A 144,179-nucleotide genomic window follows, 5' to 3' on the forward strand; every position below is an offset into this window, starting at 1 on the left:
GGAGGCTGAGCCGTGGCCTTGGCTTTGGCCAGGAATTACAGCCTGCTCTGCACACCTCTGCTCGTTCACCTCCCTGCCTGCAGCCACAGCTTGCTGCTGCCTTTGCAGAGCACGCTGCTTTTTGGATTGAGGGCTTTCCACTACAATGAGCTAAAAGTTGTCAGTTCTACCAGGGAAGAGCTCCCCTGGTGACACTCCCTAGGATCCAGATCCTGAGCTCAGGGAGGTGGTGATGCCCCTGGCAGGGTGCCCCTGTCCTCACTCCAGCCCCAGAGCCCCTTCCCTTCTGGCTATAGCAAAAATAGGAACTCAACCCTTCTCCTTACCTGGAGAGCTGCAATTTCCCTCAGCCACATCAGAAGCTGAATTGCTAATTCTAATTCCCCTCCATGCTCCAGGCATGTCCCTGGCCCAGAACAGCTCCCTGGGAGCAGCCACTGGTGGTGTTCACGTCAGTCAGGATGAGTATTGAGTTTTCTTATAAATGAGAACCTGCATTTTTATGAATGTGGTGAAGTTACCAAGGCCTTTTCCTCCAGTTCCCTCTAAGTGGGTTAAATTGTGTATCCAAAACATTGGGGTAAGCAACAATAACAAACGTGGTCTGAAACAGACTTCAGGGTTTTGTACCAAACAACCCTCTGAGCACAGCAGTAAAACATTTTTTCTGTTATCCTCAGCCAGCCACAGGAGTTTTCCTGTTAGTGAGCATTTACTATTGATTTCATTTTTGGCTTTTGTATCATTCTCTGCAGGACTCTAAGTGGTTATTGGAAACAGCAGAGCCTGCAGGACTGTGCTGCTTCAGCATCTGCAGTCAGAACGGGTTAAACAGGAGAGTTCAGGCTCAAGGAACTGGACTGCATGCCCAAAGCTGAGCAGAGAAAGGAGTAAGAGATAATTGCATTTACACGCTTTCAGTTAGTACCAGAATTCCTTTTGGTTGCATCTTTCAATTAGCCAAGAAACAAGACAGCCATACTTCAACAGGGCCTATTTCCTGATCCTCTGTGTTTTTATTATTTACAACAGTTCTGCATTTAATTGGGAGTGTAATATGGTCTGAGAGTGCCAGGCAGGTTCTAACTGGGCCTGTCTGCTCCTGCTCGTGCCCTCAGTGATGGGCAGCTGTCTTTAGCTTGGAACACATCAGCCCCACAGTGCCTAATTACTGCTCCTAACGATGGGTCCCCAGTCTGGAGATCAAAATGTGCAGCTCAGCCAGGGCCCGAGATCTCCCATCCCTGGAGAGCTCCATGCTCCTGCTGTTCTCAGAACAGTGGGGCTGGAAAGGAACAGGGATGCATTACCAGCCTTTGGAGTGAAAATGAAAACATCAGCAGGAGCTCCAATGCTTTGCTTTCCTTGGATCCTTTCTCTTTCCCATATAAGTGCTGTTATTGTTACATTTCCATTTCAGGCAAGAAACATAATTTTATTTCTTTTTCCATTTTTAAATGAATTCTCTTCACATACAAGAGCAAGGATAGTTCTTGATAATAATAATTGGACCACAGGGAAACACTGCCTGTGGGTAGCTGACAGGCAGGGTACTTGAGAGGAGATGAAGACATTTCTGATCAGAGTGTAGCTTTTGGAGGTCAGGGTGAAATAGTGACTTACGTGAAACAGCAGCAAAACTACTGATTTTTCATGGTTTGCTTTTAGCCAAGAAGCCTAAAATTAAAGCCAAAATTCCCCATAGTGACTGGCTGGAAAAATTGCATTCCTCCTCATCAGGATGAGGGGTCATTTCAGCAACCTCCCTCGTTGGAGCCCTCAGTGAATGACAAGGATCATGTAGCTGCAGTTCAATGTCTCTGTCGACATCCTTCTTAAGGTGAAGGAAGAACACAGCCTATGTGTGCTGTGGAAAAATGCTGGACTAAATTCTCTGGAGTCTTGAGTACTGCTGTAAACAGCATATTATCTTGTAATAAAATAAGTTAACTTAGATGAGTGTTGTGAAAATACCAACCTGTTAAATCCATGCCAACATTACCCACTGTTGGTGGAAAAAAATCTAGAATGAGCAATAAATAATCAAGGCACCAGAAAATATGAGCAGAGCCTGGATGGCACAACCTGTGAGCTGGCTGGTATTTTTAGTGTAACATGAAAACAATCCCCAGGGAAAGGCAAAGCTGGTTACAGAGGACAAAGGTGAGGCTTTAGCCACTGGTATTTGATTTTTGGTGCACTATCACTGCAAGGAGCCAGGGGAAAGATTTACTAAGGTATTTAGGTACCTAAACATGCCTAGCAGCATTTATAGCAGCATCTAAGTAGGTTAGGTGCCTAATTCCCATTAACTCCACGAAGATGTTTAAGCTGCTAAACATCCTGCAAAGCTGGCCCCAGTGCCTGGGCTGCCAGGTGCCATCTGAGCTGGTGTGACTGGGCCCACGCCCTGCAGGGCCTCTGGAGTGGGGAGTGCTGGCAGCACAGGGAGCAGGAGCACAGAACTGGACAAAGGCTCCTGAGACGACTGAAATTTCTGCTGCTGACTTAAAATAGAGCCACACCAAAGTCACTCGGAGCAGCCCTTGCAAAAAGGCCACTGAATTTTGGAGCTTGGTTTGGAGTCCTGTGTGCCTTGACCTGAGGGTTAAGAATCCCATCAGTTCCCAGAAAATGAAACATTTCACAAGCCAAGCCAGAGCAGCATTTCCTGAGCTCCTGGAGAGTCCTGCCCACAGTCAGCCCTGCACAGCCCAGCTCGTTCTGCAACCACAAATATTTTTCTTAAAGAATTTTCCTTTCCTTACCTCAGTGGCACCAGGCACCTCCTGAGTGTCAGAAAGAGACTTAAATAAATGAACCAAACCATTCCTAAAGCAGCCTGTTACAAGAGGCATTTCAACAGATGGAGAATGCGGGACAGATTTGTTACAATATAAAGGTGTAGTTTTATTAATTTAAAGGCTATCACATGCACTTTAGTATCTTTTCCACTTATTTTTTTAAATTCAGGAATAAAAATGAAAATTTGCTGTTTACAGTATTCCATATGTCGACAACTGCTCTTTACAAATTCTGTTCCAAGTTATGCTAGAACCATTTTCTCAATATACATAGTTCAGCTTAAGCAAAATAATTTTCACAAAACCATTTCACATAAAGGAAGAGATAAGGGGAGATCAAGAGAAATAACCTAGGAAACAAGTATGCCAGTGTACAAAAATAGATTGGAACATTTGGAGATTGTAGGTAAGGAAATGTATTCTCAACCGCAGAGAATGTGAACTGGTGGATTATCTGAGGAGGGAAATGCTCACTGGAGCAGCTGAAGAGATGCAGAGATCTATTTCTAACATCTTTAATTTCTAGGCAGGTTTATAAGAGAGAGAGAGAGGAAGAGGCTCCAGGTTTGTGCCACTGGGGTCTGTGGGAGGTGGCAGTGAGAGGAGCAGGCAGACTGTCCCCGTGCACAGCAGGCTGTGCCCAGGAAGGGCAGCACGTGCAGAGCTGTGCCCCTGCAGCTGATCCAACAGAGGGACAGCCCTGAGCTGCTCTCCATGGAGCCCCTGCCCCTGCAGAGCCTGAGCCACATCCCCATCCCTAAAGAGCTGCTCCCCTTTGGAGCACCCAGCTGGCTGACACGGCCACCAGCAGAACGAATCAGGGCTGCAAGTGGTGCCTCAAACCTCTCCTGAGCAGACCTGGGGAGCTGGAATATTTCAGATCTGTGCAGGCTGGATATCACTGAAGTATGAACAGAAAGTGCTGTCATAAAGCATCCAAATGACTACTATGGCTACAGCAAATACCACAAGGAATTCAGGTGACATATCTCCTGTAGGTCATGAGTCTGTGCCATTCTGAGAAAAGGGATTTAAATAAAAATGCTTCTGGAGTGTCCAAGCCTGAAACTGAAGCACATGCTCTGACCCTTTGGCCTGAGCTCTCTGGGAGCACAAAGGAGGCTCTGGAGCATGCAGGAGCCACTGGAGCAAATGTGGCTAAGCCATTCATGTGTTATTGCTAGGAGAAGTTTTCTTAGAAATGTAAGTTACTGTGGGTCTGCTGAGCAAGCTTTTTTCCTCTAATCCACACCACCTGTGTAGATTCACAGATAATTTGGGTCTGACCAAGTTGAAAGCACAAAACAAATTTTTCCTATTTGCTTATTCAATATATCCTGACATCTACTTCCTGTAAAGCCTGTAAAGGCCTCTTTTGTGAGCTTCAGGAAGAACATTTGGTGATGTGCTGCTCTCCAACTCTCTGGCCAAGAGCAGGAGATTACTGGGCTGCTATTCAGAGGCCTGACTTGGATTTCAAAAAAAGGTGAATTATTCTGGTTCAAAAGGATCAACTGTTCCAGTGAGCCTGACCTGGCACAGCTCTGCACTGCTGAGGACAGAGAGCGTGGTCAAGGCACCAGAACTGTGAGTGAGTCTGATTTTGATATTCATTCCTCAGAGGACAACGATTCTTAACTCCAATGCCACACCTGCTGAAGACAGACCTCAGAAAATGTGACTGCAGCCTGTGCCTTCCTCACACTGCCACAATCCCCTTCTCTCTCCTGGACTGAAGCAGAGATAGGAGATTTCCTCTGGGATATCCATCAGTGTTTCTGCAGGTTCAGGTCTGTCTCATTCATTAGTAACACCCACCATTATATACACAACACACATATAAAGAGCCTCCAGAAAAACGCAGCACAGAATCATACATTTGACAAAGCTGACATCAGACATTGTGCTGTGAATAATGAGATTTAAAATATCCTGTGCTATTGAGGTACACAGAAACCTGTTCATTAACTTGCACCCCCCATCATTTTCTTTATCCTCTTTAAAACATCACTGATGTGTACAAAATGATTTTGTTCTACTTAAAAGACCAGTTCTGAGGAGGTGACTGATTTCTGCTGATCCTGGAGGTGGTTTCACAGGTTTCATTGTACTTGAAACTTCACAGCTTCCACTGAAGTATTTGATGTGTGTCTGTATTGGTTTAGCAGAGTACAAAAGTAGAATAATTTTCATATTGCCTCATATTGTTGTCAGAGTATGATGTCCTCTACGAAAACTTTCTTTTTACTTGACAACTTATCAAAGACACATTTTCTAAAGCTCAACAACCGATTTTAGTATTTGTATAAAAAGTCATCAGGGCTCCAATATTTCTAATAAATCACTAAATTTCTAGTAGCAAAACTTATTTGAAGATTTCTCCCATGGAAATAAGAGTTTTCAGTTAAGTCATTTCCATTATTCTCATTAGCATTGGTCCAAAATCTCCACCTCATTTTGCCTCTCTCAGTCAACCATCAGCTGGAATCTACCACCAATGGTCCCATCTTAAATCTCATGTTGCTCAGAGCTGTGAAAATTTCAGCTGAGCTGGAAAATTCAGCTTCAGGTCAGGGATATTACGGGTCTGTGGGGAAATCATGCAAAGATGGGATTGGGTCCTAAGGTAAGACTGATCCCTGGCACACCAAAATGGGGCAGATTAAGGACTCCTATGGCCCCTGCATCCTCTGTAGCACACATCAACAAACCCATCTCAAAACCAGCAGAACTTCCTCCAGCTTGATGGGGAGAAGTGTCACCAGTACTACTACATCACACTAGAAAGTAGGTAGATAAAAACCTGTGCATCTGCTCACTAAGGGACTAAAACCAGACAAACAGCTCTGTGTCCACAGCTGTCCTCAGCCCTTGGGCCCGGGCAGGTCTCTGATCCCATCCTCCTCCTCCTCGGAGCACAGCAAGCTCAGGGCGCTCGTGACGGGATGGATCCAGGACGTTGTCTGTGTCACGTGGCTAAAAACCAACAAGAAATGCTCTCAGCAACCCAAAAGAGCCTTACCCATCCCAAACAAGGAACTCCAGGTGAAACTGTAACAATCGTTATGACACCATCAAACACAGAACTTTTTCTTGCTAACTGCAAGATTTCTAAAAACAAATGTGGAGTCTTCAGACAGCCAGAACCTGGACTGGAGGTTCCCTTTCCCAGTGCAATAAAGATAATGCTTTTGGATGAGACTCCTGACACAGACTGGTGACATTTCTTGTTAATTACTGGAGCTGCAGACAATTAACACAGCAGGATATTAACATGGCCATCTCACTGCTTACAGCCTGAGGAAGACAGGGTGGTCAAGAGGAAGTTAAACACATGTGGAATCACACTGCAGAAACACACTCAGCTCTTTATAACACGAACCCTGAAGTGTCCAGGGCCAGGCTGGATGGGGCTTGCAGCAATCTGGGATAGTGGAAGGTGCCCCTGTCCATGGCAGGGGGTTGGAATGAGGGGGTATTTAAGGTCATTTTCTACCCAAACAACTCCATGATTACTATTCTAGCATCATTAACTAATTCATCTTTTGCAGAAAGAATAATAATTTAAAAAAATAATTTTTTTACATGTCCTCTAGCCCAAATTCTGGATGTGCTCCCACAGCCTTTACACACACAATAAAAGGGCATCAGTACTGATTTTTAAGGTTTAAACCCTACACTTGACATGCAGGCTAAGCTGCTTTCTCTGGAAAGCTTCTGTGTGAATGGAAAGAGCCCAAGCAGGGCTCAGTAAGGACAGACACAAGGACAGGTTTGGAGTCTGTGCTGAGAACACTGCACACCTTGTGAGTGGTGTGTGCATGTGAGCCATACTGTGTGTGGGCAACACACTGCCTCTTCTCCCTTCTGGAATAATGTGTTCTTGGGAAAGGAAATAGCTTCTTTGCACTTGGAAAAAAAAATCTTGCTAATAAATTCACAGCTTTTATAGTAAAAGTCAGTGCAAAGATTAATTTTGTAATACAAGTTCACTACAAGAACAAGCTGAAAAATACTTGTTGGTACAATAAATGCCACAAAGGACAAATGGCTCTTCTCACAGGTCCTAACAGTGTCCCTAAAGGCCAGGTCTGTACTCACTTTCCAGGTGCATTGGTTTAATTAAATTTGAAGGAACTACTCTGGATTTACCTTTTCAAGTGAGAACAGGTTTTGTCTTTCTCTGTGTGAGAACACTCCCTTGAATAACTGATTACAGGAAGAGATATTGAAGTAGGAATTCAAGTCAATGTTTCACTAAACTGAGTGATGGGTTTGAGATCACTGCTCTCATCACCATGATCGTACTATTCACACCTTTCAGCTGAGTGCACTGAGCTTGGAATCAGTTGGGTGTGATGAGGATGATACTGTTCACCAAAAGGTAAATTTAATCCTAATGTAAATCCCTGCTCTGAGCAGGTAACCTGAGAATTCGGGCACTGCTTCAACTGAGGCAATGCCTGAGCAAGGACAACACAAGGAAGACAAAGTGGAATATAAAGGCCATACCCTCTGTTCTCAAACATTAAAAAAAAATAATCAAAACCCAAAGATCAAGTTTTGTGTAAAACCAATTCAGAAGTGCTCTTTTGGTGGGAGCAGGACTGGATAGACTCCATTCCTTCTTTTGTTACAAAAATATGCATTACTGGGGTTGTAGGATCGGTTTCACGGGAGTTAAAACAAAAGGAAAAATTAAAAACATGTTCCTACAGAAATTACAGTGCAGCAGACAATGAGCACTCTCAAAGACAGTAATTCTTTAATTCCAAGAAAGTAAATGTACTTTTTTAACTAGGAATAAGAGCAACTTGCCAAACATTTCCAATGTTTACCTTTAGAAAGTCAGGTGACAGCCAACATGAACATGAAAAGAGTTGTTTTACAATGTTTTATGAGAGACTTGGTAATAAAGTCTGTGCAATCAAGAACACTGTTCCCATTATTCCACAACATAATATAAATATATTTACATTTGTAAATATACTCAGAAAAATATCTTTGCTGTGTATTTCTGCAATGTTTTCTATAAGGTCAGGAAATGACTTGTTTCCCAATTAAAATATTCAGTCAAAAAGTCTTAGTATTGGAGATGTGCTCCAAATTGAAGTCCCAGCATGTGGTTTATTGGTATAACACACAGAACTTCTTCCAATACCTGCAGAATTACAGGAGCTGAATGAACTGGATTCCATCCATTCCACCTCTGCCAATGCAAGATTTATTGCCTCCAGCACTATTTTAAGTGCTTATATGCTGACTTTTATCAAACCATTTCTGAATTTAAATAAGACCAAAATTATTTTAGAGTATTTTTCTTTTTCCCTTGACTTCCTTGTGTGCATGCCCTGACCTGCTGTGTACCTGAAGCCTTGGCTCCATTTTCTCCTGAGCATGCAGCATCAGCCCTGTGAAATGGGAGAGTGCACAGGAGTGGAGAGCTACGTGGAAAGGCATCCACAGATCTTTGGTATATCCAACTAAAAATTCTTTGTAAAGTGTTTCTTCTTCAGAAGATTTTTCTCCTGCATTCTCCAGGGCCAGGAGGCAAATGACAGCGTGCCCAACTTCCTGCTACTGCTCTAAGAACTTCAGTTTGCTCTCACACAAATTAAATGCACAAAATTCTCCAGATCATTAACAGTGCAAAACTGTGGCACTGAAATCTGGGTTACCTTTCTCTGTATTTGATAGCATAAGATTGTTTCATCACTGGTAAGAAAGAAAAGAACCAGTTTTCATTCATTTTCAAGACACATGGCTCCAAGTTTTGCTTTGTTGTCAAGCTGCTGCTGCAAACACTTCTGGTTTGAACCCAGCTCCTTTCAGCTTACTCTAGACTTTATTCTCTTAAGACAGTTTGGTTTAAAACCTTTGCCAAAATCCTTCCTAGGAAAAGAGTTCTTATAAATAAACATTAAGTCCAGATACCATGTCTCACATTGTAGACAGACACACACAATACGTGCAGATTATTTAGGTGGAGAATAAATGTATAAACCCCGCTGCTGTTTATTTTTAGCTCTGCAAAAGTGCTGTGACTAAAGAGCTTTGACATAATCAGTCCGAAGAGATAATCCCAGATTTACTGGTTTGGAGAACATTCTTGCATTAGAAATACATCCTCTCTGATTTGTGTGTTTGGGCCAGCAATAAAAAGTGAGAGGGAGTCCAAGTCTGCCTCTAGGTTTTGCTTAGCTGATGCAACTGATTTGAATATTAAAGGAATATTTGGAAAGCCAGCATAATAAAGTTTAAATGTACAACATTTTTCATTTGCTAATGTTCCTGTTCGAAAGTCTAATTTAACATTTTCAGAGCAATTAGCAACATTTAAAGATTTTTAGGTTTTCAAACAAATCACTGCAATCGGAGGGCAGCCAAATTTATTGCTAGAAAACAGAAACATTTGATCTGGAAATATGTCAGTAGATTAGTCTGTCTTTTTAACATTAGCAAACTGCAGGACAAATTTCAGAGCTTGGGAAAACAAAACATGAGAACAGAGGGATGTTTTGGCAAAGAAATATAGTGGATTATTTCAAATGCCATTATAATTACTCTCCTTATGGCTCTTCCTTCTTCAGATGGAAAATTATTTCTTTTAAGACTACAACCTCAGACAATCTTTTAAGAAAAGAATAACTCAATAATTCAGAGAAAACCTAATGGAAAAAATATCTGCACATTTTTTTTTTACATTTTAAGCATTATCAAGATATATTTTTCACCTTAAATTGTGCTCTCCAACCAGGGCCAAAATCTGGAGCCTAACAGAGAACTGTGAAGTCTTGCAGACACCACAAGTGCTGTGGGTCTCAGTGCAGGATGTTGCCCGACAAACCTCACATGCATTATTACAAGTTGTTTTTTTTTTTTCCCTTTTGACATCAGATGACACCCACAACACCTGGCTCAATGTTTCAACTGCACCAGGACTCCTGAGCTTTAAAAGGAGCCCCTTGTGCAAGATCCATCTGTTTGAGATCAGACTGGGAGAGGATATGCCACCTTAAGCAATTACTCAGACAAACTCTCCTAATGAACAGGGACCATTATTCCTTAGGGGCCAAAAAGGATTTCGCTCTATCTGAATATAAAATGCCAAATTCTGCCTCAGATGAGCCCTGTTCCCTACCAGACTGAGCAGTATGGAAGATGAAAGTGAAACTCTGCTCGTGTGAAACAACACAAACCCCATGGTTTCCTCCTTAATAAGTACACCCCATAAACTAAATCCCTGTAATCCATAGTAGTAATTTCACTGAACATTTAATCTGCCTTTGCTTTTTGATTTCCCAATCTTCACTAGCCCTTTAACACACAAGAGTGCTCAGCTGAAGAATACTGATGTTTGATGAAGCTGTTCTTGATCTCTGCAAAGACCTGGTGGCCCCCAGTGCTGCTGAGAGCCTGAGGCACTGTACACCCCGAGAGCTTCACCTTTTGGTGCTTTCACTGTTGCTATTAATGCAATAATCATTAAAAAATGCAGCAAACAGCACTGCTAGATGTAGCTGCAATGGGTTTGAAGGGGACATGCTCTAAACTACCAACATATATATTCCCCATTGTGCTTTGGTAGCTTTCACACTTGCATGCATCTCCCAGTGGAAGGGCTGGAGATGCTGTGAAAGGAGTGTGTGCCATCTGCCAGGGGGCAGGGAGCACCAGCTCCTCATCCCCTCCCAGCCCTGGCATACAGACCCTGGGCACTGCTGGCTTGGAGGCTAATGAGGGCCAGAACTACAGGAAAATAAAGAACAATGCCTCTGCATGAAGATCCTGAAACTTAAATCCTTCATGCAGAGGCTCTGCCATCCTCCCTGCCTGCTCTAGGCCAGGCTCTGTGCTGGACTCCACACAGCTCCACAAGATTTGCTGGAATTGCTGCCTTTGGCTTTTGTTTTCAGGCCTTTCTGTTCCTGCTCCCCTTGTGCTTGGGACAGCCCTTTGCTCTGCAAGGATCCTTTATCCCTTTCAAACCCACAGTCCCAAATTTCACACCTCAGAGAAGGCTCTCAGCTCTTATTCTCATGCTTTTCTAAAGCAACTCTCTTAAGCCATGATCAGAATTCCTTGGGCACGTTTGGAAATGTATAATTGGTATATATACAATCAAACATAGATCCTGCACAACAGTGGAGCTGTCCCAGCTTGCAGCAGCATCTTGAGGACCTTCACATCCTGGCAGGGAAAGAGAATCACCCTCCCCTGTTAGAGCAGGTCACAGTGGAGCAGGAGTCCAGAGGGCAGTCCATGGGATCATGGCAACAGCTGGCTTTAGTTACAGCCAGGCTCCCTCACATGGCTGTAGAGTTCAGATAAATACAGCAGTATTTGCTAGGCAGGATGGCCAAAATGCTGGAAGTGGGTCAATTCTGTTGCACTCAAATCTCTCACTCTATTATTCTATTAAATATAATATGGAGCTGCTCATTCTGCACCTCAGACATTTTAGGAATGCACTCCTAACTTGAACTACTTCTCAGCTTTCCAGAGCCAGTGCTTTTAACACTTTGCTGTTGTCCCTTTTGAATTTCAACTTGGTATTCATATTTTGTCTCTTCAGCTCTTGGAGCCAGCACACACCTGCAGAGCCAGCCAAGGTGTCTGTTGTGGCTGGAATCCCCTCTGGAAAGGCCAGTGGTTGGCCAGGTACTAAATGCTGTCAAGCACTGGAAAACTCTTGCTATTTTGAAGAGCAAATGCTGGGAAGATCTGCCAGCAATAACTTATTCTGAGCTGTAACTAAAGCATTTTAATTTAGCGGGTAAGCAATTACAGCAAAATAAAACAACTGAGTGACATTGATGCAAGTATTATCTATCCTTCAGTCAATCAATCAATCAATCCTGAGAGCATCTAAGGATGACAGTTACCATACACAAATCCTAAAGGCAGCTTGAGAAGGGTTTTTGCACTGCATTTATCAGGATAGGATTATTTTAATGGAAACATTCATTTTTTCTTTTTCCTTTTTTGTTAAAATTAATTTAAGGCTGTACCCTCTTACAAGACATTTCAAAAGGAACATACAACCTCTAATAGTACCCCAGGAGATGCTGGGAGGTCCTGGAAAATGTCAGTGACCTTAATTTTACTAGTGTAATAAGATCAAGAGCACTTGTCACCTCATGGAGCTGTGTCCTGAGGCAACATAAATGTTTCTTGTATTTCCCTCTGGGATTGCAGATTTTGCTTGAGTATTAATTAAAGATTGAGGGATATAAAGTGAAACCCCAGAAGACAGTCTTGCTATTTATTCCTTGATTAAACCAATTAAACCTTTGTCTACTCAGAAAAATCTATGAGCCATTTCAGAGGGCAGTAATCACTAGGAAGAAGATTTATCCAGCCAAATAGTGTGTGCTGCATCATAAAAATTGTCAACAATAAACAAATTGCTTGAACTAAAATAAAATCAGTAACAACAGCAGGATCTGAGCCAAGGGTGAGTCAGAACTAAGGTTTGAGTGACAGCACAGGCACTTCTCAGCTTGAGAGTACTACCTGAAATCTGTCTCCCTCAGTATCAGCCAAGTGCTGCTCCTCTGGAGGTGCAGGTTCAACGTGTGCAGTTCTCACAGTCCTGTCTCCAAGTGAGCTGCATAAAAATTCTGGTGCTGGGTATTTGCAAATGCATCAGAGCACGTTCAAGGCTTTTGTTTAAACTTCTCCTGCACTAAACTGACATGAACCTGGAGCACTGATTTTGCTCCAGAGGAAGCACATCCTAAAAAACTTGATATGTGCTTTGATCTGCTTCTGACAGCCCTCCCAAATACCAGGGAGCAAAATAATTTCACCTTCTTCTGTTTTCTCACAGAAGAAATTTTAACAGATGCCTTCTGTGACAGGTCAGAAGTTGGACAGAGTGTGCAGTGCCTGTGGAAGCTGAAAGAATGTTTCTCCATTTTGGTTCTTGATATTAAAAAACAAACAACCTCACAGGGAAAAAAAGATTGCCCAACCAAAAGCAGCTTAAGGTCTTAACATTCTTGTACTACAAGCTCATGTTATCATAAAATCCAATGCCAAGTTTCCTAGTTCTACATCTGAGATTATTTTCCTTATAGTCATGCAAAATGATTTAAGTGAGAACCAGAGAAACTGAATTCCAAAAATCCAAGAGAAACATGTCAGGACTACCCAGATTCACATGGCTTCTTCAGAAGGTGTGTGAAATGATGCTGAGCTGATGGATGGAGACACCTCTGGATCCCTGCTCTTTAAACAGCAGTAATAGCAGATAGCACTTAGTTAGTGCTCAGCCAGTTCTATTTAAATATTTGCCACTTCTTGTGACTATATACCTATTCTTTATTTTCATTCAGGAGAATTAGAGGATGACAGGTAAAAGGAAGTATTTTCAAAAACAACCTCTTTTTTTAATGAAATGTAAAATAGAAAAAGTCCAAATTTTAAGAGAAGCAAAGTAACTGCAGCTTTCTTTGAACTCAGTGGAACCAGCACTGCATGCCTCAAATTACCCATCCCTACCCACAAAACATCAGAGTTAAGATGGGGACACCTACAACGATGACTTGATAACTGCTAATTTTGGTGCAAGGAACTTGCCTACTGCTTTACAAGGAGCTGGGAGCAGAGCTGGCACTGGATTCAGTCCAGGGGAATTTCAATTTCATGCTGAAATCAGTATGGCAGATCCTGGGTTTTCTTAGTTTGCTGGCTGAGCTGATTGAAAACTGAGCGGAACATACAGAGATTTACTTCTGCATAAGGTCTGGTATGATTTGAACTTAACTGATTTCTTCTAGCAAGGGCCACAACCCTTGCAAGAGATAAAGTGTAGATAACCAGGATATTGTAACACACCAGAGTATTCAGGAGTGAGCTGAACACACCTCAGTGTGTTGGAGTATGCATCCTTCATTTACAAAGCAGCAGAAATGTGCAGAGAACGTTTAGAAAAGGAACAAATTTATATTTTCAAGTTACCATGCAGTTAGTAAAATCAATTGTGATTTATTTCCTTTTATGATGATACCTTTAACGCTGTAAACCATCAACATTTATACTACAGAAGTTCTTCATCTATCACACATGCTTTGCTATTCTTAGCTCAGCTAAAATGATAAACAGTTTCTATGAATGCCCAGTTTTCAGTACAGTGAACGGTGTCTCTTTCCCAAACAAAATAAAATTTTATAGTATCTAAGTACAATATATCTGCTTTCCAAGTAGAAACCTGGTTTGTTAGGCAGGATTTAAAAATCTACTGGAACACATAATGTGTGGTTTTTATTAATCTGTATTTTCTAAATATTGACTTTAGGCTTCTATTGAACCTGGAGCAAATTCTCTGCTTTCCAATGGAGCACCTGAAGTACACAATGCTTCCATGGGAAACTTCTGATTTTTAGATAAATTGCTGAAAGATAACCCTAAACAAAGCATTACTGTTTCCTTTTTGTTGTAAGATAGAAAACATCACAGGCCCTAATACATCTAAGGGGAAAGATCCCACAAATTTTAAAATATTTGATTTAAAATATTTTAACTTCTACTTGTCTTTTGTGAAAATTTAAAGATAAGCATTCTTGAGGAAAATAGCTGTTAATGTAGAATATCTGAAATCTAGTCCTATTAAAATGCTTGAGAAACAGTGTTTACAGGGGCAAAATTCACAGCTGGTCCTTACAAACCACATACATATGCAAGCAGTGGGTGGGAGTAGGAGGGAGCATAGCAAGGGCCTGCCTAATTTTAGGTGCCAGCCTTATGATACAGAGCTGCCATATGTTAAAGGTGAACACAGTGGGAGGATGGAAGAGATTAACTAGAATGGGTTTTCTGGGGAAAAATGAGTGTGTCCCAGCTATGGGGTTTTATGCTGTACTTGTGTGATTTTAAACTATCAGGATTAAGCCATTAATTAGCAGATACCTCCCTGGGAGGGCAGTTCTGCATGGTCTCTTTCTCCTATTTGAAAATCAAACCCAGAAATTCCTAATTCACAAAATCAGTTCAGTGGCAGAATGAATAGACACTGCACTGCTGAATTTTAGTGCTGGAGCATACAGCAAAAGGGAGATTTTGTTCTAGTGGTGCTTGGTTAGAACACTTTGTAAACTCATTTAGCCTGGGCAAAACCAGCCACATGAAAACTTTAAAAGTGAATAAGATGGACTTTCTCCTCTTTACAAAACCCTTTTTCCATCCTAATGCTTCCCAGGTGACTCTAAGTGCTCTCACACCCATCTGGGTGTAGGTGGTCCTTTATTAGCCCTTTGTGTTTCTGACACTTACAGATGAAATGTCTGCTTGGGACAGAAATGGCTATTAGAAAATCAGTAAGTTAAAAAATGCCTTCATCAATCATTCCATAGTAAAAATAATTAATTAATCTTTTTACCTTATTATGTGGGGTCTCTTCAATGCACTGATCCTCCAAGTTCAAGACAGAGAATAGAAAAATGGGGGAGGATCCAGAGGAGGGTCACCAAGGTGATGAGAAGGTTGGAGAACTTGGCACATGAAGAAATGTTGAAGGAATTGGGTTTGTTCAGCCCATTCTTCTCACAAAGATGCTGGGCACAGTCAAGAACCAATGAGCACAAGTTGCTTCAGGGGAAATTCTGTCTAGGTTAACAAAATATTCTTCACTGTGATACCAACTAAACGTTGGAATGGGATACCCAGCCAGTATAAAAAGGATTGAGATCCGAAATGTAAGTTGGGGAGGAAACAGGCACCAGTGCTTTGCTTCTCTTGAAACAAAGCATGAATCTGGTGTCATGTGTGAATGACTGGTGGTATTGCTACATAAAAATACAACAGTACTTGTCCTTTCTGTTATTTTAAAGTACAACAACTTATCTTAACATATATCTGGGCCCAAATTCCACCTTTACTGCCTGGCAGGAGGGAAGTTACATTTGAAATGAAGCTGATCCTGATCTACTGTTGGAATTTTTGTCTTTCTGAAAACTGTTAATTTATTTTATTTTAGTAAGACACTTGAACTTGCTTTTTCCCTAGTGCACCCTGAGCTGTAACTCAGAGAAGCTTCCATTCCAGTTTGCTATTCCATGGTGAAGCTGTAGAAATGAGCTTAATGCCCAGCCCAGGCTCAGGTCAGTTTTAGCAGTCTAAAGGGTGGTTTCTCACACTTGCAGCACTGACAAGTCCTGGAAATCTGGTTGATTGAAAACAATTTACAAATGATTTGGTGGATAAAAGTGGTGATTTCAAAAGTTTCCCTGAAGTCAAGATTCATGGACAAGATTCAGCTTTCCCTGGTAGGTACAGGGAGCTGCTCAGCCCCATGCCAATGTTTTATTCATGTCAATTATTCACATAAGTGGGTTTCACTTTAGTGTGTAACACAAGCCAGCTGGTTTGCTTCTTTTAAACTGATTTCTCATGCACCTCATATTGCTACACCCCTTCAGAGATATTTATGGAAATTTCACAGCAAGCTGTCTCAAGCTTATGTGCTATTAAGATTCCTTTCTGGGGTGTTTACTGCATTAGATTTATAATGTATAGATTTATGGACTCAGCTACTTGATGGCCCAATAAAGCATGTTGGAACTGAAGGCAACTGCTAATTAAAATAATATTTGATTGTATATTTGTATACAGGGAAGTGGGCTAGTGTTGAAATACTCTTAAAGCCCCTCGTGGCTTTCGCTGGGCTAAAAATGAATGAAGGTATTCTAAAGTAGAATAAAAGGATTGACATTCACAGCCAAAGAGAAAAAGAAGGTTACAGCATTAGTACCAGGGCTGTGAAGTATCAACTATTCTGATAATCCCTATTTAAACAATTAAGATTAAATCCTACGGGAAAGGATCAGCTGGTAAGATGGCCCCTCAAGCTAAGTTCCTTCTAGAAAAAGGTTATTTTCAGTGTTGGTTTTCACCCTAAAATCTCCACCATTTGGTGTTAGAAACAAGGGACTGTGCAAGCCGTGCTCCTTGCTCCAAACAGTTGACAGCTGATTTCATATACATTACACAGTGCAGTAAGAGGTATGGATTGCCAGGCATGCAAACAGCCTGGCTTACACTCTGCAAAGGCATTTGGAAACAGTGATGGAAGCAAAACAAGGAAATAGTTAAAAATAATATTAATTACCGTGATGTGTTATTGAAATGCTCAGTTAATTCCATTCTAATGAGCTGCATTAAGAACTCTAACACCAGTGTTGTGACTCCACTCAGAAGTTTTTAGCCAGTGGTCACAAAGGGTGATTTCCCTTCTCTGCCATTAAATGGATAAATTTTCCTTGTCTTCCTTCCTCACAAAGACTGACAGGCAGATTTTTTTAGGACAATGGAAAACCTGGGCACTGTCACCAGAAGCAAATGAAGAGAGTCACTAACAGTGAGATCTACAAAAAGTCCTGAAAAAGCTTTTTCATGTGAACTCCTGAGCTCCAATCTGTACTTTCAGCAACTGGGAATAAGATGCAAAACATCTGAAGCTTTCTGCAAATTAGTAGCTGAGATTCTACTGTTGCTAATAAGGATCTGCTTGTCACATCTGCAATAGTTCAGCATCCAAATGCAGAGCCCAGAAAGAAGTGTCTGCACATATCCAGCAAATCCAGCTTTCTACTGAGCCATTGAGATACACAGCTATGAGAAATACAGGAACAAACCCAAAAATACGCCGGGGGGGATGCTTCAAGAATATGTAATTTCTTTTGTTCTGATTCTAAATTTTATTTGCTATTATTGATAATACAGTCTTCAAGCTCAGTTTCCAATCACACAGGTACAAACCCATAGTATTTTCCAGAAAAAAATGCAGCATCCACCTTAACTTCCAAACTCTCCTATCATGGCTCCCTGCTTGAACAGAGAGCCCAAGGGAACAGTGCTCTATTTCAATAGTTGCTCTTGTATTTATTTCCATTGCTATGAAACTGGCTTTTAATTCACTTTCATTTCCTAAGCGATTTTTCTACAATCTCTTTCTTTTTTTTGGTATAAATCTCATGTAGTAACCTACATCTGTCTGGAAATAAAAGGCACCCTTTGATTAGAGCTGGAATGCAGGATCATATACAGTGTGTTTGGAAACCTTTGCAGAAAGAAAACATGTCTGCTTTAATACATCTTGCTCGAGGCAGCATGGGGTGAGGCAAGGACAACTGAGCAGTGTGCTTGAAAAAAAAGGAAAAAAACCCCTGCTTTTCTTGGCCAGTTAATGCATCAAGATCAGTGTTATTTACGTGACTTTTGGAAGAGTTTGGGATAAAAGTAATTTATTTGCTGCCCTTCCTCTCTTTTAGAAGACTGCAGAATTCCACCTGCAAAACTGTATTTCTGGCACCTGTAAGAATTAGACACTGTGGAAATTTCAGCAGCTAGAATATTACTATTAACTAGATCATGATATATACAGAATGGAGGTGAATTATATTTTGCACCATTTCCTTCAATCTTTCAGAGGAATAATTAAAAAAACCCTATTACATATAATATAATAGGGTTTATATATATAATAGGGTTTATATACATAATTTATGTATAATCTTCACTACATTCTAGAAGAAACAAGAGCATACAGTGCAATGTGAAATAAATTTTTCTATTAATTCTAGGACTGAAAATGTGTTTAGTTTGATGTGCTTCTATTTTAAATCTGACCCTTTTTTTCCCAGAATTACTCACTTGATAAAATATTTGATTCCATCAGCTGTATAAGCTTCTTCCCATCCATAAGGGAGACCTAAGAGGAGATAAATAAGAAGTCTCTGAAAACTCAAGTGACACAGAGAACACAGTTTTGAGATACTGTAAGTTACAATGCTGTGATTTCAAACAATGTAATAAAAAGATTATAAATCAATTCCTACTTTTGTAACAGATAATATTATAAACAATACAATTTAACAAATACTTGCTGTGCTACAAAGCTACTGGCTTTGATGATTTGATGATACATTTATTGCCAGATGATAATTTTTTGTAAGTATCATTTGATGACACTTCTGTTACTAGAATGATGAGTAATACTTCTCGTAGGGTACTATTCTATATTCTTTTAAAAATTAAATTGTCCTAGCAAATCTTCACCTTTTTAATAAATATTTGTTCAAAACTAAATCTTTGTAGGGTTTGAAAAGTGCTGGAGAAAGAAGCATCAGTCCCTGTGTGAAAATGCTCCTGCTTTTGTGACACTGTACTGTGAAGTACATAATGGCAAGTGCAAAGCCCTGAAAAAGTGTGGGTCTTTGAGACTAGAAATATATATCAAATTCAAATATGCAAGAAAAATTCTTGAAGTGTTTTGCTTGAGACTCATCTCGAAATGTTAGTGTCTTAGGAGTTAAACTATTTTTGTTCAAGTCCCAGTGTATCTCAAAGACCAGCTCATTAGAACCATCTGTGAGCCTGCTTTTGGTTTAAAACTTTTATTTGGAAAATGTGCTGGACGGCACGCACCATCTGAGCTTTGAAAGCTGCCTCCTCCCAAGGACTGCCCTAAGTGCACATTTTTATTTTTTTAAATTTCTTTTTTAAAAGGCTGATTTTCTTCTGTTGTCACACCTTTGTCCCTAGTATGGTTCTTCTTAAAAGTCTGGAGAGGGGTAACTTCAGTTCTCCAGTATAAAGAGGATTCATGACAGCCACTGAATCAGGACTGGGCACACTGAAGCTGGTACAAACCTCCTGGGAAGGAATTATACCCGTAAGCACCCAGCGAGGAGCAACAAGGAACCAAAACTCCACAACTCAGGAAGGGAACTTGAGAACTGGGAACTAGAACAGAACTGTGATCAGTCAGTACAGCTTGAAAAAGAAAAAACTCATTGGACTGATTTTCTTTTCTCCTATCAGTTTTACCCCCACTAGGCACTTATCTCAGGCTTCTTCTCATTTTCAGTTTAGAACAGATCTATACAATCTGTTCCTCAAAACACACTACCCACTATCTTTCAAAGAGAATAATCCACAGCTACTTCCCTTTAAACACAAAGTAGCTGCTGTGCAGCAGCTCTCAGGCTCTGACTCTGTTATGAAGGGAGGAAGAAAAGGATGTTTTAAGCTATAAATATGCTAGACATGGTCACTGGCTCTTCCTTCCTCTCCCATGAAAATGGGACCTTAATTCAGTATGGGTATTTTCTGGTTATTTAAATGGCAATTGGATTCATCCCTCAGTTACTTCCATCTGCCCCGGCCTTTCCTTTTTCCTGCATGAAACATTCATGTCCAAATAAATGACAAGGGATTTACTCAATTATGAGTGAAAGCCCAGCATCTGCTCTGTACTCACATGGATCCCCTATGTCACCTGTTTCATTTATCAGTGATAACTGCACTTTTTTCCACTGGTGATTTGATTAAAATTATGGTCTTTTTTCCTCCTCTAAATGAAGAACTGCACATAGGTAGCAATAACTGATACTCTGTATTCTTCCCTTACCCACTGAAGACTTTGCTTTTCAAATAGACTGAATACATTTGTCACCTAGGAATGAAACTGGAAATATCTCCAGCGCTTTATTTGCCTTTCTGACTTTGTATACATTAGATTGTGTATCCTATCCATTCTTTATATGCTTCCACATTCCACCTACATCTACAGGTTTTTTAATGCTTTTGTTTTCCAAATGTTTTACTTGCTCTCCACTAGGTTTTTAGTGCCGTTCTCTTTATTGCTCTCCTTCCCTTTCAGATTTGTACTTCTATTTTTTGTATTTTCCCCTGGTAGCTAGGAAGCTCTCATGTTTTGCATTGTATTTCCCCAGACATCATCTTCACTTCCTCCAAGCTCACTGTCTCCATGAATCATTCATAAGTTGATCTACTTCCTCCTGTTTTATTTTTTCACACCCTCCAGGGTCAAATCTGTTGTTTGTCCCAGGACTTGCTTTGAAAGGCTGCTAAGCTCTCACCTGGAGTAAATGGGAGGTAAAGGAGCTGAAAAAGTCAGAAAACATCTGAAATATACAGGATTTAGCCTACATAAACTCCAGCAATCTCAGATTTCCTGCATATTTATAATTTCTAGTGTGAACTGCTACAGTCTCCTTGATGAATCTTCATAAATAATATATTTGGCTTCAGTTGTCTGCATAAATCATCTTAAGAAATCACAGATGTACAGTATTTAAAAACTAGTTCATTTCAGCAGAAAATAGAGGGCTTCTTGCTATTCAAATACTTGTGACTATTTACCTTCTGCAAGGTAAAGAAAAGGTAAAACTGCAAAAGCAATTGTGCATGCACAAGGAAGAGCAGCCTCCTGAGAGAGAGCACTTTAGTCAAAATACACAATAACCTACAGCATTTTGTTCTGAGTATGTGCATTTCATTAGGGCTCACGCCAAAGAAATGTCTGTAATTCTCTGTTTCAGTCGCTGTTGTTTGTGCCGGGCAGGCTCCCTGGGGACTGCTCCTCCTCCCCTGAGCTGCCTGCTGGGGTAACCACTGCTCGGGTTTATAACAGCTGAGAGGAAATGAAGCCCTGGGGCAAACAGAACCTTCCTGATCCCTGATCAGTGTGGAACTCATCGATCTTTATCACCTCCCTCCTTTAACAGGACAAAAACTGCACCAGCACTGACATGTGGGTCCCAGAAAAAAAGAGATGAGCATCAGCCCCAGTTATAAACCTGGAGGAAGTGACAGACATGAAGACTTTGCCTGCAGCTCCCAGGAGAGAATGTGTGTGCTTTCCCTCAGTAACACTGCTCATGGCATATCCCTCATGTCTCTAAAGGAAAAAGGGAGAAATACAGGTAATTAGGGGCAAAGTCTCATTTTTCTGGGCAGTTATCAAACCTAGAAACTGCACTGATGTAGCTGGGTGATTTCCCCCCCCCCCCCCAAATAATCTAGTAAAAATTATTAAAGCAAAAGATACACAGAGATCAGCAGATGAAAGTACTAAATCAGATACAACAGCAGAACATTCAGTTGACTCAAAACTGCAATCCTGACATCAAAATACTGCAGTCCATAAATGCTCTATTTTGCTTAATTTTTGACAAAATTACTCAAAGGAAATGAGGGATTTAGAGCCTATAGAAAGGATCACTAAAATAAATGCACTGTGTACTAGGATTCTATCTGGATTTGCCCCGTTTAGATGCTTCAAGATAAGTATGTCCATAAGTGCTTTCTTTTGGCTTTGGGGCCAGAATTTAAAACTCTCCTTCCATTACAGCAGGTACCAAACAGCACTGATGAATCTGGAAGGAGTGCTTAGGGACAACTGCCTCCCAGAGGTGCTAATCTCACCCTAAGTATCTTCTGTGAAACACAAACTAATTTCCAGCATTGTTCACACTTTGACATCCACCATTAAAAGGGTCTCTAGCTATATTCCTTTCCTGTGATGGATAAACAGACAGCATTTGGAATTAATATAAAGTTTAAGGGACACGGTATCTATCTGCAATGCTAAAGCCACATTGTACACATATTCTGTATCACAATGAACCATTTTTTGATCAACAACAGAAACAAGGATGTCTTTGTTACATATCCTTTTATGACTTTTCCAGTTGTACGTATCTTTTTTACATACTAGAGTATGGGCCAGCTCACACCCTTTATTTATCTCCTGATAATTTATTTGTATTTAGTATCAGAGACTCAAAATTTATAGGGTATTTTAAAAAACCCCATTACCTGTTAAAAGGAATTACCCGTTAAAAGGTTTTCTCATACAGAAGATTTGCTAAAGAACATTAAAATCAGCTTTCTCTGTCACTTGATAAATGTGGTTTTGAATTCTGATCTCTTTTCAACAGCCATCAATTTTAGCTCTTATCAACATTTAAACCTTCCTCCAGTGGCGTCAGTAATTAAGGAAAAGGTGTAAATTAAGATCCCCAGTGCCTTTTGCTCTTCTCTTCTGAGCTACTTAAGCAATGCAAAGAGGATGGAAGCTGAAGGTCTGATTTGTTGGTTCTAAGTTGCCTGGTTTTGGACTCCTGAGTGCTACTGGAATCTGGGAATATCCCAGAGATGACACCAGAGGTATCTTGGTACGAGACCAGCAGAGGGACTCCTCTATGACACATGTGTTTTGACACAACTAAAGCAAAAAATCTGCAGACAAATATCCACTCCTGTTTGTCCAGAGTGTTCAGAAGGGTGCAGGCACAAAATGGACTTTTATATTTTGAGCCTATCAATAATATTAGCTGTTTTTTATCAATAATAGTCCTGCCTTTTTGTGAATTAAATTGTAAACACTCAGGTTCCGGAAAACAGCTTTCAGAAGTGAATATGCACTTCTGGCATTTGCTTGTGTGTCACTTTAGATCATTTCAAGTGCTTTTCCCAAAACCAAATATGTTTCCTTTCATAAATAATACTCTGCTGAGGGGACATTCCATTCCTTTTTTTCACATATCAAATTCCATTTTAAAGAAATTGTTCTTTTCGTTTGTTGTTGGTCACTTAATAGAACAAAGATGACTCAGGAGTCTTCTAGAAGAGACATCTGGGAAATAGTAGCAACTGAAGCTTCTGCTGATTTGCACTATGGTTGGCAGATTGGCTTGTCTCCCTTCAGTCTGTTCCTAGAAACCAGGCTTCAGGAACAGGATTTGTCTCACTGTGGGCATTCAGGGCATGGTGAAGGATGAGCTTGTGTTTTTCCACTGCCTATTAATCATCACATATTGACCCATCTATGTGGGCAAACTCGTTAATCCTGGATTAAAACAATTACAACATAAAATTGAGAATGAGTTATTAAATAGCTTGTGTTTCACGCTGAAGGATTATATGTACAACTTTTAGATCCTTTTGGTAACTCTGAAATGACAAACTGTTATAAATGTCTTCTATTCTAATACTTCTCTGTGAAAAGCTTGGTACAGTTAATTAGAAACAGTTTGAATACAAGAGCAATTGCAGTTTATGAACAATGACCAGTCAACTGACTAAAATTTAAGGAAATAAGAATGACCTCAGACAGCACATGTGGTCAGACATTAGTACAGAAATTTTCCTCTCCTACCTAACAATGAAGGAAATCCAAAGTCAGAAAAAACTCTGCTCAATGTGAAGTTCTTCAGAAATGAGAGAGAGCTACAGTCACCTGAGCAATGAGGTTCCTGCTGTGTCTTTAAGAAAGATAAAGAATTACCTTTAAAATGGTACCTTTTCAGAAGCTTAATACTGGAAATACAACAGAAAAAAACCCCAAAGTACATATTTTCCAGAGAAAGACTAATTATCTGCTTTCATAAAACTTTTAGGTGCTGTAGGTTCCAAGGAATTTGGACTGTTAACAAGATAAGAAGCAAACAGAGGAACTGATGCTGATTTAAATCTGTGCAGGAGCTTATTAGTAGTCAAAATAATACAAAATAATAACTTCTTGGAAAAAAAAAAATCTTTAGCAACTTGGATCAAAAAACCAAGCTTATTTCAATATGCTTCTAATCAACTAGTTTCCAAAGTCTTTCCACATCACACATTTGATACTCAGATGTTCAAAAAGGGATTTTGAAGGGGCCAAGATACCATGAAGCTGCTTGTCCCTCAGTATTATCACATTTCATTCATGGGTGCAATACATTTGTTAATGCATTAGGTCAGGAGAACATAAAACTTCAAAAGTGAGGGACAGTGGAAGCTGGGAGGGATTTCAGACCAGCTTCTTCTGACCAAACACTGGATTTTGCATAATCTACTGGCTCTTACTATTTGCCTTAAATGCATTTAACATACTGATTATGTGACACTGATTTTTGTACTTTTCACCTACACTGCTTCTTTCTAAAATGCTACTGGCTGTCTAGTGAAAATACAAAAGGATGCAGTGATCACTCACTCCAAATTATTTGGCTTACTGTGGTGAAGAATCTGTTGATAAGGTGGAGGTGATACAGAAAAAATCAGAAAACTGCAGAACGCAGAAATCCACCTCTTCCACAGAAAATGCTCCAATGAAAAAGCAATCATACCAGTGTTCCATATCCTCCAGTGGCTCCCAGCTGTTTTGATTGCCAAGTTAAAGATATTTTGTTTTATTTTGGTGTTAAAGACTTCTACAGCCGAGTCTCAATTAGTGACACAGTGAGAGAAATGAACCCAAGGATCACAGGGCTGGTACTGCTCCCTGCTAAGATTGAAAAATGGTAAACCATTTGTTCCACATTACATTTTTCTCAGCCCCTTCCAGTTTTTTTTTAAAAAAAATTCCTTCCTATGAATGAATTGCAAGGTTTTTTTCTTGCAGTTTCCCACTATTGACTGCTAACATGATGCTGTCCATTTGGGATGAGTCAAGAATGCATTATTGCTTCTATGCTGACTGAACACACTGCAAGTTACAAAGTCATTTTTGAGGAATTTTTGCATAAATTAAATTGAAATTAATTTTGTTTATACCTGTGAATCTTGAACTGCTGAAGAGTACACAGGAAACACATAATTAACTCTTAAATTAGAGAAACAGTCCTTCACTGGGGGATTTTTACATAAATTAAATTTAAATTAATTTTGTTTATACCTGTGAATCTTGAACTGCTGAAGAGTACACAGGAAACACATAATTAACTCTTAAATTAGAGAAACAGTCCTTCACTGGGGGATTTTTACACCAATGCTATATAGGCTAAAAAAAGTTAAATTAATGGAAATACTCTCTGGGGAACATTCTTGTTCTGAACTGGTACAAGCCACTTTCAGATGATCAAAAAGAACCTGGAATAACCCGTTCTTATTCCAGAAATTCAAGGCTCTGCACACAGGGCATTCACCACCAGGGCCACATAATTAGGAATAGCCTGGAATACCTCCCTGTATATCCAAAGAAATAATTTCTTTTTCCCCAGTTTCCCTCTTGCTCCCTTGATTCTCTGTTCCGGAATTTACCCATCTCCTTTCCTTACTGGATCAGCTGCTCTTGTCAGCATCTATTGTGCTCTCCACCCACTTCCATCACTGTCAGCTCCCAGTGCTCACTGACGTATGTGATCGTTAAATGCAAGTTTAATTAGAAAGCATTCATTGGTAACAAATTAAAATGACTGCCTAAAATTAGAATTGAGCAGAAATTGTCTGAGATTTAAAAAGCAATAGTATTACATGATATGCCTTTCTTGCTAAGTAATAGCTCACTTTTTTTTGCACTGATGATGAAATTAAACTGCAGAAGGGGCTGGCACGAACCACCTACAATTGAAAGACAAAACCACTCTCTGCTCAGCTCATCTCACAGCAAGGACTGACCAAAGTAATATTTCTTCCTTTTGAAGCAAGACTTGTAAGAATACATAACTCAAGACATCCTTTTAGCCTGATATAAAAAAGCCTGTAGCTACAAATAGGTAAAAGAAGGGATCTTAGAAATAATTTTATATATTTTAGAAATCATGTTAAAAGTTCTTAAAGTCTAAGATGGATTTCCTTTTCTGTTATAAATCCGAAGAGGAGAAAAAGAAAATCACAAAGTGCCTCCATTTAGCATACTAAACTTTACTTGAAATGCAAAGGTAAAATTTACAGTGAAAGGAAAATTTCTGTTACCAAACACAATACCCACAGCAATCACTAATGCAAGGCAAAAATCTCCCTCCTTAACTCCAAGTATCCATATGCCTCATGCCATGAGGTAACACATCTAGTGTGAGCCATACATACATTTTGCACTTCCTTTAGGTCTCCTTTACAAGCACCAAGTAATTACATTTTCCTCTAGCAAATTCTCCTTAAAACGCACTTTTAAAAAAGCTTCCTCTCTCATTTCTTGGCAATCAACTTGTGCTTCTTTCCATTTAAATGAACACACTTGTGTGCTGTGTATGTCTGAGGAACTCTGCTGGCCCTCAGCTTCTCACTCCTACCTACTGAGGAGAAGTGAAAAAATGTGACAACTGCAGGAGCTGACAGCAAAGCCTACGAGCCCTGGGAGACAAGATGAGCCCTGACAGCTTCAGCACACACTGATTCCCAACAAAGGGAAGGCTGCTCATCCCCCTTCCCCTTGTCAGCATGAATCCAGATCTCTCAGGATGCTCAAAGAAAATGAACTCAGCACTGCCTGCCAAAAGCACACAGTGCTTTGGATCAGCTCCACTGCAATGGTCACTTTGGTTTTGGTCACCTTCAGCGGTTCCACAGGTGCTGCTGGCACCCAGACCCACTGAACATGGGGTACCCACCTCTCCCCACAACCAGCTGCCTGAATCTGAGCTGAACCTGCCACTCCAAGAAGGATGCAGGACTTGGATCTGGGACTGACCCCTCAAGGATAAGTTCCTGTCTCACCAGGGTATTTTTTGGCTTTCAGACACTGATCTGGGGCTGAGATAATTCCTGCCTCCCCTGGGTATTTTCTCCAGCTTGGGGACAATTTGCATCTCTGTGCCACAGGATTTCAGTTTGTTTCCTCCCTTATGTCAAAACACCGTGTTATAATGAAGCATTAATATATCAAAATTCTAAGCATTATGTCAACAGAAATTAATAGAGAGGCAGTTTAGGAAGTATTTACCATCCAGTAAAATTGTTGAATCTGGAGAGTTTTGACTTCAGTCTCCATAGTTACCAAGAGCAAATACAACTTGTATGAGGAGAGGCACAAAGTCAACTAATTTTTTCATGGAGGGGTCACAGTCTGAATGAAACAAGTCCATAGACTTTTAATGAAGGTTTTTTTTTTTTTTTCAGAGATTAAAAATGCTGGAAATTATATTAATGAGACTGCACTAATCTTGTTAGGTCATCTGTATTTTAAGATATAATAATATCACTTGTTTTTCATTATTAAAATGTTTTGATTTGGAAGTCAGGACAGGCAATGCCTATTCAAAAGCTGACTCATCTTTTCTCATTAAAGGTAAGTGAATGGAGAGAGAATAATTTGCTTTTCTAGCAGCAACAACAGAGTTCTGAAATCTAGGTCACATTAAAGAACTGTCTTGAAATACAAGCTTTAGACACTGCATTGTGTTTTTCCTTGCTGTGAAACATGGGGATTAACATGCATATTCAATCACCAATAAATCAGCATGCAACTTGTTCATAACTGACATTTAAATGTATTTTCTGATTTGATCAGGGTCTAAAATAATTCTGTCCTTATTAGTGCCAGCTTTTCTGGCTTCTCTGCTTGTTCATAATTACTGTAATGTTCTGATTCTCGGACACCAAATTAAATAAGCAAGGTCTAGTTCCTGGGCCCTGTAACAACACCCCCAGTAAGGCCAGTTAGGTGAAAAGAATATCATTCCTCACTCACACTCAACAAATGTGGGTTTAGTTCAAGGAAAGGGTGGGGATAATTCAGGATTTAAAACCCATTGGTAAAAGGACCTTTCCTTGAAATGCCATTGAAAAACAAGATTAGAATTTTGTAAGGGTTTGACTAACTGGATCAAATGTCTGAAATAAAGAGGATGCAGCTGAATAAAGATAACAACAAAATGTTGTATTCAAGGTGTGGACAATCAGCTGCCCAGAGGGAAGTGGACACACCCAGATGCCTTTGGTTCTGGGAGCAGAAGAAACTCCAAACTTCACAAGAACCACTAACATGGAGCCACTGGGGAAAGGAAGCATCATTTGGGACCTAGTGTGAGTGCATATTAAAGCAAAAAGAGGTTATTCCATTCTTGTCTCCTGCAGGAAGCTCTCAAGTACAGAACTCAATACAACGTTGATGAATTGAAGTCAGAGAAACACAAAGGTAAGGAAGTGGCCAGGAGAGATGTGGTGTAAAGAAAAATTCAGCAAACTGGTGTCATTCATTTGGGGTAACAGCAAACAGGGTGGAGATACTACATGGTCTTCAAATATTTTAAATGCTGCCACTAAGGAAGTAATGGGGTCAAGACAAGGAGTAACAGGCTTTAACCACAGTGAGGAGGATTTAAGCCAAAGGAAAAGGTATCCAGTGGCAAAGATAATTAAGGATGGCAACAGCTGGCCAACAGAAGCAGTGGGATATGCTAGACAAATCTGTGTTTGAGCTAATAATAATTGTGTTGCTGGAAGCACATGGATACACAGCCTAACTGCTGCAGGTCCTTCCCAGATAAATATTTTCTGATTTGCTGGCAAATTACTGAGTGCTACTTTTCTACACTTCTGTGTAATTTACATTATATGCAGACATTTGTTCTGCTTATCATTTGCAAGGCCTTTTTATGCCTTGTGTTCATGGAAGTGATACATTTTAATTATATTATGCACCGAAAAACTCTTCTCTTGTCTCCTGTAAAGTATTTCTTGTAAACCCAAGGCAATCCTGGCCAGAGAAACAGGGTTTAGGGAATGTTTTTAAGGCTTGTCAGACAGCACCTGTATTCACACCCCAACATTAACACTAAAACCAAACAAAACAACAAAACCACAGCCAAAGGTGAAATAGCAAAACGTTTTTTTGTGGTCTTGTTTTCTTTTTTCTTTTTGGTTATTCTTTATTGTTTTTTCTATTATATCTTTTTAATAGTCTTGATCTGGCTGCACTGGCATAACTTATTTCTGTAACATTATAGGCACTGCTTTTAAGTACAGATAAGCACTTAAATATTACTATTTCATCAATGATGATGCTTACAGCTTAGCAGCCCCACTTTTATTTATTTTTTCTTGAGTCAGGGATCATCACCCAACATCAAAATCTCTCCCAGATAATCATAATAAATCTTGCAGTTGAAAAGAATATAAAAGAGTCCAGGTTCTGCAGACAAAGCTGTAAAGCAGTCTTTTGCAGTTCAGTGGCTGATGACCAAGTACAGCCTGGAAACTACAGCTGTGAGTCTAAATCACCTAAAAATATGTGGCTATCTATGCATTACATAATTAATGTGCATCCAGCACACCAAATTTTGCATGAGACCTACAGCACTGAACTGCAGAAATTATGATAAAGAAAGCAAGAAACCTAACAGAGTAAAATGTTCTCTGAAAACTGAGAGGGAGCCTGTGGCTGTCTGTGCTTCCTCATCAGCCATTCCTCTCCTAATAAAGATTTCCAGGTCAGACAGTGCAAAGGTGCTCCCTGACACCATTTCACAGTCCAGGCATTTCTGTTCAATGAAAAGTCACTGCATAAACACCACACACAGTAATGATAAACCAGAAGCAAGGAATTTTTACAAGTCACTAATAAACCTGGCAGTTACCAAAGGCTGCTGGGGAATAGCATCTCCAGCGTAATACTAAATTCTAGTAATTGTAGGATACTGTCCAGAAAGAAAAAAAAAAAAAGCTGCTTTCAGGATTTCCTATCAAAAAGACACTTAATCAGAAAAAAAATGTAAATATTAAATTCAGAAGACTTTTGTTAAATCCTTGATTTTTTTTTGTTGTTCTTACCTATGAATGAGCAAGTCAGCTGATTCATTACTCAAATTCCTTTTTAAAACTGTGGTAATAATTTTAATCAAGGTGTAGAAATGTCAATAAAGCAGTTTGTATCAGATTTACAAACTGGAGAGAGAATGGACTTGTCTCAGAGGTCTAGTGCTCCCTTTTCAAATTAATTTTTATGCACACTCAATTTAATTTACATCACAATTATTTGTAATACTGTACAGTATTACATTTCTTAACTGGAAAATTTCTTTTCTGTTGCAATGGAACATATTCAAATTCTTGGACAGATTTTCTTTTTGAAATTACAGTTCTGTGAACACTGTCAGAATTACAACTTGTCATTTTTTTTAATCAGGCAGGCAAAATTGGACATTTAAATGATTTCCAGAAAATTAAAAGTCTTGCTGCAAGTAAACAGTTATGTAGAAAAATACTTTTGCATTCTTGACTGCATCCCTATAAAATGATATTAAATATGACTGGATTTTTTTCCTGAGGATTACAGAAGCCATTTTCCTTGTTATGCAACTTTGAATTTTAATTTTTATGCAAGTACATAAATTGTTCACCTTTGGGTTTCTTACTGTGATCTGATTTGCAATCTAAAGGGTTGCAGAAAATTTTTAATGAAAAATTCCCATTTTCAAAATAAGGCAAAAATTTACCAAGGTCTGTAATATAATGTGAAACAGCTCCACTTCTCATCTTGTATATATCTGATGTTTATTGCAAAAATTAAGTAAGTCTGAGATTTCTATATATTTTCTTCTTAATGTCAACTCAAATAAGATTCAACAGCAAAAAGTTCATTGAATAACTTAATATTATAATTTTTGACAAAAAATTAAACTATCTTCCCATTAAGTATTTTTGTTTGGAGGGAAAAAAAAATCAACCTTCAGGGACTAGCAAAACTATTAAATTTTCCTTTGAATAAAACAGTTGATAAATTCTCTTTTGGAAAAACTCACTTGTTGTTAAAAGTTTCAAAGGAATAATACATAGTAATGTCACCAAATTGGTATTTTTTAGTGGAAGTACCATCTCAGCTAATGTTCAGCTGACAAACACAAGCTTTTTACCTTTAAAGCACACAGCAGTGATATTAATTCTTCTGCTAGCAAAAACTACTAAAAAGGGAACTGTACAGCTGTGTCCAGGATATTCTCTGTATAATTCATCAGGTCTCTTCTATTTCTAATTTCAGTAATGCACTGAAATATTTATGGCCTTGCCAGAACAATGAATACACAGAGTTATCTTGTTACTTATCATTATGCTGCTCCTTCCCAGGCAGCTCTTCCAGGGAGGAAGGAAAGGTACAGTTCTGGTTCATCAGCTGCAAGAATGTCAGAGGAATTCCCTCAATGCACACTCCTCCCACAAACTGGACCTTGCAGGAAATACTAAAAATTGCCTAATACTAAAAATACAAGAAGATACAGCATCTTTAATATCAGGAGCCAAACTAACAAAAGTTAACCAGACCATGCCTGTCCATGCCACAGTTACAGCTGGATTTTGACACAGGCAAGGGGTAAAAAGGGGAGGGGGAACAGCTCATGTTCTGGCTGATGAACTACAGCCAATTACTTGCACAAAGTTACACCACTGCTGTCTTCATAAAATTGAAGATTCAAAAACATAAAGAATAATGTATAATAAATGTATAAATAAATAGCATTTATTCTGTTGTAATAAACACACCAGGCAACAAACAAAAGAAATATGAATACTTAATAATACTGGCCCTTTTCAAAATAGCAAAATTGTTATTTATGAAGCCTTGCTATAGCTTAGTTATTTGTGAAGCCTTGTTACTCTATAGCTTAGTTCCACCCACATTGTCAAAAGAATAGGAAGGGATAACTGACATTTTTTTGACTATGGAATGGTTTTGGCATTTGAACACAATATAGTTGAAAATTCCCTAAACTGAAGAAATGGATAGATCCAATATTTCAGCTTTTAATGTCAAAGATGTAAGGCATTGCCCAAAAATCAAAATCAATTTAACCATCAAGAGAACAAGCACTAATGGATGCTGAGCAGCAGCACTTTCTATTATCATCTTTTATCTAGCCAGCATTCAAGGAAAATGAATATAAGATCCAGACAACTAAACATCTGCCTGTAGGATCTTCAAAATCAAGTGCATAGTGACTGGCAAGATCAATATCAGTAAATTAAGTAGGAGTTTTGGAATCTGTATTAATTTGGAGATCATTTGAGCGAACTCCAGCATGATTGCCATGTGTCAGATTCCGGGCTGAGAGCACATTACAGGAACATGATGGGATAAAATAGCTCCAAATTCAGTGCTTGAGCTCCCAGTGAGTGGAGAACCTGGCTTCAGAGCACTTCCTGGATGGGGATGGTTGGGATTGTATCAATTACAGCAAGATTGTATTTTTGGTCAGAAGTGTCAGAGGCAGAGGGAGGAAATGGGCAGCCAAAATACTTGAAAGCTGTGTTATACGAGTGCCCATTTGGAAATGCTGATTGCCTGCTCTTTGATGAGGAGATAAGTATGTTCCAGGGTTAATCAGATTTTGGCCATCACCAGTACCCAGTGCATTCCTTTTCTAAATTTGTAATAGAAAGAAGAAAATGCTACCTCTATTCTTTTTAGCATGATTTGCACCATATGGTCTACTAAGTGCAGCAAGCAACTACTTTTAAATGCTGCAGTTCTTCACTGAGGCATTATTATCCTCTGTATGATGATGGAAGTAATCTCAAGTGTTCAGGAGATGCTCACATTCTGTAAAGCAGAATGGCCTCTCAAGGCTTGGTTTCTAAAAGAGCTTACAGTCTTTAAAGAAGATGAAGAATGGCTCTTTCAAGGGATGAGCTTGATTATTCTGTTTATTACTTCATTATTTGCATTTTGGGATCTGGAGGATCCTGAAGCAGTAAGCCCTGGAAAATGAGCTGCTATTTTTTTTCCCAGAGTCTTCACTTGAAGAACCACCGAAGTGCCTTCACAGAGCTGTCACTCAGCCTGCAGAGCTGAAAGCTGATCTGCAGCAGTATCACAAGGCAACATGTTCTTGAAGATTTTCAGGAATACACTGAACTTCTTCAAGCCTCTTCCCTCAGGCAAAATGTCCCTCAGGCTATTACAGAGGAAGGATATAATTTGTGTGGATGACTTGTAAATATGTAATTTTGACCTGGTTGTCAAGGAAGATTTTTTTTACAAAGGAAGCAGTTTTCTGTTGGAAAAACACTCTACAACCTTTTCTTGGCACCCAGACTCTGTTTCACATGTACTGTAAATGAATCAAAGAGGAATTTTGGCTGGGGCTCCTGTACTTCATATTTACAAGAATGAAACAAATAATGAAAGAGAAGTTCTATTTAGAAGGTAAAATGTATCACAAAGGTTTCCCAGCCAGACATTCTGATCCAATGAGCAACCCAAAAATATTAACTCCAGTTCTCTCTCTAAGAATTCAATAACAAATTATTATGCTGTGGACACCTTCCTGGAAAAGGAATCCTTCAGTCTGCACTGTAGTCACTATTACACTTTTCTCTTTGATGGATGATATTTATGAAATGCCACATACACAAGAGCCCCCTTTCTGTGACAGTCCATCTGCAAGAAAACTTCAAATCACATGAAGTTTTAGTGAGAACCTGGCAGAGAGCACTGCAGACAGAATGCTATTACATAGTTCCTTTGCCTTAACTACTTTTTTTGGAGGGAGAGGGAGAAAAAAACCAGTGTGGTTTAAAGCTTTAATCTCATACCCAAGCTTGTCAGAGCCCAAATCTATCTGTAATGCTCTCCAAATCAGAATGAACTCAGAAAGATGACGTTCAATCTTTAAATCCTTCTCTGCAGACCTATTTTTAATTCTTAGGTTCATAAAATGGATTCCTGCTGTGGCTCCAGAGCTTTCTAACATGTATTCTACATATTATGTTTGACACAACCGTGTGTTAGAATTCAGCTGCATTTAGAACCAAAAGTTTTTTTTGCACAATTTCCTGTGTAGCATAATAAGACCAATTCAGTGTGACAGAACTATTACTGTCATTGGTGGAAAACCAATTATTTCCTCTCCTGGTCACTGTTATTCTTTTCACCCCACCAGTAACTCTTTAATATTATGAACACTTTTGAACAAATTTTATCTTCTTATTTTGCTTTCTTTGCCACAGAATGAGTAATAAATGTTTCATAAATAATGTCAAAAAACTATTTTTCATATCTTATTTTCTTAACTCTTTTAGTCTCTTTCTAAATTAATTCCTGAACAGTAAAAGCTATTCAAATATTTGATACAATAATTATGGACAACCATAATTAACCTTTCCCAAGTGTCCTACGATGTACCATTTCTGTTCCATTTTTGTAAATCAAAAATCGATTAGAACTGACATGCCTGCTCAACTACAGGCAAATACCATCAAAATAAACAATCATTTCAATGATCTGAACCAGGAATTATATGATAATTCAAACCTATTTCTTAGATTTTCAACTGATGCAGTTTACTACAGTCACTCTTATGAACGACCATCATTTCCACCAATGGGATTTCTGTTCATGACCTGAGGACATACATGGATATTTCCAAATGGAACTGCTGCCTACATTCACTCCCTACAGCAACAACATCTTCATTAAAACATTTTGATACATATTTATGTAAATGCAGCAAAATAACATTTTGTAAATATTCCAGTATGAAAAATAGAGTATTAAAGTAATGAAATGCTGCTAGTTTTACATATGCTGCTAGTTTCTGATAATCTTCATATTCCTCACTTTGGCATTAATTTTGTGCTTTAAATTTTCCTGTGAAGAAATGCACTCTGGAATAACTTTATATTCTAATGATAGTCTGATGAAGACGCAGCCTGAGCTGACACTGAACCTGCTCTGTCCTTCCATGCTAGGAATGATTTATTCAGCCAGTTCACATTCAATTTTAAATACAATTATCCATCTTCTTGGCTGATGAACTGATACCAGATTTCAAAGCACACAGAGATGGACACACTCACAATCAACTTCCAAAATGGCCCGGATAGACTTGGCAAGGTCCCTGGCTTCTGCTGCAAGAGCTGCTGTGACAGTAGGTCCGACCCTTCCCAGCCGAGCCAGAAGTGCTTTAGTAGACAATGTTCTCCTGTCACTAAGATAATAAAAAAATAAATGTTTATTTGTAATATGATAAAGGAAACTGCTACTTCTAATAAGATAAACTTGTTTGTCTAAAATGGTTTTGTTCTCAGTGTATGAGTAAAAGAAGATTCATGCTCCCAAATCAGTGAGTTTGCCCCAGCAGCAGTCCTGGCTGAACAATGAAGGTATTTGGAAAGTTCAATTCAAATAACATTCAGAACTCAAAATGCAGTGTCAGGGACTCAAAGGGTGTCAGGAGGGGAACCTGAATGGAATTTTCATAGCAGCATTTAAGAAGGGACCTGCTTCATGGGACCCAACTCTTATCTTCCCTGCCATCTGAATCAGTTTGTCACCTTGGCTTAGCATTTGATAATTAATCCATTCACTAAAATAAATTCTATGAACTTCATAAAACAGCCAACATCGTTGCTGTGTGCAGTGCCATGGGAACTGCATCTCACTGATTATCTACGATATCCTAGTTGGTCTAGGCCTGCCTAGGTATTTTGAAATAAAGTTCCAGTTCACTTCAGTTAAATACATTTGATTTTCTTGAGAGCTGTATTGAAAAAAACTGCAGGAAAGAAACTGAACTATTTTACTGTTACATAAGTATTAATGAAATTCTATCTGTGATATATAGGCACAATCATGTCAATTTTCTGAAGGACCAAAGGCTAATTAAATCTTCTTGAATATTCCCACAGATTTTGAAACAGGAAAAGTAACAAAGTGTGAATGGATATACATTTTATCAATTTATATGCTACTGTATTCATTGTGATGCAAAATCACCTAAGAAAATCTAAAAAAAAAAAATTAAATTATAACCCACTGTTAAGGCTCCTTGCATTTTAACTAATCATTAGTACATTATAATTAATTTATGGAAACATCCAGACAATCATAGCTATGTAATTACTAACTGTTTTAATTTAATTCAGAGGTTTTTAATGAAGCTGTATCCTGAAAGCGTAATTTATAATTCATGTCATTCCCTCTCCCTCAATAAAATGACATACAGAACTATACAGCAAAAGTATAGAAAAAAACAGCTACAAGGCAGCTTTTTGAGACTTGGAAACAATAGTAGAGTTTTGCATTATTAATGTAGCCATTTCATTACCTTAAAATTGTTGAGGAAGTAGAGTTATCTGAAAGTATTTCATGCACAACCTGTTGGTCATAGTCAAGAAGTCAACAGTTTATAAATCAACACAGTCAAAAAGTTAATACCTTATAGTTTGATGTTCTGTTTGGGGGTGGGGGACTTGATTTGCAATTAAAGAGTCTAGTGTCTCCCAGCTAGAAGTGCAAAAGCAAAAACCAAAATATTATAACCCCTTTAAACAAAGTTAATATAGCAACAACACTTTTTTGTTTTTTCATAACATGCTGAAGAATTATCAACTATTAGATTTCTGCCTTTTTCTTCTCAAGAGTTTCACAGAAATTGATAGAGTTTAGGTGGTAAAAATTATCTGATAATTTTCATTTGTCTACTATAGCAAAACACAAAGATTATGTAAACCTCTGAATGGATCTGCACACTTACACATCATCTAGGGATATATATTTTCTAGGGATGAAAGGACCTCTGCAAACTGGTTTGTAGCCATTTTACTATGCTCATTCCTCACAAACATCAACACAAACCTTTTCCAAATATGATATTGTTAGAAATGAAAGGCAAAGTTACCTCTACAAATTGTAGCAATTTTTCAGTGGCCACCTCAAAGGTCTTCCTGGCCGACTCCGATTTCCGCAGCTGGCAGTCAAGCACTGTAACCCTCTTTCTCAAATCATGAATGTTCTCCTGGGAAAAGTATTTTAAAGCTTTTATTCTAATAATTTTCCTCCCATGGATCACACAGAGACATAGTGTGAACAGAGTGTTTGGAATGTTTAACACGCTCTTTTCTACATTTCTGTAAAACATAAAACTGGAATGCCTGAGCAGCTGGCAAACCAGCTCCAAACTGCAACAGATTTTGGCAAATGACAGAAAGGTAAATTAAAATTCAAAGATAACAACAGGAATAGGGCTGAAAATTAAGAGAGTTTGAACTGATTGATGAATGGATTAAAAATACCAACCTTATGGTGATACTATCTCAGCAGGGTGCATAAACAACCAGAACAAACTCAGTCCCCTAGTTTGCATCCACACATCCTCTGGCCAATGCAGTAATTATGGCACATCTTGGAGGAAATTACCCCTAGGATGTCTCTGCATGCACTTGTATAACCTATTGACCAGTGTTATGTATCCCTCCCTCCTTCAGTACAGATATGAGCCCTGTTAAATCCAGCTCTGGAGGCTCTGGGCAATATTAGGTCCAGAGCTGGAATTCTGGAGCTAATGGGAACTCCATTAGAGTTCCTGGCACTGTTCCTGTGACAGGACCATGAGTAAAGTCCTCACATGTACCTGGACATGTCTGTTTAGCACAGCTGTCTGCTGGACACAATATCTAGAAAGATCTCTCCAAAATACAGAAAAAGCACTCTAATTAAAAATAAACTTTTTCATCACACTGCAGGTGATCATTCTTCTCTAATGAGTAGAGTAGAATGCCCACAACCTACTCTAAAACCTTTACAAAATAATCACCAAAACCCACTTACTAACTTTACTGGAATCAAATTATTTGTTTGTATACACTGTACAAAACAGCAGAATCATCATTCCACTGAACATCAAAGAATTTTTTTGGTAATTTCATTATCCACTCTAGAGAAGAAGCTGGTGAAAGAACTCACTCTATCACACTAAACAAGTGAGAGAGACCAATCTGATTTTTATTTATGCCTCAACATATGTTATATTCCATTTAGTGAATGTGTTTTAGGGGGAGATTTACTGTAACTGACTCCCCTTTTATAGCAGGATGGGACAAAAGGCTATAAAATTGAGTTGGCATCTACTTGATATTGTTTCTTTTGGATAAGCAATGCAGAGATACAAATCTCCACATAGATACTGTAGTATTCAGTCAGAATTTCAGGAACTCAAAGCTAGAATCTCTGGAACAAACCTCCAAGAAATCAACCAATGCTCTATGAATTTCTTAAAATTCGGCTATTTATAGAAGTCCCAAAAAAAAAAAAAAAAGTGATCAAGAACACCTGACATAAAAGATGGAGCATCTCACCCAGATGTTCAGAAACAACATCTAGGGTGTGATTCACCTCATCACTCACAATCAGATAATTGGAATTCCTCCTGGGAGCCACAGGGACTTCCTAAGCAGTTCTCTGCAAGCTTGTTTACCCCAGAGCTTGACTTTACCTTCTAAAATCTTGAAATATTAAAGTAATTCTCAGGATGAAACAAGGCAATATTTCAGTAGTTCTTCTTCACCAGGTCATATGCACATTCATTTTTCATGAGAAAAACAAGGTAACCTCACAAATGCCAACCTGCTTGCACTTGTTCAAACTGTGTCTAAAACACAGGTCAGGAGCTATGAAAAAAAAATTTTAAGTGCATCAAATACTTTATTTCTTAGCCTATTCTGAAATGCCTCACTGGAGATTAAGTAGACTTAAAATATAAGGCTCAATAATTTTTTTTTTTTTTCAGGATTAGTAGCATTGATTAAATCTAAATTAACTTTGGAACAGGACTGGACTTTACATGGTTGTTGTTTGCCTAATAGAAATATAAACCTGAAGGCCATTTTCACATGAGTACAAAAGCATACAAATATATGCAAGGTGTAGTCTTTAAAGACAATATATCTGCAGCCTAGAAACTATTCCATGCTTAAAGCTTGAGATGTGCCATTCTGACCTATAACCCACATATGCTAGGAGTTCCTGGTTTTCCAGCCCAAAGATATTTGGATAAAGGAAGCCTCGTGCACTTCACATTACCCGCTTCAATCCACATCATCCCAGTTATTGAATAATAAAAGACAAACAGTGACCTACTTTAGAAAAGCAGATGAAAAGAAAATGAAAACCAGATACATGACAACAGCAAGGAAACCATGGTAACTCTGACAGGCTTTGCTTACTTTATTTTGGCCAGAATGCTCAGCGAGCTGAGCCTTCAGCTCTCCAATTTCAGCCTCTAAGAGGCGAATGACCTCTTCATAGTCCATCTCCATTCCCCGGGCCTGCCTCTGTGCAGCTTCTGCAAGGTGAATTCTGCTGCGCAGGGCTCTTGTCTCCTCCACAGCTGCCTTGGCTTCCTGCAGATTATACAATTCAGTGGAGAAGTTATAACTCCATCTACCAAAAAAAAGAGCAGATTTAGCTCACAAGTACTGCAGTTGGCATCAGGGCTACCCATAAGTGTTCATGGTTAGAGGGCTTAATTGCTAATTTTTAACATTATGATGTGCAAATGGAAACCAGGTAAATAAAGAGACGTATTTTTGCTAATAAATTAAATAACAAGTTCTATAATTACTGAAAATCTATGAATGAAAGGTTTTCTTGAAATGCACCAGATGCTGTTGATCTGTCCCATTGCTTCCACACCAAAAAAGTACATTAATGAGATGCTACTTAATTTCATTTTTATTGCCTGAATTCACACTCTAGTCAAAGCTCACACATCATGTAGATGGACTTTTAATGCAAGTCATTCAGTCCACACTCTTTTCAGAATCAGTGCTTTTAAATCTCTTTTTCTGCCTTGTCCCTGGTCCTATGATGCTCCTAATGGCCTGGATTATCAGAGAAGAGTGTTGGATAAAACTTATCAGAAACTGCTAGCTTTGAATTCAGCTAACTTAATCCCTGAATGTTGCAAAATCTCCTTTCAAGAAAGATATTGCTCAGTTAATTTGGGGACCGATTATTAATTGACATTAACAAATTAATAAATTAGAAAGCCAAATTAAAGGTCTGTACAACGGGTAAATTTACACTCATCTAGGAATAAAACAAACAGACTCCTCACACAAAATGTACAGGCTCACTGGCACCAAAATCACTGAACCATCTTTTCCCTCAGCTATTAATCTGTAGGAAAAGTCACTTAATATCAGTTTTCTGAATAATTCAAGTTATCAGATTTGAATAGACAAATTCACAGAGCTGGAAGTTTTTTGTAGAAATTGCTCAGTTAAGGATACTGAGGTGAATATTCTATTCCTGGTCTACCTATTCAATCTTATAATTATAATTATATCCTGGTTGGGAACGGAACTAGAGGGAAAACAGGTGGGTGTTTCTCCTCCCATAGAGGAGAAACACACAATGACTCTTTACCATGGAGGAAATAACCTTCTAAAGCTAGGTTTGAAAATGCAGTTTCTAAAAAACCTAGATGGCCAGATCTTCCTGTTTTGTGGAAGAAATTGCATATAAAAGGTGTCATAATAGAAATATCTAGAGAGGTCAGTTAAACTTAGAAATTCAGATTTTATTCTTTCCTAACATAGAAGCATTTGTCCTGTACAATCAATATCCTTCAAGTCAGGTTTTCCTGTATTTAGTGATCATGTTTTGTTTTTTTTTTCTGTAAAATGCTCTATCAATCTCAGCTTCATATGACTTTTAATCTCTACACTGTTAGTCTTAATAGACAATACATTCTGGGTCATAAACCAGCTAATCTCAGAGACATATAACCAGTACATCAGCTTCCTCAACTTTGCAATATAATAGCAATTTGGATGATGGCCAGGGACATCCTGGTCTCCCAGAAAATAGAGCAGTGGAAGCAACCACACATGCAGAACAGCAACATCATTAGTGAACAGAGGTGACAGTGGTGTTGTATAATTTAGAGGTTTCTGTTACAGGGCACGAGCACCACAAGATCCATTTTAGTGACCTTTAATTTGACAGCAAGTAGAATGATTTTCTTTTCTCCTTTGGAAGCATTAGGTGAACTACACAAGGACCACCTGCACCTGGAAACACAGACTCATCCCAAGCTTACTGCCCTGGGTGTGTTTTTCCTCACGCTGGTGTCACAGTTGCGTGTTTATAGCACTAAGAGCAGTGTGAGGGTCATTACTGCCCATACTCCCTGAAAGCACAGCAATCACCCCTCCTGCAGCTGCTCCTGGCACTCCTTTTTCCTAGAAACAATTCAGGGAACACAGGGACTTCTAAGAAGTTATCAACCTACAGAAGTAGGGGTCAAATTACTGCCTTTGGGGGGGGGCATTTTCTTGCCACTCTAAGAAACAAAGTGAGTCAACAGCAAGAGCTGGGCCCTGCTGCTACAGAGGATGAATTGGGAGCCTTCAGCAGCAAAGGCATCCTTGGGAAACAGGCTGGAGGTAGGAGAAAGACTCTTGGAGACAAAAGTGAAAAGATGCTCTGACGTTAAGTTTGACTAATATAAATGAACACAGAGGCCTTGAGAAAGGGTGGCATCTTAAAAACCCACACTTAGGAATTATTTAAATAAACTGACATGAGAAAAGTGAAGAGAAAATTGCTATTATGAAAAGGGAGGTCTTCATTTTGAAAGAAGACATCCTTGAGATAAAGGTTTAATCTCTTATAATCCAGAATTGCCTTTACTCCTCCATTGTTTTTTCAGAACCCCAGTTGTTGAATATTAATTTCTCTGTAATAGCAGACTAAGTATGACCAGATTTCAACAGTGAAAGACCTAAAGGAATAATTAAGGAACAATAGCTTCCTACATTACAATGAAACAATTACACACACTACAACTGAGTTAGTAAAATTGACACACCAGAGCTGTTTGCTGGAGCAGAGGGGCACAAAGGGATATGATTCCATCAGATTTTCCCATTCTCCAGTTACTGGAATTGGCACTGTGGGGACAAGTGGGTTCTCTCACCTTGCAGGTAAGGGGGCCCCACCAGTGAAGAATTGATGGGTAATACCCACTTCAGCAACATGAGCTCTTGTCCCACTCAGATGTTGAAAAAATTGTCCAAGGCCAGGCTGGACAGGGCTTGGAGCAACCTGGGATAGTGGAGAGTGTCTCTCTCCACGGCAGGGGGGTGGAATGAGATGAGCTTTAAGGTCCCTTCCAACCCAAACCAATCTAGGATTCTAAGACACAAGAAACAGGGGATCTGCAGCTGCTAATATTTCATTTATATAAACACCTCATGGGACCCATTGTCCTGATCTGGTATGAAGCCACTACAGCCAATAAGGAACTAACAGCTGGAGGAGGGAAGTTGAATCCTTAAAAAAGCAATTTCAAGGTACAGGTTTCTTCCTAAGCCGGGTTCAATTTCTTCCTTGGATAAATTTGAGTGTCAGAAGGTTTTATCCAAGTTTTATTCCAGACACCACAAACACCAGAACTAAGATATTCTTTTAAACTACATGAAAGCTGTAGTTACAAATCAATCATGCTTGTTGATTAATTCTATAAAAATAGTATATTGAAATAATCCTTTAAAAGAACTTTGAATATGTTTACTATGTATTAAAATAAAAAAGCCTAATTAAGTAAACCAAACACTTCTTTCAGGCAGGGTGAAATAGATTAGATACTGCTTCCAAGGTAGGAGTCATTCAAAGCCCTTATTTTCCCCTTAGAGAAAACAACCACAGAGTAGCAAATCTCAGCCCTATGAACCAAGTCCAGGAGTTGGGGATACCACAAACAGTGTCTTCACAACCTCTCCTACTTCCTATGTTTAGCTGAGTGCTCCAGCAGAAAAAGCTGTAGTAGAGAAGGGGTCATTCAGGCTGAAACACCCCAGGACTCTCAGGCAGCACAGGATCCAGTCCAAATCCTCCGGGAAGACAGAAGACATCATTACAGATTTCACATTCATGCTCTTGGCAAGACTTCAGGTACTCAGAAGTTCCTTTCTGTGTTTTGTGCCAATTTCAGCTTACATATGATTTCAAGGAAGCCCCAAAGATATAGTGCTACATCACAACTTCAAAGCAAAACCAGATCAATTAATGAATTTTAATTGTCTCATAGCAGAATTAGAAAATAATTACTACCTCACTGCAAGCTTAACAGCATTTCTGATCTTAACAGTTTATTCATGCTGTTCGTTACCGAGTCAAGCACTCTTTAATGAATTGGTACTAACAAAGCATGTTCATTAACCAGAATATTTGTACCCCCATCTTAATTAATTTGTAATCTCTGCAATTCACAATTAGTAGAAAAGAGAAATACCACAAAATATACTGCAATATATGATTGGTAATCTAAATCCTCATTTAAAACTTTGTTTTTTCAGGAAAGCAGTCACTTAAATGTTTAAATTATGATGAAGTCAGAAGACCTTACGCACAGACTTAAATTGGGTTTTGTTTTTTACTTTGGTTGTTTGTTACTTTTAATCAAGCCATTAGGGTTCAATAATGTACTCATTAACTAATTTCACTAACCAGCTCAAACAGGAATGCACATCATAAGTTAAATGGCAACTTATACTATAAGTAGCCTATTTTTAAAAAAACTTATCACCATGAATCTCAGTGCCAATATTGATTTTAAACAACAGAAATACATATATAATAATATATTTAAAACACTTGAACATGCACCAAGTATAAACAGAAGAAAATGTCCATTAAAAGCCCACTTTTAGCTCCTAAAATAGATCACACAATGCTATAATTATATATAATTTAGTATTTCTCTTTCACTTCATTACATGGAACCCTTTCAATGCCTACGAGAAAATCAGTATTTATCCCTGGAAGATTTACAGGGCAAAACTGAATTTTACCACCATATGACAGTACCTGAGAAAAATAAAAGTGGGAGGACCTCGAGTGGTGGCAAATGGGCACTGCTGCCACTTAAAACATCTTAAGCCAGCCCTGTCCAAGGCTGCCTTCCCCGGAAAAGAAGGTTTGTACTAGGGATTGTAACAGCTTTAGTCTGGACTAACACACTGAACAAGTGTTCTGGTCTAGAACAACACAGTCATTGAGAATGGGAACTTCAAGTGCATTACGGGAACAATCTTCCAGTTAAATTTTATCCAGAAGATAACCCAATTTATTTCCCACAGTGTACACAAGGAAACAACACAACACTGATGGAAAAAACTTCCAAGCGAGCTCTCGTATATTCAAGGAATAAAAGGTGATAATAAAGGTGCTCAACTAATCTTATGAGCAAAATATAAAACTAATCTTAATACAGGGGATTTTTAAACTTTATCTTGCATTTTTCCATGGCATCTGACATGAGAAACCTGCAAAGAATAGGTGCAGCAGTGCAGGAGGGAAGGAAAGCAGCCAGCTCATTAGAAGGAAAAGCTGACAGGGTGTTCAGGAGGAAGAGGGAACAGGAAAGTTCCTTGGTTTTGAATCCAGGCTATAAATGACATGAGACTTACTTTTAATTGGGAATTTCCTTTAAGAGACTTTAAGGAAGTCAAATACTCTGATTTATTGGCTCATAATTTTAGATAGATTTGGAGGCAGAAACAAGACTTTCCTCAGAAAATCCTGACTACGACTTTCTTTCCTGATATTTTTTTCACACTTGGTTGACATATAAAGTAGTTAATGTTAGGACTGTAAATTAGGCAACTGTTGCCTAAGAATAGCAAAATCTCGTCAAAAACACTTAAGACTAGAAAGGTTCTACTATATTATCATCCCACTTCATTGATCCAGCTGGTCTCAGGGCTCCTATCTCAATTCAATAGCAGAGAAGTAGATTGCTGCTCTAAAAACTGAAGAATCAATTCTCCACCTTTAATTAAAAGCTCTGTAGTAACACAAAAACCACCTTGGTGTTGAAATCAGTGTGAAAGTATAGTCTGTATGAGCACTAAGAGAAAAAGAAGTGCTCCTTTCTCCCTCCCACAAAAAACAATTAAAAATTTTTAAATTTTTAGAGACTTCAACATACTTGCTTGACTACTTGTAGCTGCTCTGCTAATTGCTTCTGTAAGTTCACAGATTCAGACAATTCTTCCTATTTAAAAGAAAAAAGATTAAGAAATAAGTTTGAAAGAGAAAGAGTTTTGGTCCTAAAGCAATTAGCTCTTTCAAAACTACAGACAATACTTAACTTCTATCAACAGCTTTTATAAAACCTGTGATAAAACCATCTCTGAAACCTAACTTTTCTGTGAGTTCATCAATGCTGTTTAAGTTTCTTGAGTATTTTAGAATTATTTACTGAACATTTCTGGAATAGAAATGTGCAGTAGTGTAGAAGTGTGTAAGAAATAAAGCAGTTAATTATAGATTGATCACTGTCAGTTTTCCACATCAACAATTTAGGGACACCTGGCCAGTATTCATTGTGTTCAATGTAAATGGGGCTCTTTCATTTCAGTACAAAGCTCTCAGGAGAAGAAACACTGTGCACAGAACAGACAACTGATCTATGGCCATTTCAACCCAATGCTTCTGTAATTTACAGAAAGAAATTTTTTGGACCAAGGGGCAATTTTTAAAATTTTCTTTATTCCAAACTCAGACTCCTGTTCAAGAGGTGGAGTTATGTATGCTGAACACAAACTTACTATCTTATGGTTTGTTAAAAAAGAAATTTCAGGACCATGGGAATATGGCAGCAACCTGGGGTATTAAGAAATAATATTTGTTGCTTTAGGACTTGGGAATTTTGTAATGTCTGGGAAAATATGTATTAATTTTGCACACAGATTAATTTATCCTCCAGTTCTGATTCCTTTCAGAAGTATCAGCATACGCTCAGACTCTGCAGTTACTTGCATCACCCATTTTTAAATAAAATTGCCATGCAAATCAGTCATTTCTCCAAATTCACTTCTGTGAAATGTCTGCTTAGTCTCATTTCTCTATAGACCAGATTATAAAATGTGTTAGCATTGAGTATAATGGCTAAAATTCACTGTCTCTACAAATACATTGTAAGCAATCATCACACATGATTAGGACTGTTTGCACTGCTATTTTATTTATCTATGAAAAACTGCACATGAAATTAAAAAAAACAATAAATTTCTATACACACTCAAAAAAATCCCCTAGTCTCTTGAATAATTTAAAGCAAATAAAAAATAAGTGTTACCTTTAATTTGCTAATTTCTTTTAAAGCTTCATTTCTTTCTTTCTTAAGTTTTTCCACATCATCTTCCAAGGAATCACAGGTTACAAACTGTGTGTATACAAATATATATGGTTGGAATGGATTGCTAAGTATGTCTTCCATAATTTTTAACATCTTATATTAAAAGTTCTTCTTAATAAAACTAGAAAAAAGTCTTAATTTTAGGATGATTTATAGATCTGAAAATGCTAAAAATGTTTAATAAAATTTTAAACAACTTATCTTCCAAATGAACAATTACTTTCCCTTTTAAAATGGATTAATAAAGTGCTTTTAAAAGTGTCAAGAATACATCAATATTTTAATATTTTAATTAATAAGGCATTTTATTTTAGTATTCATATACTAAAAATGCTCTTTTTAAAAGTCACCTCTAGAATAAAATGATTTTCACTGTAGCAGTAGTTCAAATCACTGGGCCCAGTAATTGTTTCTCACTCACACAGGTTGTAGCAATCCAAATTCTATTAAGAAACCTCAGTAAATCAATGTTGTTCAGACTTACAACAAACCACAATTTAATTACATTAATTGCTTTCTACAAATTATGCTGCTTAAAAAAGCTTCATAGGAACTACGTTAGCTTAAAGAACCCCATGGTGCAGAGCTGTTTTAAACATCTGCCCAAGATCTGGAGTTATTTTACATACAATAAACTCTCTGATAATCTCTTCCCAGTTCTTAAAACACTGACCAGGCACAATATTTTTACCTGTGAGTCCTGTAAGCTGGCAACTTTACTGATCCCAAAAGTTTCAGATTTGTGGCCATCATCAGCTGCATTTGATTGCACAGACAACAGATTCCTTGAAACTTCAATGAAATCTAGGAAAGAAACAGTTCAGATTTTGTTGCTGTAGCCTGGAAGTTCAGTTTAGTAACAGCTCACTGATGCAACACATCTGCCAGTATCACCATGAACAGCCACTCTGATAAATGCAATTTTCTAAAGGAAAAAAAGAAAATCAGAGAGAAATCTAAAAAGACAAAGTTCTGGTAAAGCTGGTAAGAATAAAAATACCCAAACACATTGTGGAATGAAATATCCTCAAATCAAATTGTGAAGGAGAAAAGAAAACAAAGGTGGTGTGAAGTTCACCTTCAAAGTACCTGAGATGTTCTCTATTTGGTGTCTGTGAAAAATGAAATAAATCTGCACAACAGGTACACACACCTGCCCTTCCCAAGGAGTTGCGCTTACCAGAGGAGACAGGAAAAATGAAAAATTTCCTGCTAGCTCAGAGCTCATGGTTTCCTTTTCAGGCCCTTTAAACCCCCAACACAGGCTTGGTAAAATTGATGTTGACCAAGATGAAAGTTTTAAATACAAACAGTCTCTAATGCACAATCAACATAGCTTGGATTACCTGTACATTTTAGATTAAAAAAACTCTGCTACACTATAACAGAAAGGTGGAAATATAAAAGTCAGTTTACTCCACATAAAATCTGATAGAACATCCATAATCTTTCTTGCTGAAGATCTTTCTGGATGTTTAAGTACAAAATACTATTTTTCACACACTAGTGTTTTTCTTAGACTTTAGGAAAAGTGAAATTTCCATCAGTTTTAGCATCAGAACCATCATGTCTCACAGTTTCTCAAAAATATTTCTAAATTATCTGTGTCATCAACCAAAATTTTTACAAGCACAAAATGCAACTAATTCTCATCAGAATTAGGTTTAGCTGGAAGAATTGTGATGGTCTCCCTGCAAACCTGTTTCTATATGCAACAGAAATGTTCTTGGTTTCCACATACTAAAATTAAGTGAGCCATCCATTTACATGCTTCAAGAAGTTTCTTTAACCATCAAAACTCTCCCAAGTAATTTCTGGGAAAATTACAGTTCCCTATTGTCAGAAAAAAAAAAAGAAAAAGATTTGTCAGCACAAAATAAAACGTTCCCAAGGCTGCTCCTAATAAAATAAATTTGTGATTTGCACTGCTTAGTTTCAAATAGAACTTCAAGCTTATTTTTATATAGCAAAATAAAGTTCTTGCCTCAAATTACAATTTTATTTGCAGCAGCAACCCAATACTGACAAGAAATATATTAGTAGTTATTATCTATAATTTCTGTATTCCTACTTTTCATTATTTTCTATGGTAATTAACAAATTATTACCTCCAAAAGACACTGTTCCTTTAGAATCTTTATGAAGTTGCTGCCTTAGGGCTTGCTGCTGTTCGTCTGTGAGCTGAATCCCAAGATAATTCAATGCCTGGAAGGAAAAAACTTATTTTGGAGTGAAAAAAGAAAGGACTAAGGATAATGACTACAGGGACATGGGGGAGTAATTAAAGAGCTACACTTCAAAGAGCCTTTGTATCCTGGTACACTCTCACTGACAACACTTTTATTCCAGAGCCACTCAGTGACTTTTCCTTCTAATTGAGAGATGTTCAGATATTATTTAACCTTGAATACAGATGAGTGCAATAAGCAAACCCCTTTGTCCTTAATAACTGCTTTAAAAATCCTGAGGGATGTTCCGATTCCCAGAAGAGTTAATCAGTAATTAGATTAACAAAAACAGTAATTTGCCCAATACATAAAGTGAAATATTGGCCTGCAATATGAAAGAACTACCCAAACAGAAAATTCTGTGTGCCATTTATACTTGAAAGTTTGTCAGCCTAGAAATGCTGTCCAGATGTTTTACCTGCATCATGAAGGGGGAGGAAGGAGAACTCAGAAGATTTTTAAGTATTTACCCTCTCCAGCTTTTCTGTTTTGAGATGAATACTCAAGTTCTTTCCTTGGGGCTCATAATCATCATTCTGGCTGGGGGCAATAACTAAGAAATAAAAAAATAAAGTAGTAATGATGTAGTGGTAACTACTGCTTTGAAAAAATTTGCTCTGGTGCTCTGCTCATCAAGTAGATGCCAGCTAAATACCCACTCGCCAAAAATACACGTTAATCCTTAGACTGACTTCTTTTTTTAAAGGGCATAATTGTAATCAACAAAAGTTATGGGCATCAATCACTTCCACTATCTTTTTTGCATAAAAAAGTGACAAGTAACAAATTAACAGAAAATAACCAGGAATAGCTTTGAGTGATCCATCAAGCATATGGCTTCTCCTTGTGGTATTTTCTCTTCTCTCAGAGATAACAGATACTCAGGAAACAGAAGGGGAAACACACTTGTGAATTCCAAGAGAGACCTCCAAGACACACCCTCAGTGTAAGTGACAGTTGCCGTTGCCACATGGAGTGATCCAGAAAACACCCGGGAAAGAGAGGGAATGACCTGTTCCCAAATATGGGAGGGAGCTTAGGCTGAACTCTGCAGGCTCCTCAGTATTTTCTCCTGGGAAGGAACTTTTCTCCAAAACCTCCTGTCCATTAGGCCACCACCCATCAGCCCCTCCTACCCTTATAGTCAGAAACACAAGTTTACATGTGTTTTTTGAACTATCACTTTGGATTTTAGATGTATGCAAATAAAAACAATTCACTATTTGCATTCCTTATTTATAGATATAACGTAGGTCTTAATAATTTCATTAATGAATTAAAAAGGTACTGAAATCAAAACTAGTGTTTGACAAGTAAAGGATCTTGCAGTTTGAGATTCTCTGTAAAGGAACAGAAGGAATCACAGAGAATTCTTTTTTATAGGATTTTTTTTAGTTTCCCAGCATATCTGTTTCCAAGCTCAAAGTAATTTACATTCTCTTTACATGCCAAAAGCATAAACCAAAATATCTTGAAAATCTCTGACATTAACACCTCTCTCACATGCTATATTAAAGTCTGAAGACAGAGGGCTAGAACCTTGGTGGAATTGGCTCAATTTCCCTTCAGCTCAGAATGAAAAACCTCAGAATGAAAAAGTGTGTGAGTTTGTGCAAAAGCTTCTCAAAACTATTCTGTTTTTTTCATAAAGTGTTAAAAAAACCCAGTATCTCATCTAAGAAATGCTTTAATTTTTCAAGGTTATCTCTGAAAGTTTATCCTTGAAAAAGGGCAGCATGAAAGAAGTGGCAGGTTTGACAAAAGATGTGCTGGTAAATAAGAAAAAAAGGAAACATGACAAGAAGCAGTACAAACTGGAGCTGCAGGTATTTGTGCTTTCTGCTCTACTCCCTACATTCTTCAGATGTGTTCAGAGACTGTGCCCTTCTTGGTGTCTTCAAAAAAAGAAGCTCCTGTGTACTGAATTATATTAACCAAGAGTCTTATATTCTGAATATATTAAAAAATAAGACTTTTGTCTTGTTCCTTTGATTCAGTTGTAGTGTTTTTCATGGCCAATATGTAAAAACTGTGTGATCATTAATCTCCAGGCATATTCAATACTAAAAATTTGACAGTTTCAACAGCCTACATTTGGTCAGATCACCCTTCAAGGAAGGGAATGAACTGGTCAGATTTGCAATATGGGAACTATTTCATTTTAAATCTGAATATCTAATATGGAGTATAATAAATGCAGGTACAATTTAAATAATATCAGTGGAGAGACATCTGGAATAAATCAGATCCTGTGTATTTGTTCTTCCTCTCATCCTCAGTATGTTAGACATGAAATTGAGAAGTTCAACTTCTGCTTAATTGCTACTGCCTGAAGAAAAAGAATATTCAGGTCTGCACAGAGAAATACTGAACAGAGTCAGTTCTATCAGTGTACCAATGGGGACTCCTATTATTGTGTCACTCTTGCATTTTCACTGTTTCTAAATATAACATATTTGTTTCCTACAGGAATTACAATTGTTCAGCTCAGATTTGGTTCTGACCACATTTCGCAAACCCTGTTTTTTCCTTGAATGTTATTTTCAAAATAGATATTTTAAGATGTGATCAGTGACTCTTGTCCTTGTTTGAATTTCATTACTCTAAAACACAAATATACATGATATATTGTATTTGCTAACTGAAAAGCTGTTAAGAGGGCTGCATGTTAATTCTATCCTTCCAATATGCTGCCCTTATTTAAGCAAAAAAACCATGCAAGAAGCATACATGCCCAGAATTTCATCAAATCAAGAAGGAACGGTTTCTATGGCAACCTAATCTTGATCTATATGTGAGTCTTCATTATCTGGTTTCTACTGAGTCTATTATCATGACTGCTGTACAGCAAATGTTGTGATCACTCATTTTTGTTTGGTTTCAGCTGTTTGTTAGAGACAATGTAAGTTATATTTGACAGAAGTTACTAAAAATCCATTGATCTCAGTGCTTTATTTGGGAGTATAAAAACAGTGCAATATTCCCTTTTTTTTAAAGACTACTGAGTTTCACTATGCAGTATGTTCCATTTGACTGTTATTGAAAGAACAAGGAAAGGGTGGCAGGGAATGAAATCAGCACTTACCCGTGGCAGACACATCAGCAGGATTGCTGTCTAGAGCAGTAATTGGAGATTGCTCTCCCATCTTGACTCCAGTTTCTATCTACGAGAGGAAATGAAAAGTCATGAAATACCATTTCTAAAGCAGATCACAAGCCAAACCAGAAATACAGGTTTATGAAAAAAGGGACAGGAAGGAAGGGGGAATAAAAAAGGGCTGGGGAGGTCAAAACAACCCCAGGAGAACAAGAAGGCATAGACGGGGTGCTGGTGAGAAGGAAAAGCACTGGAAAAAATCAGATTGGGACCTCATCAAAACCTTGGGTTTTGAAAATCTTCACAGATTAAGATAGCACAGTCTCTCTAGGCAACCCACTTCAATGTTTATATCCCTAATAGGAAAGGAAAATAGGCAAGGATTTTAAGTACAAATATAAGAAGATTTAAGAATAATCTGTTTTTGCTTTGTATTTGAGACTATTTTATTCTTTCTTCTTCTAAGGCAATACTTTATTTAGCTTTAAACATATGATAAACTGAAAATGAGCTTTCAAAAATTGAAACATTAGTTTTAAAATCTTCCTTCTCGTGGTCAACATTATTTCCTTACAGTAATGGTGAGCTGTGTGAACTAAAACAATTCCTGCTTAGCCAAAAGAATGGGGGAAAACCCCACATACTTCTAGGACATTTTTTAAGCAAAAATCTCATTACCACAGAGCATGTGTGAGACTGTACTGTACTCACACATATGTAGTAAGCAGGGGAGTTTTTATCTCTGAAATACATAATTATTTATATCTAATTCCAAAACTTCAGAGAAACAGTAAAGGAGAACTTGGTATCTAAGAACACAGTTAATATTTATTTAATTTGTTTTCTTACCCCAAGTCAACTAATTCCTCTCATCAGTGTGGTTTACTCTTCTGTTATACAACATGGTTTTTCCAAAAGTTTTGATATTCCAAAGACAATATTGTGCAGGAAAACAGTCAGTCACTTTCTTAATAAAATGGAAACTCAATTACAATTAGGAGAAAAACAATCATTTGCTCAGTTTGTTTTAAGAGGAGTAATAAATACACTCACAGCATCTGGAGGGAATGTTGAACCCAGCGTCCCACTAGGAGAGGGAAGAGGACCAAGTGTTGCAGCCTGCTGCTCTCCATGTGCTACAGAAGATGTTAAGAGGCTGAAAGGATACTGCAGATTCTGTGGACGACTGGGTATGTTTTTCTGCCTAATAAAAGCTATCTCCCAAAAATTTTCAAACCTAGAATAAAAATTGTAGAAGTTTTAACATGTTGCATACTTATATTATTCATAAGATTATACTTCTGCAAAAATTACACGTTTCCAAACACCATGTGTGGGTTTATTTAATTATTTTTCTAAAACGATGTTCTGTTACCCATCATTACAAAGACAAATACTGTAATTTTTTTTCAACATTAAAGCATCATAATTTTGCAGGTCTAAAAAGTGCACTTGAATCTTTTCTATGAAATAATATTACAACTGAATAGTTTTAAAAATTTGTATCCCTCATTTTCTCTAAGCATAAAATACACATTTCACATTAATCTGATCATAAATATGATTTATTAAACAATTTTGGATGGTTGGCTGTTTGACAGTAACAGATACCTCATCTTTGTTCTGTTGATTATACTTTTTGCCTCTTCATAGGAGACTCCAATCATGGACTCTTTGTTGATGGACACAAGCTGATCCCCAGGTTTCAGTCGGCCATCCTAAAATAACAAATATAAAACCAAATCCACAAACTCTATATTAATTGTTAACACTACAGAAAGAACTGCGTAGTCACAGCACTTGGACAATTCCCCTGGTTCTATTAGGACAAAAAATATCAATAACTGATCGCCTGTGCTTGACAATCCTCCAGAAATAAACAGATTAAACAATCATCCCTCACCATTAAAACAGTCATTATAAAAACTCTTCAGAGAAAACAGACCTCAAAAATTGTATCAAAAACAACTTGGGACTCACCTAAACATTTCTGTTAAAAAAAACCAAAACAAAACCAAGGAAAGAAACAACGGATTTTTCCAGCACTGATCCATCTGACTTTAGGAAGCTTCTTTACTAATTAATTCAGCTCTGAGCTGGATTAATTTGTATTTCAAAAACAAACGTTCACAGCAATACATGGAATTCTTCAGACACTCACGGGCCATATTAATGAGACAACCAGAGTGGTCTATTAGTACTTACCAGCCAAAACCATGACAGAAATAATACTGTCAGCTTTGTGCTTCTATTGAATTAATTGCAAACTCTCTACCAGCACAAGAACATCTCACATTTCTGTGCCAGAGACTCCAAGACAAGACTTTAAACATGCTAGGCTAGATTTCTCACTAAGATGGAGCTTTCTTTCCTTGCATTTTAACAGCGCCCTCACCAATTCAACTGGAAATTCATGCAATTCACCTATGGTTACAGAGTTATGACGTTTGTCTAATGTAATACACATCATGTAACACAGAACGTGTCTCTGCTCTTCAGCTCTGAAGAAATCAAACACAAAATCAATCTATGTGAAAAAAAAATTGTGCACAGAAGATGATACATAGGAAATAAGTAAAATACCTTCTCAAAACCAGTATAATTTTACTTACTTAACACCCACATACCATGATTTTAGCAGTGTTGTTTCAAACCTATGCCAGTACTTTACTACCTTTTTTTTTACTTTTTGTTCAATTAGTATTTTGGTTAAAGATTAAAGCTGTAGATCTTTCATTTTGCTTTCATCCAGCACATTCTAAGATATCCAACGCTGCCCTCACGTGGCAAGTGTTTAAAATATGCTTCCTGTTTCACCTTCCCAAACAGGATATCCAGTACTGGGAAATTACCTCTATTATTGCTAATATTAGAGACTAATGGAAATTGATGTCTTAGCCTCAGCTTATTGATTATGGTATTATATGATATAGGCTTTAAATTATATGTTCACAGTGAGAAAAATGTTTTAGAAGGCACAAAAAAATAGGATAAAATAAAAGAGGAATGATTTCCATTTATCTACTGAAAGAGGTCTTTGAGAAACACTGCATTTTTATCTTCCAGATTGCATTTTAGGATTAAACTCAGTGTATAAAAATTCAGTAACAAATAGTTATAAACTGCTTGGGGACAAAACCCACTGCTCATGAATTCAGTTCATCCCCTCTTGCTGGACCAGAGGCAAAGGCTGGTTATCTATACTTCCAAATAACCATAATTACTCAGGATGCCAGAGGAGACACTTGGATAAACAGTTCTGTGTACCTGAACCAGGCAATTACATTGTTTATTTACTTTTTACATTGACAAATCCCCCTGATTTACATACTGCATTTGTCACAAATTAAAACAGTAATCAACACCAATTCATACATTTTATTAGTCTGCACTTTTAGAACATTTTTTTCTCATTTGCCTACACAATGATTTCCAACTGCAAGGATCCATCTAAATTAAGTCTCACGGAAATACAATATTTTGAATGTCCAAGAAAATAAAAAGAGGTGCAATCTGTAGCTCTGTCCCATCCTTCCTGATCTACCTTACATCAAGCAATCTCTTACAGAAGCTGGTTTTGTACCTTCTCATGCATAAACTGAGGAATAAGATCCTCATTTACCTCAAATGAACTTATGAATAAATTTTCATTACCATGATTACCATGTAGCTCTGTTACAGTGCAGTGAGATAATTCTGCTAAAAGAGAAGGCAAGGAGGAACACAAACACATTTTGTATTTAAAATATGAATGCAGATGTAGCATATCAAAGCAATTAAGGTGTCTGAAGGGGAAGGAAGGGAAAAAAGGCCTTTACCTTATAGCAGTCACCACCAGGGATAATTTCTTGAATATATACCAAAGGTCCTTCATTTCTGTTAATTCCTCCCACAATATTCAAACCTAGGCTTGTTCCTTTGCAAACAGAGATAATCTGAAATGTACTGTCACTAGAGATACAAAGAGAAAGAAAACCAGAATTATTTCACAGAACTTGATAATAAAGACTGAAGCAATAACTTGCTTTATCTTACAGGTTTTGCAAATATGTATTACAATAACAAAGAGAAATACTGGACATTTAATCTCAGTGTCCAAATATTACACTATTTAAAACAAAGTCAGCAACCTCAGGCACTTCTGACAATTACAGAAAGAATTTATACTCTATTTTACAAGGCTAAAAACTCCTCTCTACTATATTGAGATATATATTATATCCCAAGGTTTATGGGAGTATCTAGGTACACATAAACCAGGAACATTAATTCACTAGGAGGTACAAAAAAAATTAACCTGATTAATCTTCTTCCACCACATAAACAATAAATAAAGAGAAAAAAAGAATCTTATTAGTCTGCAATGTTGATGGTATTACGAACTACAGGTCTAGAAGTTAAAATATAAAACCAAACTTTAACACTTAGTGCTCAACCCAAATTTTCCTGACAAGCCAAATACAGCATTTCCTGCAGCTTCCACAAGAGAGGCACAGTCAGGTTTGGAGATTACTTTGGAAGCTTTGGGGATAGTGGTGGGACAGAATTATTTCTGCTGCTGCTGCTCGTGATGTTATCCTTCAGATGCAACTGAGGACTCTGTGACCTTGAGGATGACCCAGAAGAAAGGCTGTCTCTAGATTTTGCTTCAAAAAAAGAAATAAAAATAAATAAATGAATTAAAACCACATTTGGGAAATAGCACAAAATTTCAGCTCATGTAATAAAGCTCAGTAGGATTATTTTTATATTGAAAACAGACAAACTAAGCAATCAGACAACCAAAAAATACCTGAGTAGTTAAGAACTGAGAACCACCCAGAATTCCAGGAATAGTTTTTAAAATCATAACAAGTGATGATTTTTTCCAAATTGGGTGCAAAATACAAGACAGACTAATCTCCCATGTGCTATAAAGGCATCTTAATTAGGCAGCAGTTTCAGAAAGATTAGCATTTATAGTGCTCTAGATCAAATTTTTATTAGCATTTTGTGGCACATTTCAGCTACAAATACCAAAAACTTTTCACATAAATAATTAATTAAAATTGAAAGTCAATACCAGTATATTTATTTAAAGAGATGGGGAAACTGACACACAAATTCCTCAAGGTACATGTATGCTTTGTTCGACTTTCAGTCATTTTCTCCAATACACCTCCACTAAAATAAGGAATTTTAAGTACAAGTTTCTACTCCCCCCAAGGCTGATTTTTGTCTCCCAGGATTGTTTCAGGCTGGGAAATGATCTCTCACCAGCTAATTGATGTGTTGGAGAAGTTCTTGCAGAGGTTGTTTCACTGTGAGAGCCATACTTATCCATTAGGTCATGAAATTCTTTCCTGTGCCAATAAAAACATTTTCTTTGTCAGTTTGAATGGACCCAGTGAAACCTGCACTGCTTGTACTGAACAGCTGCTCCTCCTCAGAGAAGGAAGCTCGACCCCCACTGAAAGAGGAAAGCCCTGTCAAATGGTCAGAAAAGGCAAAAAAATATAATGGAATGCATGATAAAGATGGGAAAACAACAGACTATGGACAAAATGGACTGTTGGTAAAAAAGCTTTATTTTTACCTCCCTTTACCCTGAATTATAAAACTTGTAATACAATCAGCTACAGATAATAAGACAGTGGTACTACCAAGCTCCAGAAAAATTTATTTATATTAGAGGGAATCAGATTATACACCTATAGCATACTCGTGTTTTTAAAGAATGCTTAGTTCAGTTACACTGAACAAGAACCCAGAAAAGACTGACAAAGATGTGGCTCCTTAAAAACAAGAGGACAGAAGAAATATTTATTAACTACTAAAAGCTAAAAGCAGAAATTTCTTACAGACACCAATCATATTGTAACAGACTGGCAAAGATGTACATCTTGTGTGACAGGCATTGAAAAGAATACAGAAACACCCGATTCACCTGATATTGAATCCAGCCTAATTTATGAAAAAAAAGTTTATAATCTGAGCTCTGTTTACCTCAGTGATAACTGATTTAAAAGATATAAATAATCTAGAGTGATGTAAGCCAGAAACATCACCAAATTAATATTAGAGAATTAGTCAGAGAAAAAAGAAATTAACTGATTGCAAGGACAGTAATTCCCAGGTAATTCCAGTTTGACTTCTGAAGGTTGTTCAAAAATGCTGAGAGCATTATTTTTAAAAAAAGAACAACATTTATTATACTAATAAATGTTACAGGGTACACACATAAACACAGTCGAATATAAATCAAATAAAGCTTTAAGCATAGGATGTAATGTCATAAGGTGGCTGAGGGACTGCATAAAATGGCAAATTCTGCCCAGGCCACTGCACCTCCCCCCCCAGAGTGGTTAAAGGACTGATGGATTTTAATTATTCAAGGAGTTTACAGGAACTAGGCCAGTATGCTTTAGATAAAAGCAGATTAAGAGTGAACCTCACATATATCTAGGCAGTCTGAAAAAAGGAGAGATCAGAAGCTACCGAGTGATTTAGATGTCTGCTGAATACAAAAAAATCAAGGAACAAAAAGAGGAAGCTTAATTTGGACAAAAGGCTAAAGGAATTTAGAGAAAAATCCTTTATGGGGAGATTACTCTGGAAGTGGAACATCCCAGGAAAGACAAATAACAGCAGATACTCTTGCAATGATTATCAAATATAGTTACATAACAGCTGTTTCCTCCCGAGATTTAAGTCAAAAGGGGATACAGACCTGGATTGCCACATTGCTGATGATTCTCTGCCAATATTGGTTTATATGCTTAACTTTCATCAGTCAGGTTAAAGCAATATTTAACATAAATGCTCTTAAAATGAATATATTTTGGACTACCTGTTGCAGTGAACAGTTTAACCTACTTATCCAAACTATTCAAAGCTCATTAGAGATTGAAAGGCAACCTAGTGAGGGGAAAAAACAACTGAATCTGCCTTTTGTCAGAAGGCAAGACCAATATAAATCTTACGGTTTTGTGGTAGCTGTAACAGAGTCCTCATTTTTCATTATTTTAAAATGTGAGGAGTATTTCAAAAATTATCACAGCAGACAATTTTAATGGTATTAGCTGTAAACAACATTACAATCCTCCTCTTTAAACTGAAGTTGGCCTGAGCTTGCTACTTGAAGTGATTGATGCAAGGGATCTCAGAATGAACTGCTATCAAATACTATGCAGAAAAATGTGACACGTAGTGCAATTCTACAATTAAAAATAATTTGAAATAAAAATACATGAAAGCCCACCCACCCACCCTGAGATACAGCACTGGACTTGTATTAATTTTGAGGTTAAAACAATTTTTCTCTTACTTTGCTTCTTCATCTCTAGCAACGAGCAGAGACATGTGATTTGAGGCTGAGGCTGTTCTCAGGATGTCAACAGCCCTAGGAGGGGACAGAAAAAGGCCAAATAAATATACCAGGGTGCTGGCAAGATGTGAGCAGTACTAAAAGAGCAGGAAAATGGACAAATTGCTAAGGTAGTTAATAATTTCATGGCCAGATACAGAGAAAAGAGCTTGGCAGCAGCAAAACTTCAAGTGAGCACCAGGGAACAGAGCAAAAGACAGACTGTGGTGCATCTGCTGACAGCAGATGCTGTCCCTTCCCTTCTGTCCCCATTCCTCCTTGGGCCATCCTGCTGCCCTCCTGAGCCTCCTTCAGGATTAACAGCCCACCCCAACAAAAGCTGCTGCTCAGGTGTGCCTGGCTCAGAATCTCCCTCAGCAATACAAATGGCAATTTTCCTTTGCATTTTCAATCTCCATCTCCAGCACTGATCTCTACAGATCCAGCTACAGAAACCATCTACAGCTCTTTCTCTCCCATTCTTTGTGCCATTACATGACTGCTGCCACCATTTACAGGCATCAGGACTGAACCAGCAGATAGTTGTATTAACAGTTCCTACTGCTGTTTTCACACACATTTCTGTAATCTGTGCCATTAAGAAACCAGCTGATTCTGCTGTCATAGAAGCTATAAAGTCCTGCACTTTTCTACAACAGATTTGCTGAATTAGCTTTACAGGATAAATTGCTTGTGAGTTGAACGCCGAGGATCTCAGGGGAGCTGTGCTCTTTCAGTCAGTCACTGACAGTGTCCAAAATAATCCATACATAACATTCCAAGCTGTAATAAACATTCAGGAATCAGTACAAACGCACCTTTCATTTGTTACTCCAACCAGGTTTTCTCCATTGACATCCAGGATTAGGTCCCCAGTGAGCAAACGGCCTGTAAATGAAACCAACAGTGAGTGATGAATCAACAAGAAAACGTTGAAAATATTGTACTAAACCAGCTATTAACCCAGGAATTTTCCTTTCAATTTTATGTAACTTTATGCATTAAACAACTTTATGACACTTGGCACTTGATCCTAAGTAAGATAGATAATTCAGATAAGACTACAATCTATAAATCAGTCTTACTAACAACCGAATAGCCACTAAAAATAACTGCCATTTAGCTATTTGTATTATTTACACACAGCATAAATATTTTGAGACTAGAATTTATATTTTACAGTTGTGGAACTAATTTTGTTTGACTCTTGCTCTTAGCATTATTGTAAGTTACCATGTGTAGATATATTAATGGTTTAGACATCACTAAAGCAAGCAAAAAGATCTTTTAGAACCAATTCTATTTTTTAACCTTCTGAAAATGTCAAGTTTAGGAAGTTGAATCAGATTATTTTTAATGATCATTTTGCACGAGACAAGATGGAATCTCAAAAAAACCCATACAGAGATCTAGGACAGAAGTCTGTAGCTTATTTATTGCAAACTCAACTGAGAGTAATTTCTTCTCTCCCCACAGATCTTAACCACCAATACACCACTATTAAAAACAGTAATAAAAATTATCAGAACTAACTAAAAATACTAGGTTTATACAGGAAACCCCACTCTCACACCTTATAAATTAAAAGTGATTCAGCATCTCAACGCTCACTCAACAGTGCTGCCAATTGCCAGAAAGATTGCCAATTGCCTTCACCATCCATATCTAGATCTGAACACATTTTCAAGACCTGAGTGCATTAAAATCTTTTTCCATAAAGGGTCCAAGTTTCATTTTTCTATCTTAAAGTAAACCAAAATCTCATAGATCCTGACCGAACCATACTATTTTAAATATCCTTACCCACAAAGTAAAATAAATATTTATTTTGACAGCTTTTTATATGCAGTGTGTTTGTAGCCAAAAAAGTTAAAATTACTTACTATCTACAGCAGCCACCCCACCAGGCAGAATTCTCTTTATGAAAATCCCATAATCTTCTGCTGTTTGTGCCCGATAACCTCCAATAATTTTAACTCCTGAACAACAAACAAAAAGACAAAAGTGAAAAATTGGTTATTCCACCTACTGGGCAAAATGTATTTGCAGTCAAATCCACAAAAGCCAAATAAACTTTCCTGATGCCAGATATGAGCTGGCAAAGGTGTTTATAGGTTTGATTTACTCAGAGTAACAGAATGTGCAATCTTAGTTACCTAATCCATTCTGGCAATCAGAGAAAGAGATGCGGTGAACAGCTCGATTAATTCCATGAGGGCCCATAATGGTCCTAAGGAACAAAATAAAAGTAACTAAGTTACAGAAATGTAGGCAGAGCTATTTTAACAGAAAAGAAATTACAGTGACTTTTTTCCCTCTCAAATACAAACCCAAACCAACTTTCTCCACTGACAACTTCATATTGTTTGATATCTCTGAGTCACCATCTCCCCAGCCTAAAATCAATCTATTAATCACAAATATTAGAGGAAAAGGTACAATAAATATACAGAATTTACTTCCTGCTCCCACAAAGGACTTTAGGATGAACTGTGAATCCCATTTTGTGTAATAAAAGGATTGTGATTAAATATAAACAAAATTCCACAAGCTGGTTCACCTTACTATTTTGGCAAGAAAAACATACCGTAAAATCAGTTATTAGGCAATGAATATTTGAACAAAAGTACAGCTAAGCCAGTGCATTAAATTATTTCCTAAGAGATCTAAAATGTAATTTTTTATACTTATGGACAATCTTCTTCCAAATCTCCTAATTTCTTCACTCAACATTGATTTCTTTCTCCATTGTAAAAAAAGTTTCTTTCCAAACTCTTTGCCTGACCCTCTGTGTACCTTCCGACCCCAAGGGAAAACACCAGGATGGCACTTGGAATTGTCTAAAGGCAGAGAAATATTTTGAAAGTAGTTGATCATGCAGCAGAATTTAAAAAAATACAAAGTAAAATTAAGAGTTTTGAAACCTAAATTTACAATTTCATCAGACTCATGACCAGCACACTACTCTGAGAACTCCGAGTATTAAGAATGGAAATAAATACAGATTACCTTTTTAGGTTTTATTTTCATGTAGGTGAATTATGGGTAAAAATCTGTTAGCAGTATTATAGCTCCTCTGTCCTTTCACTGCAACATTTTTGGAGAAGACTCAGCAGATCTCTTCTAGTAAAGAGCATAAGCACCACTGAGGTTTTTCTGCTTTGACCTACATATTGTTCTACATTAGACAGTTGTATTTTCTAGAGGGTCCTAATGAAATGGAACAGCAAGAATTCATTATCAGGGTGGGAAAGAAGATCAAAGTGGAGGACACAGTGACCCAAATCCTTCCATACAATCTAATCCAGCACACAGCTTGAACTCTATGCCTGAAACTGGGTACTTCTGCAAAACCCAGAGTACATAATTAAAAGGTGCTGTGCCAGAAGGAAGAGAGAAACCCAGAAGGTCCAAATGTTCTTAAAATTCTATCACTAGCCAAGGGATCCAGCTTCTAAAGAACATCTGCAGTTCTTTTGGTTTTCTAGAAGAAGACGGGATGAGATTTTTTTATCAAAGGATAAGCAATAGCTCTGAAAAGCAACAATTTCCCAAAATCTCGTATTTTGAAGTATTTGCAAAATTAGGCTTTGCTTTAGAAAGGCTGGTCACAAGAAGAGACCTAATAATTCTAATAACCTTTAGAAATAAAAAGTTAACCTATGCTTCATGCACTGTATAATTTTCACTGTAGTATTTCTTGAAGGATTTGCTTCACAGGCTAAAAAGAAATAATGAAACCCAGGGTATTTGGTGTGTGTTTGACAGGACTGCACATGACCATGCCATAAGTCAGAACATACTCTTTGTAAGGCTAAAAGTGAACCAAAGTGCTTTTACTTAATCACAGCCTGAAAGGACAAATCCCCAAGCCCAATATTTCCTTTGGACAACTGTCGCAGGTACATTTTTCTGTCTTCCAATATTTTTCATAGAGCAACAGAGAAGAAAGAAAGAGAAAACAATTTCTATGTCTACTCCTTTTTTTTTCTCGTATAGAATGTGTTTAGAAAATTATTTACCTGAAGTAATTACTTAATCAGATTCTAATGAAAATTGTTTAAGCCTGATAGCCAATCAGATCCACCTGTGTCTAGACTCTCAACAGAAAGTCGTGAGTTATAAATTAGATATAGTAGTTAGAATAAGTAAGTTTGTAGTTTTAGTATCTTCCTTTATATAGTATATTATTGTATTATAACATAGTTATAATAAAGAAATTATTCAACCTTCTGAACTAGAGTCAAGACACCATCATTTCTTCCCACTAGGTTCACCTACATTTTACAATAGACAACCTCCTACTCCATGACAAGAACAGAGTATTTTGCATTACTACCCAGTGCTGTCACTGCAATTATCCCACAAATTTGTTTTGAGGCTGAAGGACAGCATCCCAGTCATGCTTTGTCCTGACTTGTCCCCATCTCTGAAATATTAAACAAGGTACACTGATCTTTAAAACAGGCAAATATTCCATTCCTTGCTCCCTTGCCTTTTGCTGCTCCTGCTATTGTTTTTTCTCTGTCATTCCCTCTCGGCTGTTTTAACACGGCAGTTTTTTTGTTAAAATTAAAAAGCAAGAACAAAAGTTACTTCAACCTCGCACAAACTGACACAGAGGTTTTACTTTGGCAAAGTCTGAAAAGATCAAATCTCAGACTTTAATCTGAAGTTTAGATTTTGCCAGAAATTTTAGACCCTCCTTATATACTACCATATTAAATAATAATGAAATATGAACTGACACTTTGGACAACTTTTACAAGGTACTCAGGTCTGTTTAGGCTCTAAAGACTAAATCCCTCCATACATGCAGTTTAAAATTAATTTATCACAGAAAAGTAAAGACAAAGATTTTCAAATGCCCCAAATTTGTTTAGCATATCACGTCTAGTTGACTTTCAGTGTTGGGGTTTTTTTCCCCATATAGCAGAGATCTTCAAGTCAACCTACGTGTCATAGTTCTAATAAAATAAACAGAGCTTTAACAATTTCACTGTAAAATGACTTGGATTCAGTTCCCATTCAACATTTCTTTTATGTCATCAATTTTAATATTTGTGAAATATTAGAATATTTCTCCCAGACCTTCTGAAACATGCTCAACAGTAAAAATAAGGAAATGGCCAGCTGGCAGTCGTAACAAAAAATAATTCAATGTTTCTTGCAGAAAAAGATGCAAATTAAATAATCAGATGTCACTACTCATTTTTTGAGCTCAGGCAAAAGTACCTGTAAGGAAGGTTTTAGCACATAGAGAAGATGTGATGCAAGAGATGAAAAAAACAAGCAAAACCCACCAAAATGTACACTACAACCTTCTTAGAATAAAAAATACTAAACTCAGCACTCCAACTGAAGTCCTGGAATGCTAACAGACTTTAGTGCAACATTTTGTGTAGATACTCCAGTAAGGGCAATTAAAATGAACCTGCTTCTATTACTTTTTAGCAGCATACACAAAGAAGTTCAACAACTTTGCGTTTTATTTCTTTTAGTACTTATCAGAACATACAGCACCAGATATTTTTCTGATCTCCATTTCTGAGAAGTTATTAGTCATTTATCTGCACAAACAAAACATTTAGCCATGTTTATCAACCGGAGAATAATACACTTTGCTCACAAAACACGTATCACTTGACACATAAAAATCTAAATTATAAACTCTGGCTGTTGATGAAAAGAAGCTGAAAATTATCATATTTTAAATTATCTTTCCTGTACTTTGCCCAATTACAGACTAGAGCAATGCCCTCAGACCTGAATAGTTCAGCATACCAGTATAAGAGAGAGAGACCATCAAAACGCTCTGGTTCATCTTCAGCCCCTGGAGAAAGCAAGGACATCCTTCAGCACGGCAAGAAAAACAAGGACAACGTAACCAAAACACACTGGAAGTTTCCAGTTCAGCCGGATAAACGTTATGAGCAGGATGATTTCTGCTAACAACTAAAAAAACCCAAACACAGAGCTCCAGCTGAGCGTTCTGCCTACTTAATCTTCTCTGAAAGCCTCTGCGTCACATGCACTAATTCACCTAGAGAGGTAATGCTTACTTTTTCTCTCTTTGAAATGGCCATTTAGAGTAATTTTAAAGACTGATAAATGCAAAGGAGAAAATTTACTACACTCTGATTAAGCAATCTAGATCCAGCAGCCAAAGGCAAATGTGATGATTAAAAACAAGTATTTCCTCCTCTTTTTCTAATAATTTATTTACATGCTCCCTGCAAACAAGGTCAAAAGCACTAACTCGTAACCTTTCTAAATAAATCTTCCTAGCAGACTGCATAATGCACAGCCACACGAAAGGGAAAGCCAACAAAGCAGACTGGGAGTATTAATGAAACAAATGCCATTATGCTATTACTTTTCTTTCTCAATCACAGTTCTGGCTTCTGCCAGAACTTGATTTTTCGACTTTCAAGATACAGTAGTCAAAAGTCAACACAGAACTTGGGTTATATATTTTCTGTAGAAATGGAAGCTGACATGTACTTTTCTGTGAAAGGAAATTAAACTGCCAAATTTATGTCATTACTCTGGTAGTAATGTAGTTTAAGACGTCAAATGTATCACCCTGTTCCCAGAGGTCAGATCCTGTGATAGGAGACTTGGTCTTGCAGAGAGATGCACATTTTCAGAAATTCTGAGCATTGACACCAGTTTGGTTAATGAACGTTTCCTTCCAGGCTTGCCTCAGAAGTACCCCTACTACTCTTCCTCTCTCAAAAGATCATAACAAGACTGCAGCTTGAAATGAAAGCCTACTACCCTGTGTTCACTGAGGGCTTTAAGTAGGAAGGTGAATCCTCTCTAGCCAGGAGCAACCCTGTGATCAGACAGCATCTGTCAGGTCTGGAGGTGCAGCAGGAGCAGGAGGGCTCGGCTATGCCAGGAATGCAAAAGCTTATCTCAGGCAGCCTTTTTTTTTTTTTTTTTTTTTTTTAAAGCTGCAGTGACTGTGGTTTCATTAGCAGATAATCCTTCTGGGGAAAGAATCCCTTTGCTGAGAGCCCTGCTGAACAGTGTTCAGAGCATGGTCAGTCCTGAAAGCCTGCAATGCACAACACAGAAGGGGCAGAGTGACCCACCACAGATTAAGGATCAGATCAGAGATGGAAATGAGAACATAAACCAGTCTTCCCAGTTCGCAAATAGTGAAAAGCCCCAGTGGCACAGTGACCACATCCATTCAGAGATGAAAATTTGCCCCTTTGTAGCTTTTTCTCAGTCAGCTCACTTTGCTGCTGTTACCAGCATTACAGAAAGGCCATTGATATTTTAAGCCTCATATCAATAAGATTTGCTCTAGGCAAGGTTACAGAAGATAAAGTACCAATAGATTTTCTCCAACAAAATTATCTCTGTACTTAACACCAGTGGAGTTCAATTTGTGGTATCAATATCAGGAGCATTTTTCAAAATACATCACTGAGACCAACCAGTGTCACATTTTCTGCTATTGAAATCCTCCAATTAACACATGGCTCAAGGCTCTGCAATTTCCTTGTTAAAAAGCAAAAAGTTATTTTTATTAAACCAGACATGACAAACTTCTGGACAATTTAGGCAGATATAAAGTAATATTAGCGTTATTGCTCTCATTTTGTTAGTTATTATCAGTAAAACATGACTTGTTCAGAAGATTGCTCCTCCACCCCTTCTTCAAAGTAAACTGTGCTTTGTTCAGCTTCCTGAACTCATCCCCAAGGCTTCTATCCCTCTTTACCTTCAAATTCTGTTACTGTGCTGCTTTTAATGAATGACAGCATTATTGCTTCTCTTCCAAGTGCTCTGCCTTTCAAGAACATGCTCAGAGGAACACAAATTACTTTCTACTTCCAGAAAAATCTAGGAAAAATGTAACTCTAAACGCCATGAAATTTAGTATAAACAAGTAAGACTAAATTTTGAAGAGTTGTCATTTGTTGTGAAGTAAGATTCATTTCCAAACAGCAGGAAAACTATTCCATTCTGGCAACATTTGTAATTACAACTTGCCTTTCCCAAGGGAAGTTTTGCAATGCTTTAGCAACTGAAATGGACTACATGATAACTTAGCAGATGACAAAAAGATCTGCAGAATCTTTGGAAGTTCGATTCACAAGATCCTTTTTGTTACAAATAAACCAAAGGCCTTTTACAAAAATCCTATACAAATCCATTATGCAATTGTAGCCTTTCAGCTTCACTAACCCCAAGTTCAGATTTGAAGGACCATAGGCAAAGGAATGCTGCATCATACAGCATGGATGAGCACTCACTGTGATCTATCCACTCATTATTCAAAATACATTCTGCTGGTTAGGCTAGAATTACACAGCAACTGTTAAGCCTAAAAAAAGCTTGGGCAACATTGTAATTGTGGAGAAGCATGAATAGTTTGAGGCTAACCCCCTCCACAGAGAAGAAAGGTATGACTGAAAGTTCAGGTAAGCTTCAGTTAACATATAAACAAGCATTCTTGGAAGCATCATCTCCTACAAGAAATAAAAGTACAGAGAATGACAGCCTGCCATCAGCATGCAGCAGAAGTGCAGTTTTAGATGCCTTTTCTGTTAATCTCTAATGTGAAAAACCACCTTTGGAATACAGTGAGCTAAGGAACTACTCATGTAAACTACTCATCTTTCACATTATTCTAGCTAGCCACAGCTGTTCTGAAAGATGTATCTTTGTGATCATATACCTTGAATTTCTATCAGACAAGCAGTTTTGGCTTCTTCAGGTCCCAGTAAAAAGCAAGTTAGCTTTTTTAATGTTATGTACTTTTTCTTTTCTAAACAATCAAGTTATTTATGAAGTGACATGATTGTAAATCTATGTTAATTTTTTTATTATTCTTCTGGATACTCTTTGCTGGATTCTATTGCACAACTACAACAAACATGGCAAGTGCAGCGAGAGCCGCCTGTGCCTGGTTTTAATTCTGGTTTTGGTGACAGCATTGGCATGGTTATTTGGCAATTTGGAAAGGGTCTGGAATGATGCTTTTCAATCATGACTGAATCCATGTTTGACATATAGAATCTGATCGAACTCGTATGTGGGTAAGATTATATTTTATAGAATCAATGTATTTTTTTACATCTTGGGACACTGGTAAAATTATGATGGTTCCTAAGTACTACACATAAAAAATTAAAGGTATAGAGACAGTGTATTCTGAAAAAGTAATGGACTGTAATACAAAACCTCCAGTCTTATGCTACTGCAGGTACCCCAGATGTACAAAGAAGTGATCTACTATACACAACTATGCTTTCATAATTCAGAAGCATTAAATTAAGAAATCTATATGCAGGGTTTTATCTCTACAAAGTTAGTCCTAACCAAGTGCTGATTAAATTAATGAAAAGCTTAAGGGACAATTCCTCCCTTCAAGTGTAAATTCACAGGTGTTGGTGTCAGCTTTCCTACAACGTACTGTGGACTGCTTCAATATCAAATAATTTTTCTTTAAGTCTTCATCAACACAAGATCCTACCAATGAAACTGCAAAAATTTTAATATTACAATCCATTCATTTTATTTCTACATATAGGGAAAAAAGTACTTACTCCTCTGTATTTGTGAGGGGATCTGTACTGGACATCTTCTTAGAGGCACTATTAAAATAAAAGTTCAAAATGAAGAGTTCTGACACATGAAGAATAGGCTCATATCCAGGATCAAAATCTTCTAAAACAGAAAAAAACAGATTACAATTCTAGGATGATGCAATGTAACTGCTAAAGGCAAAGACAATGTCTTTTTTTTTTTCCCATTTAAAGTTACTTGGAAAGGGAATGGTGTTTCGTGTGTCTTGTTTTCTCATGTTTTTTTAACTTACTCTCTGGTATTTAGTGTCTCTGAACTTCTCACATGAAGTACATAGAACAGGCCAAACCACACAAAATAGGCTTACATACCACTAATATAACCAAAGCCCCCGAAATTCACACTGTATTTCTATTAGTACATACAACAGGTTGACAGGAAATAAAACCCTGGACGTACTGAGCTACAATCACTTCAAAAACTGCTTAAAAAGCATTAATGCAAAAAAGTATCAGTTTGTATCAGTAGTAGCAGATCTTCCTGACCTTGAGAGGTGCACAGCTGAACCCTCACAACCCAGAACAGGAATTATTTCCAAAAGAAGAGGGACAAGGAGCTCTCCTGACACACAGGCAAAGACAGCATGGCTGCTCCTGGCACCAGTGTCACACCACAGACCCTGGCCAAGATACAGCAGAATCCCCAGGTGCAGTTTCAGCCTCCACAAAACCACTCCAATTCCTGTGTGTCTGTACTTCTTGTGTGAAAAAGATGGTAAATCTATGTTGGAATACCACAAATGCTCCTGCAGCAAACATTTTCAGGTTTTCTTCACTAAAGAGTGAAAAAAACCCAGTCATCTGATCACAGGGGAAATAACACACTGAGCCTTTACCATTCTTTTATTCAACATGGAAAATGGAGAAGTTTCAGGAGCTGCCAGTCTTTGTGTGATTCACCTTACTGGAACCACCATAGAAGAGAGGCACAGCTCTACAGCAGTAAATTCAAGTATTGCTACAGCAAATTTTATTACAGTGCATGGCATCAGCCATGTGAAAAACTATTGTTTGTGAACTTGCCTGACTTTGTCCGTCCTCAGGTTCCTGCTGTTCCCTAACAGCGCTCGGTACTTTGCAGCGTGTCAGTATCTCTGCCCGAACAAAACCAAATCCCTAGAAATGAAATTAACGAGAAGCAAAGCACCGGGGGAAAAAGAAAGAAACAATCAACCGGCGTCAAATGTCCACAAAGGGGGAGGAACTGCAGGCTCCGCAAGGACCACCCGGAGCAGCCCCGCGCCCAGCGCGGGACAACCAGGGGGACAATCAGGGGGACGACCAGGGGGACAACCAGGGGGACGACCAGGGGGACAACCAGGGGGACAACCAGGGGGACAACCAGGAATCTGCGGGACCTGGGCCACCCCTCTGGCACCAGGTACCAACGTGCGGTACCTGCGGGAGCACCGCCCCTCCCGGTGACCCCGCTCCTGGCCGGCCTGTGGGTACCATCCCGTGCAGCACAGCCCGCTCAGCGCGGGGCCGGAGCGGGGGATCCCCGCCGGCCTGCGGGCTGCTCCGGTTACCTCGTACACACCGTGCGCCCGAGCCGTCCCGCTGGCCAGCGAGGAGGGGCAGCCGCGGGCGGCTCCGCCGGGACCCAGCGCGCTCTGAGGGGCGCAGCGGGCAGGGATGCGATGGCGGCGCGACTCGGCTCGGCTCGGCTCGGCGCCGCCACCGCCCTCCACCTTCCCGGCTCCTCCTCTCCCGCCCCGTCCCGCCCCCGTCCCATTGCCCGCCCCCGTCCCATTGCCCGCCCCGTTCCGAGAGCCCCCGCGCTGCGGCCATGGCGCTGTGCGGGCGGGGCTGGGCGCGCTGTGCCCGCGGGCTGCGCCTCGGGGCCTTGCCCCGGCCCGGGCTCGGCGGGACCCGCGGCGTGCGGGGCTCCAACCCCTTCACCCGGCAGCAGGAGGAGGAGTGGCGGCGCCGGAACCGCTCGGCCGTGGGCTACATCGCGGCGGCGGCCGTGGGCATGGTGGGGCTGTCGTACGCGGCCGTGCCGCTCTACCGCCTCTACTGCCAGGTACGGGGGGCGCGGAGCCCTCACCGCCCTTCCCTGACAGACCGCGGGGCTCCGAGCCCTCACCGCCCTTCCCTCACGGGGCTCGGAGCCCTCACCGCCCTTCCCTGACAGACCGCGGGGCTCCGAGCCCTCACCGCCCTTCCCTCACGGGGCGCGGAGCCCTCACCGCCCTTCCCTGACAGACCGCGGGGCTCCGAGCCCTCACCGCCCTTCCCTGACAGACCGCGGGGCTCGGAGCCCTCACCGCCCTTCCCTCACGGGGCTCGGAGCCCTCACCGCCCTTCCCTGACAGACCGCGGGGCTCGGAGCCCTCACCGCCCTTCCCTCACAGGGCTCGGAGCCCTCACCGCCCTTCCCTCACGGGGCTCGGAGCCCTCACCGCCCTTCCCTCACGGGGCTCGGAGCCCTCACCGCCCTTCCCTCACAGGCCACGGGGCTCGGCGGCACGACGGGCGCGGAGCGCAGCGCGGAGCGGATCGAGCGCATGGAGCCCGTGCGGGACCGGCTCATCAGGGTCACCTTCAACGCCGACACGCACGCCAGCATCCAGTGGAACTTCAAGCCGCAGCAGAGCGAGATCTACGTGAGTCGCCGCCTTCCCCCGCGCAGAGCCCTGCTCGCGGCTGGAGGAGCCTTTGGGCACTCGGCGCTGCCCCTGTGACCGCTGAGCCGCAGCGTTCAGGGAGCAGCTCCGGGGATGCGGGCTACACCGCCTCCCCGGCAGCCCTTTCCGAAGCCTGACCACACCAACGCTGGAAAACGTTCCTGATACCTAATGGGAATCGCCCCTGTCTCGCCCCAGGGCCCTTTCCTCCGGTGCTCTCAGTGCAGGCCCGGCAGAAGGGCTCGCTGCCCGCCCCACTGCACGTTCCTGTCAGCAGCTCAGAGAGCAGTCATGTTCCACTCGAGCCTCCTCTTCTTGAGAATGAACAACCCCAGACTGTTCTCTAGAACTTTCATCAGCTTTGTTGCCCTTTACTGGACGTGCTCCAGCACGGCAATGTCCTTTTTACAGGACACTGTGTGTAGTTGCCCCTCTGCTACCCCTTTAAGCTATCAAAAGTTACTGAAACTACTTCACGTATACACTTAATGGAATATAGACCACATGCACATGATACATACACTATATATGTGCATACAGTATTAGCATACATATATATACTAAAAAATATATTGTATAACAGTATATCTAAAGCTGTACTGTTTCACCCATTGCCCTATCCTTATAAGAATTTTTTTTTATATTTAAAAATCACAGATTAACTTTTCTGTTTCAAATTAGTTGTCAAAATAAGGAGTTATGCTTCTTAATACTTTGAGTCCAGTACTGAAAGAATTACCTCAGAAATTAAATCCACACCATATCTAAATCTGCATATTAAAAATGGTCTGTGTGCTGTTGAACTGTTGAGGATAATAGAAGACTCAGGCAAAATGGTAAGAGTAAAAATACATAGAACAGTATTGAAGCTTTTAATTTTGAATACAGGTGAATTGCATGTAATCAAAAATATTTGTGAAATAACCAAATTGAAACAGCGATAGAGAAAATTAATTCTAGATTAAGTGTAAAGAACTTGGTTTGAGGGGTAGAAGATTGCAGTGAATTAAAAAAAAAATCACTGTACAATTCTGTTACACAGGTGGTACCAGGAGAGACTGCACTGGCATTTTATAAAGCAAAAAATCCTACTGACAAGCCAATAATTGGAATCTCCACCTACAACGTTGTCCCCTTTGAAGCAGGACAGTATTTCAATAAAATACAAGTAAGTGTGAACAAAGCAAAGATTGCATTTTCCTTTACACAAAGGAAAATGGTTACCCATAGATTACGTTTTAATGGACAACATTCTTAGTATGCTAATATTTTAAGAAAATACCTTTTTTTTCAAATGATGAAGTGCTTCAGTTCCTTCTTAGCCTTACTGTCCTCACACCAACTGCTCATCCCATCAGAGTGGCTCCAAAATCTGTGTTATGTAGTACCACTCTAAGGGCAGGCAGAATGATGTGAGCTGGTCTGGCCCCTTGAAACCTTTACATACTCCCTTAAAAGCTAATATATTTTTTTCCTATATCACCAGTAGCACAATTGCTGTCTTGTTGGTCATCTTATTGATCCTTCCCAGGATTTGAGGGGTGTAAAGGGAATGAGAATTTATTTTAAACCATTAAGATGGCTCTCATGTTGGCAGAGATAAAGTTTATCATCACAATTGTTGTCTAATTGTGGAATTTTTTTTTCTCCCACCTGCAGTGTTTTTGTTTTGAAGAACAGAGGCTAAATCCTCAGGAGGAAGTGGACATGCCTGTTTTTTTCTACATTGATCCAGAGTTTGCAGAGGACCCTAAAATGGCTAAAGTTGATTTGATCACTCTCTCTTACACCTTCTTCGAAGCAAAGGAAGGACAGAAGTTGCCACTTCCTGGATATCAGTAATGGGCCTTCTCTACAAAATCTGACTTCTGCTACATATGAGTGCCAGTTTTGATGCCATTTTTCCTTGGAAGAAAAAGCTGAAGGAGTACTGTGCAGTATGAAATGATATTATTAAACCTCCATGGGCACATGCTGTTTTAAAAGTATATGTATATATATATTTTTTAGGAAACTAACTTAACGTATCCCTATTTCTTAGGGATAGTATTTCTTCATCAGACAGTGGAAGGAACAAACTGTTCCTGAAGTAGAGAGGGTTTTCTCAGGCCATCTATTTGTAAGATGTTACCTGAATGCCACAACAAAAATTTTTAAACAAGTGTGTAAATTAAGATCCTCATTTAAATACAGAAGAAAAAAAATCAGTTGATGAAGCATCTAAAATTCCATTGCTGGCTCTGGAAAATAACTTGCATGTTAAGTAACTTTAGAAAAAGGTAAACCCAGGTAACAAGGTAATCTCATAACTAAACAAAGTTAAGACTGTTATTTCTGTGTAAGCCTCTCTGGCACAGGAGGAGATGATTCAGAAGGTGATGCACCCTCTCATGTTACTACTGAATCAGTAGTTCATTTGGTAAGAGCACACTGCTCTAAAGCTGTTATCATGAGAACAGTAATTTTAGTGTAAGCATATCAGCTCTGTGGGGTGGTTTCCATTTGGAAACACTATTTTATTTCTGCGTTGTGTCCCACTCATGTGAAGTACCTGTGCTGCTGGTGAGTGCTCTTTGCCTCTGCCGAGGGCTCTACTCTGGGTACCTCCACAAGAGGCAATCTTGGCCTGTGTGTGACATGCTTTTAGGGGAGGGCAGGGTGTAACAGCTGCTCTGAATTGCAGCTGGATGAGCAGCATAGGTGTCTCCTCAGAAACCAGCATCAGCCCATTCAGAGGCTGAGTTGGCCTGAGCCTGCCCAGCAGGGCAGCAGCTCTCCAGGGGGACTCTCTTCACCAGCAGAACACATTAAGTGGTGTTTATGTACCTTTTGGGCATTATCTGTGTGGTAGGTCTAATAACACTTCATCACTGCCTTGCAAATCAGAACCAAGCTGCCAAGCAAGTTCAAGTAACCTCATTTCCAGACAGAAATTAGTATCAGCCAGTATCTCTTCTGCTGGGCCACATCTTTCTACCCCTTCCAGCAGAGAAGATCTAAGTAAGGCTAATGTTGGTTAGCCTGCACTCTGAAAAGGCAATGGTACTTCAGAAATAACTTCCAGTTACTTAAGTCTCAATTATATTTGCATACAGTAACTCAAAACCTGCTTTTTTGAAAATAAATGGATGCTACCTTTAAAATCCATTATTGTAGTAATTACTTGTGTTGGTGAAACAGAATTTGGATGACATACAGGTCTTTACTGCATATTAAAGATTGAAAACTTTTCATTCTTTTCTCTCTCTAATGCATTTTATCCAGAAGAACATGTGGAGCCCACACAAGTGAAACATAGGTGTATGAAGATAGCAGCAAGCTTTATAATTCCATTATGCTTCAGGGAAAAAAAAAAATAACATCAAGACAAATCTTTGAATCCAGGCTAGGGGAAAAAAACCCAACTTCTTACCTCAGTTGTCTTTAGTCCATTGTCCTGAAAGCTGAACAGGTCATGGCAGTTCTCCACCCATTGCTTTATTCTGGCCACATTCTTTAGAAGAAAAGGAGTATCCCCCTGGCAAGTGGCAGTTCCATAAAAATGTGGGTTCTTAGCCTGAGTTTGAAAGCCCAAATTTGCTAAGATGCTGAGCACATTCCCCCTGTAACACGGGCTCTAACCTTTAATTAGCCAATTCCTTTCCATCTCTGACATTGTGCTGCTCTAAACATGGAGAGGTTCTGACAGCAACTGCCCATTATGGATTACACTGCAACAGCGCAGTTTGATTTGTTACCCTTCACTGGGGGGGTTCTGCCAATACAACCCAGCTGTAGGGGAAAAATTTTAAAAAATCAATCCACCTCCAATCCTATTTTCAGCTGTTTTCTCAGGCTGCTGTCCAGACCACTGCAAATTTGCAAGAAAAATGAGAGTAAAGCAACTCACCTTCTCACCTCAACTTAGAAAACTCCCAGACTTCTTCAAGGTTGTGTTTTGGATAGAAGGAAGTTGTTCTAATGATCCTGCAGCAAACTGCACAATTTCATACTAAAATACTTCCAATGCTACCCACATTTATATTTCAGGGAATACACAAATAGAGAAAAACTTGGAAGCAATGAGGGTTTACTTCTCAGTAAGCATTTGCTTTTATTTGGAATTTTATGCTACAAAAGTTGCAAAAGCAGCTGAGAACTTCTTATCCTTAAACAGTTAATATAAGGAATGCTTAAAATGCAAAAAATTAGCTTATCTGGTATGACCATGAACTAAGTTCTCAAATTTTGTATCAGCTATAAATTCAAGAGAACTATACCTGTTAAAGTGCACAGTTTACATTCAGCATTAAAATAGATAAGGCACTTATTAAAAGATAAAACAGTTATTAACAGGATTGAACTACTTAATTAAAGTAAATGGGTAGCTATTGCTCATCTGCATTGTAGATGATTAATTTTTCCTTCACCAGAACAATCTGCAGGGCAGGAATACTGAAAGAAACAATTGATCACCCTCCAATATTTACTGAGTAAATAAAAACAACAACAACATAGGAACAAGCAGTTTTTTTCCCCGTTAAATTGATGACAGCACTTTGTGTCCCAGCTTAGGTTCTTTCCAAGACAAAAACCCAACTATACTGTGGGTTTTTAGGAAGAAAGTAATAAAGGAAAAATCTGTATTAAGGATGTAGGAAAGTAACACTGCACATCTTCAGACATCTATTAAGAGGCCAAATTTAGGAAAAAGAAATATATCTCAAAACCCCCTTACAGATTTCTAGGGAGATTAACATTGCACTGAGGCCAAAAGAAACTGGATTCTGCAGTTTCTGTGAATGTAATGTGTCTTTTTAGACTTGTACCAGGTGTCAAGTGTCACTTCAGACACAGGTGAATTTGGAAGTCACATTTTACAGGCACCCAAAATAATTTAAAATAGCAATGCAAGTGACCTTGAAGAACACACAGCTGAACATTTAGGACAAATTGTCAAGATGTGGAGCCAAGTAACTCCTCAACTTGCACACAGCTTAGTACTCCAACACTAATTATTGTGTCAAAATGCAAAACCTCTTCTGTTATTCACTTGTAGTTACAGGAAGCACTGCACAGGACCAGCACTGGAGAGTGTTCAGGAAAGGATTCCACCCCCACGTTCAGTCTGTGTTCTTTTTAACTTCTGTCTTCAGCACAACATCAATTTCTTCATAAATAGCTCTGAAAGAGAAGGAGTAGGGTGACTCCTACATCACATTTCATTTTGACAAATGGCACCAGGGAAATCCTGCCCAAAGTTTATAGTGTAGCTTCCCTTGCAGGATGCCCAGGTTTCCATGGAAACAAAGAACCAACCCTGCTCTGCTTATCTGATTGTACATTTAATGAGGAACCTCTGGATGCTGTCAATTTGGGAACAGGACTGCAAAACACAAATGGCAAGTGCACTACTCTGCATTTACTGCATTAATTAAAAAAAAAACAACAGAACCCTTGTTGAGATTTCCCTACCTCAAAATGCAGTGGCTCCTTAGAAATAAGTTTTGTATAGATAGCTCAATTTTTATTTTTTTTTTTTTGCAATTTACTGTTAGAAAGGGGAATTCTGCCATCTGTTAGGTTTTGTATTAGTTTGCTGTCTCGCTATTTTGGCCTTCTGGAGAGACACAGCATCCATTCCCTTTTGTAGTTTAAATTAAGGATTCTTTTCATATGCAGTAGAAAAACACTTTAAAAGCCAGAATTGCTATAAGCAAGAATTCCTTTGGTTACCTTGTTCCAGAACTACCTGTGCTGAAGCTCAATCAGCTTCCTCCAGCAGGACCCTGAATATATTTCCTTCACTTTCTTATCACTGGGTAAGATTTCAGTAATTTTGATAGAGCATTACTCTTCCACTTTTATAGATGCCAGTTAATGAGAACACTACAGTTTATTCCTTAATTGGTTATGCCAGAAATATTTGAAGAAAACATACAAAATGCAGCCACTGTCATTGACATCAGTGATGAAGTTGGTCAGTTACCAACCTAAGTAGAGTGATCTGTTTTTCCTCTCTGAAGAAAAAGCCATTTTCCTTTTGGTAACACAGAATTTTAAACTTCTATTTTAAAAGTTACTTACTCAGTGGGAGCCAAGGGATCAAATTCCATTATCTCATAGTAATGAGGTGACTGGGACTTGTTCTTCGATGTAACTGAAGAATACAGAGACAGACACATCCAGATCGAAAATTACTGCATGTTTTTCTGTATTCCTGAAAGTAGCACATTATCTGCTACTGATTCAGCTGCTTTACATGCTAAAATGGACAGATGTGTAATAGAATTCACGTGCAATATTATTTTGTCAATGCTTGTTGCTGTTCCTAGCCACTGACAGCCATTATGTAAAGGCCTTAAGTTCTAACAAGAAAAGGAAGCACGAAAGAGGTGATTTGCAGTATTCATTACCTGCTGGTGATGGTCCATTTGATGGCACAGTCTGTCCAGCCTGCAGATTTATTGGGTCCAGAGGCACTGGGCTTAAAAGAGTTGTCAACTAAGGACATCAAGCACAACAATACATAAACAGATTGTTCTGTGAGAACTGGTTTGACCTAACTTAAATAATTGCTGACTTATCTTTAAACTCTCTCGACTACTGCAGGAAAAATTCCATGGCCAACAGTTAGCAACCCAATTAATCTTCATTCTCCACACAACCTTCAAAGCAACATTTACTGTTCTATAGCACATGTGCATAATTTACTTCTGTGTGACTTGTTCCAAACATTTGCTTTTATTTGCAGTTTAAAACAAGGACTGTCCATATTTGTTTGGGAGCTGCTTCTCATCTTTTCCATTTGACACTGCCTTCATAACATTACCTCAAAGTCCCTTCAGGCTCTTTCCATTCCTTCCGTCATGGGTGTTTCTCTGCAGCATGACATTTGTCCTGCACTGTACTAGGGGTTTAAGTGATTTTTTCGTGGGCTGTGTTTTTATGAAGGCTTTGAGCTTTTTGGGGGCTTTTTATATGTTTGTTTTTAGTATCTTATTTGAGATTGAAGGTACACCAGAATAACATCATGGCAACAGGACGAGAGCTCAACTTGCTTTGCATAGCAACAAGTTAAATACAAATAATAAAGCAAAAGCTTTCTGCAAATCCCCCTGGGATTGTGCTGGACCCAAGGAAACAGGCTTCCACATTAGGATCTGTGGCAGCAAAAGAGGAGAGTTGACCTGGTTAACCTGGTTACCTGGTTACAGAAGAGATCTTTGCAGCTGGGGTAAATCCAGAAATTCTCATTTGACAGCTGCCAGACAAGAATGACCATCCCAAACATAAGTATTACTCACATTGCTATACGTGTTCACATTGCTATATGTGTGTTCAGCTGGGCTGCTTAAACTATTGCTTTGTGCTTCAGCTGCAAATCTAGGAGAGAGCAATACATTGAATGTAAGTAAGAAAAGATCAAAACTCTTTATTCTGATTGTTCCATTATTTTTTTGGCTGGTCTGTCTTTCCTGTGTGACACACCTGAGAGCAGCATGGGCAGATGGACCAGTGTCCCACGCACAGGAATTATGAAGACACCTGCCCTGTCTTGAACTCTTTTCCTGACCTGTTTCATGTTTCTCCCTTTCCCTGCCAAAAGTCAGGTACATTTATGTCTATCTATGACAAAACGGTGATGCAGGCACAAGTGTATTTTGAACCCTCTTAAACAATGTCTAGCACAGAGGGAATTTTCACTTGTTTTACTGGACTAATATGTAAAAGTAGTAAATCTGTGTCCTCGGAGATTCCTATATTCATTAGATGAATTACAGAGCACTAATACCCCTAAGGATCTGTTATCCATTCTCATTCCTTGGTAAGAGACTACTCACAGGGACTGATGGGCTTTTGTAGGAGTTGCTGAATCCAGCTGTGGGTAAATTGATGGATGAGACCTGGTTTTATCTTCAGGGTGTGCAGATAGGCCATCTGAAATTCAAAGTGATAATTAATGGTAATTTAAACATTATTATGCAAAAGTAGCTACTTGTACTTTGAACACTGAAAGAGTAAAGTTTTTGTTTGGAAGGCCTATACAGCCAGTCTGAAGTAGATTGCTGTTTATCACATGAAAGGCAAAGGTTAAATGACTCTGAAAAGTCTTAGATCCAAGGTATTTATCTCTATATTTAGAGCATCAGGAGAGCTCTACATGATAAATACCACTTAAAACTCTTGTTGCTATTTGTAAAGGATTAAAATGGAAATCTAGGGATTTATTCCCAGGGAAGATTCACACCTTTAGCTTTAGTATATGGATATCCCTAAAGCAGGTAGAGGAGGGGCTTCTGCAAATAGTAATTCAGAGTACTTGAAGCCAAGTCTTTCTAACACTCCTGGAAAAACTCCTGTTTCTTCCTGCCAAGTCTGCAGAACAAGCAGCTACCAGAGTGTTTTACAGGCCTCACTGCAGTAGAAAACAGAGCATATTCTATTGCTCAAATCTATGTACAAGGGGAGAAAGATTATTGTAAAAAAATTACAGGTAACCTTACAATACCTTACAATATTGTTTCTATGGACACATTTCAATTCTTCTTTCAAGAAAATTTAAGGAACATCCTTAAAGTTAAGGAGTATCTTTTTTTTTCTTTCTTTCTTACAAGGAACTTCTTGATTCCTCCACTAAGCTTTTGTGGGTTTTAGGGAATCAGAGTGGAAGGGAACTTCCTTCACGACTTACCTCCTGAAGGAGACCCTGCAGGGTCACTTTGCACCACTGCAGACACAGAAGATGGAGAATCGATAGAGAGGCCAAGGAGATCACTTGAGGGAGCAGATGGCTGTTTCCTGTACAGCTTAACATTTGAAAAAAAATAAGTTATGTGGGGCTTTTCCCAGTGTTTTTTTTTTTTTTTTAAAGAACTTGCATTTTTTTTTAAAGAACTTGCATAGTTTTAAACAAACTGCTGTTTTCAGAAAACACAAACTTTAAAAATATTAATATTAAAAATTGGTTAAGTATAAGAGAAGATCAGGACTCTGTGTGTGTGAAATGTAGCTAATGAAGCAAAATTTGCATTTCAGAAAAGATCAATTTCTAAAACTAAAGAAAATCAGCTCTGAAATAAACCAGAAAATAGAAAGGACTAAATTCTATAAAGCCATTCTGACTTGTTTAGATACAGGTTTGATATTTACTTTCTGATCAATCCTGTACAATTCTTTTCATGCTACTTACTTGTGTTAACGAAATTTTATATGTTCTTAGGAGATTCATTTTTTCTAGTCCCTTTTTGGATAGGAAAAAAAAAATCAAAACCACAAAAAAAAAAAAAAATAAAATTCTAGGACACAGAAAAAAGCTCCCTTCCTTTCTCCTGTGAATGTGTTGGAATTAAAAACATAGCCAGCCAAAGGTTTAATAAAACCACATGCTTGAATCATACAGGTTTAGTAACATCAGATGAAAAATAAATAAATAAAAGATGATGCATTTTAAACTCAGTCTGCTTAATAATATAAAAATGCACAGACTGCACCATTTGGATTATTAATTAACCCAACAGTGGATCCATCAAGAAAACCATCCACCTACATAACCCGAATGTAATAATAGTGGCTTTTCAAGGAAAACAAGACCAACTTCTACTTTTTTTAAATAATTGGCAGCAGTATTTCAGCATTCACAATGCATTTTCATGCTGAGTCCTAGATGACTGCACAATTATGGCTTAGAAGAAGGTGAAACATGTGCAAAACTACTTTGGGCAATATAATTAACAACCATAATTATCAATCAATAAAGAACAGTCATTAAAGATTTGCTACAAGCCATTATTCACAATTCAGAAAAAGCTTTGACTCAGGAAAAAAAAAATCAATAGAAGAAATGAATTCTCAAAGTGTAGCAGTATTTCAGTCTCTAGATCATTAACAGGAAACAAATGAAAAGAACCTATGGTTTCTCATTTTTTGCATGGCAGATAATTGTGCTTAGCTGGAGAGGCAATAAATCAGCATTTGAATAAATCTCTCCTCATTTTTCACGCCCAAGCTTCCCTCTTACATTTGACATTATTTGCTACTTTAGGTACATGAGTTTGCATGAAATTCTGCAAGTGAGACTTTAAAAGAATCAGTAAGAGTAGTGTTACTCTGCTGTCTCTTGTACCTTTCACCTAGAGAATAAAATTCTGCATGCATCAGAAGTGTATTTTTCACAAGGAAGAGCAAAAGGAATGTTTGCAGTCCTGCAGCTCAGCAGCTCCTCCTTAATTACCTCCTCCCGCTCCCGCTGGATCCTCTGGTTCTCCAGGAAACGAACTCTGTTCCGTGAGAACCTGTTGAAGGTGCAGAGTTAAATGTTCATTCCTACATTCCTGTGCTGTGCTTCAGAAGAATATGAAACCAGTTATAATCAACTTGTGATTCTCCAAAGACTCCAGAAGCACCAAACAAGCACTCCAGGTGCTGTCTCTGGGGCACTTGGCTTTGTGGGCAGCCTGACTCCCATTCCAGGGCTGTGGTGCTGGTATCTCCTACACCAACACCAGCTGGTTTGTTCCTGGCCCCTGTTTGGAGACAGCCATCTGCTTGCTCCTAAACAAAACCAAGGCTTCTCTGACAGTGGTTTGGCTCTGTTTACACCAAGCAGGTAACTGTGAACATCCACTGTGCCAAATCCAACTCCTGACCAGAAGACTTCTTCCAGGAAGCCTTCTGTCCTCAGAACTCTGGGCATTCCCTCACGCCCTCCCAGGACCTGTTCTGGCACACAGCCCTCCCACTAGTGCAGGCCTTTGCAATATTTTTTTTTTTAAATTGAAAAAAAAGCCCCAAAAAAACCCTACCTGCATAAATATGTATATTCTAGGAATAATAACAGTGGACCACCCACTACTGTGGGTCCAGAGCAGACCCACACAGGTGACACTGAGCATCTAGAAGGTCACTGTGTTTCAGGACCAAGAGCCTTGAGTTGTATGGACAGTTTATCCAACTGCATTTGCTATTCAGGGTTACTGTACTAGGCAGGCCCAGAAAAAGAGTACAGATGCATGAAGAAACAGCAGTAAAAAAACCTTTCCAACTGTAGAGCAGAAATCTGTAATCGAGGAAGAACCAAGAAGCTGCAGAGACACTAGAGGGAGGCACTGTTACACACATGAGCTTTGGTTGCACAGTTGAGATTGCTCTTGATTTAATTTGGATTCTACATTAATAATCAGAAACAGAAAATGCAGTAGACTCATCCTCCAACAACATGCACAGTGTGAAACAGATACAGCTCATTAAAATCAGTTGTCCCTTTACACACCTCATTGTTCAGAGGGAAATCCAAAGGACAAATCTTATGCAACACAAAACTAGCCAGATACATTTTCAGACTTATCCACTCTGAAGTGCAATGGATCTGCACTCAGGAAGACCTGTACCATACAAACCATAGCTTTACAGTACTAGAATACAGTAGTTTTCTGCCCAAATTATCATTCTTTCCATCACCATGTTTTTTAGTGAGTTGAATTATATTCACAAGCTCGTATTCACAGTTTGAGGTTCCCAGCTTCACCAGTATTCATCACTTGTAACAAAAGTCTAAGTCCACATCTGACTTCAGAGGATTTACACAAAAGCTGAATAAAATTAATTTTTTTGCTTATTTAAAAGGAAAAACCTCCTAAAGGAAGAAGTGAGCACACAGTTCTTTCAAGATAGCTGCTGTAAAATCCACCAACGCTACAGTGGATAAGACTTAAGAGTAAATGAAAACTTAACATTGTCATGATTAGGCCCAAAGTTTATGTCTGACACTTAGAAGAATTAGTGATGTTTTCAATGCAGCATTCAGAAGAGGATTAAAAAGAAAAGATTACTAAATTCTATAAATTTGCTAAATTTAATACAGAAGAATTGCACTTGATGCATAATGATTCCTTGAACACTTTTTAGCCATGGAAGAGATCAACTTCTTAAGATGGAAGGGTATCTCCTATTAAATCAGAAGACTCTCCATAAGTATACTCATGTGATATTTTGGGGTACAACACTAGAATTTTAAGTTGAAAACTAATTTCAGTTTTGCCAGCATCCAGTCATGCTACCAGTGCCATAGCAGACAAATACCCAGGATGTCAACAGGAGTACTGCTGTGCTTTCATGTGTGAAAGAAACATTTTCTGCTGTAAGACAAGCAGAACAGTATGTTTCAATCCAGCTGAGAACAGCAAGCAACTCTCCTAAGCATGCAATGAGGCAGAAGGCTGCTCTATGGCCAATTCCTGCAGTAAAGCTGTCAAAATTGTTTAGGAAGAAGGATAAGTATTCTATTCTGGAAACACGGACACTTAACAGAGATAAGCACCAACACCAAAGGATTTCTAGCAGTTGTTGACAAATTCACTGGACTGTGCCAAAAAGGGATGTCAAATTCCAAATTATTCTTGTGTGCCTCCATCTGATTTCCTGCCCATGCAGTTAACTCAGTTTACACCACTCAAATGTTTCCTAACTACTTTCCAGAACCATTTCTGAGGCGTTTAGGAGGTAGCAAATACATAATTTTCTCTTTCTGCAATCATATTTCTTTTCTGAATTTTTTCTCTCTGCAATCATATTTCTTTTCTGAATTTTAAAATCTGTCTCCATGGGGAGGATCAACAATAGGCATAGGGACCATCTCTCCATTAAGTGTATTTATTCAGGCAGGATTCCAAATGTGAGGAGAGAGGCCCCACACTTACCTTTCATGTCCCAGGAGGACATTATTCAGATCTTCATTTACTTGTATTAGTTCAACAATCACATCTTCATTCTCCACTGTCACCAACAATTCCATGATCCTCTCCTGCATCATCCGACAGGTCTTGTACAATTTCTGCCCGAGGCAAGGGAAGGAGAAAAAATTCAAAATCATAACTGTGGTCTCTCAGTGTGTTTCTGGAAATGAATGACAAGATGCTCAAGCACTGCAGAATCACAGGAAAGATTTCTTAATTTACACAAACCACTAAGGTACCAGCCATTGCAAATAGAACAATGTCCATGTCCTTGATCTCTGCAATGCAGGATCACAACTCCCACCTCCACATCACTCCCACACAATCCCTACCTCTCGACCCACCTTCATTTCTAAAGATATATGTGTCTCTAAAGCGTAAATTACAAATTGCAAAATAACAGAGACCCCTCTGGGTGATGTAGAGCCAATGTGATTTGATCCTGCTTGAAGCTGATTAAACTCAGCAGGATACTTGGACATAATCCTGCTTGAAGAAAAGACAATATTAGTCTAAAGGTCAGAAGTGCTCTGTGACAATCTCAAGCTCCAACTATTCATTTAAGTGGGAAGTCTGTATAAACAATCTATGGATTTTTGAGAAAGTAACACAAACCTTAGAGAATCAGCAGATAGGAGAATTATGAGAGTTTATTAAGCAGAATTTTGCATTATTGCCTGGTAGAGTGGAAGATAGTCTGTTTACATTACTCCCTTCTGCAGATTTTGCATGTTCAAAGAAACAAATTCTTTAGCAACAGGAACTTTAATTCAGCCAACATTTTTTCTCCTTCATACTACACTTGCAAATGCAGGCTGGGTCGGCTTAAAGAAACAAAGGGGAAAAAAAAAAGGAAGGGGGAAATGACTCTATTAGCACACTGCTATTCAGAAATTGTTTTGATATTCTAAGTGATCTGATTTTTCCTCAAAAAAACACAGTACTTCACATAAATCAATTATTTATTTAAAACAAAATTTGTACCCCTTTGCTAAAACTGTGTCAGGATTGCAGAGTGCTGTACTTTTCAGTACTGTACCTTCACAGCTCAGGATAAAACACATAAAAATGTGTTCACCCTAATGTCTTTAATTACATTTAAAATCTCCCCAACTCCACACTTTACTTCGTGATCTGCATTTAAAAAAATGTGTATTTCTAAAGACTCCATTACACAAGCAGACTGGCACGTGTCAATACTCAATAGAGAAGGAAATTGAGATACTCATTTTGGGCCTGAAAACTGGAGTTTTACAATGATGGAGTAGCAGCTGGAATAACAGCCATCAGTGCTTCCAGTACATTTATGCTAATTCTTACCAGCTGCTGATCTGGACCCAAATGCCTGCACATCCATCCACTATTTGTTCATTATGTCTATTCACCATCCAGTACAAAAGTTTATTACTCTTGGCTGATCCTGAACTATTCTTTAACTACAGTTACTGGCCAGCACATTATTTCCAGTGAAATATGGTATCTTAAACCTTGTCCAAAACAGGGTGGGGAAAGAGGAGCCTGGCCACTAATGAAGATAAAGAACTGTAAACACTGATCAAGTTCACCTTGTTACAGTTTTATTGAGGGACTCCAGATAATCTGAAGTACTAAAATCAATGTCTCCAACTCAATCAAAGTCTAAACAAGCAGCTCTTTTATAAAGGATTTTGTTCTGTGACAACAGAAGTCCAATCCAAGCATTCCAGGTAGTGTTGTTCAAGGAATAGGTTTGCTGTGCCTGATGTTTTACACCACTCCGTGCACAGGGGGAAAAGAACAGAAAAAACAACAGTGAAAGGAATGAATTTTCATTCACTCTCCTACATATGGGAACTCCACACCCTGTCCTCAACTTTTTACCAACAATTTTATTACTGGGAGTGTCAGTACAAATCCACTGGTTTACCATGGGCAGCTGAATCTGTGCACCCACATACAGAAGTGATATGGCAGGTAACAGGAAATAAAAGACAAACTTTTTCTGTTTCCCAACCTTGTAATGAACTGGACAGAGGTGGTCAAGAATAATTAACCAGTGTATTCTCAACAGCACCCAGTAAGGGTTTGTTGCACAGGAAGATTTCTACATGTGGATGTAGATGTGGAGGAGGAGCACACTGAATACTTGCAAAAATCAGACCAGTTCTTCAAAACATTTAATGCTGCAAAACTACCAAAAATGCTTCCTCATTGTAGCAGTTTGGAGATAAGGTTAGAAACAGAAGGATGTAGCTTTTTAAGTTCTCAGAGACAACGTGAAACCAAAAAGCTTCCATTAACATAGGTTACTATTGCAATGCTGAAGTAATACTGTACTTTTAATCGCTAAACTGGAAAATACAGCATAAGCACAATAATAAGCATAATATCCCAGAAGGAGCATGTACAGGTTCACTGTCGCATCACTGGACTATTGCAATACACTTCCTTCAGGCTACACTTGGAGAGCACATGAATTCCTCTGCAGCACAGCAAGCTCCCAATCTCTGAGGTCACACACATAAAGCCAATGCTTCATATTCTTCACTGGCCCCCAGTCTGCCCCCAAGGGACTGGTGATAATAAATAGAGCTCTGCAAACTCCAGGATGGATGTGAGAGTGACACTGTGTCATCATCTATTCTCCAGCTGGAATGTTCTCAGGGCTGTTTGACAGAACATGCTCAACAGAGAACGCTCCATTATGAAATTCCTTTGCCACTGGAATTCCCTAGAGCTTAAATTTGCATTGCAAGATGTATTGTCCTCTCCTGACTATCAAGATGTCAAAGGGAAGGTGAAGGAAATGAAAGAAAATGATAGAAACCTGTTGTTGGGTTCCATTTGTCAATCTGAATCCAAATGTTAAAAGTCAAGATGTTACACTTTAAAAAACAATTATAACCAAACCAATAGCCCTATCAATGAATTATCATGTACCTGTAAAAGATTCATATCATCCGGATTTTCAGAGCCAGGAACGTTTTCTTTCAATATTGATGACATCACTCTCACATTAATTTTTGCCATATCCAGTTCACTGTACAGTTTCCCAATCTATTGGAATTCAACAGGAGAATATTGTGTAGGTGAACAGAGCAAATAGATTAATTTTTAACTCTAATACACACTTTCTTTCCCGTCAGGTATAATATGCATTATTATTAATTAGCATTGTTTTACTTTGGTAACACACCATGGAAATTAACAGAATTAGTTCAGCTTTTAAATGTGCACTCAAACTAAGATCCAAGCCTGACAGCACTATTTGTTTCCTTACAGTTAATGCCTCTTACTGATGTTACTGTTCCTCCTTTTAGTTACATACAGGGCAAGCAGGAATGCAAGAGAACTGTCCTTGCCTTCCTGCTTTTTATAACAACCCCTTCACACAAGCCTTATGTGAAATAAATTTGGCTTTCTCGCTTATCTCTGAACAGGCTTTTATCAATTTGCATAAGAGCACTGCAAGATGTGATTAGATATCCACACACTCGAGCAGTAACTCCACAAACCCAGCAGGAACCCACAGCACTGAGGGTCCCTCCAGGAGCACCCAGGCTGCTCAAGGCTCACATTCACAGCACTTTTCAGTGCTCCCACCCTCCCCTAAACCTGCAGTGCTGCACCTGCTCCGGAGTCAACAACAGCGTTGGGCCCGTGGGAAGAGGCAGCAAGGAACGTTTGGCAGGACTGGCAGGGGATGGGGATGACTTTGCACAAGGCCGGGGTGAAATCTGTGAAAACACAAAAAAAACCAGAGCTTGGGTTGAACAAAATTGCAGCAGGCATCCTGCTGAGAGAGGAACATCTCTCAGACTACACAAATGGGAAGGATCTTCCTCATAATCATCGCTCCCAAGGAATTCGTTGTGCTCCTATTTACAAAAATAAATATAATGGCTATTTTGTAATGAAATAAGGCTTGGAAATCAAATATTTTTAGAAAGGGTTTGCAAATAAGCGCCATCACAGGATGAAGTGGGGATGCCTTAAGAATAGGCTAGCAAGGAATAATTAAGCCATCTAAGAGCAAAGAGTCCTTCCCAGAGTGCCACTGCAATTTTGCAATGAAGGACAATTTGGAATGTGATCACACTTGGAAGCAGCAGAAAGGCTGAGTCTGGGTCTCTGCAGAAGGTAAAATGCAAAAGTCACCTGGACTGAAAAGCAGAAACAGCCTGAGAGAGCTTCACCTGCACTGCATCTGAACTGACTGTTAAAAAATTCCAATGTAAACTCCAGCCTGCACAACACACTACAAACCCTTCACTTCCTGGAGATTAAGGTAAACACTGTGTTCAGGTCTGCTAAGAGAGACAGAAGGTTTAGCACTGATTTTTACTGGCAAGTATATGATGTAGACAAAATAATCTCTAATGGACTAGGCGAGGGAAAAAATTAGTATCTATTGAGAGCATTCTTCACACAGCTTGTTCTAAGAACCTTTAAATACATAGGCTTTTGCGCACTCCACTATTCAACCAGAATATCAAACTCAGGATAAATCTGAATTATTCCTGTCTGCACTAATTATAGACATCAAACTCTGTAACTGCAAGATTCCATGCAGTGATGGATGGCTTTCACACTGCCCAAAGCTCTTGTGAAAATTCATCTAGAAAGAAAAGGAAATCTAGAAAGAATGGCATTAAACCATGTACTGTATTTCCAGCTACTGCACAATGTTCAAAGCATAGTTATAGTTAATGTCCTAAATGCCACACAATACTACCTATGACATAGGCTTAAATAACTTTTACTGTGCAAAGCTGGAGAGATACACAGACAATAATATTTTCTTATTGATTTCTACATCTCTCCATTTAATCTTAAAGATAGATGATGCTCATATTCTCAACAGTATGTGTTTTTGTGAAAATCTTACTCATTTTTATTGAGGCTTTCAGAAGCTGACAAGTTTGGAGCACTAAGCACTCATTTATTTTGAAGTAAACAGCATGCACAGATCTTCCAAAGTCTCAAGACAGAGATGCTTCATTTCTGAGAACATATCCATGAATCTGTACTAGAAAATGAAATAAACTACTATATAGGTCAGGTTTCTTTGTTGTTAGCTTAGCTGTTGTAACTGAAACTGATTCCTGCTCACGTGCTTTAGTAATTTGGTCATATTCTGCCCTGAAGCATTTAAATAAAAAAACCCAGATGAAACACGCCTTCTGTGTCCCATAAAATTAACGTATCCCATTTCTGAAGTGTCCTTGTGTATCCTCACCTTCGATCCAACACTGCTGGTGTCAGAGGATGGAAACTCCACTCCTTTCTTCAGCAATTCTAGGTAAACTTCTTTTACTTCGCTCACATCCACCATCCCTTGAAAACCTCGTGCCCAGACCTGGTTTTGAAATATCAGGGACAGTAACAGTCACTGAAATGGCCAGTCAGGGGTCAGACAAATGCTTTTAAAACATGTGGTCCTAAAGACAGGTCATTCCCTTCTTCCACTTTGGATAATTCCATTCAGTGCAACAGGAATCACAACAGCTCTGAAGTTAAGCTCTGCTTTCAGAAGAGGCTCCCAGGATTTAAACACAATTAAACATTTACCACACAGCAGAGACACTGTAAACACTCACAGTGTACTCCAGACTCACCATAATAAAGGTCAGGATTTTCTCCTGCATATCAATGGGCAGGTTGTATCTTGGGTTCAGCAGTTTCACCAGCTTGTCTTTGCAGAAATCCTTCTTCACAACTAAAGACTGGAACCTTGGGCCACAGTTCTCCATACACATCTCTAGCAGCTGCACACACAAAAAACCTTTGATTACACAAAGAATGGTGGGGGGAAACTCACAACTTGACAACTTTTTTTTTTTTTTTCTTTTTGTTTAATTTGTTTCAAGGAGTTAGAGGGAAGAGTAGGATATGAACTGCTTATCAGTATGCCTGATGAGGTCACTTCAGGGAAACAGCAGCTCCCTGTGTGCTCTGTTATACCTGCACAGTCCAAAGAAGCTGTGCCAGCCACAGTGACACTATTTTTAACAGAGAAGCATGGTCACACTTGCTGCTATGTCACAGCACTCACTGAACACATGGTACCTTAACAGCAGGAAATCTTCCCCAATCTTAAAAAATTTACTTGTGCAGGTTCAGCAATAGAATTAATTCACTGCCTAGCACATAGGTACCCTGGTCTGACAGATTCTGAAGAGCTCTGCAAGAGAAGAAAATCAGATTACTAAATGCCTGTCCTCTAATCTGCCCTGTAAGTGAGAGACTAATGATAAAATAGGAAAGAACAAATTCACCAACTTGGAACACAAATTCTCCACGTCTTTCAAAGGTCACATTGATTTGAACCAGATAAGCTGAAATGTTCCAATTCTCAGATTCATCTTCATGAGGGAAGTCTACTTCCAAAACCATGCTTCAAATGCTTAGAGAAGGATCTCTGCAAGCACTGTGCCTGCCCTATCAAACACAGCAGGACGTGGAAAGGACATAATACTTCTTTCTCCCTTGTACATCTGGAGGTGGCTGATTACAATTCGCATTTTGCAGAAGAGATGTCAAAAGCTGCCATTACATGCCAGTCACCTGGGACTTGAGAGGAAACTGAGATCAATCAGATTAGGTGCAGAATCAGGAACAGAACTCATCTGGCCTGGCCCAAATGTGAAGATGGATGATGACCCACACAGGGAAAGATTGTCATTCTTGTGCTTCTTTCTCTACAATTGCAGCTTCATTTTCCCTCCCAAGGATGGAAGACAAAAAGGTGAAAGCAAAGGGCTGACATTTACAAAAGGCTGCAAAATTTCATGGGTTTTGAGACAAAACTTCCCCTGAATCATGTCACAGACAGAACATATTCTCAAAAGGATACATGTATTTAAAGGGATGATATGGTGATCTTGATAAAAGTAGGTTAAGCATACTTTCCTATTCAGAGCAGACTACATTTGACTAAGTGAAATCATTTTAGTAACTCATTTTTTAGCCCCAAGACTCAGGGATTTTTCTCCCAGTGTGATCAGGAACTTACAGGAGAACAGAAGAAGACTGGAAGAAGATATACTGCCAAAACAAAAACAGGGTAAAACAAAGAGACACTGACAGACTGCTGTGCAAAAAGCTAACTGAAAGATAATTACAAAAACATCTTGGCTCAAAACATTACTTTTCATAGAGAGTACATGAAACATATGCTAATAAGCCAAGTCATTTGCCTGTGCAGTACTTCAAAGATACTTTGTGTAAAATATTTTCAACCCAGTGCATGGGAAACTTGTTATACTACTCCCTATTATTAATTCCCTACTTAGGGGACTGAGTATTTACTCACTGAATGAAAGTACTGAACTAATGGTCTGGATCCTCCAGTCAATCATGCCAGTCCAGCCCACTCAGGGTAAAACTAAGCTGGTATAAGAAATAGAAGAATTTGACTCAATTATTTTTAACTGGACTATTCATGAACAAGCCACTTTCACGCTAATAACACTTTTCATTAGAATTTCAATATGGGTATTTATCGTGCAAATAGGATTCCATAGTCCCAAGCACTTCCACTGGAAGGAAGAGATCCAAGCTGGCCAAGCCAACCACTGCCCCACACAGCACAAAACAGAAACACATTTTAATAACAAAACTGGCAAATTAACTTCAATCAAACCATTAAACTTCCTGTCAGTGGCAAACAGGATGTGAGAAGTGCTGGAACTGACAGAGCTGCTGTGTTCCAGGATAACTGATCCCAGAGATCTGCACTCAGCAAAAGATGCAAACTGTGTAACCCAAGGCTTCTGGTTACAGGACTGAATCACAGAACTAAAAGGATAAAAGACATCTACAGAGAGGTGAAGCTAAACTGTGAAGCAGCAACAAGAAATGGGAGAAGATGGTGAGTATAGCGAAGTCAGGAATGTTCTTTATCAACGGAGCCCTCACTCAGATTTCAGGACCCGCTGCACATCTGAAGCAGTCAGGTTTGGTCCACAAAGCTGAGCAATGGGTGCAGCTTGTGAGGGAACTTCTCAGAGCTGAGGTGGCTGCAAGAAAACCCAGATGAACATCCTGCTTCTTCACATTTCTGACTCAAGGGGAACAAGCCATTAATCCATCTCCAGGATTACACTCTGCTCAACACATCCTGATGCCTGCCCAGCTGGGGTTTGGAACTGCAATATGCTCTTTCCAAGGCCAGCATTTAAACCAAACCGGAATGAGCAGCTCCTCAGCTGCCACTCACCAATTACAGTGAAGGAGTTTGGTACACTTGGTCAATGTGCAGCATTTCAAAAACACTGAATTTTCTAAAGTCTTGATTTTTGCAGATTTCACATTTCAAACACTGAGATTTGGATTTCTTTGGTTCCCACTTGATGTCCTCTTCTTTATCAGCACATACCATAAAGTATAACAAAAATAGAGTAGCACTTTTTAAATTGAGGAGTTGGAGGACTCTCTCATGCTTTTGTTTTTTAGATCCTTTAAAAAGCCTTTAGATGTTTTGTGAAATGTCAATTTAACAAACTAAAATCTAAAGGCCACATATACCATGCAAAATTTTTTCTGCATCAGAAAAATTACGATTAAAAGGGAAAAAGGAAATATTCTTAGGAAAAAATACCTGTCAAAATTTAATTATAGGCAATTATAGAAAGGCTTATGTTGGAAGGGACCTTCAGTCTCAAATAGTTCCAATTCCCCTGCCATTCACTAGATCAGGTTGCTAAGAGCCCCATCCAACCTGGACTTGAACATTTCCAGGGATGGGGCATCTACAATGTCTCTGGGAAAATGACTTCCTTTAAAATATTTCCCAACAATGTAATACACAGGTGAAACAGTAATTTAATCTTAAATTTCTGCCCACTGCTTTGAATGCAAGAGTGAGAGGGATACATTCAATGAACAATTTCCCCATGAGCTGTTCAGCTCCTGAGCCCTGACAGGGATTGGAACTGGGGCACTGCAGCAAACAAAGCTTTACAAAACCAAGGCTGCTCTGTGCAGGTGACTGAACAGCTGTCTCAGTACTCATTAACCAAACTGAATTTATGTATCTAAAATCTACCAGCAATAAAAAGTCAAGTAACACACACACAGTCTGTTGGATTCCTGCCTGACAGTTCTGATCCTCTTCACTCTGATTGCACAACCGGCAGTGCCAGCCCTGATCTCTCGGTGTTATCAAAGACTGGGAACGAGGCAATTCCATGGCCTGACACAAACACCTCCATCCTCGTGACTTCACAGAAACTTCAGCAGCTCAGAGCACCTGAAGCCAAGCTACAGCCAGCACATTATCCAGCTGGCACTCAGCCTTCTTCCTCCAAGTAAATAAAGCATCACCCAAGAGTGAGGAGGAGGAGCACACTGCTGAGATTTAACACATCCCAGTAACAGAATCAGGGCTAACGTGTGCAGCTGAACTGCTTCCATGAAGATTTCCAAACTCCACTCAGTGTGCATCCTCTGGGAATGAGCTCCTTAAGCAGCTTCATTAGAAATACTAAATTCAAGGATGTCAAGGTTAAATAGATAGAAGTGGATCAAAGTGCACTTCCGCGAAATGAGATTTGTAGAAACTTCTTAGTTTTATCAAATGTAGGTAGGAGAGAATCTTATGTAGAGTCTCAAAAGCTAGAGGACCACACTTACTGTAAGAAATACAGGCAATAACAGTTCATCCAAAAAGAACCCTTATTTTTGCAAAACTCTGTGAGAAAAAGAATTTTTAAAAGATGAGAGTTCCACAGGGAGGGAAGGGCTTGTGTTTCAGGGATTGAAAATTATTTCTTTTTTTCCATTTTCAATTAGTTGCTGTTGTCATCTAAGCATTTCAAAATGGAACACAGGAACAATTACATTAAGGCAATTAAGAAGATAAAAACAGAAGACACAGCACATAGGAAGAGTGATGTGGGAAAGGTAAAAACCACACATGGCCAGCAATGAGGTCATCAAAGGAAAGATTTCACACATGCTAAAATTATGGCAGTACTGGTAAAAAAAAAAAAAAGAAAAAGGAAAAAAGCCAGAGGCAGAAGGAGAGGCAAAGTATAAAAGATCTTATGCAAGAACTAAAGCTAGAAAGAGAAAGAGTTAGAGGAAAGACTGGAACTTATTTAAACTTAGAAAAAAGGAAAAAAAAAAAGAGGAATACAGGGATAAGATCTCTGCAAACAGAAAACAGCAGCTGGGCCAAGAGGATGTGACTGCCTGGCAGGTGAGTTACAGGTGTGCATGGGAGTGGGTGAGGACAGAGAAAGGGGTTGGTACAGGACAGGAATTGCACTCCCAGCTGAACCTGCTGCATGCTCCCTCTGCAACACAATGAGCTTCCAGGTCAGTGTGATAAAGTTCGTCCATGGATAGACCTGGAACAAGATCCTTCCCCCACTTTTATATACTCAAAAGCTAAGCTATAGTGTCACCTTGGGTATACCTGCACTGTAAATACTCAAGGAACAGCTCCCAAACCTAAACCCAGGGTTATCAGCAGAGACTGTGTCAGATAATCACAACAGGACCCTGCTGCACCAGGGCTGCAGGAGACACGCCGGATACAGGGATTGCAGGTACAGTGGAAAGCCAGTGTTCTCATTATGCAAACACACAAAACACACAAAAATGTGACTCATGAGACAGTGGAGGAGGAAGCCAGTGCGGAAACAGAGTGAGCTGAAGGTCTGTATTGACACGTTTAATGATTATCTGCATCTCGAACTTGTCGCGAGACACTTGGGCAATTGCTAAGCAACCTACAATTTGGCACTATCCATAACCCATCTTCTTTAATCACTTCTCAGCACATCTTGACATAGATTATGATTTTGCACAACAAATACCAAACCCATGAGTAACAGTACTTCAAGTGATGCAGATAGGCCACTAAAACCTCAAAAAAGGAAATGGTGAAGAAAATACTTTTAGCCGATTAACGAAAAATTAATTCTCAAGAACTTAAAATGCAAAAGATATTACTCTTGTCATAGTAGAACCACTGGTAGTCAAGAGTAATTCAAGTCAGAAATTCAGGACTTAGGACAGTATTAGAACTTCCTGCATTAACAAGTAAATCTTAAATTGGCTGAAATCACAACAGCTCCCCAAACCCTGGGGCAGTTCAGGAACACTGTCAGATTCTAGAGACCACATGTCAAGTAAGGATATTCCCAGACACTCCAACCTTTAGCCATAACATCTGAAATTCACACAGCTCACTCTGCCTCTTGCTCCCTTATGTAACCCACCTTTTCCTTCAAGTTTATCATTTATTTGTGATAACATTTCCTTTTACCAAGCACGTATCAGACATTCCACCAATGCTGCACACCGTGCTTAGTTTGACTAAGATCAGCACCACAAGGTGAGTAATAGAATGGTCAAATGTAGCTTTTATGTAATATCCTAACCTCTGTGTCTTTCACAAACAGGTGGGGCTCTCACAGGACAGTCGCTGGAGCAAATAAGAACTATCCTACTTTTACATAGAACAAGTCACCTCCCCACCAATCCCCCTAGCCCCCCTCGCCACCAGAATTTGCATCATCCAGAAGTCCATGGAATGCCAGCAAACCATCTGATCTGCACTGTGGCAGTGCTGTGCACACAAACAACAAAGACTGAAAACATCCTGGAGAGTTGTGTCAGGGATAATTTGCATGCCACCTTATCGTTTAGACTGTTTGCCTTCTTAGTGTCTAATTAATATAAATATAGCTGTACTTACAGACAAGGTAAGCCTGATCTCCTTGTGGTTACAGTTTTTTGAAAGCTTCTTCTTCAGTGCTTTAACTGCATCTTTAGGTCTGTGACAAGAAATGAAAGAGGAAAAGTTACCAGTGAAATTTTCTAGTTCATAACTTCATCCAAGAACCAAAAATATCAGCCTGAGATACAAGACTAAATCCACCCCGTGTTTACACCCACATAAAACCAGAGCAATTGCCCAACTGATTTCAGCAAAATCTCTTCAGCACAGAACTAGAGCAACAAAGCAGTGAATCAGGTTTGTTACAGCAGACTGTGCATTACTCCAGAGACTTGTGCAGAGAAATGAAGTTATTCTCCTCTGCAAAAGCTGCTCCAAAATTACATTTTCCACTGTTTTAGAACAGAATTACTTATCTAGCTTTTATTGCCATGAAAGGAAATATCAATTGCCAGATGTAGCAAGAGTTGACTGGCAGTTTGCCTGTATGATGCAATTAGAAAATATTCTCCTGGGAGTGTTGTCAGGAGTAGGGGTGTCATGGGTAGCTTCCAATCTTATAATTGCAGGATGCACTTAACTCATCTGAGTAACTACCACGGATGGACAACCCACTCCAGCCCAGAGATAGGGGCATTTCTAACCCATCCATTTTCATTTCTATATATACTCCCCGTATCTTTTAACTATCTGTGTAGGAGGAAAAGGGTGGAAGATGGTATCGAGGTTATCACATGTGGGAAGCAGTTTTGCCTCATCAATATGGACTACCTATAGTGTACAATTATTAGGGCCAGCCCAACACTCATGATCAACATAAACAAGATGTCCTAACGTCTCTTTAGGATCTCTCTAGAATCTAAGATGGAGCAAGAGGCCCAAATACAATGTTTCACTAAAAAAATAAAAAGTAATCTTTGTTGAAATAATTTCAAAGTCAGTGAAATTAAGTGGGTGTTTACCATTACTGCATCTCTTTGTCTGAAGTGCTATACTTCATGAGAAAAAGAGAAAAAACAAACCAAGAGACATGTCTCTATTTTTCTTAATCATGCATCATACCCAGGCACATCAGTAGAGCATCAAGTGATAGATGGAGGCACAGGAGTGGAGAAGTTTCCCTTGCAGAGAGCTGTACTATAATCCCACTCCTGCTTGCTTCCCTCACTGAAGCATCTGGAAATGCTCTGGACAGGGGCTGGATATTGCATTAAAATAACCATTTCCCTAATTAGATGCAGCAGTTCTGCTGCTCCTACTATCCTGTTACAGACTGTGACTAGTAGTAGCTGCCTAGGAGGAAGTTACAAGGAACTCCCCTGCAAGCCTAAGCTGTGCACAAAAGGAAACAGTTTATTAAAAAATGGCTCGGTTGCATGGAAACTTTACATAAAAACTAACACTGAAGGCCAGAGCGTGTTGTTGCTTATGGTAATAACCAGAAGGAAGTCATTATTACTGACCTTTCAAGCACTAAGAACTACGGGTGAGAGGAGTCCAAAACAAGGAAAGAAAAGTTGATACATTAAAAAAGACACCTGTGCAGAAAGTAAACAATACCTCATTGCTCCGGAGAAAACTCTTTAGCTAGTATTAAAATATGCCACTGCTAGAATGAGTTCCTGCAATGCAATTCTGAAGCAGATCTTGCATGAGAACAAGTTTCCTTTTTTCCCCTTTAACAGGTGGAAACAAGGAAGTTCAGAGCAGCAAGTGGCTGAGCAAGCCTGGACGTGGCCGTCCGGTGCTAGCGACCAGCTCAGTCCTGGGAGCACACCTGGAAGGGATGGACCCCACCGCAGGATCCCAGCCCACCTTCAGCCTCCACCCCGGCTGCGGCACAGCCCGCCGGAGACCCCGCACGGTGGGGAGGGAGCTCCAAGGCGAAGAGCCTACAGAGTTTTAAATAGTGTTGTGGGCAGCCAAGTGCTCAGAGCCTTTTTCCAGGTGGGTTTGCAGAGCACAGGGACAGCCCTTCAGCCTGACGAGCAGTACGGGTTGTACAGAACACGTCAGACCCAGATAAGAAATCTTTGTCACCAGTTTCTCTAGCGAAGAAATCTGTCACCAGTTTCTCTAGCGAAGAAATCTCTGTCACCAGTTTCTCTAGCGTGTGTCTACGGGGAAGAACCTCCGAGCCTAATCCCGAAAAGCCCTGGTGGCCCCGCGGCAGGCACAGCTTTTGCCCGGAACCGAAGCTGTCCCTCTGCGCTATTCGTTTCGGGACGCTCCACACCGGCTCCCACGCCGGCCGCTCGCTGCCGCGCTGCCCCCGGCCCGCTCGCTCACCCCTCCTCCGTGGCGTTGATCAGGTCGCAGATGTGCAGGAACTGTCCCCACTCCTCCGTCTGCAGCGAGCCGAGCGTCGCCCGCTCTGCAAGGCCAAGGGGAGCCGAGGGTCAGCGCCCGGCGGGGGCAGAGGGGCGGCGCGGGGCCCCGCTCCGGGCTACTCACCGACCAGGCTGCCCACGGCCGTGCCGAACGCGTCCCTCGGAGCCTTCCCGAACGCCATGCCCGCTGCCGGCAGCGTCCCGCGGGCTCTGCGGCCGCCCCGACCCGGCCGCTCCCTCCCCGGCCCGGGCGGGGCCGCTCCAGGTGCCGCCGCGGCCCCTCCGGCCCGGCCCCGCCCCGCAGCGGGGCCGGCTCCCGCCCGGGCCTCCCCCGGGACGGGAGCCAGCCCGGCATCCCTGGCAGCGCTGCCCCCGGCAGCCCTCAGGCACAGCCTTCCCTCGGAACCCAAGCCGTCCTTCACATCAGCGCCCTACGCCGGCTCTCGATGTCGCCCTGCCCTCGGGCGACCCGGGGCCAACGCCGCGCCCCTCACCCCGGCTGGACCTAAAGCAGCGCCTGTCCTCCCCGGGGCACGCAGCCACGGGCTCATTCTCCTGCCCCGTGCGCAGGATTTAACCTGCGAGCCCCCCGCTCATCGGCAGCGGTGGCTCAGCCGGCTCCCAGGTGGGATTGCACGGCTGACTCCACGAGGAATTTGGTTTTCGGTGAGGCGAAGTTCAGGAACGCGCTCAGAGCCGCTTCTGGTGCCCGCACCTCGCTGCGCCCCACGTGCAGACCCGGGTTCAACCTCTGCATCGCCCCATGTGCAGACCCCGGTTCAACCTCCGCACCGCCCCATGTGCAGACCCGGGTTCAACCTCTGCACCGCCCCATGTGCAGACCGGGGTTCGGCCTCTACACCGCCCCATGTGCAGACCCGGGTTCAACCTCTGCATCGCTCCATGTGCAGACCCGGGTTCAACCTCTGCACCGCCCCACGCGCAGACCCGGGTTCAACATCTGCACCGCCCCACGTGCAGACCCGGGTTCAACCTCTGCATCGCTCCATGTGCAGACCCGGGTTCGGCCCCTTCACCCTCCTCATGTGCAGACCCCGGTTCAACCTCTGCACCGCCCCATGTGCAGACCCGGGTTCAACCTCTGCACCGCCCCACGTGCAGACCCCGGTTCAACCTCTGCATCGCCCCATGTGCAATCCCGGGTTCGGCCTCTGCACCGCCCCATGTGCAGACCCGGGTTCGGCCTCTGCATCGCTCCATGTGCAGACCCGGGTTCGGCCTCTGCACCGCCCCATGTGCAGACCCATGTTCAACCTCTGCACCGCCACATGTGCAGACCCGGGTTCAACCTCTACACCGCCCCATGTGCAGACCCGGGTTCAACATCTGCACTGCCCCATGTGCAGACCCGGGTTCAACATCTGCATCGCTCCATGTGCAGACCCGGGTTCAACCTCTGCACCGCCCCATGTGCAGACCCGGGTTCAACATCTGCACCGCCCCACGTGCAGACCCGGGTTCAACCTCTGCACCGCCCCATGTGCAGACCCGGGTTCGGCCCCTTCACCCTCCTCATGTGCAGACCCCGGTTCAACCTCTGCACCGCCCCATGTGCAGACCCGGGTTCAACCTCTGCACCGCCCCATGTGCAGACCCGGGTTCAACCTCTGCACCGCCCCACGTGCAGACCCGGGTTCAACCTCTGCACCGCCCCATGTGCAGACCCGGGTTCAACCTCTGCACCGCCCCATGTGTAGACCCGGGTTCGGCCTCTGCACCGCCCCATGTGCAGACCCCGGTTCAACCTCTGCACCGCCCCATGTGCAGACCCGGGTTCGGCCTCTACATCGCCCCATGTGCAGACCCGGGTTCAACCTCTGCACCGCCCCATGTGCAGACCCCGGTTCAACCTCTGCATCGCTCCATGTGCAGACCCGGGTTCAACCTCTGCACCGCCCCATGTGCAGACCCCGGTTCAACCTCTGCACCGCCCCATGTGCAGACCCGGGTTCGGCCTCTGCACCACCGCTGCTCAGCCCCGGGGCTGCCCCTCAGCCTCCCGACAGGCACTTCCAAACCCCCACGTTCTTCCCTGATCCGCACATGTGAAAAGAATACGAGCAAAGATCTCAGAGAAACGGGAAAGATTCCCAACGGCGCCTCCAAGTTCCATTGATAAAGTCACCCTCTTTGTGTCCTGCAGGAACCTCCTGTAACACACACCTTTCCACGTGTGGGACGTTCTTGCTACAATTACTGTCAATGACTTCCATTGTGTCGCTTCATCACAAGCCTATCTCACACCTGTACAATACTTGGGAACAAACGATGAATGAAAATTAAGATCTCAGCTGTAATTTTTGTTGGCTGACAGCTGTAATTATTTCAGTATCAAACTGAATCATATTAACTAGCCTTTGAGTAGAGCTTAATGAGTCATACAGTCAAGACACGATGTAAGCAAATAAATTATTTGCCTGACATTAGAATTTAATGGATTAACAAGCTCTATTTGCACTAGGAGAGTTTTTCTTAGGAGGAACTAATCTTACTTTCTTTTGTGGTTTGTGCAACTCTGTGGCCCCATCTACTGGATGGTTTTAATGCGAATGCAGGAGAAAACCACATTTTTTGGTGTACTTGCAAGTATCTGTATGAAAAACAAGTTATTAAAGAACTCTTAGGCAAATTGCTCATGTACCATGAATGTAGGAATCTTTTTCTTACTCAGTCTGTAGTAAATAGGTGGAATCCATCATGCAGCCCAGTGAGGCTCCATTTGAGACTGTTCTAATGAACACATCTCGATTTTCCACACTTCTGTTATCCTGTTATTTGGCTAAAAGCCAGACACCAGCTTTCAAAACAGGAGTCTATTTATATTTGCAGAATTTTGAAAGCTATCCTCTAAACATAGGTGTTTCATTAATTTGCTCTTTAACACTGGAACTGTAATGAGGGAATATTTAAATTAGCCCTTGTTAAACCTGCAGCACAAGTCAGATCTTGTTTCAAAGAGCATATTTTATTGAGCTAATCAGGGGAAAAAATTCCAGTAAAGTATTTTTTCATTGGAATTTACTGATTAAAGTTACTAATTGAAATCAGCTTTTGGTATAGATCTGTGAACTCCTAGTGGGCTTCAGGTTCCGTTTGAAGCAAAACCTCTCTGGCTCTTCAGCCTTCTCAGGACTGGAATCCTCAGAATTCATGAGGATCAAAGAGTCCCAGGAGAGCCCCAGTGCACTTCTTACAATTTTACTGTTATTGAAGAGATACTATTACATTTAATTACTACTATTAATGAATGGATATTTTCTGCCTCTTGCAAGCACATAGAGTGTTATAAAAAGGAAGAGGTTAAATAACTTCTCTTTGCAAAATGTTTGAAGCAAAAGTGTTAAGTGGCATAGCTTCTGTCTTTCTCAGCTCAGCTAACATGTATTATACCAAAGAAGCAGGATTGTTAATGTGGTTTCATTTGTACCAGAGATTTTGATGATGTTATGTCAATTTCAAATAAAAAAAAACCAACCCAAATTGCTATAGCTATGCAGAGATTCTTTTTTAATTTAGTTTTGCTGGCTTCACATTTTAGTTATATCGCATTAATTATTTTTAAAGTCACATCTTTACCTTATTTATCTTTCAGTCCTATTTTCAAAGAATCACATACATGTACAGAGGACATTGAGTGAAATACTTAAACCGCTGTCATTCATAAACTGATTTATGGTATTGACTTCTACCTGCTTTTATTTATAAATATGAAAATTAAAAGCCATTGCAATGATTTTTTAGTTTAGTTTAAAAATAAGAGATTCTTAAAAGGTCATTATTTATCAGACATTAAGTGAGGAGCTGCAAAATATTCTCTCCTCCATCTCCCAGGGGCTGTATTTACTCTCAATGCCTTCACCAGGAGCCTATTTTAGTATGACTCTTCCTTGTTATCCAGTAAAAGAGATGCAGTCGGTGGGATTCTCACTGTGGCTCATTAGACCAGATGCTGCTTACAGCCTGTGCTGGGAGCTTTACTTGAACAAACAGCTCCAGGGTTATATCAAATCCCTTCTGCATCATCTCCATTAGCTCGTTGCTTCAGATAACAGCAAACCTAATCAGGAGCTATTTGGGCAAATTCAATTAATGTTTGGGACCCAGTTGCACTAAGAATGCAGAGCTGCCCCCAAATATCTATTTAAGTAGTTACTATTTTATTAAAAAAAAAAAAAAACTAACAAAAAAACCCCCAAAACAAACAAACAGAAAAAGGAAGGAATGTCGAAATGCTGTTATGCCAGCAGCACATTAAATTTAATGTGTAAAAAAGGAACAAATCTGGCAGTGCCAGAGAGAGGGAGAGGCCTGCAGAGGGCAAGCTTGGTCAAGGAATCTCATTTTTCATGCAGCAGCTACTTGAAGTGAAGAGTGGCTGAGGAAAATTCCCTCTCAGCCATATTGGCTTTTCTCTTTTACTGAGCTCTAGATACAGCTTGTTAGCATTGCTCTCTTGCAATTTGAAATAATTGAAAAAAAAACCTCAGTAAGTGCAATGCCAAGCAATCAAAAGGTAGGAGAGGGTCAGGGATTGTTGTGGATAGAGAGGTTTTCTCACACATGACCCTGCTGCATTTCCTGGCTCACTGCCCTAAGCAGCTCCCACTGCCCTGGGACTCTCAGGTGAAGTTAGACAAATCTGTATTTCTCCCACTCCTAAAACACTGAGAATTTCCAATTAATTTTTTTTTCTGTAATAATACACTACAGGAGTCTCAGCTAATTTGAAACTAAAATCATGTCTACCTTGTTTTACATCAGGCTGAGGCTAGAATCTTGCAGAAAATAAGAATTTTACATCTATTCAGGGGTTTATTTTTCTGGTTTTTGTTTGTTTATTGTTGTGGGGTTGTGTTTGTTTGGGGTTGTGGCTTTTTTGATTTTTTTTTTTTTTTTTTTTTTTTTCCCCAAGATATGTTACCTCCCTCTGGGATTTTACCCTCACCATGTCATGTTAATCCAAAAACTTTCCTCTCCTCCCTTTCAGGAAACAACTTTCCTTTTTCCCTGGATCAAAGCTAGAGATAAATATTCTGTTGTATATTCAGGAAATTTACCTAAGCCTTTTCTGAATTTCACCTTCTCAGAGACAAAGATGCATCATCCACTTCCCTGAGCTTCTTTCCAGAGGTGTATTTTACTCTAATGGATTCTAGATTTATAAAGAAATTATGAAATTATTATTATACTGCAGAATATGGTGAGTCTTGATTAACATTTTCTGTAGTAGGGTAAATATTAAATATATCTTATATAGATATATATAGGTAGAATCCTCAGCTTGACTATCACAGGAAAACTCACAAAGAAAGAAAGACTCCCTTAATCTTAAATTACAGCAATTGTAGATAGTTTTCTCATTAATAGGGTGCAACTGCCATATATATATGTATATATATCTATATATATAATGTTGCATAAAAAACAAGCTCAAAATTAAAAATTAGGTATGAACTTGATAACTCAGATTTTTGCAAACTAACATATGAGAAGTCAAAGGAAAGTGGCAAACAAGTGGTTCTTATTTCAGCTAACAATAAAAAATGCATGAATTAGCCAAACATCTCTTTGCATTAGAGGCTGCCTGAAGTTTATTTTGTGGGAGGTCCTTCAGGAATTTGAACAGTTGTAAAACACACTTGCCCAATTAAATCAGGAATGCTTTTTGAGTTACATGGTACTGGTGCATAGCAGGACACTGCATTTACACATTGCTATGTGCTACAAGTTTAGTTTACTTTTCAAATTATTTAGGTTCATGATAAAAATTTCTTATATCTCACTCTGAGGTGCAATATAAGTTTCTCTGCCTTGAGCAAGCAAGCGTGAAAAACTTAATTTGTGCACTTTTTAAAATTAAAAAAAATACTTGAAAAATGAGGTCTTCAGATTGATGTTGTCATCTCTAAGTGTTCTGAAATGCAATAAAACTAGAAATAATTTTGTCTGTTGTCCCAAACCAAAACAAATCAGCCAACCTCCAAATCCTTACATCTCGAATGTGTGGTATAAGAACTTGAGCTACAGGAATCAACAAGCATCAAACCTGAATCAAGCTGGTATTTTCAGTACCAGAGCAATCTTGATTAGTTGGGCACCATTGCAATTATCAGTGTGGAAATCAATCCTGGAAGAAACACAGATCCTCAATCACTGCCCATTAGCAGCAGGTATGGCCTTTACCAAGGAGTTCATTTTTATCTTCATGACACTCCCACGGCCACCTGAAGTGCAAAACATCTCTCAGGAAGAGCTTAGTTCAGCACTGCTGCTTCTCATTTTCTTAGTGCTTAAAGAGAAACAAGAACTAAACACAGATTCTTTAAAAATACACATACAGAAAAAAATTTTGGGGCAATGCATACAAATTCAATTGAAATGTAAACTTTAAGGAATTTAGAGATTTTAGAGGAGCTAAGATTTTAGTTAGAAATAAGCCTTACTAGAGTTAATTAAAATAATAATAATAAATGAGTAGGCTTTGATGAAGTCAAGAGTTAGTAGTTAACTAATAATTGATTGCTTTTCAGCACAATGTTTAGTTAGCTGGGTTTATAATGAAGAATATAGAAACTGATAAATAGCTTTTAGGAACATAAGACAATTGTGGGCCTCCTCTGTTCTGAAACCAATTGAAGACAAGGAATGGGAGTTCTACCAAGAGTTCATTTGTCATATTTGCATTGAAAAGGTAGAAAGGTCAGAAGGAGGAAGACTTCATTGACTTCCTCATTTTGGGACCCCTCCCCATGAAAGGGACACTGACCCATTTCAAGGGACAAACCACGCATGTTGAATGTCTTTTGGAGTGATTAGCATACAAAGTGGGGAATGGGATGTACCAAAATTATTAATATGGATTTGTATTTTGTGTATTCAATACTTGTATGGATAGAAAGACTCTGTAATCACCTGGAAGCTGCGGTGTGGATTTGGGAGCTGTCCCACACACAATAAACACAAACTTCCTAACTTTAAACTGTTAGAGAGTTTTTGTCCATCACAGTTGGATATCGGTACTAGATCAATATCTATATTTTTTTAATAAATCACAATCAATTCAGCAATATTTGATTGCCTGCAAATAGTTGTGCTGGCTGATGGAAGAAGCATCCAAAAGCTTCATGGGCTGGCAGAAACTCATCACCCACGGAGCCCTGGTTCCAATCCAAGCCATGCTATGCCACGCTGCTCACATGGCCCTTCCTGTCCTAATTAACCAGGAGTCTCAGCTGAGTTCTCTGCTGGATTTTAATTACAGCATTATTAGTTCATGGGGGGAAAAAATTTGACAGATGTTTCAGGTTGGTTGTAGCAAATTAAAAGACAGGTCCTTGCTAGAAAAACTCAGGAATGATTAAAAAGTGAATGGTGGAGGTTTCACTGCTTTTCATGAGCAGTGTGCAGAATACCAGCTACTTTTCTGCAGTGCAAGGGGACTTCTCAGCATAAAAATAAAAATTGCAACAGGTTTGGATCTGTTTTTTAAAAAGCTTATAAACATGAGTTCTTAGTTTGGTTTTTAGCTTTTGCTACAGCCATTTTGCTCCTCTTTCCTCTATAAATAAAAACACCTATTTTTTAGGTTCTAATTTAAGAAAAAATTGTGTGATGCCAAGATAAACAATAGAACTAGTTGATTACTCAGCAATTATTGTTAGACTAAGCATCTCTCATAAAGAAAACCATTAATTTTCATCTCTTTTAAGGGATAACAAATGTCATAACTTTACTAATAACTTCAGTTGCCTGACAAAGCACTTTTGAAACAAGTTTGAATGAAACAAATGCATTACAGCAAACACAGGCAGGGCCTGAAAAGATGCCAAGGTCAGGATTTTAAGAAAAACAAGAAGAAACTAGTGCCATGAATCTGAGCTCTCCATCAATTATTCTATTCCATGCAAGACTTTATCTACGCTCTCGGTGAGCCTCATCCATCGGGGTGACATGGAGAGTGTCAGGTGAACTGAGGAAAGAGGCTTTCAGCAGACAGTGAGGTAATTTGGATGCAGGTTCTGTCTGCTGGGATGGTTTCCTGCTTGAGAAGAAAAAGTTACAGTTTTTGTTTGCATTGTTTTATTTGCATTTTTATTCTGTTCTGTTTTTTAAACTAAGATACATATGCAATTTATGGCTCCATCCTCTTCAGAAAACCATTTTGGATTTTTGTCATGTGTAAGTTCCATATAAAACCAAGAAAGTGTTGAGATTTCCCTAATGCTTTTGTTTTTTCTTTAGCAAAACAGCAGTTTAAACTATGCTTCTCATCCAAGTATATCCAGAAACTATTCAAAGACAAAAAAATCATTAGGTTTCATTATAAGCATGCAGGACCTGATATATTGATAATTTCAGAACTAGAATTTTGGACAGTTTTGATTTTGACAAGTCAGTGTTTGCTCATCAGGGGTGTTTTGTTGGAAAAATTTCCCATCAGCTGCAGGTTTTATTACACATTAATTACCTCACAGATAGGAAATGAAAAACCCAACCCAAAACCTCTTTCCACTAGTGGTGACAGTTATGGGGAACTGCCAAAAGACCCCACTTGAAAGGCAGTGATTTTCCTACTATTGGAGTGCAGGATGTAGAGAAAATTATGCAACTTGTTTAATGGAAAGAATCAACCATATATCTGCCAGTTAATAGAATAAACAAATAAGTGCAGATTTTAATGCTGTAACTCAGTGAAAGCTGAAAACATCTTCCCCTGTTTCTAGGGGAGGCAAATGTCACCTGGGCTCCTAAACTGGACATAGAAACAAAGGATGCTTGTGGTTGGACTGAACCTTCTGAGTAAAAAGGATTCAGATTTCTTTAATTTACACCACACTGGGCATGGTCAGTGCAGGTGGCTCTGACCTGTGGGGCAGCTACACAGCCCTAGCTGTTAATCTGGGACTCAGAGATTAACACGTGGCCTAAATGGAGATTTGTGGCACTGTCACCCCTGGGCCATCCTGAGCTCCAGTCTGTGCAGCAGAGGAGCACACAGCTTTCCTGGGGAGCTCCTCTGCACTGCACTTTCATAGAAACTCCTGGATGCTGGCCTGTCATGGAGCCTGAGCTCACTGAAGTTAGACTCAGTAAGGAGAGAAATTGCAGAAGGTACATCCTCTGAATCAGGGAGTTAGTGCTGGTTGCTGCTCTGAAACTTAAGGTCAAAATCTCTGAATCTCTAATCAGAACAGCTGTAAACCTCAGAATGCACTCCCTGCTTTGGCTGCACCTCCACACTGATGTTTTTGGCAAACAGTGTAGTACATTTTACCCAGGCAGTTGGAGCTCTGGCATTTGCAAGACCATGCAGCTACAAGTAATTTAATGTTGTGTGAAACACATATCATTATGTCTAAAAGGAACAGTTCATGTGCTGCAGGAATCCCACTGCTATTTCCAAAAGCAGAGCATGGTTTGGGATGCACTGTGCATACTCACTCTAAGAGACAGCACAAGTCCTGCAGACAAACAGGAAATTTCTGCTTGTATATACTTCATCTTTCACCACAGCTCTCTCTGGGTAATGATGCAGTATTGCCAGCAGTGGAGGGTTTTTTTACTGAAATATTTAATACGGAATAGTATCAAAATTATTTGATGATTTGCTCTTTTTATCATGATCAATATGTCAGAGGTCTTCCCATACTAGACCATCACATCAAGTCTGCTGCTGCTTCTACTGTGGTCACTCCTGGAAACAGGCAGTTCTTCCATCTTTTCTATTAATTCATACACTCATTTTTCCTTGCAACGACACTCGTTTATATCCTTTCCCTACTTCTGATCTTGTGAGTAGAAAGACTCCAAAATGGTACACATAGGTCTGCTCAAAAAGAAATGCAGAGTTGAACTGTACTTTTGGCCTCTCAGCTTAAGGGAATCGCATGCTTTGGCTTTACACTGATGCTTTCTAAGGACCACTGCTGAATTTTGGTATGGATTTGCACATCCAGTAGATAAGGAAGGATGGCTGGTGCTCTCCCTGCATGTTTGGTTCCACACAAAGCCCAAAGCCAGGAGCTGTCCATGGTTTGGTGCAGGCTGTTCTCATCATTAAACACAGCCCTGGGCTCCCACTGACACACTTGATAAATCATTGGCTCTGGCAGCCCTGCTTCAAGAGCTTTTGAGATCCAGCAATAAGTAACTCAACTATAAATTGCCACACTTCTCTCAAATTGAGATTTTGCGTCAGAAAATGCTCCTGAATAGTCAAAGTGGATATCAATACCTGTCGTGGGTCAAATGGGAAGAAGGGGAGAAGATGAGAATGAAGAAAATGCTATCAAGTGTAACAGAAAGCAAATAACTCTTTAGCTCATGGTGAGATGTCATTTGACAAGGCAGCATCCTGCAGAAGAGAAGAATGAAACTTAATTCCTGATGCACTGCATGCATGCTCACACACTCACCTTCCTCAGATACTTGTCCCCTTGTATTCTGCTGAATTTGCCCCAAATAATTTCTCTCATTTCACAGAAGGCCCAGTATACATTCCTTATTTGATTTAATATTTCCTCACCTTGTTCCTCTGTTACTTTTGGCCTCTTGGAATCTTTGCCAGGCCCACTTCTCCAACCTTTCTTCTGGCAGAATAGTCGCCTAAAGTGTTTTCCATTCACTTATTCCTGGAACTATGTCCACAATAAAGATTTCTTCTGGAATGAACTGAAACATCCAGCTAGCAAAAGGCACTGATACCATTGCTCTTTTGACCAGTTGCTTACAGAGCACTTCCACCCAGGCTTTGCATCACTGCAGTGGAAGTGCTTGTTCTGCAGTCTTGTCTGCAGGGCAGACCTTTCCAGGCTGGCGAATCTGCACACAATTTCCCCCCAGCCAGCTGTACCTGTATGGATCAGAGATCAGACCATTGCCCCTGAACAGCTCAAACCTTCCCCCTGCACTACTTGTAACGCTCTCTGGTGCTCAAGTTCTCAGCAATTATAAATGATAGCACCTATCAATTGTAGCTGCTTAGATGTTCCCCACTGCTACAATAATGAATGCTTTACACTCCTTAATCCACTTACCTTTCAATCCCACATTGAAGTTCTGAAGCAACAATAGGAAGATTAAATGTTGGAGCTGTTAATTTCTCCAAAATCCTTCTTCTGATGCCTAGTTCTAGAGAACTGATGTGCTCATAGCTGTGGCTTGACCAGAGACTGGAAAATATTGCATCCATGCCTGCCCACAAAGCCTTTTGCTGTGACTGAACTGAACTGCTTGGCCCCTAATTTCCACTTGCCTTTGGGAGCAGTAAGAAACTGGTGCTCTCCTGTAAACAGCAACAGAGGATTCTCACTGGAAATATGAAGATTTATGCCTTTCATAGAATCAGCTTCCTAAAGCACATAGAAATTATGTGAGGGTGCTGAGGGTGCCTCCTTAGTATGTAGCCACTGTGTTTTAATTCTGCACTCCATCCATTGAGCCTTTCTCTCTTAAGCATCGTAGGAAGTCTGAGCATCATTGGGATTTGAACTTTGTTCGCTACCTGTAAATTCCTGTTTTTATCTAGATAGAAGGAATTTGGCCAAAGTTACACAGGAGACCTGTTGTAAATTAGAGAATTGAGCTTAAGCCTCTTATATCTTAGAGGAGCAGCCTGACTGCTGCTTTCAGAAGAGCTTCAGTACATTACACCAGCTAAGTGTCTGGCTCAATCACTATTCTGTGGATTACCAGAGGGCAGATTAACTGGAGTCTATTGAATTTTTAAAACATAAAATAAATACCTCCTATAAGCTCCTAACAGGTTTCTCCTAGCAAGGTTTTGAGGAATTTCCACCTTACTAATTCTGCATGTGTATAAATGCACAGAAATTGATAGTACATGAACTTACCTAGTGGTAGAGCAGAGACTCATAACATTATTTATGGCTAATGAAAGTCAATGTCATTCCTGACATCCCAGATAAATCATGTTTTCCATTGCAATACACAGATGGACTGGAATATAGTTAGCATTTAGTCTGCTAGGCAAGAATAACATCAGCCCTTTCAAATTGGAATTCTCTAACCACCCATGAACGATAACATGTTGTGCATTTACCATCAATTTTCTGACTTTGTGGGGAACAGGAACTGAGAGCAAGGTAGACAGAGCATCTCATGCAGTGCCTTGTTACTTCTAATTTCTTTACTGTGAGTCTGTGCACACCCCTCAGCTGAACCAAATCCCTTTCAGCTGCAGCTGATAATGCAACACCCACAGCTCAAGGTCGCTACCTGGAAATTGGTGCTTGCTTTTAACTGGACTCACTTCAGTGGTATTAAGCTTCAAGTGCTGCTTACTTTTTTGACTTGATTAACAATGCACCATCCTTTTGTGAACAGGGCACTTGAGCTGCAGTTAGACCCTCACTGTTCCCACTGCTCAAATCAGTTGAAGAAAATGTGCAATATTGTCAGCAGACTTTTGAATACAGATGTGTTTACTTGCACCAGCAAGGTGATTGCTGGTTTCTTGGTGTTTTAAGTAATTCCTGTGGCAATGGAATACAGATATAATAAAGGAAATTAATTCTACTGCAACAGCCTGAAATAGCAGTGCAATGGTGAGAGGTGCCATGGCACAGATGCAGCACACAGCATGCTGATGGTGCTGGAAGACCAAATAAAAGTAATCTTTCCACTGCTCTTCTTCTAATGCTTTTCTTTCTGAGGCCTAGAGGCAAGCCCAGTAGAGCACAGCTAATTACAGCTCTGATCTTTAAGCACTGCCTGGCTGGGGGAGCGCTCACATACACGGATGTGGGGCTGCTGCAAGGAACAGCCCAATACTGCACACCTGGGTGAGGAGATCCCTTTCGAAGCCTTTCTGTTCAACAGAGACCAAGACCTTTGTGTCTGCACACTGAAACTGTATTGAAAACCCCAGCCCAATTGCAAAGTGAAAGAGAAAAACCCATTGAGGAAACAGGAATGACCTTTGCTGGTGCCCAAGGATGTTTAACTTCTCGATTCAGCCGGTCAGTTTGGACAACTCAGTTTGCCAAGGCCTTTGTAATTTCCCTTGTCCTTATGAAGATGGTTAATATTTAACTATCAGTTGAGTCAATGTTTACTCCCCTGTATTTTTTTCCAGTTCTTTCTATATTTCTGGTTGTAAACATACGTTCCACAGAATGATTTTATGTTTTTAACCAGAAAATCTTAGTGCTTAGCCCTTTTCCTCTTTAAAAAGAAACTTATTAGGGGTTTCATTTTGATTAGGAGCATCACCCAACGAACCTCCATAAACAGTCACTCATTCAATATATCCTCTACATTCCCAAATAAAAATGTTTTGCTTAATGTGTGCTTTATCTAATGCAAAATGTATTTTTTTTCTAGTCTATACACATTTCTATACCTGGGCAAAGCACTGCTGTACCCACTTAGGAGTTACATTTCAGATAGTCACAAGTTCTCACTTAGAGGATTGAGGAGTCTTTGGACTGTCCTCAGGAATTAGTTTTTCCTCAGGATGAGGCGTCATCACATGAAATCATGGGATATCCATGAGCTTGGTAATATGGAAAACTCTTTAATCTTTCAGCATTATCAATGATTTTCCAAATATTTCTCTACATTCCTGGCATCAAGGTAAGAACAACAGCCCCTGATTGCTGAGGAGTATTTTTGGCTAATTGGCAAAACATTAACAAATACAATCCTGTTATGCAGCACCTCCTCTTCCTCTTTTAATCCACCAGGACTAAAGTATCCACCTCCAAATATAGACACATCCAAATTCTAATCAGAAATGGTATTTAATGCCCCAAAATTACTTATCAGGACTCTGTTAAATCAGAGATAGTGCAGTGCAGATTATAAAAGGAGGATACAGGAGCAGGACTCTTGGAATCTTTCTTTAAAGCTGGCTTGCTGTGGTCTCAGGGAAAAATAGAAAAAATAATCACTTCTATGATGCAATTTACTCATCTGAAAAAAATGAGATAACTTCACCAATCTACTTCACAGGCACTGTGTCAGTCCTTAATAATACTTGTGAAACTATCCAGTGATCTCTTGGCAAGAAGTGTTGTGATGGAGCCCAAATGTCAAAAATTGCTTTCAAATCAGAGAGTGAATAGTGTGCACCAGACAGACAGGGGATGGTGCTGCAGTGATTTTCACTGTGATGCCTCTCTTACTGTTTCATCTCCTTTATTACCTTTTCCAAGGCCAATTTTGATGAGTTAGCATTGCCTAGTACTTTCTTCCTCCCTCCAAAATTTCACATGTCCTCCTTAGCCCTGCTCCCTTTTCAATTTTTTTTTTTTCCTCACAAACTGCTCATGAATTGCCTTGGCAGTGAGTAAAGTGTAAGTACTTTTAGAATATGGTTTATGGTTCAGTGGCCATCAGCAAATGCTGTCAGAGCTGATACCCTTCAGCTGGGAGGGAGCAGCAGCTTCTCTCACGCCATCCCTCACCTGCTGTGGTGCTGGAGGGGAGCCAGGACAGGAAAGTTTATTCCTAAGAGTTCCCACTGGCCATGAAATTTGAGTACTCAAATAACTATGGTATCCCACACTGATGAAAATAATCAGCTTTTGAGGCAGCTCCATGTGGAACTGGAAGAGTTTTGGTTGTCCAGGTATACGCCCAGGGCTGCCAGGAGGATGGGACAGAATTTGGGTGAGGACAGGAAAACAAAGGATCATTACTGCTGTAAAATATAAAAACATGGACAACCACATCTCTCTCTTTTTTTCTATACCATGCTAAAGAAGTAACTAGATTTATCTCAGAAGTTTAATACCATACTTGAATGTTGAACTAGAGCCTCCTAAATACAAAAAAATGACTGAAGAGACCACACTGGCAAAAATCCACTCATAATGACACATTTAAGCTGCATAAAAACAAGTAGGAGCTCTTCCAGCTCTAGCCTAGAGGTGGACCACAGGGTCCATTGTTTTCCCATTGGCATAAGAAAATTAATATTGCTTCTGTCTTACTCCTGCTTTTAGTTCTGCTTAAGTACTGACAGGGCAAATTCAGCTTTACTAGAGCAACAAGAAGAATTTAGCAACAGAGTTAATACAGAAAGTTGATGAAAGAATCAAAGAAAGATCAAACTCTTTCATATTTTAAATTTATTCTAAGTGTTTTTGAAACACACATGGAATTTTTATCTAACCTACATCCCACAAACATAAACAAAACCCTCCTGAAAAATTTCTGGATGATTGCACAGAAGAAGGGATATATCCAAGCATCTGGGCAGCAGGAAAAGAAGGTCAGACATATCTCCTGGTTTTGTAACAAAGACCAGAAACATCATATTTAATTTCAGATCTCCCTGTTTCAATCAACTCTGCTTTTCCTCTGTGCACATGCTTCCTCTGAGGGCTTTCCTGCTAAGACTGCAGCAGCAGCTTGGGTTTAAGCCTGCATCAAGCTGGTTTCTAAAAACCAGTAAACACACTTGGAAGCTACAAAGACACAGTGTATTTCTTGCTGCCCTGCTTATCAGTCACAGTCAACAATTTATAGCTGCTCTTGGCAAAAGAAATTAAACTACTGCATGTCCTAAATAGTGCAGGAGCCAAGCGATTCTATTCCAAGGTTTAGGCACAAAACCTGGTTGTGTGTCAGGTAAGCTGAAAATTTAGTACATCTCAATTTTCTGAAAAAGTTTTAAATTACTTATTGAGAATTCAGCCTTCAGTCTTAGAAAAGTCAAAACTGCTGTGTTAAATTATCCACTTTAAACAGGATGTGCTGAATTACTTTCATATTAGAACAGAAGCTCCATTATTGATGGGGCTACAGATGCTCAGGCTGAGCCTTTTACTTACTCCAAAATCGAATTCAGATTGCCTTGTGAGAGGGACTGTTGCCCTGATTCTTAAGATTTCCTAAAGCCTTCTGAGTTTACATTCTGTTAAAAAACTTTCCCACACATTTTCTATAACAACATATTGTTTTGCATTCCTTTGTGCGGGTGGAGGAAGTTGATGTACTGGTGGTTTGTCCAATGTCTTTGGAGAGGTGGCCCATTCACTCTCCAATCCACTGTCACCTTTAGAAAAATATAAAAGTTAAAGTCAAAGAATAAACCTTCTTTTTTTACCTTGCCATCCCAGTAGCTCGTGTTGTGTTTTCTTGTGTCCTATAGCGACAAGGGACCAATCTGATTTTTATTTGTGCCTCAGCATAAGTTACGGATGAGGTGAAGAATTCCTGTAAGGACTGTAGGTGTGCTGTTAGCCCAGTCCCTGGGAGGCTTCTCCTGGCAGCCAGTCCAGGGAGAGGAAGGAGAGGAAGCTCCCAGGATGGGGCTGGGATGGGTTTTGTGTTGCAGGAGAGAAGATTTAGTCACATTTCTACAAACACTTCTTCCCACAGATCATCAGCACAGTTGATGAAATTTGTCACAGGCATTTCTTCTATAGATAAACCAGAGTAGAAGTCAGGGTTAATTATATTGCCTTAAGCCACAGGATTTCTCTTTTCAATAACATTGCAGTTGTCTTGGGCTATTAAATACTCCTTACAGCTGCTCCCATGCTGGTTCTCTGGGAAGTGATGCTGGAGATGCTTTGCTGGCCCCTGGCAGCCACATGGATGTTTGCAGGCAAGCTGAGTTGGCCCTTCCAACCTCTGCTTTAGCTTGATGACGGTGGTGGAATGTGAATCACTATTAGCCAGATAATGTGCATATATCCCTCATTAACTCTTTTTCTAATTGTGATAAATCCTCTTTAAATTAGCTTTAAAATGCCAGTGCCATAAACATTCCCTGTTCCTGTTTTGTCTCATGGGAGGATGATGTTTTTCCAGCACCAGGAATTACTATTTAATTGCTTCACTATTTAACCAAGATTAAAGTGAAGACTTGTAGGGATCATTTGCACACAAATATTATTACAAACAGATCCTTTTCCAGAAATACTCTGAAATTTGCAGAGGAGCACTGTGTCAACAGTCACAGCAGAATCATGGAGGGGAATCTTTTGTGGAGCTGCATGTAAGGAAGGTGTCATGACTTGAATATTTTGTTATTTAAACAAAAGGATTATAAGTCCAAGCAGCAGAAGTACCAAGCAAGTAATGAAATTACTCTTTGGGGAGGGCTCAGTGTACATTCTTAAATAGGCTGAAAATTAGCCACAACTCCTTAAGAAGTCTGCTTGGAACAAAAGCCAAATTTAAATTCTGAAGTTAATTTAATAATGTGGAATACATCTTAAGATTTCTGGTCCACAAATTCCCTCAACTCATTTGGTTTAGTTTATTGGGTTTTTTTTTTTTTAGTGTATAAAGTTGGCATTTTACCTTGTGCACGTTTCTTTATCTCTTGATTGCATTCAGTTTAATATTTTATTCCTGTTTCAAATGTAATACATTTATATATCCCAATCTCCCTGGATGATGGCAGATTAAACAAAAGCTGCACACAGCACAAAGTCTGTTTAGGAGCTGCCAGGAACAGTCTCCTGTTGCTGCGAGCAGCAGCAGCCCTGTCACCAGCTCATTCCTTTCTGGGGAAGGCTGGAGGTTTTTTGGGAAGAGCTGTTCTGCAGCATTCCTCTGAACTGCTTGAGCTGGATTTACAGCAGGAGAACAGAGACAGATCCAGCCACATTCTGAGCCAAATTCTGAGCCAAATTCAAGAACTATCGTTTGGAATTTGTGGTGCTTCCTGACCTTTTGAAAGTGTTCCCCAAGCAGCTGCAGGAGGATTTAACAGGCAGATCCAAGAAATCTCCAGTCAGCACAGGACCTCTCCTGCCTTTCAGGAGCTGGGGATTTTTCTGCTGCATCCATGAGCATGCCACAAAAAACTCTCCCAAAAATCTTTAAAGAAGGACACTTCTGAGAAAAGCAAAATCGTTCTTCATGGCCTGTCCTGTTTCTGTATGGCTCATGATGTCCCAGCTACAACAGACTGGCCACTCTCCAGTGCTTCATTAAAATGTGTCTCTGTGCTTTATTAACATCTGTCAGACACGGTTTATTCATTTTTCTTTCATCTTGCCTTGGAGAGCACCATGTGAGACACCAAGTGCTCTGCTTTATTTTCATACTATGTGCATGTACTTCCAGGTTTTTAATCCACTGCTCTGTATTCAGTGAGGAAAAGATATTCAGAGATGCCTGGTGGGTTTCGATAGGGAAGATGGAAAGGTCTGATGGAATCATTTACTCTTGGTACATTGCTTTGCAGCCTCAGACCAGCAGCCAGAAAAGCTCTGCTTGCTGCATCGAAGGGGGGACATTGCCGTGCACCACAGAGGATTTGTGTCAGGAGGACAAATCCACTCAGATCAAATTCTCAGGCCCAGGACCTCAGGATATTTTGTAAGTCATATTCTTGCAGCAGTAAAGCTAAATATTTTCATGGCTCCTGGGAAAACCTGAGTATATTGACATGGCATTGTAGAGGTAAATAACACAGCAGTGCACAGCAAATTTCAGATAGAGAATTGGACCTTGTCTACACCAATGTTCTTCACTTAAATAGCAGCATTTTGTTTGTTTCAAATGCTACTGACAATGAACTTTGACTCATCTGTAAAAGAAATGGGAGTGAGGACAGAGAGAAAATTTTACCTAACATTGGATGCTCACTCATACACCAAGGGCCAAACACTTTTCCAAAACAAATCAAACAGCAGTTTTATTTATTAACAGCCTAATTTTCCAGACACTGAAGTTTATATTTTACTTGTGTAATGTTGAGTATTGCTTTTATGAGGCATCTCCATGTGACAAAGCTGATGAATGTCAGACTGTCTGCAAACAAGAAAATGCTGTCACAGGCCACAGGAACACAGGGATTCCTTTAGCTACACTGGAAATGGCAGCCCTGTGTTTAGGAAATACCCTGTCTCGACTGAGGAGTGAAAAGAGAAGAGCCTTAGAATTGGGAAGCAAGGCTGGAAGGAACTGGATACAATTAATTGGGCACTGAGTAGGATAAAAGAAATGCCTGGAATGATGTACTGCCCATATGGGCTGTGTGAGATCCACTGCTGGCTGGGAAAGGCAGCTCTGCTTGCACTTCAGGAAGTGTGTGCTCTCTCTAAGGAAAGTCACTGCAAGCTCTGGTGGATTTTGCCACAGAGAAAAAAGTAGAAAAAATATATAAAAAGCAGCAAACCATTATTGATTTTTATCTTTCCTTGACTAAGAGCTGTGTCAGATCCAAGCAGTCTTTTTTCCCATTACCATCTCCATTCCCAAGAAGGCCAGACACCTGCACAATTGGTCTAGGTGGTGGGCTCTGCACCAGAAGCTGCTTCACTGTATAAACCAGGGTGAAATGATCTTGCAGTATTTCAGACTGTGACCTTTCAAGTAGACAGACCCAATGATTTTCAGTCAATGCTCCCTCTTCTTGATTTAGAAGCCCATTCAGGATGTAAAAAGGCCAGTTCATTGTGGCAACTCATTATTCCACTGTGCTGCTACATCCTGATAGAGAACAAATGTGACCTTTGCTACAGAAATAGGTTGTTGTGGGCAGGAAAAGTTCACTTTGAGTGACACCATGAATGCTAACTCTCTAACTCTCCTGCAGACAAAGATGGTATGGGGGCAGAATTTGCAATCAATGCCCAACTTCACAAGCCCACTGAAAACCTGTGTGAGAAAACATCTCCCGTCTTCCTATTCCAACATCCAGGACTGAGCACAGGAGCCTTAGGCCTTAGTTTAGTGTCATGTAAGCCCAGAAAATATCCCATGAGTTACTTTATTTAAAGAGATGAGGATCAGTTGAAATTAAAACAACACACACAGTGAACTAATTTGTAGATCTAGAAATGCATTGGCCAATTTCTTGGTGTCAACATGGAAATTGTGTCCTCAGAATTCTGGCTTCAGTTTATGACAGTGAGCACTTAAAAGTGGAAATGCAACTCCATGGGAAGGAAGTTCAGCCCTGAAATCAATGTGCTAATAGTTTCTAAGGAATACACTAATTATGTTCAGTGGCTCCCTATTCAGAAAATTAGTTCCAGGCATAAAATTTGATTCTTGCTTTTCTTCATCACATCAATTTTATTATAATATTATCTGTCCTGGTATAATGAAATATTCTTTATTCTCAGGACTTTTTTCCAACCAGGCAATTAAACAAAAATTTGTATAATCCATTTCACAAAGCCTCATAGAAGAAAAAATAATACTATCCAATACCTATCAGGGTCCAGAACATACAAGCTCACAAAAATTGCTTCTCTGTTCCTCATTTCCCTATGAAATCCAGGTACTTCTGTTCCTGGCCTTCTAAGAGAAAACAATGATGAAGCCATAGGTGAAGTGTGACCATAAATTCACCTACAAGAACTGATGTGCCAGAGAGGACTGTCCACCTGAAGAACACACTGGCCACCACTCTCCAAAAACAGTGTACAAACCCATCAGTAAATTAACCATTCTCCCTAAGAGGAAGGTCTTTGGCATTCTGGAAATCATTACTGGTGTTTGTTTTTTAAGGTTTGTGTGATTACTTGAAAATATTTTGGCTTCAATTACACTTCGTATTGAGCTGATATCTTCATTGACACACATGAATGGTCTCTGTCTTCTTAGCTAAGCTCTAGAGCTGGTCAAAATATGTTCTTTTTCCACCACTTAGGCAACTTTGTATTTTTGATTGAAAAATCCATAGCTTTGTGAACAGCTGAAACACTCAAGTTTGATTTCTAGGCATGTGTGCCTTGAAGTTTGCTCTTATTTGGATCCTCCAAGGGTTAATGAGGATGGTGTTCCTGTGGCAGCATTGGTGGGAAGCAAGTCCCCTTGAAAGGCTGAAGCACTGAAACCCCAAAATTACTTAAAAACTACATTCTTAATAACCACAAGACTTAGTTATCCTTCCTGACATAGTGTTGAGTTGCTCATTAAGCACTGGTCATTACAGTAACCTGACTGCCTTGCTATAGTACTGCTAAAAAGAACTGTTAACTTGGCTTCCTCCCAGACCAGCTCATTCCAGGGAAGCTCCTTCTGTTAGATTTCTTGTTGTGAACAATACCTTTTAATCTGCTGACTTGGATCTGCTCTAAGGTCAGTATTTTTGGGGAAGGAAAAAAAAAAAGAACATGAGAAGATGGAATTTTTAGCACTTACATTTCCCTTGCTGACAGCCAGATGTGCTGTGTGAATAGACCCTCAGAGATCTGGGTGGGATTTTCAGATGTACAAGAGTGATTTAGGAACTCAAATCCCCTCAATTCTCAATGCCTCTCTGTTCCTATCAGACCCCTGCAAACCCAGCCTCACACTGCCCTGGTACACTTGCCCAGACTCCTCTGGGAAGCAAAATTTACATTAATTTTGTAGGTTTATGCTGCAGAATGACAGCTACTGTGAGCTTGGAGCCTGATTACAAGAGGAATCTTTATTCCAAAATACTCTTTTATAATTTAACACCAAATTAATTAAGAAGGTGCATAATCCTTTGCTGCTGTTTTTGCTTTGTTGAAACCAGAGGAATGGATACTTGTGAGCAAATGATCAGAGGGGTAAAATATCCTGTTTGAAATACCACCTTTCTAGCAGGAATCACACTGAATCTGCCTTGGGTTGTGTCTCATTATTCGAATTTCAAACCTTCTTTATTTACTTCAAATAGCTCATCAAATCTCAGAACTTCTACACTGCAAAACATTTCTAAACACCTATTACTCTATGTTGAAACAAAAACACAAGAAAAACACCCAAATGTCCCGGAAATAAAAGAAATTGGGTATGAAAATTGCTGTTTGGTATATCATTTAACACTTTTGTTGTCTTGCATTTTTTATATTATTTCATGGCAGGCTGGTAGCAGTGATTCATTACATGAAATCAGAACATTACAGGTTCAGTCCAGAAGCATTTGTCTTGCTGACAGGGAAGGATCCTTCAGGTCACTGAGCCACTTCCCTGGAACTGCAGGAAACTGCATCAAACACTTAAGCTGGAAATACCCTCAGCAGCTTAACTCCATTCAGCTCTGTAGCACCAGATTTATCAAACCCTGACTATCCCACAATAAAATAAAATCTGCCAGAGGTACAGGAAAGCCTCAAAAGTTAATCTATGCTGCAAATCTATGTTATAAAACACAGCCCAGAAGTATTGACAATGTACCAGGTCCTGGCACTGACACAGATTTTGTGGGGTTCCACGGAATCAAATATTCAAACCAGAAATGTCTGGTTAGTAGAAAACCCTGAACGTATGGGCAGGACATTAATATCTGTATGTGTTGTCTTCTCTGCAGGGTCATTGAAAAAAAAATGAAAATCCCTTGCAGCCTTTTTCATCCAAGCTTCAGTGATCTCAGTGCTCCTGAGAACAACCCTGTTGCTGTGTGACACATATGAACTTGAAAATGTTGCTTCATGTCTCCATGAGTGATACCTTATCATGTCCATGTAATCTCCCACGAAGGAAAACCCACACCTTTGCAGAGTCCAGAACTGTTCCATGACTGATTTGAGATGGTGGTGATGAGAATGAGTTGAACAACTTGAAACTAAGCATCATCTCAACATCAAGAATTTGTTAAGAGTCCTTCAAGGAAGAGCAGATGGCCTGGCAGGGAAACACTGCTTACCTGAAAATGCCCTCTTAAGCTCTGAAAGCATCAGCTGCACTTCACTGGTCCAGAAGACGTCTTTGTACAAAACTCATATCCAATTCTGTTTGTACAAGTCTCTTTCCTGAGCTGTGTTCTTCTATTTCTTGGTCAAGGTAAAAAAAAAAAACCTAACACAATTTGTGAAATAACCAAAGGGAAGCACTCACCTGGATCTACTGTCTCACCAACAATAAAATTGAATTATGTACCCAGCTCCAAAGACTCTTTTGAAGGAGGTATGTAAATATAAAGAGAATTATATCCTATAGCCACCTTTCAGGGAAATCTGTGCACGGGTGAGTGTAATAAAAATAAATTATTATTCATTTGAGCTGTTTGGCATTCTCTGAAGCTTTGCACAGCTTTTTGCAAAGCAGAGAGAAAATTTTGACTTGATTTGGATGACCATGATCTGGCACAGGTGAGTGTTGGTAAAGCCACCTCTTGAAACAGGGCAAAAGACCCACTCTGAACTCAATGAACCCCTCCCAGATCTCATTCAGAATAGCACTCAGTAATTCACCTGTGATGTGCCCTGTGTTTGTTCATTGCTGTCTCTAAGTCTTTCTAATACTGTAAAGAATTTTGAAGCTTTTGCTGTAATTCTAGAGACTGTTATTATTTAACTACTCAGCCTCTGGTGAGTAACTAGAATTTCTGGTTGACCAGTAAAAAGAGCCAAGGTGTTACCTGGTTTGTGAACTCCTGGTTTACAGGAAGGTGCTCCACACCACCAGACACAGTTTTTTTCCTTTCAGAGGCTGCCAAGCAAATGCATGTGTAGAAATAGTTATAAACATATCTGCCGTGCATTCTCTTGGGTTGTCTCTCTCTGAAACTCTAAAAAGAAAAATGCATTTGGGAGTGTGATGTGAATATGGAACATGAATTTCTGATTAGAAGTGTAATTACATTCCCTTTTGATGCCAGCCAATGGTGTTCACATAGGCCAGATCATAACACGTGCACTCGGCAACCTTAAACCTCACCAATTTCTCAGCTGCCATTTGAAGGTAATAAAGGAAATCCGTGTTTTAATTTTTAATATTTTCAATGCCTGTTCTTACAGCCATTATGTACTTTGGGAATGAACAGCTGAATCCATCATCCTCTCTCCAACTCTCTCCAGAGGCATTTTACCTGAACCTTGATGCTTTTTTTCTCCCTCCTACACAGTCTTGCTCTATTTTTACTTTTTATAACCACACTGTATATTACCAATAAGAACATTAACTCATAAAAACATTAACTTATTGGGGGAAAATTATACCATGAGAGTGCATCCAGCTCCCTGTGTATTTTGACATTCCATTTAGCAAATTGTGTTATCATTTTAAGAGTGAGTCATCTCAGCTCTGAACCACTGCAAGGGAGGTAGAAGCCTTGTGAAGAAGAAAATGTGAAGACAGACACATGTATTACATCTGTTTTACATTGTGTTAGAACAGAGTGTCAAAGAACAGAGCTTCATCTCCCACATAAAGGACCTGGATACTGAAATACCAAGGGGCAACTCTCATTGCAGGGCATTTGGTTGAACAGCAGCTGGTGGAGTGGGTGCCTGCACTAGAAATGCCTCAAGAAATGTCAAACTGCAACCAAGTAGAATATTTTTTTTTAATTAAGAAATAAAACAGCAGAAACGAGTGGAAGTTTTGATGTTTCTTCTCAAATCCCATATTAGCATTAGCACTAAACAGATATCCCATGTTCCACAGAAATGGCACTTCTGGCACCTCTTCATGGTTGGCAAATTAAATGATGGCTTCAAATGCAGTAATGGAGCAACCTTGTTTTGGCTGCAATTGGATCTGCAGTTGGCACTAGCTTTCCTTCCCTCCCTGCCATATGGGGAGCTCAGAACAAGGTTCTGCACGTGTTTCCTGCTGAATTATGCCGAGTCACATTGGGGTCAGATTAAAATAGCATTGAAGGGAGGGGAGGAAAAATGAGAAATTAGGAGCAGGGACAAACTCAGTGTTTTCCCAAATTCCAGTTTCACTGGCCAAATTGTTTGAGATTCAACTGGATATGAGTTCCAATAAAATAGCTACATTAATTAGGAGAACTCCCAGTCTGTCTGAAATAACACCGTGTTCTGGACAGAAGATTGGGAGAGGCAGAAGAACTGGCATTGTCTGAAGAAAAGACAGTCTTGAGATAGGCACAAACAAAGGAAAAGAACCCTTTAAATATACCACAAATACTGGGGAAGTTTTCTCTTTTTCCTCTCCTTTCCTGAGGCAATGAGATTTCGGATTTGTTACAGAGTGGGGAAAAAACCCTTATGTCAACTCACACTGCAAGTCTGCAACAACACGTCCACTTAATAGCAAGAACAATGCCTGTCCTGTGGTTTGGATGCATAAAATAGCCACCTTAGGCAGGTCAGGCTCTTTCCATTACAAGGCCATTTCCTGTTGCTAGTAACTTTGCCAGATTTGGACCATTTGAGCTGAAATTCCCTTTTTGACTCTGTCCCAGGATGAGTCTGTCTGCAGTGTTGCCCTGCATGTGCATTTATGCCTAACTGGGATGGCTCATTCTGATCCAAAGAAAAAAAAAATATTATAAAATATTGCTCCAAAACTTCATATCCCACGAAAGGAAAATGACATTAAAATAATCCTTGAGACATTTTTCCTGCCAGAAGAAGAGGAAAGTTTGCTATGTGCAAGGTGGATGCTACTCAAAAAAATTTCTGATGGTAATGCAAAAGAGCTTCCCCCCAGACAAAGTCAGCAATAGACACATGGTAATGCTCTTTCCCAAATTAATTTTAATTTAGAAATATTCTGACACACAATTATTTTCTTTCTCCCATTGAAACTAATGGGACTTTTCCATTAAATTTATGGAGTCTCAAACCCTCATTTGTATTTCTTTAGAATCCTACTGCCCTGTGACACCTCCTAAGGCACCAGGTATTGCAATCCACTTATGTTATTTACTATTTGAAAGACCATTTTTTATCCCTTGACAAGGAGCCGATTATTCTTATTTTCCTGTATCTCAGTACTTTTCTGCTTCATAATTTGAAATTATAATTATTAACAGTTTAGAATAAAACATGAAATTACCCCTGACAGCACCTAGAGCAGAACACACAGAGGAGCTGGGCCATACTCTGTGAGAGGGTCCAGTTGACTCTGCAATTAAATTATGTTACCATGGCAATGGGGAGGCCCAGGGAATAGCTGGGTTGCACTAATTAAGGATGGCACGGCTGGGAGACAATCAGGGGTGACTGCTGAGCAGGAATCCAGCCTCCCCCCCCTCAGAAGACAACAAAGAAGTTGATAAATATTATAAATATTAATAACCATTTGCAACACCTAATTGTGAGGAAGAAGGGGAACGTTACAGGGAAAAATAATGAAGGAAGTGGAGTGTGCATGGCAGTGCCTGTGCAGGGCTACCCAGCAAGTGATGGCAGAGGCACTGCACTCTGTACTCCCCTCTGTGTCAAAGCCATTGCCTCCATATTTCATCATTTCTAAGGAGAGCAGGAGTGTTTGTGTCACCTGGGACTAATCTGGGGCTGCCCTTACCCAGACTCATCACCTGGGACTGGCCTGAGGCTGCTTTTGCTCAGATTTGTTCCTTCGAGCCAAGCAGAGCAAGAGACAAGACCTGCTGCACATTCCATTAGCAGCCATTAGTGTTCTGCCACAGCAAAAAGCAAATTACTCTTCTCCATCTGGCTCGCTGAGCTTGTGAGCTTGGCTGAAGGAGGACCTGGAGGATGGGACTTGCCCTTCCTGAGGTAATTTGGACTCGGTTACTGAAGCAGTAACACAGAGAAATTTGTCTTTGTGTGGTAGCAGTGTCCCGTTTGTATGAGCAGGTCTTACAGAATGAAAAATGATGGTTTATTCTCATTTTAGTAGGAAAATTCCCTCTTCTCATCAGTCTTTTATAACACTGTAACAGACCTTCAGGAGATAAAGCTGGGCTAACAGCACCTGGTGGAAGTCCTTCAGAGCAAAGAAATAAGTTCCAGTGGCTTTTTGATTAAATTCTTATGAACAGAAATGAAAAATAATACAGTTTCCTGATACCTTGATATCAGTAATGACTCTACTGGTTATGGGAAGGATATTCCTGTCAGAAACATTTCTGTAGGTCTACTCCATGCAACTCATTTTACCTCTCCACCACTCCTCCCAAAAATGAGAGAGCCAGCCTAGATTATTCAAGCCTCTTAGATTTTAAAAATGAGACCTTACAGAGTTTCAGCTACTGAGCCAGCTCATAAATCCAGTATTTTAGGTGGCAGCCCTTGGCAGGGAACAACCACCCCATTAAATCATGCTGGGCAAGAAACTGTCATTTCAGTGAATCATGAGAATTACTAATTCTATTATAATGTGTGTGTGTGTGAGGAAGGTAATTCAGGAGGAGTTTTAGTTCCATCTTTATGGCATCCTTCAGAAGATTATGATCCTGGCTGCCTTTCCCTGTTGTCCGTCCAATTTTCAGAGTGACTGTTAAAAGTTTCAACAGCAGCAGTTCATAAAGACAAGCAAAGTGTAAACCTTTGTAAAACTCATCCCTGTTTTCTGCTCCCCTGGGTGCTGCCATTAACACCCCCTCCCTCCCTGGGCCTGCATTGACAAATGGGATGCAACAGAGAGGTCCCAGGGCTTGGTACCTTCATGGTCTTGTACAGAACAGACACGTTTGGAGGTGGCTCAGGAAAACCAGGTGATAACCCAAAAAGGGAACTGGCTCACCTGCTTGTGCCTGAGTTGTTGCACACCCAGGAGATGATCTCCTGCTTACACATGAGCTCTCTGTATTATTTACAGAGGAAAGCAAGCCAGGACTGCATTTTATATTATTAAGGTCTCTTTGAATTTTAAATTAGAAGCCTTTTTTTTTTTTTTTTTTTTTTCATAATGCATACAATCTAGAGAACAAGCACTGTTAACTATCAACTGAAATTCTCACAGTCCAGTGGCTAAAAAATTCAAACATCAGTCTGCTCTAAAAACAAATCCAAGAGCAGAGCAAACAGTTCTGTCTGAACAATACACACAGAGCCAATTTTTTGGTAGGTTCTGATTGCAAATATTTAATTTTGCACTCAATTGTTATTTGGTGAGAGATGTGACTGTACCTTCTATTTGACCTTAGCCATATTGAGAGATAAAAATGCATGTGAAATATTGGAGAAATTTTGTCATCTCACCATGCCACATAAAATACATAAGACTTCTCTCAGATCAAATACATTTGCACTTTTAAGAGACACTAAATGGGTGCAGACAGATTTGATGTATTAATCCACCTGAAATAATACACGTTACATAATTCATATTAGCACGTTTAATGGGAAACTGCACAAGTCCAAAGTGTTGGTAATTTCAGGCCCATAATTTAAAAGTACCTGGCTTAATTCAATGTAAAGGAAGAGATAAAAAGGAAATTTGTTCTCTCCTCCACTAATGAAATAGTACTTCAAGGTGCAATAAAGAAAAAATTTGGCTCCACTCAGTGTAGTCTGTGTTTGGAAATGGCATGTGCTGTTCTCAATTCATAAAATCTTGCATGTGTTTAGGTACTAAAGAAGAAGTGGATGCTGGATTTTGTCACCAGTGTTTGTGAAACAACTTTATCTATTTTTGGATTAGCAGATGTAAATTGCTGGAGGCAACTATTAAGCACAAGTAAACATGTGTTGCCTTTTAAACACTGTCACTGCTATAACAGACCAATGACATGATTACAAATATGTCCAGTGGGGCTGTCTTGAATTTTTTTAATCAATTTTCAAAGTATTGCTCATTATGTCCTGTTTTTTTTTCCTACATGGTCCCTGGCACATATATACAGCCCAGTTTAAGCACTGGGGCAGGGAGCTGTTCTCTGGTACATTTTATTATGTATTTCTGCTAACTCCCCCTCACCCTTGCTTGTGAGACACTTAACCACCATTTCACTTCCCCTCATAACAAACCAGAAGATGATCAGAATAACGTGTGATTGAGCCATACAGAAATTAAGGACATGCCTGCACTTTGCAGTAGAGGATGGAAAAACCAGTTTTAGGGAATCTGTGCTTGTGTCTAATAAGCTGCCACAAGCAGTTTGGCCCAATACATGGTGCTGTGTCAAAACACAACTCAGGTCCAAAGAATCAGGGGTAATTAGGGGTACTTACCCTGGCACAGCTATTTTGCCCCTGGTTTTGGAGCTGACTTGCAGCCTCCCCATAGGCTTGCTCAGAACAATCTGCAGAATTCCCTGCTCAAGGTCATACCAGAAATCAATGGCAGAAGCATGAAAAGAGCCTAGCTGTCTTTCATTCATCCAGTCTCCTGATGTTCTCCTTCCCAAGCACAACCACCCCCTTTTCCCAGCACACATAAAGTGTTGGAGAAGCTGCACAATTTGTAGCACAGGCAGAGATAAAGCAGCACGGGCAAAATTCAATCACCAGACCATCACTCAGCCAACAAATTGTCCTGGTCCAGGACTATGGAAAATCTGGCCCTTTTCCTCTATCACCATGATGGATCTGCACAAATAAGCTACAACTGTATTAAACAGTGGAGAATTTTGTTTAATAAATGCAGCTTTTACTTGAACTACACACAGCCACCTTTGCTGGTGCCAGAGTCCTGAGGGGCAGCCCCAGATCAGGGTGGCACAGCAATAAATTCTAAGTTTCCCCAGTCACTGCTGAGTCTCCACTGGAGATCCTTCACTTCTGTGGCCAGCAGCAAGATCTGACTCTTAATACAGGAACTAGTGACACTTAATGCCTAGAAGGAGAAATCCAGTTATCTGCAGCCACTGAAATAACACTGTGCAGCTTGTCATAGTCAGTCCAATTTGTTCCACAGTCCCTCACAGACACCAGGGAAATACTCCATTCTCCAGTTCAGCAAGCTTCATCTACAGCATATTGCTTCCTAAACAGTTGCTACAGTGGTCAAGAAAAAGAATAGAGGCTTAAAACAAAACTATAGGCTTTCCACCATGACTGTCATCAATTTCTGTTACTGAATTTAAATCTAGAGCTGTTTTGTCTTTGAGATAATTTCCAGTTTCTTCTGTTTTCTCAAGCTGCTTGCTTTGGTATAATTGTGCACTGATTTATACTTGCTTTTGACTTCACTTGCTTAGTTGTAAGTGATTGAAAAAATGGCTCTAAATTTTGCTGCTTTAAACATTTCTTTAATCCATAGATAACATAGACAGACTGACTTTCTAAGTTATTGTCATCTTTGTTTCCCCAAAATCACAGTAGCTGAAAACATTATGGTTTTTTTTTCCCATGCACAAACAAAATTCATCTCCTTTCAGCTTAAATTATTTTTAGATGGTGAGGTGCAGGAGTAAATACAATGACAAAGCACAGTGGGTTTCTTTTAATACATTTGGAGCAAAACCAAGATGGAGCTGTTTGCAGCACACAGCAGACTTCCAGAAAATTGCACTCACAGTAGATGGCAGATGTAATAAATTTCCATGCCTCCAGCCAGAACATCCAAGCTCTGATTTCTCTGCCCCAAACCAGCAGAGTAAGAGGGAGTTCTGATGAAAGGCTCTTTTTGGGACTGTTTTTCTTCAATTCATTGCCACTGACAAAGAATTCCTCCTGATCTTGTAAAAGCTCTTTGTGGAAAGTTTGTTTGGCAGCTGCTGGCACAGGGGGAAAGCAAGAATGACTCTCCCATTCCTCAAAAAACACTCAGGGCTCTCATGAGCAGCACCAGGATTTTCTGAAGATACTGTGAAGATAACAGAACACTTCCAAGGGTGATTACCACAGCAAGAGAGAACTGGATGAACACTCAGGAAGAAATGACCAAAGGAGCCATCCAATCTTTCTTTTGATTGTTTTGTTTCATAAATCTTCAGACAAGCCATCACCTTTTCCATTTCGGAAATCAAATCTCAACTTGATTCTCCTTGCCAGTAACAAAACAAAAGATGCTCTGTGTCTGCCCACAGAGCCCATCACATGGCCTGCAGCTATGCCATCTCTTCTGGCTGCTGAGACTGAAAAAGGAAGAATTAGAGCACAGAAGAAATGCTTTTGATGATGTGCAAGCCCCAGAAGGATCCACACCACACTAATTTAAGCTCTCTGTGCTTACAAGGAACAGCTCTTACTGTGGGTTGTTACAAACTAGAAGAAAAGGCTCCTTCAGTGGGAAGAATTTAACAACTTCTTCCCCAAAGGCTCTTTTAAAGCCATGTTAAGGAAAAGAAGAAATCAATACATGCACTTGTTGGAGGAGGAATTCCAAAGCTGTGGTCCTGTTGAGGTCAGTCCTGCTCTAGGGAGCTTAGAGATGGACCCAAGGTAAGGACTCTGACCCCAGAACTGCAGAGAGGTTTGACTTCACCCATGAAGTCATCTTAAAAAGGTAAATACATTTGAATTTTCCCTATTGTGACTGGATGTATGGGTTGGGGAACTTGCAATGTCCCTGACTGGAGTGTGGAGACTGGATCTTCACCTGACATCAGCCACACTCTTCATGTGGCAGCCTTTCCTTTATTACTAAAACTGCCTGTACTGCTCCTAACAGTGCTGATCCCATTATAAGTATTTCAAACCCATTTGTTTTGTTCATTGTTTTTTTTTAACTGAATGGAAACATGGAAAAAGTACCTAAACCCACAAGAAACCAAGCTTTCCACACTGTCACAGATCCCAGTGCTGAGCTGCAAGCCTCTGCCTGCCTGGGGTGGGCTCCTCAAGCCCTCCACATCAGCAGGCAGCAAATGTCCCCTGCATGTGCCACCAGGCACAGCTGCTCCATGCTTCCTGATCCTCCTGGAATAGCATTTTCCAGACAACTCCTATCACACACCGAACAGTCTCTGTCTATTTGCAAAATGAAGTCAAATTAGTTTGACATCTCCTGCAAGATACCTTTATCATCAAAACTTGGCAGAAGAAAAAGACAGGGCTTGTTCCTGATCTAATGCTTTCCCTCCCCCCTTCAGGTAAATTCTTACACTGAGAGACATTTTCCTCTCCGAGCTGATTTTTCCTGCACACTGAACTAATTCTGTGCAAAAACCATCCAGCAGAACATTGCATAATAAAGGAGAAAATGTCAGTTTTCTCCTCTATTCAAGCTGTGCTGAAGGCAGACAAGTTTACAGCAGCCCTTTCCTCTGCACCTCTCCAAGTACCTGCCCTGATTTATGGCACAAAGAAGCTCCAAGTCGGAGGTGATTTAACTCACTCTGCTCTGGCAAAGCTGCAGGAGCTCTGGCAGCAGCTGGAGCTTCAGAGCTGTAACCAGGGCTGCAGTTACTCATCTATATTTCTAATATTTCCATGCACTGAAGTTGTTTCCTGCTGGGCACATCTGCTGCAGTTATGGCCTTTTTCTACCACCACGGAGAAGACATGACTGTGTTTTCCTGAGCAGGAACTACTAAACTCTGACTCTGAGGAAAGGCAGAATGTCTGGCCTTGGGATGAGAGGGGTCTACTTGGAAAACCTGACCCCAGTGAGCTCACAGGGGCTGCTGAGGGAATTTTGACTGGCAGGGTTTGCTGTGTAGTCCAGCTTAGGAGCAAAGAGTGAGATGGAAATGAGATAAATTTATGGGTTTCCACAAGTGATTATTAGGCATTCCTAGACAGCTCAGTTACACAGGGACATCTCCTGATGGACACCTTTAATCCTGTAGAATGGAACCAAATTTTCTGGAGGCTGCACATTACCCATTTTTTTGCAGAAGAGTTGTGCCTCAAGCAAAGGAACAAAACAGATCTTGTGATTAACTTGCTGGTAATTCTTTAGGAAAGCACAACTCTTGCTACAGACTCTGGCCAGGAGTTTGCCACGTGCCTCATTTTACCACCTATAACCTGACAACAGGAATTCTCCCATGCACCATCGTGAGGATGGCAATGTCCCCACTGGACAGGAGCTATTTCTTATTTGTGATTATACCACACTGTGCTCGAGGATGTCCCAGCTTTGGTCTGGCCTGTGGCCTCAAGGGGCAACACAGCTCCAAGTGTGACTTTGTCTTCAAATCCCCAATTTCCTCCTTATCTCAGCAGCATGTGAAAAAGTAACATTTGTGCACTCAGTTGAAGTGTTATAGCAACTCTTTTATTACTTCTAAACCCAGCTATTTGCAATTCAGAAGCTTCTCTTACAACATTAAAAAGCTTTAACAAAGTAATGTGGAATTTCTGGAGTAGGCTCCAGCAACACAGTTCCTTCTTTTCATCTCCTATTTCAAGGAACAATGATAGCAGAAGTTAAATGCTGTTTTTATTTAGTAGTGTTTGATTGAGAGATTAAGACTTGAATTTTTAATTTGAAGAGTAATTCTCAATGGAGATACAATATTTGTCTTTGTTAAAGACAAGGTGCCCCTGAAATTGCAATCTGATACTCTTCAAAAGTTTTAAATTTTAGCAAATTATAGCTTTTTACCTATAAAAATATAGTTTTATCATTCCAGACATGCCTAACACAGGATATATGCATATTTAAATTTAAAATGTAACCCCTATAACCTTCAAGCAAGGCACCTCTTCCAGCCACCAGCAGCCTCCCAACAAAGCAGCTGTTGATCTTATTTCATGGCCACCTCCCCTCACAGCATGTAATTCCTGTTATTTGCAGTGGTACTCCCTATTCTCAAACCAAATCCTTTCCAGTCCAGGTCATCCCAATTCTGTTGTGCAGCAAAATGGAATGTGGGGATAATTATGAGGCAGACATTTAGAAACACTCTTAAAGCTCCCAGACATCATCTGCATAAAGAAACACCATTCTGCACCATCATCGTGCAAAGGCATTCCTCTCTTCCTCCCCCAGTGCCCAGAAAAACACAATTTCTTCCTGCAGACTCCCCTACAGGTTGTGAGGATGTGGGAAATGAGCTACAAGGGGTGAATGCCATCACCACCTCAGCTCCTGCACAGAAATCCAGCAGTGGAGCTGAAGTTTCCACCTGAAGGAGCTCAGAGCTTTGTCCCCTGGGACAGCCACGGATCCCAGCGAGCAGAGACCTCCCTGGCCCTGGGGAGGGTGGCTGATCTCAGAGGCTGCCATGCAGCTCAACACGACTGAGCTCACCTGTTGGAACTCAAAATGTCTCTCAGACATTTTTAGAGGTTCCAGGCCTTGGTCAGAAGCATTTTAGATCCTGGCAGGCAGTTGCAAACAGCTGTGATTTTGGGTTTGAGCCATGGAATGAGTTACCAACTTTGAAGGTGGAACAAACAGTCACAAAGGGTTAGATAGTATAGTAGAAGTAGTTACAAAACAGAGGGGAAAATTTTTTAGTATTGTACAGGGGGGTTTTAGCACCTGTACAGGGGGGTTTTTACTTTGTACATGGGGGTCAGAAGTTCTAAGATGGAGGAAAGTGGGCTGATCCTGTTCTTCCTCCTTCTTCTTCCTCACCTCCATGTTCTTGATGATGCTGACACTTATGGATTGGTTTAGAGTAGAAAAACACCTTGTAACATAGGTAGTAGTTATTGGGGGAAAACTGTAAACATGTAACACGTAATGTACCATATAAAAGATAGAAAATCACCATTTAATATAGGTAATAGGCATTGGGAAAAACTGTAACCATGTAACACGTAATGTACCATATAAAAGACAGCAGCAGCCCTGGGTGGGAGAGAAGAAGCAGTCGGGGTCAGAGAGGATGTCAGGGTGTGTGTGTGCCTCTGCCTGAGCTGTGAGCAAACCACAGCAGCCCCAGAAGAAAATCTTTTAGATAACTTGCAATAAACTGGCTCGAGACCAGACAACAAGAGGCTGCAGAGTTTTTCTTTGGAAGGTCGGGTTGGAGGAGAGACTTTTCCACCACATGAGACCCCAGACCAAGCCCGGGGTTCTCACACTCATCATGGCAGACCTTGAGACACACAGACCTGTCAGACTCATCATCTGTCACCCAAACAAAGTGCCAGTGACCTACAGACAGAGCTCCCCTCACCTAGCAGATTAATTCATAATAAAATAGCTGCACTCAGTCTGATGGTTGCAATTAACTCATGGGATTGTCAGAGCTTTCAAAACATAAATCAGGCTAGAGAGAGGAGGAAGTGATAGACAACAATAAGACCCCAGACATTTCAAATGAGAAAAAAGTGTTTCAGCCTTATTCTCAATAAAATAATTTCTATCTGGAAATCACTGTGACTATTTATATTAAATGTTGTGTTAAACTCTGTATAAAGCACCTGCTCCAGGCCATAGCAGCTTACATCCTAAATTGGTCAAAGGTGGTGTTGTCACCCTTCTTTTACAGATGCAAAATATAGTCACAGAGATAAGAGGTGACTTTACAAAACAAGCACGACATGAACTGAATTTGAGTTCAGATGGTATACGGGAAAGTTTTAACTAAAAGCCTTCCCTTTCCTGTCAGTGAATTTCCCAAATGCATACATCCAGATTCCTGTGGCTTTCACTGGATTAACAGATTTGAATTCCTTCTGTTTCTATCAAATTACATAGGCTTCCCACTTACAAGAAAATCCACCAAGGCTCTTAGAAGTTATTTCTCTCTCTTTCCATTTCCTTAAGGGAACCTGACTCCAGGCATCAAATACAAAGGCAGTTCTTCTGGGGACTTTCAAAGTTGCTTTTATGTCTGCTGCTCTTTGTGCTGAAGTCACAGGCTGAATTACTGCTGGCACAGGAGGATGGGCAGAGCCTGGATCTGGGCAGTGTGGAGGTGTTCTCAGGCAGAAGCCACAGGCACTTTCCCTGCTCAGAGCAGGCAGGATGCAGACAGGAGGCTCCTTGCCCTCAGCTGAAAGATTCTCACAACTTTGCTCCTTCTCTGGGATGTTTTTTTTTTTTTTTTTTTTTTTTGTTTTTTTTTTTTTGTTTTTTTTTTTTTTTTTTTGTGGGGTATTTCAGTTTTCCTGGCAGGCAGACTCCAGAGAGTGGCTGATTTCCACTGTCCCGACAGCATAATCTGAGAATCATGTCTCTGCTGTGACTGCTTGCACCATGGAAGCAACAGGTAAATATTATAGGATGGAAATCAGATTAATCCTATGTTGGTTTTTTTCTGAGTACAAGGAAATAGCAGCTCTGCCCTCATTTGGTCCCACTGATATTGGGTAAGGTGGTTGGAGAGCCTGGAGTGCTTTTGGGGAGCTCCACTGCAAGGCACCACAGGTCTGCTGAGCAGGAAGTTTATAGAGCAGGCTCTCCATGCTAAGTGAAATTATAACAGCATCTGGCATTCTGCCTCTAGCACAACCTAAAACCAAGTTTCCTAAACTGATGCTTCAGAGGGCAGCAGAATAAATAAACCCCTTAGCAATATGTCTAGCCAACCATACAATGCTTTACATGAAGAAAAACATCTTTCCTGAGCCCAATAGGAAATCATTTTGTGCCCTGAAGCATGAGATTTGTTTACCCTTAACTTAACATGCATAATGCTAGTTCTGTCTTTTTGCAATGAAATTATCCATTCTCTTTATAAATCTGGCTCTTCAGATTCCCCTGAAGAAGCTTATGGCATAAGCTGGAGAAATAAACCACTGGAATGAAACTGTGAGGGAAATTACTGCTATTCTTCCTAAACTACCTCAGCATCTACAGAGGCTGGACAAAAGTTCACACACACAGGCAAGTACTCAGCAGTATTTTGCTGCTGAGTGGCACATTAAAGTCTTGTCTAAATAGCAAGATATATTTCATATTTAATTCTCCTTGAAATTCAGCATGAAAAGTGCAAATCAGAAAGAAAACTGGAAACACGGGTGTTTTTCTTCTCACATTCAACACAATTTTGGAGACTGAGGTAAGAAATACCATGGACATTTCAGGCAGACACCAATCCTTGGTGCAAGGGGAGATGCCCCACTGGGGGCCATCATCTCATGGGGTGGGTCAGATTCCATTGGACATTTTAAAGATCTATATTTTCATAGAGGAAACATTGCTTCTACAGAACAATTGGGCCTTCCACTATAAGATTCCTCCCCAGAAGTGTGGATTTACACTCAAAGATTAATTCTTCTGAAATCAAAAGTCATGTGCTCTTTTTCTCCTTGAGGAGTTGCTTGCAGAGGTGAAAGATCTTCCTTTTGAAGGCTCTCCAGTAAGAACTGAAAACATCATTCCAGAGAGGATGAGGGCTGCTAATGCACAGCTAATATACCCATCAGTATTGATGAGAACAGTATTTGCTGAAGGGCATAACAAATATCTCTCATATTCACATGCAAACAGCAGTGCAAGAGAGTAAACAGTGCGGTCAGAGCAGCACAGCTTGTTTTTTCCTTCTTTGTACCTGCTATGTGCTGTGGCTGGTTATCTCCATTACATCCCTGGAATTCAGTCTTGCAAGAACTTGTTGAAGTTCCCACTTGCTGCAGTTCCCAATGACATAATTTCCATTACGAATATGGAGTGCACTGTAGAAAGACAATCCAAAAAAGTGAACTAATCATCAGCTGAGCTAATACAGAGACAATGGGGATTTGCAAGGACTGCTGCAGCCTGCTAAGGTTAAACTCTCCAGGCTCCTCTTCACAGTTAATTAAGGATTGGCCCTCCCATGATAAGTCTGAGGAGCTCAATTAGGCTCTTGCTCTGAGGTGCAGGATCTTGATCATTAACTATAATAGGGCCCAGATACATCAGGGGCCTCACAGCCTTCACTTTGCTCAGTTCACTGAGGTTCAGACCTGGATGCAATTCAAAGTATGCAATGCCATGAGTCTGGGTCCTACATTGACTGTGACCTTCAGGCCATTTCAGAAAGTGATTTAGGACACTTGAATTGGGTGGTTTTTCTTGCCCATTGCAAGCCAACGTGCTTGTACTTTTTTTTTTTTTTTTTTTTTTTTTTTTTTTTTGGGAGTGGGGGGGAGTTAAAATTTTATTTTAAATTTTTAATTACTTTTCATCAGGCTGGGCTTGGGCTGGACTGAACTGCCCACACAAGCACCTGGGTGCCAGCACAGGTACAGGGCAGGTGATGGCTCAGTAGCAGCTGGTGTTTAGAGCACCATAAAGCAGTTAAAAAACCTGCAGCTTTAGGTACTGGAAGTCAGATTATATTAATATCCTCCTTCTTTTTGTACTGCCATGATAATTTGGATCACTGTTTTTACTGCCATGATCACTTTGGATCACTTTGTGTCCTTAAACCAGTCTCCACCAGTCATTCTGCTGAATTTCCCTCTTTGCCAGTACTCAAGAAAAGGAATTTCAGAGAAAGACAGCCAATATCAAAAATTCATTATTGCTAGAGGATAAATTCTATAACAAAGGCTTAAGGTAGGATACAAAGCCTAGATGGGGAGAGAATGTCTCTACTGCAGAGCCTGTGCACTGGGAAAGCCAGATAAAGGATGGGAGAAGAACAGCTTATCCTTTGTTCAACACAAGGCAAATTATTGGCTTATCTTCCTCTCCATGTCAGCTTTTACAACAAAACCCAGCCAACCAAAACCATACAAAAACTGCTCTCATGCAAGAATTTTTGTTAGAAGTGTTTGTATGTTTATCCCAGTGACAAATCAGCAAGATCACAGCTAAGCCATCACAGCCAACCAACCCAAATCACAGCTCAGCCACTCACAGGCACGTCAAAGGAGGAAATAAAGATGATTTTCAAAGAATCTAATTAATTCAAGATTGTTATATTATGTAAATATATATTAGAGAAGAAAAAAGCCTTAAACTTGTTAACATTCACTCATGCAAATATTGACATCCAATAGGAGTACTCCCCTGAGAAAGGATAAGTGTACACCTGGGTCTCTGTGGACTTTGAGCTTAGATTTTGTGAATAAATAGATTTTTGAGAATTATTCATTTTGTTATATATTGCATAATCTGTAGGAATACTGATACAATTATATGAATATTACTGAAATACTGATTTTATAAAATATTCAGCTGGTCTGCTATTACAGGTGAGGGATAAGACAGATACTCATAAAATGAACTCAGGAAATAGGACAAACAGACACATTATAACGATGTTATTTGTTCCCTTGGAGTAACCAAGTTTATTAAAAACAAAGGCTGGTTAATATTTTATATTTGCAAACATCTTTTCCCACGAATGCCCTAAGGCATTTTGCAAACTACATGCAGACAACATTTTAAGTGCAATCCCTCCTCCTTTACAGCCCAGTTGCAAAGTTCTCAGCTGAGTACCCAGCTGCCTCCCACACACTGGCAGCCCCTTTGTGAGGCAAGAAATAAACCCATTAAATTTAATCTAAATACTGTTGCTGACAACCAGGCTAATTCAAAATTTAAAGCCTGGTCTAAAAAGCAAATAAGTGCTCCTGCTGAAATGGAGGGAAAGCAGGAGCAGTGGGTGTGCTGGTGTCTGCACATCTGGATATTCAAAGTGACGGCTTGGGAGCCACTGCAGGAGAGAAGGTTTGGAGAAAAGGCAGAGACACACATTCAAGCTTTACATTTGCTACACTAGGACACCTTCCACTCTCCCAGATTACTCCAGCCTGGCCATGGACACTTCCAGGGATGGGGTGGCCACAGCTCTTCTGGGCAGCCTGTGCCAGGGCCTCCCAACCCTCACAGGGAAGAATTTCTACCCAGCATCCCATCTAACCCTGCCCTCCAACAATTTAAAACCATTCCCCCTGTCCTGTCACTCCATCTCTTGTCAAGAGTCCTTTTCCAGCTCTCTTGGAGCACTTTTAGGCATTGAAGAGGTTCTAAAATTTCCCCGGAGCCTTCTCTTCTCCAGGTGAGCATCCCCAGCTCCTCCCGCTCCACAGGTGCTCCAGCCCTCTGAGCATCTTCGTTTTGCAAAAAAAAAAAAATAAAATAAGCACCACTAGAGGACAGTGAAAGCTCAAAAATGTGTGACAGAACCCCTGGTGCTGGGAAATAACCTGGAGATTTGGAGAGATATGCTGCAGCAAATTCAGTCTGTAAATAGCTGCCCACGCCTGTCTCATCTTGCAGTGATCCCGGGTGCAGCAGGTACATCCAGCCAGAGATTCCCGGGGGGACGGGGGCAACTGTTGCAGGGCATGGAAAATGGGATGAATTAATCAAAATTCACTGCTGGGGAGCTGCCCCCAGCCCATCAACCAGCAGCCGTGGCAACCTCTGCAGTGTTTGGAGCCTGATGGGTGTGCCACGCAGAAATATAATTGTTGTGATTCAGAAAAAAATTAATCAGCTAGCAAAAGAGGTGGCAGCTGTTTCTCTGATTCCATTTACATCCAATTTGTAGTGTTTACCTAATATCTTCGGAGCATTTCTAAACACAGCTAAGAATAGCCTAGCTAAGAATTCCCTAGTGATTCAGTGACTGGTAAGTAAAAGTAGGTTTAATTTTATGTGACCAACTCTACCATTTCTTGCTAAACAAGGGATACAGATAACAGGAAAAAAACCCCAAATGAAAAAAGGAAAATGGAAGTCTCTCTTCTGTATTGCAGAGCATATTGCAGAAACACATTCTGGCCAGATCTGTTTGCATGAAAGGCTCTATAAAGGATTCATATGACTTAAAAGGAGTCATAGAAGATGTAAAAGATGTTGCCATAGATCCAGGGACAGGCATGTCAATTAACTGTAATCCTGAAGGAAGTACTTAGCTAGAAAACACTTCAGATATTTAACTCTCCAGCACAGGAGTGCAGTTATCCCTAGGTTCATCACATACATGTCTTTAAATGACATTCCTCTAGTGGCAGTGTGACATATCCCTTCTCATTCAGGGTGGTTCTAGCTTGACACCTCCCATGGTTTTAGCCCAACTTTGGTGCCACCTCTAATTCTAATTCCTAATTCTAATTCTAATTCTAATTCTAATTCTAATTCTAATTCTAACTCTAATTCTAATTTCTTATTCTGCTCATGTTTCTCCCATTAATTTAGGACTAACTCACTGCTTGCAAGGTAAAATATGTGTAAAAATACATCACAGCAGCCACAGCACCTTTCACATTTCCACGTCCTGGATGACTTTACAACCAGCATCACAATGAAATGGCTGCATTTAGTTTTCCAGCTGTGGTCAGCTGCTATCCAGGGTGGGGATGATCTTTATAGCACAGAAGCTTTGTGTGAGTGGCCTGTGGCTCTGCCAGGAGTCAGTGGCAGGAGACAGAACATGAAGTCCTGTCTTTAGGTGCTCTGCTCACTCCCTGGTGGAGGTTTAATGCCACAATATACACGTGAATAATTCTTAAGAACATTTCTCCACTCTTTTACTGTCAGTGTATGGATCATCCTTCCTGCTCTCCCCGTATCGTTCTCAGACATGGAACAGAATTTTAAAAGCCTATTATGCTATTTGCCTTTCTATTAAGTCCAGTGGACCAGAATGCCAGGGGCTGGGATGTGCTGGCACAGCCCTTGCTGAGCAGACAGATCCCAGTTTGCAGTGGTGAAGAGCACCGTGCACTGCTCCATGCTATGCCCTGCTGGGAACACAGGCCAGTCCTCACACTCAGTTTTGCCTTAGGAGGCGTGGAAAGAATTTGGCAGCTTGTTCCAGTCTCCCAGCCTTGCTTTCCCTCTTGTGGAATCACAGCAAACATGCAAGGCAGCAGAATACTGTGCCAGTTTCTGTGGGTTTGGCTGGGCAGCTCCCTGCTGGCGTTTGGCACACAGCAGCTGGACGTTTCCTGGCAGGGTGGGAGCCCTGGGGGACCATTTTCAGCCTTCTGGAATTACAGCACTGCTGTCAATGGGTTAATGCCCACAGGAAAGCAGTGCTCAGCTCCCACCTGGGTGGAGATGAAGCACTGAAAGATGTACAGAGAAATGCAGCCTGCCTTGATAGCTGCAGATTGGAACATGGACTCTATTCAAATTCACATCCTGCAGCTCTCAGGCTTGTTCATAGTGAGGACAGGAATAAATGCAGGAAAACAAAGCAAACCAAAGTGAAAATTGGAGGGCAAATGGACTTTATATTTTTTTGCTTTAAAAGCACTGTTTATGGAGAAGGTCAGAGTCACGACCCCTAACAAAAATACCTGCCATGTACCTAAACAGTGGCAATAGCTTGGTTTTCATACTTAATACGGCTTGTGAGGGGTGAGTCAAAATACACAACCCAGTCCAGTGCAGGCAGAGAATCACCTGATTTGGATCAGCCCCTGTCTGTGACCTGTTCTCTGAGACAGCCCAGGAGGAACGAGGTTCTGCTGGCTCTATCTGTTTGGTTCTGCTGTAGCATCACATAGAAAATACCCTTGAAAGTGCATAACGGGGAACAGGAGCTCTCTATCTCCTCTGCAGAAAGGATTGGATTTTGAGGACCTCTACTCAAAGCAGAATCATTAAAATGTCAGTCCTTTATGCTGTTCAAACCCACTTCTACTTAAAGCAGTGGAAGAAGCAGAATACACAATGTTCAGTGTGTTGGTTTAAGAAATCTAAACTTAGGAAAACATCTGAAATTTTGACACTCTGTGGTTCTGAAACATATGTTCAAGGGTTTATTTCAAGTGCTTCCCCAAATTAAGGAAACCCTCTCTCTCTGCTGAGACCTCAGTTCACTCCTGAAGCAGGAGTTATCTGTGAAATGCACAACAGTAGTTTTCACGACTAAGAGAGTGTAAGGCTCAGGAAAAAAAAAAAAAAAAAAAAAAAAAGAATGAAAGGAAAAAGAAAAGCAATCTATGTTCATTTTAATGCCAGTATACTATTAGTCAAAATTCCCAAGGCAATCTCTGTTTCCACACATCTGTAAATAGTTTTCAATTTCAGTAGGTTTAGCAAGGACTGTAAAACTTCAAGTGATGACTGGGAAGCCTGCCTGTGTGTCTCACATCACAGCAGACCCTTAATACTTCAATTTCTGTGACCTTTCCAGCATGCCTATAGAGGGGTATTATCCACTGGAGAGAACTGAATAATGATCCTCCCTGATCCCCACTGTTTTTTCCCTTGCAAAATTATCTCTCAGCTAATCCTGATGGTGCGAAGGAGGCTGATGAGAAGGGCCTGGCTCTCTGTGTGCATGTCAGAGGACATGCCCTGCATCTCTGTGAAACTGCAAATGAGGCAGATGTTTGTCATTATTGCCCACTTTTGAAGTACTAGCATTTCTTCCTAACTAAGCACCTGCTGCAAGCAGCAATCAAGCATCACCTTCTCTTCTAATGGCCACTTAGGCATGTAATAAGTTGAATGTCATCTTGCTGATGAATCTTATTTTAGTTGTTGGGCATGACAAGGCATTTCTTTACTACAAAGTGAATGGAGACATCTGGCTTTGGCAGGGTGACTACAAATCAGCTATGCTTGACCAGTGTCTCCTGTTTCACCTTAATTTGCTGACACTGGAGCCAGCCAGGCTTGCAGGCTCAGGCAGCAAAGCAGACTGCACAAGTCAGGCTTTACACCTGCCCTGTTCTGCCTAAAACAACTTTATCTCCTGTGGTGTAAAATGCTCTACAAAGGTGTTCCTGTCACTTGAATGGTGCCAGTGCTGTCTCACCCACAAAACCTGTAAGCACAGGGAAGGTATTCCCACTACAGCTGCCAGCATTCCTGAGAGCCAAGCAAGCACCAGTCCAGGCCTTTCCTGACCACCTGTCCCAGTTTGCACTTACACAGAGAGGCAAAAGAGTGCTCGGATTCAGCATGTGCACAGCATGCACTTGTTCATGTTTCTGCACCAGGCAAAGGGCTGAGAATCAGCCTCATCACCTGGGGTTAGTGCTGAGAGCCTGCTGCTGTTTCATCCACTCTGTAATAGCTTTCTTCCTTCATGATGAGTTATTGCACTCCTGTTTTTGGCTGTGTTTCCTTTGGAAAGCTGGCACAGAAATATTGGTTGGCAGACACAGGCCTGCCCTGGCAATCTACTGTTTTGGAGGTTGTTTGCTTTTAACTAATTCATTATATTTCTTTACTGCAACATATATCACTTGTTTTACCTTCCAGCTCAGAGTGTTTATTAGACAACTATTCTCAAGAAGCTTCCTCAAGACAAACACTTAACCCTCAGGCTCCTTGGAAAGCCTGGCAGTCTGTATGACCAAACTCAAGTACAGAAATGCATACAATTAATAATATTTTGCTTATTAGTGAAAACTTGCACTGACATCAGTGCTTTTCCATGGATTCATCCCTGAAGTAACAGGAGCTTGTTACAGAGAGATTTTTCAGATTAAGCTTGGGCTGTGCTGGCTTCTCTCTTCTCTAATGTGATTGTTCTCCATGACCTGAATGTATGACAATCATTTTAATGCTGGTACCTTTTCTATAGCAGACTAATAAATGCCAAAGATATTTAAAGATACTGATAGTCAGCCCTGATTCTGGAGCCATGAAGCAGTTCAGATTCCTTAAAATCCAACTCCAGTAATTTCATGTTGGTGCACTGTTCTTCTCATCAGGGAGATTTGGTGGGGTCCCCTTGGAATTGCTGTTCCTGCAAGGGGCTACTGCAGATGATATTTACTGATCTCAGAACAACCCTGAACCTGTCAGTTCACGTGCAGGGTGAGGGAAAAATACTGTTCAGAATACTGGAAAGGCATTAGAACTTCTTCTCCACTAGCTGTCATACAGATTGTGTTCACAAAATTAGTCTAAGTTCCTGCAGCAAGGGATGGTGATTTATAAAAACATGGCAATACTAAAGATAACACAGGCCAAAATCCACCCCACAGCAGAGCACTCCCTAATCTTGGAGAAGAGTTCCTGGACAGAAAGAGACACAATGGAAGGCAGCATTTGATATCCTCCCCTGTCTCAGGTGTGGGGTCTGGTGGTGTAGGGTGAGCTCCATCCTCCTGCTCTTCCAGGAGAAGCTGATCTTGAGCATCCTGGAGGATCACCACTGTGGTGGGAGGCAAATACTGCAGTTCTGAGCCTACCCAATACCAAATTTCCAGGCTTCCTTTATAATCACAAAATGAAAATGTTCCCTGGCACAGAAGACAACTCGTTACCTGTGTGAGACGAGTACAGTGGGCTCACATCATCCCTTGTGACACAGCCACAGAAACTGCACAGCAGAACATCACAGACATCTACACAATGAATAATTCACTAAAGAACATTCTAGATCAGAAGTTATAAGCTTTACCAAAGAGAAAAACCTTACACTTCTCTCCTGTGTAAGCCCCACTATGGAGTGGCCCTAGTTCCACTGTGACTTCGTGAGTTCTGAAGCTGCAGCTCAGCCCAGTGTTGGTAAAATGTTAATTTTGGGCAGTCAAGGGCTGACTCCTCACTACAGCCTCTGATGCTGCATTCCAGCCCAAGCCCAGGCAGTTGTGATCAAGGCTAATTTTAGTGCCATCTTGCATATCAAATTCTTATCCTAAAAACAGCACTGCAGAGAAACATGAAAACCAGAAATGCAGTATAATTTTCCCAGATCTTGTACTTTGCCTTGGTTTTAAAACCACACCTTGCAACATTAGCTAATAAAGAGCTGCACAAGAAAACAGAGCTTTCATCTTTGTGCTGCATTCTTGATTTGTAGGGGTTCTGAGTAAATCTGTTTGGATGGTTAAGAAAAGCCTACAGCCAACCATCTGGGCTTGTGCTGCCTCTCGCCTTTTGTTGACATCAGCAGTCCTTGAAATGTTCCCAACAAAGCACAATTTTTTATTTTCCACACCTGGGTAATTAAAATAGGTATGCATTGAACACTGGGGCCCATTTTTAAAAGACATCATTTTCTCAACCCATAAATGTAATTTTCTATCAAATTAAGCATTTCCACACCCCATTTCTCCAGCACTTTAGCATTTTAATTTGAAATACAGTTGATAGAAATTACTATTTTCAAGCAGCAGCCAGGTTTGGATACAATTCTGGACTAAGTACTTGCTTTTTTTTTTTTTTTTTGCACCTCAGTAGTTTATTGCCTTGGTGTACAGCAGAGACGGTGAGAAACAGAAGAAAAAGCAATAAGAAGGGGAAAGGTACCTCATAAAATGGAGAGAGGAGGGCAGGAAGATATGATTTGTTTTACAAGATTTACCACTGTAAGCCTTTCTTGGTAATACCTATTGTATGAAACTTGATTTTCAGTGCAGCATTTTGAAAGAAAGCCTGGCCAATTCAGAAGAAATAAGACATGATCCCTATAGCAAAGCCATCACCTTAAAAAAAATGTCCTAACTTAGAATTCTGCACAGCTTGGTTACCTCAGCTGCAGTCACAGATTCTAGCTGAGCCCCAGTCACTAATAACGCACTGTCACATAAGAAACAATTTCTTCACCAAATTCCAAGCAATATACACATCTAGCATATCTTAATCAGATGGATTGTCCTGGAGACAAAAGTTAGTAATTTAGGCCAAAATGCCTACAAAGACTGAATTTTAAGACCTGACTTTCCCTTTTTGACTGCAGAATGAAGCAGCACCATACTCGGTGTGGTGTTAGGGCAACTTCTCTCCAATGATCAAATTGCTGAAATTCCGGAGTTCTGTTTCTCTGCTTTAGTGGATTGCAGCCCAACCAGAGGTGTAGCTTAATGCTTTTTTTTTTTTTTTTTTTTTTTTTTTTTTTTTTTTAGCACTACCTTCATTACATTTATTTATGGTTGTGGTGGAATGGTTACAAGTCACTCTATAATTCACGGATCACTCGTGTAATGGGAGCTGTTAGCTGTCACATCAGTGCAGATGAAGTGAATTTGACCAGTGAATTACTGTCACAATAAACTCCTCTCCTGCAGATACCAGTACTATTCTTGGGGATGTAGTCTATGTTAATATAAACTATTTTAAGTATCAAACCTGAAA

General features: G+C 40.0%; 3 protein-coding genes and 1 long non-coding RNA gene across 16 annotated transcripts; 1 reads left to right on the plus strand and 3 right to left on the minus strand.

Annotated features, from left to right (window-relative positions):
- Positions 1 to 2,885: 2,885 nt before the first annotated feature.
- Positions 2,886 to 70,228, minus strand: STXBP4 (syntaxin binding protein 4). 13 transcript variants are annotated; one of them, XM_085556751.1, is made up of 25 exons: positions 70,059 to 70,228; positions 69,542 to 69,634; positions 68,480 to 68,527; positions 64,695 to 64,743; positions 61,067 to 61,140; positions 60,794 to 60,889; positions 59,729 to 59,798; positions 58,872 to 58,946; positions 56,822 to 56,907; positions 56,079 to 56,211; positions 55,384 to 55,516; positions 53,177 to 53,283; positions 52,619 to 52,802; positions 51,554 to 51,632; positions 48,939 to 49,021; positions 48,349 to 48,445; positions 46,932 to 47,044; positions 46,181 to 46,267; positions 45,029 to 45,094; positions 39,255 to 39,431; positions 36,932 to 37,048; positions 36,359 to 36,408; positions 35,109 to 35,239; positions 18,459 to 18,516; positions 2,886 to 5,780 (listed from the first exon to the last, which is right to left on the minus strand). In XM_085556751.1, exons 5-25 carry the CDS (start codon positions 61,131 to 61,133, stop codon positions 5,669 to 5,671), a joined length of 2,121 nt encoding a protein of 706 aa, XP_085412877.1. In that variant the 5' UTR covers positions 61,134 to 61,140; positions 64,695 to 64,743; positions 68,480 to 68,527; positions 69,542 to 69,634; positions 70,059 to 70,228; the 3' UTR covers positions 2,886 to 5,668. The 13 variants fall into 13 exon arrangements, 11 of the variants coding, with proteins under 11 accessions (XP_085412877.1, XP_085412876.1, XP_085412875.1 ...); XM_085556750.1 differs by having other exon boundaries at positions 68,480 to 68,600; XM_085556749.1 differs by having other exon boundaries at positions 68,480 to 68,600; positions 70,048 to 70,228.
- Positions 70,229 to 70,301: 73 nt separating this feature from the next.
- On the plus strand, positions 70,302 to 74,295 carry COX11 (cytochrome c oxidase copper chaperone COX11). The gene is made up of 4 exons (XM_021555549.4): positions 70,302 to 70,544; positions 70,972 to 71,127; positions 72,191 to 72,316; positions 72,808 to 74,295. The coding sequence occupies exons 1-4, from the start codon at positions 70,308 to 70,310 to the stop codon at positions 72,988 to 72,990; spliced, it is 702 nt and encodes a 233-aa protein (XP_021411224.3). The 5' UTR covers positions 70,302 to 70,307; the 3' UTR covers positions 72,991 to 74,295.
- Positions 74,296 to 75,210: 915 nt separating this feature from the next.
- Positions 75,211 to 98,145, minus strand: TOM1L1 (target of myb1 like 1 membrane trafficking protein). Its single transcript, XM_077787371.2, has 15 exons — positions 97,987 to 98,145; positions 97,822 to 97,906; positions 95,551 to 95,629; positions 89,459 to 89,608; positions 89,080 to 89,199; positions 87,470 to 87,577; positions 86,781 to 86,897; positions 83,826 to 83,959; positions 81,362 to 81,422; positions 79,823 to 79,937; positions 78,972 to 79,068; positions 78,435 to 78,513; positions 77,544 to 77,631; positions 77,215 to 77,287; positions 75,211 to 76,311 (listed from the first exon to the last, which is right to left on the minus strand). The coding sequence occupies exons 1-15, from the start codon at positions 98,042 to 98,044 to the stop codon at positions 76,251 to 76,253; spliced, it is 1,425 nt and encodes a 474-aa protein (XP_077643497.2). The 5' UTR covers positions 98,045 to 98,145; the 3' UTR covers positions 75,211 to 76,250.
- Positions 98,146 to 106,976: 8,831 nt separating this feature from the next.
- LOC146765823 (uncharacterized) lies at positions 106,977 to 111,406 on the minus strand. The gene is made up of 2 exons (XR_014949322.1): positions 109,736 to 111,406; positions 106,977 to 109,167 (listed from the first exon to the last, which is right to left on the minus strand). It is a non-coding gene; the product is annotated as an uncharacterized LOC146765823 (long non-coding RNA).
- Between the last annotated feature and the right edge of the window lie 32,773 nt (positions 111,407 to 144,179).

The sequence above is a fragment of the Lonchura striata genome, chromosome 18 (assembly GCF_050655825.1).
Source record: "Lonchura striata isolate lonStrDom1 chromosome 18, ASM5065582v1, whole genome shotgun sequence".
Taxonomy (NCBI): Eukaryota; Metazoa; Chordata; class Aves; order Passeriformes; family Estrildidae; genus Lonchura; species Lonchura striata.

Excerpts from the sequence above, each read along its gene's own strand:
- STXBP4 (XM_031506399.3), bottom strand. The coding sequence starts at position 64,762 with ATGTCCTTGCTTTCTCCAGGGGCTGAAGATGAACCAGAGCGTTTTGAT. Across the intron at positions 49,022-51,553 it reads TGCTGATGTGTCTGCCACGG|TTATTGCCCCCAGCCAGAAT; the intron begins GTAAGTGCTGAT and ends TTTATTTCTTAG. Across the intron at positions 45,095-46,180 it reads AAGAAATTAGCAAATTAAAG|GAAGAATTGTCTGAATCTGT; the intron begins GTAACACTTATT and ends TCTTTTAAATAG.
- COX11 (XM_021555549.4), top strand. The coding sequence starts at position 70,308 with ATGGCGCTGTGCGGGCGGGGCTGGGCGCGCTGTGCCCGCGGGCTGCGC. Across the intron at positions 71,128-72,190 it reads CGCAGCAGAGCGAGATCTAC|GTGGTACCAGGAGAGACTGC; the intron begins GTGAGTCGCCGC and ends TCTGTTACACAG. Across the intron at positions 72,317-72,807 it reads AGTATTTCAATAAAATACAA|TGTTTTTGTTTTGAAGAACA; the intron begins GTAAGTGTGAAC and ends TCCCACCTGCAG.
- TOM1L1 (XM_077787371.2), bottom strand. The coding sequence starts at position 98,044 with ATGGCGTTCGGGAAGGCTCCGAGGGACGCGTTCGGCACGGCCGTGGGC. Across the intron at positions 89,609-95,550 it reads AGATCAGGCTTACCTTGTCT|CTGCTAGAGATGTGTATGGA; the intron begins GTAAGTACAGCT and ends TTGTGTGTGCAG. Across the intron at positions 78,514-78,971 it reads ACAAAAGCCCATCAGTCCCT|ATTTGCAGCTGAAGCACAAA; the intron begins GTGAGTAGTCTC and ends GCTCTCTCCTAG.